The 121,990-nt window shown below is 35.9% G+C and overlaps 2 protein-coding genes and 2 long non-coding RNA genes across 11 annotated transcripts; all 4 read right to left on the bottom strand.

Moving 5' to 3' along the window:
* Positions 1-1,317: 1,317 nt before the first annotated feature.
* Positions 1,318-77,508, bottom strand: LOC131549867 (gamma-glutamylaminecyclotransferase C-like). 8 transcript variants are annotated; one of them, XR_009273510.1, is made up of 5 exons: positions 77,274-77,508; positions 76,348-76,526; positions 49,186-49,237; positions 48,807-48,959; positions 48,168-48,690 (listed from the first exon to the last, which is right to left on the bottom strand). XR_009273510.1 is itself a non-coding variant. In XM_058792444.1 (3 exons), the coding sequence occupies exons 2-3, from the start codon at positions 76,375-76,377 to the stop codon at positions 1,746-1,748; spliced, it is 642 nt and encodes a 213-aa protein (XP_058648427.1). In that variant the 5' UTR covers positions 76,378-76,526; positions 77,274-77,496; the 3' UTR covers positions 1,318-1,745. The 8 variants fall into 8 exon arrangements, 3 of the variants coding, with proteins under 3 accessions (XP_058648427.1, XP_058648420.1, XP_058648411.1); XR_009273513.1 differs by having other exon boundaries at positions 48,168-48,646; XR_009273511.1 differs by having other exon boundaries at positions 48,807-48,889.
* On the bottom strand, positions 4,130-7,070 carry ggact.3 (gamma-glutamylamine cyclotransferase, tandem duplicate 3). The gene is made up of 2 exons (XM_058792464.1): positions 6,928-7,070; positions 4,130-5,443 (listed from the first exon to the last, which is right to left on the bottom strand). Exons 1-2 carry the CDS (start codon positions 6,949-6,951, stop codon positions 4,955-4,957), a joined length of 513 nt encoding a protein of 170 aa, XP_058648447.1. The 5' UTR covers positions 6,952-7,070; the 3' UTR covers positions 4,130-4,954.
* Positions 71,647-75,751, bottom strand: LOC131549899 (uncharacterized). The gene is made up of 4 exons (XR_009273516.1): positions 75,615-75,751; positions 74,536-74,649; positions 74,103-74,231; positions 71,647-71,870 (listed from the first exon to the last, which is right to left on the bottom strand). It is a non-coding gene; the product is annotated as an uncharacterized LOC131549899 (long non-coding RNA).
* Positions 77,509-108,733: 31,225 nt separating the features above from the next.
* Positions 108,734-111,800, bottom strand: LOC131547144 (uncharacterized). The gene is made up of 3 exons (XR_009272857.1): positions 111,729-111,800; positions 110,607-110,700; positions 108,734-109,498 (listed from the first exon to the last, which is right to left on the bottom strand). It is a non-coding gene; the product is annotated as an uncharacterized LOC131547144 (long non-coding RNA).
* Positions 111,801-121,990: the final 10,190 nt, after the last annotated feature.

The raw sequence follows: 121,990 nt of genomic DNA, 5'->3' as shown, positions 1-121,990 counted from the left end.
AACAGCTGACATTTTCTAACAAATAATACACCATTTTTCCTTTCCTTTAAATCACTTTGAATTACCATTGTGTATGAAATGTGCTATATAAATAAACTTTGCCTTGCCATGCCATCTAATGTTGATCTAGGACACGTCAAGATTTGTTTTCTGCAAAATTAAATATTCCTCACATTAATCTAACAAAAAACTAAAATATTACAAAAACAGAAGTATGCTTTTAAATAAATTGTTTATTAGCAGAACACTGACAATTTACAATACTTACTTAAAACTTACAATACTACACAATATTAACATTTTACAATTAATGTAAAAATATTTTCATATAATTTAATATAATAACTTAATAAACAACGTTACTATTAATACCTATAATCATATTTTTTAGTAAATTAATTAATTAATATTTATATTTTTAAACACTAAAATACTATTAATACAATTTAATTATTCAATAGACTTATTGTTTTGTGAGAAAATTAATTTACTAATAATATTAATTATTCATATTAAATTACAAAATGTTTTTTTTTTGTTTTTGTTGTTATAGCAAAAAAGGACACCTTTTAAAAACCTTACTTTTAGAGGTTTATAGGCAACAAGATATTAAGACTTGTCAAAATACACTCTAATGATGACAATAAATCATAAACACTTCAGAGTATTTAAAGCATTCCCAACATTAACATGATCATGATAATGATATAACATGATACATGTTATATTTGGTACTGCACTGGAAATAATTAAAAAGACATTAAAATGAAGTTTTTTTGTGTTAGTGTGACTGTTATATACATGTTTTTTTTGTTTGTTTTTGTTTTTTTTCATTTTCAAGACAATTTGCCCCACATTTTTCATTACCGTAATGCATAAAATAAAATATATGTCGTACAATTGTTAGTTTATGTAATGGTATTGTTTGTTGTGCAGAATTTATTCTGATTTAAAAAAAAAAAATCAACCTTTATGATTTTCATTACTGTTATTACAACAGAAATTTCTCATGACAATGTCACAAAAGAAGAAGAAAAAAAAACATTATTTAAAAAAAAAAATAGCTTGTTAAAAATTACTGTTAAGATACTAATTATGAAGCGCTCCACTACTTTTTAAAGGGATCAGTACACAGTACCTCACACAGTTAGCCATTATTCTGTCATATATATATATATATATATATATATATATATATATATATATGCTGGCAGTAATGTATGTCTGACAGTGCGTAAATAAATCCATGTGTAACTCAGAAACAGATGGATTACCCAGAGAAACGCCAGATAGGGACTGACCAGAGAGATTGGGTTTCGTAGCCTCATTAGACAAACACAGTGAATACTTCATGAAGGAACAGCAACATTGATCTGAAGCTAAAGCATCATGAGATGGAGGTTTGTTGAGCTTATTTATTGTGTTAAATAATGCTTCTGGCCTGTTACATGATTTGTTTATTGTAGCTGAGACAAAACCAGATTGAGCCTGAACAATGAATAGTAAGGTGGGTTTTCCTGTATAGTGTACCAGGGAGAAGTGTGTGTGTGTGTGTGTGTGTGTGTGTGTCTGTCTCTCTGTGAAAAAAAAAATATTGTAATTATATATTGTTATATTTTATATAAAATTTATGTATAAAATTTAAGCAACAGCTAGAGGCTATCTACACTGGACCTGACAAAGTGACCGTTGCAAATCATTTGAACTTTGTTGTCAGTACATCATGAACAGAATGAGGCATCAGTTTACTGTTGGGGATTTGTCATGTCGCATTGCGCCGTGCCGCATCCAGTGTAGACAGAATCTCTCATTATAATGGGTTCTGCAGTATTTTGTTGCGTTGCGCTGCTCGTGTCTGGTGTAGACTCCGTGTCACTGTCTATATATTTCAGTCCGTGATCACCGTTCGCATCATAACTCTCATATGTTGGTTTCTGGAGCCACTCGGACTCATATGTAGTCTTTCTGTACACAAACGCCTCCTCGATGCTTCCAGGCTTCAGTGTGTTTTCTCCTTCAGCGTCCCCGTCCTGCACCTCCAGCTGGATCTTGGTGCGCTGGTAGAACTGAGGACAGCCTTCAAACTTGTCCAGAAACTCCAGCATCTTCTGGTCCACGCGGTAGATCTCACCGTAGACGCGCTGACCCGTCCCGGGCGCGTTGAGCAGGAAGGGGATGTTGTGTTTGGTGGCGATCACGAGCGGGTATGGCTCTACGGTTCGAGCGCGAGCGAGGAACACGGCCTGACCGTTGGAAGTGTTCTCCATCCTGAAGTAGTTGGGCTGGCCTTTCTTCAGCGTGCCGTAGACAAAGACATCTTGCATGTAAACCGCAGGACAGATGACACTGACAATGAACTGCGGAGAAAGAGACACTTTATTAGCACTTGTTCATTTTTACACTTCCCCTAACACCACCACTACACATTCTTATCTTCTTGTTGCTCTTTCATGACAAGCAACTGTGAATCTTCAGTTCACATGTAACACTGACGTGTACTGTAAATATAAATGTATTTATACAGCAATGCTGTAGCTGCCGCTGTCGGGTTGTGACATTCCTCCTTGTTCAAACACAGTAGTGATTTTGGGCAAACTCCATATATATGCTTCCAAACTTGATTGACTGGCAAGATTACAATTCCTATTTTATTACAATGGCAAGCCATTTGCCAACTTTGCAGACATTACAACCATTCCACGTCAAATATTTGTGGAATAAACATGCAAGTCAGGGGGGGGTTCACAGTTCACAAGGTCAAATGTTGAGGTCAAGTGTGGTATAAACACACTCTCAGTCTTTGTTTAAAAGCAAAATTACACGATGACAAATGTTCATGTCGTTGGTCGTTATTGAACTCTATTGGTGACGGAACTTGAGACAATAGTTGCTTTAGGGAAACGCACCCCTGACCGACGAAAAGAGTGAAGTGAGACAGACAAGACGATGGCGGAAGATTTAGTTTCTAAACTAAATGCATTTTTAAATGGAAATTGATTTTTAAAAGACTGTTGACTTTTGCCGTTTGTCTAAGTAATTGATTTTTTTTTTTTTTTTTTTATATTCGTTCCTTATTCGGTTATACACAGTGTTTCCAGATTTCTACTTTATTGAAACTTTGTGTAATTTATTTATTTTATTTTACATCAATGTGTATGCCGTTCCACCAACTTTCTTATTCGTTTTGCTAATTAACGTTTTATATTTCTTAGGCCTATTTACTATTTGGTTCCACAGTGATAGCTGTTTATATATATATATATATATATACAACATACTTTGTTATTTTATATTAGGCATATAGCATGGTGTATTCGTTTTTTAATTAAAGTTCTATGTTTAATATAAGTGAGTTTGTGGTTGTAGACCCTATTGTTTTGTTGTTGTCCATTCAAGGAAATGACGCAGAATTTACGCTAATTTGAATTGAAAGTTCAAAGCCGCTCTCCTCTCTTCCGGTGATACCTGTATTTCCGGTGGTGGCACACGTCGATTAATCGGTGAGAAATTTTCATCACCGTCACAACCCATACATATGCATGTGTACATATCTATGGTCACAACCGTATAAACATGCGTCACCATCCAATAAACATATAAACGAGAGAGAGAGAGAAACGTTTCTCTTACCGCTAATATAATGAAGCCTTTCATTGTCCAAAGATCAGACTGTGAGGCGGAAAAGACTGACTGCCTTTCAAAATGAGGATAATTACGTAATCGTGACATGACCGAGGGGCTTTGATATTTATATAAAACATATTTTCTATTTGCATTTCAGTAGAAAATCACTGGAAATACAGTAGAAATCAGATCTCTCAGCAGGCCAACATTAAAGAAACTGAGAAACAAAAAGAGAATTATTAGCATTCTTTTAAATACAGTTTCAAAGCAGATTACTAATATTAAAATATTACAATAACAAACTTCAAAAAAAGATGATGATTCTTTTCAAAATGGAGCACTTTAATTCGTTCTTAAAGCAGTATGGATTAGGCTATATGTTGGCAGAAATGTATGTTTGACGGTGCGTAAATATGTTCAGAGTAAATCCATATGTATACTGTACAGATGTGCTGCATTTGTCATCATTTACATTGATTTGTACAAAAGTAAATAAATCAGAACATTCTGAATTAATTATTTTATTGTAAATTGCAATTTAGAAAACTCTCATAAACTCTTCTATAGCATATATACAAATACAACAAAAACGGAAGTACAGCATATGTGCAAATACACCTGATCTAGATGTACTGTACTGGAGTGTTTTGCTAGTGCGCTACATTTATTCAAGATCATCTTTAATGTTTTATATATTATATTAGATTGTTCCCAGCTCCTTTTACAGTTGAATCTTTTGCAGTTCTTTGAATGTATATTTCCTTACAAATCTGCCCTGTGAACATGGCATACCGTCTGATACTACATCAGGATCCAAAATTAACACTTGATCAAATCAATAAATTAATCACAGAAAGAAAAAAAGAAAAAATGTATAAAACTAAATGATCAGATGCTGGAGTGTAAATGTAAATCCTAGATCAGAAGTTGATCTAGGATGCCCCGAGTTTTTTTCTTTTCTTTTCTGTGATATGAAATATTCCATAAATGAATATGTAAAAACTAAAATAAAAAGGGAAAAAAAATAATAATAATTTTAAAATCATTTTTGGTGCTGTAGGAAACTAACACTTCAAAGAATATAAAATACATCAAATACTTTGTTACTCAGATGCAATGAAATGACTCCAGTATCTGATCTTTAGTTTTATGAACTATTGTTTTCTGTGATTAATTTATTGGCACTTAGCAAGTGTTAATTTTGGATCCTGATTTTTAATGTAGTATCAGATGGTATGCTACGTTATGGTTCTTTTTAGAGCCGACTGCACAGGTACTGCTTACCAGGGTCCCAAATGTTACCTGGTGGTAAGTGGTACCTGTACAGTCATTATTCAGGGCTTCTGTCCTCAGGAGAAACATATTTCAGTCCGTGATCACCGTTCGCATCATAACTCTCATATGTTGGTTTCTGGAGCCACTCGGACTCATATGTAGTCTTTCTGTACACAAACGCCTCCTCGATGCTTTTTTCTCCTTCAGCGTCCCCGTCCTGCACCTCCAGCTGGATCTTGGTGCGCTGGTACCACTCAGGACAGTGCTCGAAGCGGTCCAGAAACTCCAGCATCTTCTGGTCCACGCGGTAGATCTCACCGTAGACGCGCTGACCCGTCCCGGGCACGTTGAGCAGGAAGGGGATGTTGTGTTTGGTGGCGATAACGAGCGGGTATGGCTCTACGGTTCGAGCGCGAGCGAGGAACACGGCCTGACCGTTGGAAGTGTTCTCCATCCTGAAGTAGTTGGGCTGGCCTTTCTTCAGCGTGCCGTAGACGAAGACACGAGCCATGTGAACCACGGGACAGATGACACTGATAATGAGCTGCGGAGAAAGAGACACTTTATTAGCATTCATAATCCAAAATCCACGCCCTTACTCTCTCAACTCCGGGAGAGCGTCTCGCAGCGATCATTTTCATACCATGGACGATCTTGCAAACAGTCTAAACTGAATTATACATTCACATGAGGAGTTTAACAGCAAATTAATCATTCAGAGGACAAATTTTATTGTTGAACATGAAAAATTTAGCGGTGACCTCATAGCTAGCTGCAGGCCTGGGCTGCTACGATCATTATTACATCCAACAACAAAACACCTCGGCAGACATTCTTGTCTACACCTGCTCCGGCTTTGAAACAATGGTGGACTGATGACAGCTCACTCGGGGCGGGTCTAAGGTAAAACGCTACTGTCAATCAACAGTTGTGGGAGCGGCATGGGTTTGTGTGACACCACACTGCCAAGCATCTGAGAATGGCTTTATTTGAGAAAGGGGTTATTATTTTTGGGGATTAAAAAAAAAAAAAAAAAGTTTTTATCATTATAGGGTTGTGTTCACACACGGCCAGCACACATTCTTTTTGTTTTTAAGCTTTAGCACTTTGGGATTCTGTTTGAATATAAAGTGTTATAAATAAAATGTATTATTATTATTATTACTATTAAACTGACAAAACTGATTAAACAGCCATTTTCATTTTGCTCACATACCAAATGCATTCATTATTTTATGTCTGAAACATCTTGTGTAAAAATTGCTATTTTTCAGTACCGAATGGGCTCAAACGCAAATTTAAAGCTCAATAGCATTTGAGGAAAATGACTTGCAGTCATAAAAACAACTGTAAACTGTTCATCTAGGTGTAAACTGTAATGTACACCTTTTACATTTTTGACATTTATTAAAATCTACTGTAAATCATATGTAAAAAATGCTAGTTTTTCACATATGCCATCATTTAAAGCTCAATAGCATTTGAGGAGAATGACTTACAGTCATAAAAAACAACTGTAAACTGTCCATCTAGGTGTAAACTATAATTCACACATTTTATTAATACTTATTAAAATAAACTGTAAATATTTGTTAAAAATTATATTTGTTCACTACCGAATTGTACCAATTCTGATGATTAGGTGTAATTTGTGTTCATGTCTTTTACCAACGATTTACATTTTGGTGTTTACATTCATATTTTTGTATAAATATTTAATTAATAAAAATATTTAAATATAAAACAGTTTATTGTAGATAAGTTGATCTGACGGTTATTGATGATCACATAATAAAAGCACGAAAAATACAAACACGTGCTCATTTAATAAGTAAAGGTCGGTTAATTTAAAACTGCGGATGATCAGACATTACAGTATATTGAATTTTACATGAAAACAGAGCAATACTGAGCGCATAAACTCTTATGAGATGCTGTTATGATAATGTAGGCTCTCTCATGTAAACACACCGCACACGCTTCACCATCCAATAAAGATCTAAACCAGAAGAAAACTGTTTTTCTTACCGACAATATAACGGATCCTTTCATTAATCAAAGATAAAACAGAGTTTGGGAGAAAACAGGAACGAACTGCTGAAGCACTCAATGGACTTCAACCTTCAACGGCTTGAAGCGGTGAGTATGGCGCTACTGGGCATGCGCACATCAATACAGCGTAATTTGTATTACACTGTACAACAATAATTACTATTTTTTAATTATTGTAAGGGGTAGGTTTGGGGTTGGGGTAGATGTAGACGTTAATAAAACACAATATCATAGGTAGAAAATTAATTTTATGTAATAACGTCACATGACATGAGGGGTGGGCGGGGTTTGGTATGAAGACACTAGATCCGTTTCTCAATGCTAAGTACGCAAAGTTCAGAGGTTTACTACACAGACAGGCTACAAGAGATCAAGACTTGTCAAACTACTAACACTAATTAGTGAAAATAAATTTTACACGACGTTAACGACCAACTGTAATGACTGACAGACGATCACTTCCGTGCTGTTAACTGTTATAGTGTTGAAGTGGCGCCATCTAGTGGTCAGTCTGTGTATCTGCACTGTGTCCTGATTAAATACCGTCACTAACTGAGAATAGGGCGAAAAGCATCTGAGAGTACAGTTAAACATTGGCACTGCACTGGAAATCATTAAAATACAGTAAAATAAAGTTTTTGCTGTTATTGCGAGTACAGCTGACATAAAAAGCTTTAAATAGAATTAAAAATAAAAATATATATTTATCTAAAATAAGGTGACGTATATACATAAAATAAAATAAAATAAAATGTGATGATTGATGAAATGGGATGAAAAAAAATTATACATCTACAATCTCAGAGTCCACATAAAGTGACAGCTTTTATTCTAATGTTATAATTTACTTCATAAGACCAATAAAATAAAAAAAATAAAAAACATTTTTAGTGAATTGTTGGTCTTCTGGAAAGTATGTTCATTTACTGTATATGTACTCAATACTTGGTAGGGGCTCCTTTTGCTTTAATTACTGCCTCAATTCGGCGTGGCATGGAGGTGATCAGTTTGTGGCACTGCTGAGGTGGTATGGAAGCCCAGGTTTCTTTGACAGCAGCCTTCAGCTCATCTGCATTTTTTGGTCTCTTGTTGAGATTCTAGATTCTCTCTGGGGTTCAGGTCTGGTGAGTTTGCTGGCCAGTCAAGCACACCAACACCATGGTCATTTAACCAACTTTTGGTGCTTTTGGCAGTGTGGGCAGGTGCCAAATCCTGCTGGAAAATGAAATCAGCATCTTTAAAAAGCTGGTCAGCAGAAGGAAGCATGAAGTGCTCCAAAATTTCTTTGTAAACAGGTGCAGTGACTTAAAAACACAATGGACCAACACCAGCAGATGACATTGCACCCCAAATCATCACAGACTGTGGAAACTTAACACTGGACTTCAAGCAACTCGGGCTATGAGCTTCTCCACCCTTCCTCCAGACTCTAGGACCTTGGTTTCTAAATGAAATACAAAACTTGCTCTCATCTGAAAAGAGGACTTTGGACCACTGGGCAACAGTCCAGTTCTTCTTCTCCTTAGCCCAGGTAAGACGCCTCTGACGTTGTCTGTGGTTCAGGAGTGGCTTAACAAGAGGAATACGACAACTGTAGCCAAATTCCTGACACGTCTGTGTGTGGTGGCTCTTAATGCCTTGAACCCAGCCTCAGTCCATTCCTTGTGAAGTTCACCCAAATTCTTGAATCGATTTTGCTTGACAATCCTCACAAGGCTGCGGTTCTCTCGGTTGGTTGTGCATCTTTTTCTTCTGTTAACATGCTTGGATACAGCACTCTGTGAACAGCCAGCTTCTTTGGCAATGAATGTTTGTGGCTTACCCTCCTTGTGAAGGGTGTCAATGATTGTCTTCTGGACAACTGTCAGATCAGCAGTCTTCCCCATGATTGTGTAGCCTAGTGAACCAAACTGAGAGACCATTTTGGAGACTCAGGAAACCTTTGCAGGTGTTTTGAGTTGATTAGCTGATTGGCATGTCACCATATTCTAATTTGTTGAGATAGTGAATTGATGGGTTTTTGTTAAATGTGAGCCAAAATCATCACAATTAAAAGAACCAAAGACTTAAACTACTTCAGTCTGTGTGCATTGAATTTATTTAATACACGAGTTTCACAATTTGAGTTGAATTACTGAAATAAATTAACTTTTCCACGACATTCTAATTTATTGAGATGCACCTGTATACATTTATATATTTATATTATTATTTTATATTATATATACATATATTTAATATATAAACATAAAATTTTTCTTAAATATACATGCATGTGTTTGTATTTATATATACACATAATAAATATACACAGTACACACTCATATATTATTTAAACAAAAACTTTTATTTTGAATATGATTAATCATGATTATTCCTTTGACAGCACTAATATATATATACATGTATGTATATATATATATTCTATACATTTATTTAATTAATAAAATTTAAATATTAAAATATCCCACAGAAAGTGCCTGCTTTGATGTAGTCAGCAGCTGATAATCGTTTCTGAGACTTGTGCATGAATGTTTTTTGTGCTTTAAGATGCATAAAATGTAATGTAAAAGACTTTTCTTAAACCTTAAAGCTCAGGAGGAACCCAGCTGAGTATTTCTGGGCGATTCTTTGAGAAATGGCCTCGTTAATGTTGTGGCCGCCTGCAGGACATCTGAGCTTCTGGACGTCGTCTGAGTCGAACACAGCAGGAGATGAGATTTAGATTTGCTTATTTTAATAAAAGTCTTAGAGCTTGAAAAAGATGGATAGAGCACATTACATGACGAAACGGCTGACGGTGCAAAACATCACAGGAGTTCAATGAGCCGTTTACTGTATTTCTGCACATCATCCATCCAGTGATTTATACATGACACTTCTGTGAGTTAATGCGTTTAACACGCGTGTCAGCGTCTGACTGACAAACACAATCTGAGTCGCCTAATAAACACACTTTAGTCAGAAACACTCATGTCATGTATGAGGCCAAAAGTCTCAAATTCCGGGCTTTCCCCCCATACAATAAATAATGTTTTAAGAAATGTATATTTAAATAAGTAAGTAAGTAAATGAATAATCTAATTATACGATTTTTAAAAATGATATGCAATGCATATTTTTAAATGACAAACAACATAACTAAATAAATTAAATAATAATAATAATAATAACTATTATTATTATTAATATCAATAATTAAACATGTTTTCAGATAATTAAATATAAATATATTTTACATTGTCATTGGCAGATTAAAAATATTGATTAATAATAATTTTCATTATTATTGCATATTACAGCAATAATAATTATTTTTCCAATTATCATAAATAATATTATTGCAAAAATATTCTATTTTAGAAGCTGCGTAGCAACACAATATTTTAACTTCTGATGTCAGTCAGATGAACACATGAATACAAGTCCACATTCACACTCTAAAATAGTAATAGTAAAACACTAAATTATGAAAAAATTAAAAACCTTGAAAATTGACTTTAGATATAAAATAAATGAAGTCCGTAACAGACTGTCCCCGTCAGTGTGCGGTGAGGGACACCGGTGTGAGTCTGTGGTTTAATGCTGTGATATCAGGACGAGCTGCAGGAGCAATAAGAGCAGATGTGCAGCTTCACTGCGTCATCAGTTATTGTCCCAGAGCGACGAACATGTCCAGCTATTCCAGAGACACTGACACTGCTTCTGTGTTCAACAGCAGCCACACGACTCATTTAGCGACGCATTATCATCGACGAGTTCTATACAGGGAACTATGACCAGAAATCAACAGTGAAAAGAAGTGCATAACCTTCAGAAAGCACAGAATTTAGGAGGTCAAACCAGTGTTATGATTGTTAACTAAAACTAAAACTATTACAAAAACATTTGAAATGAAAGAAACCTTAACCTATATAAAGAAAAAGAAAAATCTTACTTTTTTTTTTCCTCTAATTTTCATTTAGTTTAATTTAAGTACTAAAATTACTAACTAAAACTGAAAAGAAAAATAAATAAATAAAATTCAATTCAATTCAATTCAAGTTTATTTGTATAGCGCTTTTTACGATACAATCGTTGCAAAGCAGCTTTACAGGAAATTAAGTTTGTACTATACACATATATATATATACATATATACATACATGCATACACATATGCACACATGCACACATCTATACACATACATATGTGAAGAAGAAACCCAATATATTTAAGTTATGACAGACTTAACTTGGTAATTGTGTATGTTGTCTGAGGTGTTGCCATCATCTCTTCTCAGGTGTTTGGTCATCCCGGATCTTTTTAAATAAAACTAAATAGACATTAAAAACAAAATATACACTATAAGGCTATAATACTGTTGAGCCAGTAGTAAGGCTATAATAATAAACAATAAATATTATTAAATATGGAGGTATAAAAATAACAATAATAATGACAGCAACAACAAAAATATTTTAATATTATTTTACTAAAATTACTGAAATGAAAATAACCTAAAAAAAAAAAAAAAAGTAAACAGACATAGTAGACATATTTAAAACAAAAGCACTGTATAACACTAATGCTGAGCTGGTAATAATAATAATAATAATAAAAATAAATAGTATTAAATATGATTATAATATTTGTTTACATAAATATTAATGTTATTTCACTAAAATTACTAAATGTGAAGGGATATAAAAATAATATTTAACAACATATTTAATAACCATTTAAAACAAACACTATAAAATAGCACTTTAATATTGCTGGGTCATTGATAATGGTATAATAATAATAAACAATAATATTATTAAATAGTATTATAATATTTACTACTACTACTACTACTACTACTACTACTACTACTAATAATAATAATAGATATTTTACTAAAAAAAAAAAAAAAAAGGAAAATAACTAAACTAAAAATAACTAATAAAATAACTAAACAAAACTGAAAAACTGAAATAAAAATAGACACATTTTATAAAAATAATATAAAAAACATTACAAAAAACTAAACTAAAACTTAAACTAAAATTAAAATAAATATAAAAATTTAAATATTAATAAATACTAAGATAATATTATGGCAGTTTATTTTCTACTTGTTTTATATAAGTAGAATTTTTGCAGCATTACAAATCAATATGCAATGAAAGAAAACATATGCTGCATGTCTCATCTAAAGCATGACGAAAGTAAAAACCAATGACTTGTGTTTTGATTATATGTGCTTGATGATTAGAGGTGCTCATGATCTTCAACATGAACTCAGATGTCACAGAATGAACATCAAACATCTTCACACTGAGAGGAAAGACACAAAACAGAGGAGGAAAAAAACAGATTGCATTGAAGCATCTGCTGAAGTGTCATTCAGGGCTTTCAGAGGTGAGACGGTCGCTGCGCCATGATGTTCAACTCATTATTACAAACACACAGCCAGATGTTTGAGAGTCAAAGCAGCAAGGACACACTCATACCTCCATTCTGCAGCTACAGCCATACAGCTGAAAAAATACTGTGTGTTTTACTGTGCAAAACTCAGAGGTCTTATAGGTGTGTTGTTAAGTGGTTGCAACACTTGTGACCACCCACATCACACTGGAAACCTTAGCAACCATATAGAAAACCTCTAGCAACCACCCACAATACCCTGACAACCATACAGCTAACCCCAACATCCTAGCAACCAAACAGCTACACACTTAAACTGATTAAGAAGACCTTAGTGACCATATAGAAAAACCCTAGCAACCACTGACAAGACCCTGACAACCACACATCTAACCACAACATCCTAGCAACCACTCACAAAAGCACAGCAACCACACAGCTACACATTTAAAATTATTTGGAACACCTTAGCAACCATTTTGAAAATCCCTAGCAACCACCCACAACAGCCTGACAACCAAACAGCTACATACTTAAAATTATTCTGAACACCTTAGCAACCATTTAAAAAACCCTAGCAACTGTCCACAACACCCTGACAACCACACAGCTAACCACAACATCATAGCAACCACTCACAATACCACAGCAACCACACAGCTACACACTTAAAATTATTCTGAACACCTGAGCAACCATTTAGAAAACCCTAGCAATTGTCCACTACACCCTAGCAACCACACACTTAAAATTATTCAGAACACCTTAGCAACCATTTAGAAAACCCTAGCAACTGTCCACTACACCCTAGCAACCACACAGCTACACACTTAAAACCATTCATAACACATTAGCAACCATATAGAAAAGCCCTAGCAACCACCTATAACACCTTGGCAACCGAAAAACAACACTTTTAAAAATGTGAATTCAGAATATTTTAACAATCCATATAGAAAAGCCCTAGCAAATACCCTAGTAACCACCCACAAAACATTGGTTGCTATGGTTATGCTATATGGTGGCTTTTCTTTGGAAAACCTAAAAGTTGGATTGAATGATCAGGGCTTTTATCACTGCATTGCATGTTTATGCGGCCTAATTTCACAAATGAACTCATAAAGTTCAAATTTATGATAATGTGTTTTCATGTTGCATTCTAATGAATGGCAAATAAGATGCATTATTTGAATCTCGCTCATTCTGTTCATCCACTCCTCCTCCAAACACACAAAAAGCTTCAATCAAGCCCTAAAGATGTTTAATGCATGTTGGATTGCGCACGATTTCAGTCAATCCTCTGAGGAGAGACGGAATAATAGATACAGAGAGAGCCAAGTCTAGTTTCCTGCCTGGCATAAAACGATGGGAAATTAGGGCTCATTTACAGGGCGGTTTGTCTATAAAAGCAATTAGTCTTTCTCTCCTCGGATTCAGATCACAAGGGAACGTGTGAAAGAGGAAGAGCTTCGTTTGCCTCTTTTATTGTTCATGCATATGGGAAAAACATATATATGGGATTTGAACTCACAAACTTCTGATTTGGAGGCAAATGTGCGGAAGCCTGTTTCCACTGCTAAAATAAATAATAAAATAAAATAAAATAAAATAAAATAAAATAAAATAAAATAAAATAAAATAAAATAAAATAAAATAAAATAAAATAAAATAAAATAAAATAAAATAAAATAAAATAAAATAAAATAAAATAAAATAAAATAAAATAAAATAAAATAAATAAATAAAAGGTTATTTCAAATGTTTACCACACAGTTCTGCATTTCCCCCCATTTTTCTGAATTTTTCCTTTTTCTCACAATTAAGACTTTTTTCTGGCAATTCTGGCATTTTTTTTTTTTTTGCAATTACAATTGCAAGATTCTGTTGCAGTTCTACATTGCAAAACTTTATTACTCACAATTGCGAGTTCTGATAGTATCTGGCAATTCTGAGAAGAAAACGTCAGAACTGTGAGCTCAAAAATTGAAAAAATATTTTTTATTTAGTGGCAGACATGGGCTTCTATACTAATGTATCACTAATGGACTGTGAAAAATATACTGAGAAACGAGGGGATCCAGAATGATTAGGCCTATTTCTGGGATTATGCTCAAATGTAAAAACAACCAAAACAATTAAACATACAACCAGACTAGTTCAGATTTGTTGTCGTTACATCAGCTGACAGGATGTTAAATCGGGACGTGATGTTTCCATAGAGACCGAATGAAGACTAGAGTGATGAATGGCATGATGTAAATCAATACGCAGTTATGAGGGCAAGTTAATTGATTTTATTAATGAAGTGCGCCACACGCCACAAGACAAACAGATTGATAATTATCATCTGCTCTTGAGCTTTACAGAGCAGAGATTAGATGAGGTTTGCGCTCACGTCAATAGGATGTCATATGAGCACCGCTGTCTGTGTGTGTGTGTGTGTGTGTGTGTCACTTACGCATGTGCTGCATTCATCTGGATGTGCAGCAGATGTCTTCATTCTTAATTTAACTTTTATTTAAGCAGGCAAATATCTTAAAAACAAGATTGTTCCTTCCTTACCTGAAGTGTATGTACATGATAGCAAATAAGAAACACGGCTGTACTTCACAGTCGTACATGAATGGTAATTAGTTTGTACATACAGACAAGTGTGGGTAAGAATGGTCACTTACAGGTAGTGCCCGTACATGGTAACTAATTAGATACTTTACTGTACTTACTAATGTATGTATGTAGTACTTACGGACAAGTGGGTACAAACAGGCATGTCCTTACAGTATCCATATATGGTAACTAATAAGACACATTACTGTACATACTAGTGATATGTACATGGTAAATGTGTAGCACCTATGGAAAAATGTGGTTTTATGTAGTAACAAACAAGACACATACTGTACTTGGTATATACGGTACGCTTGGTAAGTCCTAACCTTACCTAATAAAGAGGACTGTTTGTCAATTGGTAATTCCTGTGTAATGTTTATGTAAAATGGTGCACTTTATTTTACAGTCCTATTTCCATATACTTACTATCTAGTGTATGTACCTATTAGTTAATGTACAGAATAAGTTATGCGGTACTTAATTTGGGGGGTATAAACATGGACCAAGGTACTTATTGAGTAATTGATGGTAGGTGCCATTGCAGTTAACTTGCCTTATCTTTAACAACACTGATTCTCTAAACTAATTGGTCCAATAGGGATTTTTGATGACGTACATTCCTAATAATTATGTGTGTAGACAGATTTTATTTTGGAATTATACAGTAGCTACCGGACTCATATTTGCACTTGCAACTCCTGATTGTCATGTGTCAAAATCCCTATTTAAAAGGACTGTGCCTGCTGAGTATTAACACTAGTTACTGCAGTGTACCATCAATTAAGTACCTTGGTCCATGTTTATACCCCCAACTTGAGTACTGCATAACGTATTCTGTACATTAACTAATAGGTACATACACCAGTACTTAGATAGTAAGTACATGGAAATAGGACTGTACAATAAAGTGCACCATTTTACATAAACATTACACAGGAATTACCAGTTCTTCAAACTTTGTAAGCACTGTTGTGGAGAGCAATTTAGCATTAACAGTCCTACACAAGCAATCGAAAAACAGTCCTCTTTTTATTAGGTAAGGTAAGGACTTACCAAGCATACCGTATATACCAAGTACAGTATGTGTCTTGTTTGTTACTACATAAAACCACATTTTTCCGTAGGTGCTACACATTTACCATGTACATATCACTAGTATGTACAGTAATGTGTCTTATTAGTTATGTATGTACAAACTAATTACCATGCATGCACGACTGTGAAGTACAGCTGTGTTTCTTATTCGTTATCATGTGCATACACTTCAGGTAAGTACCTTGTGTTACCACTCATTTGCCTGTAGGTACAAGATATTTACCATGTATGTACCAGGGAAGTACACGTACTGTAAAATAACATAAACATTAATAACATTAATTTGAAGTAAATACAAACTTTTAAGTCAAATGCTCTTGCGTGCATAATGTATACTGCATAACTATACTGCATGTGTTGTGCATTTTGTTTAACATATTTATGATAATATTTGGCATATTTAATTTAAAACATGTTTTAATGTTTAAATTGAAATAAAAAAGCAAGTCAAGCGCATTGCATTGTAGGATACAGTATTCCACATACTGTACTGTTGCATACTGCACATTCTGACAAATGCATTAGATCATCCTAGTATTCTTATAGAAAATATGCATAAGCACAGAAACTGTACAATAAACTATCTACATTTAAATGCAACAAGAAATTAATTGCACTCCAAAGCCGTTTGAAACGACGTGATTCTGCATTACGAGCCACAGCGGAGAGCTCACATCACAGGCAGTGTAAATGCAATTTGTTTTCTTATGCTTCTAGTTGTTGCTCCGCCTTGTTGTGAATTTCTATGAATATCTAAACAGCACCAGCACAAACATTGCATACATTAACACCAGGCTGCGTTACTGGTTCAAGCACTAGATGGCGCTAGAAATCCTTGTTAAGAAGTCGCCATCAGGAAATGATGGAGAGCAAGAGAAGGTTTTGCTCTCGAAATCTGACCAAATTATTAATTAAAACCTAAGCCTTCCCTCAGGACTCGACAAACAAATAAAACTAACAACCGTCCTCGCCAGTCGTAACGAGGATTTGGAGCTTCTGGAACTATGCTGATAATATCATTATCAACAACTGAGATATTTGTACAAATGTACAAATTGAATTTAGATTGGGCACAAGGGCCAGAGCATTTTAGCAGCATGAAATGATTCGATGGTGTGAATAGGGCTGGACTGCAGGAGAGGTCATGATTAATACATTAAAAGCTGCGGAAATCAATAGCAATTGAGCAAAGGGTGCTTAATATGAAGGGTTGGCCCTTGATCACTGTGTGCTTTTTATCTGAGGCCACTTTTCATTTCGGCGGAGCTGCTAACACAAGCACTAAATGACCACATGATAGATTAAAGTCTATTATAAAACAGATAGTTAAAGGCTGTACAGTCGGATTGGATGAGCCACACTCATCGCTGCTGCAAAATAGCTGACGTAAACAAACCAGCACATCCATTCAGCTCTGTACTAAAGCTCGCAGCTCTTCATGCGTCTTGAGGAAAGAGTGCTGGTGCTTTACTAAGTCATCAGATGCACCGTTTTCAACTGCTGGGCCAGAAGACAGGTGAAGAAATCCCAAACCGTATCTAGAGAGCAGAAGATCATAGATTGCCAGTTGCCAAGCAATCACCAAACAACCACATAGCAACGCCCTGCCAACCTCCCATAATAACCTATTTCCATGTTGACAACTTTTGCACTGACAAACACCATTTGAAAAAAATTTAACAATCCTTTACTAATCTTTTACATTCAAAAATCAAGTTCACAGATCAGTTCACTGATACTCTTTAAAAATGTAGATTTATAAGAATTGTTAATCCAAAATGCACTATTTTTGTAAAATAAATAAAATAAAATAAAATAAATCATTTTAATGACAAATCAAAACAATGTTTTAATTATATATATATATATATATATATATATATATAGCAATACAATATTTTACTGACAAATAAAAATTATATTTTTAATGACATTATATATTTTTGTAATAAAATAAAGAAATTATAATAATAATAAATCACATTATATATAGTAATACATAAACAAATAACATTATATACTGCAATAAATAAATAATTTTAATGAGAAATTAAAAATTAATTATAATTTATCACATATTTCAATAAATAAAATAAAATAAATTATCATTTATCACATATATTTTTCAATAAATAATGACAAATTAAAATAATCATTTTAGTCACATTATACATTTTTGGGAATAAATAAATAGATTAATTAATAAATATGACAAATTAAAAAGTATAATTACATTATATATTGTAATCATCTATTAATTTTTAATGAGAAATTAAAAATGATAATTTTAGTTATGTTTATACCCCCAACTTGGTATTGTACAAATGTATTTTGTATGTAATTTTTTTCTACACACATTTTAAAGGGTTCACCAAAATTCCCTATAAAACATATTGTAAGTTTCAGAGCTCAAAACTTTGTGCAGTGTTTCCCATACATTGACTTATTTGTGGTGGACCGCCACAATATCAAAACTGACCTCCACAAATAGATTTTCCAAAAGGCTTTGATTTCATTGAATAAACATGAGCACTGCACGTTTCAAAATCAAAATCCGGCGCGCATGGTTTTATATCACTGTATTTCAGAAGGAAGTTGACTGTCATCAGAAAATTTACGATGTCATTTTCATTTTACGTAATGCCTGATAAAGCAGCGTTTGTGAGTGGAGCGCTGCTTTGTGTACAGCGTTACCGGGTAAACCGCTGTTTCTCACACTCTAAAAGTGCCTCCTGCCGGCAGAGGATGAATATACATACATACATATATATATATATATATATATATGGGGCGGGATTGCCGCGACAAATAGAGTGTAAGGCTGTGGGAAACACTGTTTGTGGTTAGTTTAAAAACAGCTTATATTGAAGGCAGAAACGACAGCTTTTGGAATGTTCTACTCTATGATGTCATAGCGTGGATATAAGCACCGCCTCTGCAGAAGAAGATCAACGCCTGCTTCTACATCACTGCCCATTTAGCCCCGCCCACCGATTCACGCACTTCAGGAGGCTTGGAATAACATACGAGTTTACATGTCATATTTTCATTAGTCATTTTAGAGCTGGACAGTTCTAGTTCTCATTCAGGATATCCTAAAACTCTCCACATCAAGTCTGGTTGAACGATTCGCTTTAAAATCAGCTGACAGACGGGCCGCTGCAGCGCAGTCCCACAATCCCCTGGGCTGACCGGAGGACAGAGACGTGTACGGACATGCCAGCTCTCTTGAATTGATGTAAACAGAATAAAGCTGAGTCAGCCTGTAAGCCTGCGTGATCGTGAGCATGTAATGAGTGTGTGTGCACGCTTTATTCGTCAATCCCGTGGGCAGACTGCTTGAATTAATGTCAGCTTTTACTCGCCCTCTATTTTTACGTTTGCTAATGAGACATGAGACTGGAGAAATGTAATTAGAATATCCAAATCAATTAGAGCACGTTATTCCTTCCACATCAAAGCTCAATACAGACTTTCAGAATTTTATAACTCGTGTTGTACATAAACGCCAGCCCTCCTCCTGTGATATTTCCATTAATGGGTGTAGTGCTTAAAACGTTACGACCACCCCTATTATCTTTACAGCAGCTGTTTTAATTCATAAATGTATTATGTATTCATGAACAAGAAAAGCTTGTCAAAATCGGATCTGATTGGCCGCCGCAACAAAACTGTGACTGGTCACTTTACTTGTCAATTTGTCTTGTTCTGTCTAGTGTTATTTTACTTTACATTAAACTAAATTTAAGTTTATCCCCAAAAAATACAATTCTGCCATTATGTATTATCACCAATTCATAGTGACCTGTTCGAAGTTATGAATGCATGAATGAATAAATAAAATGACAAATAAAAAATTACATTAAAAAACATTTGTATAATACTTTTTTGTATACAAAAAAAATGTATATTTTTTGTACACAGATTAAATCATTAATTAAACAGTTTATCCAAAAATATCCCGCTTGTCATCCCAGTTTTAGTTCCAATTACTATTATTATAATGTTCATGTTATTTTACTATTTATTCAGATTTAATGCACAGTAGCTGTAGCTGATGGTGTTTACATTTCACTGCAAGTTGCATTACAATTATACATAGCCTAACCATGTATGTAATGAAAAAAATCTTCAATTTTGACCAAAAAGCTTCATAATTTAATATAATCTGAGTCTTCTGATGCCACTGTATATGATGAACAGACAAAACGGAAGATTTTCAGTAAATACCGTCTTAAATTTCAGTCTGTTCCTCTTTGAAATGCGTCCAAAAACACAACAGAACAACATGATGGTGAATAAATTCAGCCAGATTTTTCATTTCTGAGTGAACTATTCCTTTATAAGACTCCATGAAACCTCCGGGCTTTAATTTGCTGCTGAACATTATCACCTTTGGGAACTTGTTTATTTGAGATAGTTAACTTAAAAAAAATCTCATAACACATATGTAAAAGTTTCAATAATAACACATTACCAGAGTCACACTTGCACTTCATATATTTTAAAATACAATGCAAATTGGCTAAATCCAAATGAAGTGTCTGAAGTGAGCGGATTTTCTTGGACTTGGTGGTCGGAGTTGTGCGTTTGATGAGTTAAAAGCAAGTAATCTTAGCAACACATACACTCTCAGAAATAAAGGTACAAAAGCCGTCACTGGAGCGGTACCTTTTCAAAAGGTACACTTTTTGTACCTATTAAGTTCAAATATGTACACTTTAAGTACTAATGTGTATCTTTAAGGTACCAAAATGGACCTTTTAGGTACAAACATGTACCTTTTGAAAAGGTACCGCCCCAGTGACAGCTTTTGTACCTTTATTTCTGAGAGTGCATGTGCTAGAAACCACCTGGAAACCAGCAATGTAGCAACCATCCACAAGCACACACACACATTTCCTTCATAAAATATACTGTGAAACAAACCTCTCTCATCTGTGATAGAATATGATTTAATGCCAATATAAACAGACGGTTGTGTACTTGTTCTTATCCTTAAGTAAAGACTGACTGCTTCCCTAACTTAATTAAACAGGCCCTGTGGGAAAGAGACGAGACAAGCGTAACAGCAGGTACTGTGTGTGCTTCGCCTCTTCTCTTGTTTTTACCTGTTTAGGCATCATTTTACATTTAACTTGCCTCGAAGCTGCTATTTTCATTTTTTATTAAAAAAAGTTGCTTAAATGCTATTTACCATATAGCTCGCAGACTAACTAGTTACTTTCTCTAAACGAAAGCTAAATTAGCTTATTTTTCATGTAGTTTTAGCCCAACAGTGCTGACAGTGAAACAACAGAAAACAAGTCTCAGATGTCAGGGTGAATGCAGGCCAATCAGAATACAAAAGTGTTTCATTTAATGCTCCTTTTTGTTTCCGTTTACATAGTGATAAGCAGATTATAAGCAAATTAAAATGGCCTCTCATGTCATATTTTAAAACAATGGTAATGATGAATGATCAGAAAGTATTACAGTGTACAAACACAGCAAATATGCATTTTAAAAATAAAAATAAGTGCATGTTTCACTTACCAATTTTAGCTGTTTTTGATACTTAAGTTAAAATTTGAAAGAAGAAAGGGATGACAAGTGGGTGATAGTACATTTGATTACAAAAATGTTTTATAAAAATATAGAGCCTATAATGTGACTAAAAAAAATTAAAAAATAATTTAAATTCATATTTTGTTTTGTTTTATTTTACTTTACTTTACACTAATATACAGCCGACTGACTGAATGACTGAATTAAAATTTTTTGGATAAACTGTTTAATTTTGTTTAATTAATTTGTGTATTAAAACATATACAAAAATGTTTTATTATAGAAAAATGATTGACAAAAATATAACAAAATATTTATTTATACTGAAATAAGTTAACTACATGGAAATAAATTAACTTAAATAAATTAAGAAATAAATTAAAATGAAAATAAATCCTAAACCTAAAAAAAAAAAAACATGTATAACAAAACATTAAAATCACGACAATGTTGATTAATTTTATCTTGCCATCAAAATCATTGCAAATATAATATAAATTTTTTGTCTTACACACACAATCATCCATCCACACAAACTATATTATATTATATATTTAACTATTTGGGTTAAAGTACTGTTTAATTATGACTGTATTGACATTAAACATGATGTCTAAGAGGTGAACGCATCTGATCAGGCATTACACACATCATATACTTGGCATTTTTGTGCCCTTGAAGTGCATTGTGGGAAGGGACGCTAATCGACAGGTCATTCCAAATGAAAGTGAGAATGAGAGAAAAAGAGGTTTAGACTGACTGAACTGAACTCGTTCTTACCTGAACATGCGGCCGTCGTGTTGCAGCTTCAGGGCAGTTTTAGTCTCTTCTCCACTGAACTCTGCAGATCCTCTTCAGCCTGTAGCTGTTTGACTCAGTGACGTCTGCACTGACTGACTTCATTTACGCTCCAGTGAAGCATTTCATACTAACAACAAAGCTGTAAATGATAATCAACCGGTGCTGATCTTTAGTAGGACATTTGTTGCTAAAACGCTGGGTTAAAAGTCAGCTATAAAAACAGGAACATAACTGGACAATATCTTTTCAAAACAAAAGGGCAAATTATTTAGTCTATAAGCTCACAAAAACATTCATATTCTGTTTTTACCAATATTTCATTAATTACATTATGTTTATTGCCCTTGGGGCAATTAATTTAGACTTTCGTACATATGAAGCACCACAAAAGTCTGAATTAATTGCCCCAAGCGCATTAATAAAGCTCTAAACTAAACTAAACATTCATTGTATGCAATGAAGTTATAATAATGAATGAATGAATGAATGAATGATTGAATAAATGATTAAACAAACAAACAAACAAACAAACAAATAAATAAAACATTTTTCTTAGGGCCAAACCTAATAAATAAATAAAAATAATGCAAACATTAATGAATGAATACAATTAAAATGATTACATTTTATTACAAATTATTTGTTTTATCAGACATATTAAATATTAATATTTTATGTCTTCATTTATTCATAATGTGATTCATATAATTATGCATATAGGAAGTTAAGCAAAGTAAAAAAATATATAAAATGATATTATTTTCTAAACTACATAATACACGTTTATGATGATTATATACAGTCATGGCCAAAAATATTGACACCCTTGATAAATATGATCAAAGAAGGCTGTGAAAATTAATCTGCATTGTTAATCCTTTTGATCTTTTATTTAAAAAGTTCGCAAAAATCTAACCTTTCATTGGATAATAAGAATTTAAAATGGGGGAGGGGGGGATATCATTATGAAATAAATGTTTTTCTCTAATACACACTGACCACAATTAACGACGCCCTTTTATTCAATACTTGTTGAAACCTCCATTTGCCAGTTTAACAGCTCTAAATGTTCTTCTGTAATGCCTGATGAGGTTAGAGACACCTGACAAGAGATCAGAGACCATTCCTTCATCCAGAATCACTCCAGACCCTTTAGATTCACAGCTCCATGTTGGTGCTTCTTCTCTTCACTCCACTCATTTTCTACAGGGTTCAGGTCAGAGGACTGGAATGGCCAGCAGAAGCTTGGTTTTGTGCTCAGTGACCCATTTTTGTGTTGATTTTGAGGTTTGTGTTTGGATTATTGTACGGTTGGAAGATCCAAACATGGCCCATTATAAGATTTCTAACAGAGTCAGTCACTTATTGATTTTTTATCTGTTGGTATTTCGTAGAATCAGTGATGCCGTGTGTCTAAACAAGATGTCCAGGACCTCCAGCAGAAATATAGGCCCACAACATCAAAAATACAGCAGTATATTTCATTGTACACATGGGGTACTTTTTATCCCTGTGTTCACCAAACCCATCTTGAGTGTTTGCTGCTAAAAAGCTCATGTTTTAGTTTCATCTGACCATAGAAGCCAGTCCCATTTGAAGTTCCAGTCGTGTCTGATAACTGAATATGCTGGAGTTTGTTTTTGGATGAGCCTCCCAAACCCTCCCAAACAACATGTGCTGATGTAGGTGCGGTTTGATTTTTTTTTTAAAGGTTTTCTGACCCCGAAACTCAACTATTTTCTGCAATTCTCCAGCTGTGGTCCTTGGAGAGTCTTTAGCCACTGAAACTCTCCTTCTCACCGTGCATTAGGACGATATAGACACACCTCCTCTTCCAGGCAGTTTCCTAACATTTTATGTTGATTGGAAATTCTTAATTATTGCCCTGATGGTGGAAATGGGAATTTTCACTGCTCTAGCTCTTTTCTTAAAGCCACTTCACTAATTTGTGAAGCTCAATTATCTTTTGCTGCATATCAGAAATATATTCTTTGGTTTTTCTCATTGTGATGGATGAATAAGGGAATTTGGGCTTTGTTTTCCCTCCTATTTATATTTCTGTGAAACAGGAAGCCATGGCTGGATACTTTCATGTTCATAATCACCCTGGAGTGCTCAAAATTGTGAATATGAATGGGAATATACTTCAGAGATATTTTACTCATAAGAATTTCTAGGGGTGCCAATAATTGTGTCCAACGTGTATTTGAGAAAAACATTTATTTTATAGTGATATTTCCCCCCATTTTAAATTCTTATTATCCAATGAAAGGTTAGATTTTCGTGAATTTAAAAAAAATAAAAGATCAAAAGGATTAACAATGCAGATTCATTTTCACAGCCTTCTTTGATCGTATTTACCAAGGGTGCCGATATTTTTGGCCATGACTGTATGCTTAAAGTGAGGCTGTTGTCCTGTGAGCTCTGATGAAGCTCCATATGCGTGTGTTTGTGCTGAAGTACAGTAGTTTCTGTGTGTTTGCTGACACATCTACAGCATTACTGATGGTCCCATCACAAAGCAGCGCTGCTTGCTGATACATTACCACCATTTGTGCTAAGATACCTGAAGAAGACTTTGGCAAAGTGGAAGTCATCCTTCCATTTAGACAGTTTTGCCTCCTGCAGTATTTGTGCTGGATGACAACCTAGATAACATGCATTAGCAGAGAGAAGAGCTCAGAGGAGTTTCTGAGGAAGGTTATCATCAAACACCATTTGTTCAGATACGCCACTGTACTGATAACCACGAGAGAAAGTGCAATCCTTTCTCAAAGTTCCTCAAGAAAGGTCTCGGGAGGCCAACGCTTTCCCGAATCCTCAAGGAAGAATTTTGCAAAGAAGTTATTATGAAAGATTTGCAGCCTGTGATCAAAATGTAAGACATGTCTGAATACGGTTTAAAGCCCCGATTGTTATTTTTTTTTCTTGCAATAAAGTAATTAAGATTAAGTAATTTAATTTAAAATGAAATGCATGCAATTTAAAATGTAATTTAATTATATTAAATGTATAAAAATATAGTTAAGGCTAGAGAGTTGGGGCTAATTTTAAATGTAATTTAATTCTATTAAATTAATAAATAGTAATAATTCTTTAAAACAATAAATAACTAACTAGATTAGACTAGATTGGGGCTATAGTTGCAATTAAAAACAAACAAACAATAAATAAATAACTAGAGTAGATGGTTGGGGCTAGTTGCAATTTTTTTATTTTATTTTATTTTTAAAAATAACAAAAACAAAGTAGTTAAGGGCTATAGTTGCAAATTTGAAATTTAATTTTAATAATAATAATAATAATAATAATAATAAAACTAGACTAAATAGTTGGGCTACTGTTATTTAATCTAAACAAATACAAACAAACAAACAAACAAACAAACAAACTATAATCTATAATGTAGTCAAGGCTAGATAATTGGGACTAGTTGTAATTTTGAAATTTGGTCCCACTTTATATTAGGTGGCCTTAACTACTATGTACTTACATTTAAATTAATAATTTGGTGCAATGCACTTATTGTGTACATACATGTTTTTACATTGTACTTATATTTTTAAAACTACCTATATGTAATTACATCTTAATTAATTTCTGTAATTAAATTTATAATTATGCTGTTGACACATCCCTTACACCTTAACCCACCCTTAAACCTACCCATACCACCAAACCTGTCCCTAACCTTACACGTATCCCACCTCAATAGCAGCAGAAGTGTTTTGCAATACAGTATAAACACAGTAAGTACATTGTACGTATTTTTAATGCAAGTACATAGTAGTTAAGGCCACCTAATATAAAGTGTGACCTGAAATTTTATTTAATCATATTAATTTTAAAATATAAAAAAAATAAACACATTAAATAAAATGTATTCATGGCTAGATGTGGGGCTAGTTGCAATTTTACAATTTAATTATTTAATTATATATATATATATATATATATATATATATATATATATATATATATATATATATATATATATAATTAAATTATTAAATTGTAAAATGTGTAATATTGTAATATGTGAATATATATATATATTCACATATATACATATAATCTTTTAAAGTAATGGTAAAATGTCTAAAATTTAACTTTAAAAATTCAAAATCAATATATACAGTATCTCACAGAAGTGAGTACACCCCTCACATTTTTGTAAATATTTTATTATATCTTTTCATGTGACAACACTGAAGAAATGACACTTTGCTACAATGTAAAGTAGTGAGTGTACAGCTTGTATAACAGTGTAAATTAGCTGTCCCCTCAAAATAACTCAACACACAGCCATTAATGTCTAAACCGCTGGCCACAAAGTGAGTACACCCCTAAGTGAAAATGTCCAAATTGGGCCCAAAATGTCAATATTTTGTGTGGCTACCATTATTTTCCAGCACTGCCTTAACCCTCCTGGGCATGGAGTTCACTAGAGCTTCACAGGTTGCTACTGGAGTCCTCTTCCTCTTCCATGACAACATCACGGAGCTGGTGGATGTTAGAGACCTTGCGCTCCTCCACCTTCCGTTTGAGGATTACCCACAGATGCTCAATAGGGTTTAGGTCTGGAGACATGCTTAGTCAGTCCATCACCTTTACCCTCAGCTTCTTTAGCAAGTGTTTGGGGTCGTTATCATGTTGGAATACTGCCCTGCAGCCCAGTCTCCGAAAGGAGGGGATCATGCTCTGCTTTAGTATGTCACAGTACATGTTGGCATTTATGATTCCCTCAATGAACTGTAGCTCCCCAGTGCTGGCAGCACTCATGCAGCACCAGACCATGACATTCCCACCACCATGCTTGACTGTAGGCAAGACACACTTGTCTTTGTACTCCTCACCTGGTTGCCGCCACACACGCTTGACACCATCTGAACCAAATAAGTTTATCTTGGTCTCATCAGACCACAGGACATGGTTCCTTAGTCCTTAATCCATGTCCTTAGTCTGCTTGTCTTCAGCAAATTGTTTGCGGGCTTTCTTGTGCATCATCTTTGGAAGAGGCTTCCTTCTGGGATGACAGCCATGCAGAACAATTTGATGCAGTGTGGAGCATATGGTCTAAGCACTGACAGGCCCCCCCCCCCACCCCTTCAACCTCTGCAGCTATGCTGGCAGCACTCATACGTCTGTTTACCAAACACAACCTCTGGATATGACGCTGAGCACGTGCACTCAACTTCTTTGGTCGACCATGGCGAGGCCTGTTCTGAGTGGAACATGTCCTGTTAAACCGCTGTATGGTCTTGGCCACTGTGCTGCAGCTCAGTTTCAGGGTCTTGGCAATCTTCTTATAGTCCACGCCGTCTTTATGTAGAGCAACAATTCTTTTTTTCAGATCCTCAGAGAGTTCTTTGCCATGAGGTGCCATGTTGAACTTCCAGTGACCAGTATGAGAGAGTGAGAGCGATAACACCAAATTTAACACACCTGCTCCCCATTCACACCTGAGACCTTGTAACACTAACGAGTCACATGACACCGGGGAGAGAAAATGGCTAATTGGGCCCAACTTGGACATTTTCACTTAGGGGTGTGCTCACTTTTGTGGCCAGCGGTTTAGACATTAATGGCTGTGTGTTGAGTTATTTTGAGGGGACAGCTAATTTACACTGTTATACAAGCTACTCACTACTTTACATTCTAGCAAAGTGTCATTTCTTCAGTGTTGTCACATGAAAAGATATAATAAAATATTTACAAAAATGTGAGGGGTGTACTCATTTCTTTGAGATACTGTACATATGTATAAATACAAATGTAAAATTTAGATTTAATTGGAATAAAATTCATTCACTTTTTTGTGCTATTTTACAGTTCATTTCCACCATGACGTAGAAAAATAAATTCAAATGTTGTCACGTGTCACAATTTACTTTTATCAAACGTTCCATTTCCTTAACAGACGGAAAATCAACAACTTTTTGTACCTTCTTTTTCAAAAGCACACCAATTCATCCCGTTTGTGGAAAGTGTCAGCAATGCTCACTGCTCACTGCTCAGTTTTAACAGATTCTGAAGAGCTTGATTTAATATGCTTTGACTCTTCTCTTCTCTGTCCTGACCACACCTCATCATTCATTTAACAATTTCACTGTTCATCCTCGCCTGTAGCTCTTATATTCACTGATGTCTACAGTGAGAGCTAGATGAGAGACTGTATCATTTATGCTCCATTGTGTAAACGCTTCATTCTGACAATGAAGCCATAGATGATAATCAATTGGTATTCATCCTTAGTCGCTGCTGCACTAATGTTGGTCTGATGCTAATATCATGGCTGCGAGATAAAGAGGCACTTGAGCAGGACAGTCACATTCACCAGCCAAAATATTCAGCTCTCACACATTAAAACCACATCAGTCTTTGAGAGATGAAAGCATGAGAAAATCTGACTATTGAGAGAAAACATTAGCATTAGCATCCCAAATCAACCTCAGAGATTTTAAAGGTGCTGATGTGAAAGTACAAGAAGGAAGCTTATTATTTTTTCATGTAATTTTACATAAAATGAACTGTGATTTTAACAAATATGGTTAAAGAAAAAGTTGATCTGACATTATTTAATCCACTTTCATTTAAAAAGCCATCCAGTGAGTTAAACTCAAGAACCAGATCAGTCCAATTTGTGAACAAATCTCTTAGAATGAATCATTGAGTCAGTGAGTTGAACTTGAGAACTGGTTAAGTCTGATTTTTGAACAGGTCTTTTAGAATGAGTCAGTGAGTTAAACTTGTAAACCCAGATCAGTCTGTTTTGTAAACAAATATTTTAAACCGAATCACTGAGTTTAACTCGAGAACCAGTTAAAAAGTCAGATTTGTGAACAAATCTATTAGAGTGAATCCTTGAGTCAGTGAGTTGAACTCGCGAACCGGATCAATCTGATTTGTAAGCAAATCTTTTAGACCAAATCGCTGAGTCAGTGAGTTGAACTTGAGAACCGGATCAGTCTGATTTGTGAACAAGTCTTTTAGACTGAATCACTGAGTCAGTGAGTTGAACTCGAGAACTGGATCAGTCCGTTTTGTGAATAAATCTTTTAGTCAATAAGTTAATTTCCAGAATCAGATCGAAAGAATCATGCGTTTGTTGATGAATCAGTGGTCACTATTTATAAGTCAATATTTTCAGTGAGAACGCTAATGTTGAATGGATTGGTTTTATGATATTTTAATGATACTTCTAATGCTTGACAGCCTCAGTCCTCATCGACTTTCATTATTTAAAATACTGGCCAGGTTATTCCTATAGAGTATAATATGTTTCATTAATATTTAGTATATTACACTGGAAATTGTTAAGGCAGATATTATCAAATTCAAAATCTGACTTGTGTTGACTCATGATTAAATAATTAAATATTTAATATATTGGCAATTATAAATAATGCAAATTTTAGTTTATATTTGTTATAAACAGACGTTTTCCTTTAGGTTTTTGGCTGTACAGTGTGTGTGTATTTAAACTGAACTCAGTTTTTAAAGGTTCAGCTGGTTTAAAGACACCTGACAACAGGTCAAACTATGAAGATGGAGCTTCTTTGAGATTTCATATGACAGTTGATGGATGTTTTCAGACAGCCTCCTGCCCTCAGGATTGCGTTATCATCTTGGCAAGGTCAGGAAGCCATAACACAACCACAGGTTGACATATTAAAAATGATGAAACCATGGGAAATGGGAAAACCATGGAAAAATTCCAAGGCCAACTTTTGATTGCCTGATAACTTCTTCATTTCTTGTGTGTGAGAACCTATATTATTTGAAATGTACATATCATTATCATTAATAATAATAATGATAATAATATTAGAATAATAATATTAGAATTACATTAAAAATGTTCATATTATTCATTTTATTATTAATGTTATTATTTAAATGATTACAAATATTAAATATTACTTTATTTTTGGTACGTCATTTCTATGTTTTAATTTAACATTTTATATACAGTACACATTATTAAATACTAGGCATGTAACAGTATTATAAGAAGTAACTTCTTGTATTATGCAAGACCTGCTTAAACCATCAAAAACAGCTAATATTTAAAATGTAAATATCATTTAAGTATTAATAATATTACTTAAATATTTTATTATTATTATTATTATTGTTATTAAATATTAAATATTTTATTATTATTATATACTTTCTGTTTTTAATATAACATCTTATAACATTTTTTGGACATGTAACAGTATTCTTAGTATTATGCAAGACCAGCTTAAACCAGCAAAAAAATATATTTGAAATGTAAATATTATTATAATTAATTATATTATTTAAATATTATTAGGATTATATTAAAAGCATTAATATTAAAATGATGATGATGATGATAATAGTAATTATACTAATTATTATTATTATTTAAATATTATAAATATTTTTGTATCATTATATAATTTCAATGTTTTAAATATAACATATACACACATTAAATATGACCTTTTCAGACATGTAACTGCATTCTTGGAAGTAACGTCTTGTATAATACCACAGTACATGAATATGGTAATCATTCAATACCACAATCTATATCAAAGTACAATGGAATTACAGAAATATATATAAAATATGTATTTTAATATTTAATGTATGAATTTAATATTTAAATAACATAAACCCTTTTCTTTAATTAGCTTCAAGCAAATATGAACTGTAGACATTTCTTTACCTTCCAAAAATGTATCAAAAATGTGTTCAGTTCTCTCTAATCATAAAGGTTGCACTTCGGAGTATGTGTTAATATGACATTTAAAATGCAAATGAAAAAAACTGAATACATTTGGTGTGGAAATAAAGATATTCACCTGCAGGCCTGTGAGTGAAAAGCACTGGAAAAGTGTTCATGATAATTAGTACAAGAAAGAATTAGTGCCACACCATTTGAAGCACAAAACAGCATGTCAGTGAATTCTTCATCATTCATTAGTTTGAGTAATTGCAAACAGCTTTCAGATAACACAGACTAAACCAAAGTCACTTATCAGAGCAAATGTTATTGCACTCTCTGGTCACGGGCAGAATTATTTCACCATTCGCTCTGGATTACAGGAGACGAGCAGAAGTTGAAAGCGAGGCCTAATGCATACTGCAAAAATCATCTGCTTTATTCACAGCACTGTGAGAAATTCACACCGTGTCTGGTGCGAAGAAAGTGCGGCAGAGACTTTAATCACGCTAAATGATTGAAAGCCTCTAACAGCGATGCTGCGTTTCTGAAGCTTTAGTCAATCAATAAGTAAAGAACAGAGTCGAGAAATTTATCGCTCTCATGCAGCATGCAGAACTTCTTACGAATCTTTTACTCTGAGAGCTGATAGCTGAAGACTGAAATAGAAACGAACGCTTGTGACTAATTAGATATAATTAGCTTCAGTCGGTCCAGATGATTCGTATCCACCTGTCAGGAACCTCGGCTTGAGAAAGCATTCAATTACATCTGTCTTCTGTCCTTCAGAGGGACAATGATCCAGTAATTACAGAGATACAGCTCTGTGTTTCTCTCGTAATTATCTATCAGAAATATCTAAAGGTGAGATACTGTATACAGTGAGGAAAATAAGTATTTGAACACCCTGCTATTTTGCAAGTTCTCCCACTTAGAAATCATGGAGGGGTCTGAAATTGTCATCGTAGGTGCATGTCCACTGTGAGAGACATAATCTAAAAAAAAAATCCAGAAATCACAATGTATGATTTTTTAACTATTTATTTGTATGATACAGCTGCAAATAAGTATTTGAACACCTGAGAAAATCAATGTTAATATTTGGTACAGTAGCCTTTGTTTGCAATTACAGAGGTCAAACGTTTCCTGTAGTTTTTCAGCAGGTTTGCACACACTGCAGGAGGGATTTTGGCCCACTCCTCCACACAGATCTTCTCTAGATCAGTCAGGTTTCTGGCCTGTCGCTGAGAAACACGGAGTTTGAGCTCCCTCCAAAGATTCTCTATTGGGTTTAGGTCTGGAGACTGGCTAGGCCACGCCAGAACCTTGATATGCTTCTTACAGAGCCACTCCTTGGTTATCCTGGCTGTGTGCTTGGTCATTGTCATGTTGGAAGACCCAGCCTCGACCCATCTTCAATGCTCTAACTGAGGGAAGGAGGTTGTTCCCCAAAATCTCGCAATACATGGCCCCGGTCATCCTCTCCTTAATACAGTGCAGTCGCCCTGTCCCATGTGCAGAAAAACACCCCAAAGCATGATGCTACCACCCCATGCTTCACAGTAGGGATGGTGTTCTTGGGATGGTACTCATCATTCTTCTTCCTCCAAACACGTTTAGTGGAATTATGACCAAAAGTTCTATTTTGGTCTCATCTGACCACATGACTTTCTCCCATGACTCCTCTGGATCATCCAAATGGTCATTGGCAAACTTAAGTCGGGCCTGGACATGTGCTGGTTTAAGCAGGGGAACCTTCCGTGCCATGCATGATTTCAAACCATGACGCCTTAGTGCATTACCAACAGTAACCTTGGAAACGGTGGTCCCAGCTCTTTTCAGGTCATTGACCAGCTCCTCCCGTGTAGTTCTGGGCTGATTTCTCACCTTTCTTAGGATCATTGAGACCCCACGAGGTGAGATCTTGCATGGAGCCCCAGTCCGAGGAGATTGACAGTCATGTTTAGCTTCTTCCATTTTCTAATGATTGCTCCAACAGTGGACCTTTCACCAAGCTGCTTGGCAATTTCCCGTAGCCCTTTCCAGCCTTGTGGAGGTGTACAATTTTGTCTCTAGTGTCTTTGGACAGCTCTTTGGTCTTGGCCATGTTAGTAGTTGGATTCTTACTGATTGTATGGGGTGGACAGGTGTCTTTATGCAGCTAACGACCTCAAACAGGTGCATCTAATTTAGGATAATAAATGGAGTGGAGGTGGACATTTTAAAGGCAGACTAACAGGTCTTTGAGGGTCAGAATTCTAGCTGATAGACAGGTGTTCAAATACTTATTTGCAGCTGTATCATACAAATAAATAGTTAAAAATCATACATTGTGATTTCTGGATTTTTTTTTAGATTATGTCTCTCACAGTGGACATGCACCTACGATGACAATTTCAGACCCCTCCATGATTTCTAAGTGGGAGAACTTGCAAAATAGCAGGGTGTTCAAATACTTATTTTCCTCACTGTATATATATAAAGCAACATTTACATTCATATTAAATCAATACACAAAGTAAGGACGGTAAGGAGGTACAGTGATGCTAGCAGATAGTACCGTGGTACTCTGGTATATAAAGTAGTATTAAATGATTATCATATTCATGTACCATGGTATTTGCATAACAATATAAATTATTTTAAGAATACCATGTTTTACAGCGCTTCACGTTTTTCCCAATGTTACAGCCTTATTCCAAAATGGATTAAATTTATTATTTTACTCAAAATTTGACAAACAATACCCCATAATGACAACGTGAAAGAAGTTTGTTTGAAATCTTTGCAAATTGATATATTAAAAAAAAAAAAAAAAATAAATAAATAAATAAATAAATTGAACTCTGATCTTTCCACTGATCATCCTTGAGATGTTTCTACAACTTGATTCGAGTCCACCTGTGGTAAATTCAGTTGACTGGACATGATTTGGAAAGGCACACACCTGTCTATAGAGAGTCCCAGAGTTAACAGTGCATTGTTAGAGCACAAACCAAGCCATGAAGTCCAAGGGATTGTCTGTAGACCTCCGAGACAGGAGGCACGGATCTGGGGAAGGGTACAGAAAATATTCTGCAGCATTGAAGGGTCACAGAAGCATGTAGTCTCTGTTACCCTTAATGGTAGAAGTTTTAAACAACCAGTACTATTCCTAGAGCTGGCCTCCTGGCCAAACTGAGCAATTGATGGAGAAGGGCTTTGGTTAGAGTGGTGACCAAGAACCTGATGGTCACTCTAGTTGAGCTCCATGATCATATATGCAGATAGGAGAAACCTACAGAAGGACAAACATCACTGCAACACTCCACCGATCTGGGCTTTATGGCAGTGTGGCCAAACTCAATCCTCTCCTTAGTGAAGACACGTGAAAACACTAAAGGACCCTCAGACTCTGAGAAACAATATTCTCTGGTCTGATGATCCTCAAGTCTAAGCATCATGTTTGAAGGAAACCAGCTCAGCTCATCACCTGCAGAGTATCATCCCAAAAGTCAAGTGTGCTGGTAGCAGCCTCATGCTGTGGGGCTGTTTTTCAGCGGCAGGGACTGAGGGACTCTTCAGAGTAGAAGAAAAGCTCAATGCACCAAAATATTAAGATAGCCTTAATAAAAACTCAGTCCAGAGCATTCAGAACCTCAGACTGGGCAGAAGGTTCACCTTCCAACAGGACAATGACCCTAAGCACACAGCAAGAGTGGCTTATAGACAACGCTGTGAATGTCCTGGCTGGGATTGAACCAAATCAAATATTTCTGAAGAAACCTGAAAATGTGCGTGTGCCCCCATCCAACCTGACAGAGCTTGAGAGGTGAAGAGGCGAGGAGATGAATGGCAGATAATTGCCAAATGATGATGTGCAAAGCCTGTCGCATCATACCCAAAAAGCTTTTAGGCTGTAATTGGTGCCAAAGGTGCTTCACCAAAGTATTGAGCAAAGGCTGTGAATACTTCTTTATATGTGATTTTTTATTTATTTATTTATTTTTTCAATTAATTTGCCAAGATTTCAAACAAACTTCTTTCATGCTGTCATTATGGGGTAGGTTATTGTTTATAGAATCCATATGTGACCCTGGACCACAAAAGCAGTCTTAAGTCGCTGGGGTATATTTGTAGCAATAGCCAAAAATACATTGTATAGGTCAAAATTATCGTTTTTCTTTTATGCCAAAAATCATTAGGATATTAAGTAAAGATCATGTTCCATGAAGATATTTTGTAAATTTCTTACCGTAAATGTATCAAAACTTCATTTTTGATTAGTAATATGCATTGCTAAGAACTTAATTTGGACAACTTTAAAGGCGATTTTCTCAATATTTAGATTTTTTTACACCCTCAGATTCCAGATTTTCAAATAGTTGTATCTCAGCCAAATATTGTCCGATCCTAACAAACCATACATCACTGGAAAGCTTAATTATTCAGCTTTCAGATCATGTATAAATCTCAATTTTGAAAAATTGACACTTAAGACTGGTTTTGTGGTCCAGGGTCACATATATATACGGGGGCCGTCGAATGCTTGAATCTGATTGGCTGACGAACGTTCTGAGGTGTGCAATTATTTTCAGGGAAACACACGGCGAACGTAGTTCCAGGCAGCTCTTGACCGCATTACATGACCATATCATTTCGCCAAGTGATTTCTGTTATTTCAAAGGTCTTACAACAGCAAAATAACCAACACCCACAACGACACTGGCCAAACAAATAAATATAGTAAACAAAAGGATAAAAACGACAGATCATGTCCATGTTTTTGCCACAAAATTATGCTTTATTATGTACAGAAAGCATACTCTATCTCTCCCGCTCTCTCCCTCACAGACTGCACATACATAACAGTTACAGTTTGCACACACATCAACATACATGGCGCTAATGTTGTTAGCGCTACTCTGATGATTAAAAACTACATGACTTCTCACAAGCGAGGTAACAACACCGGTGCTGTTCGCGAACAAAAGGAACTAAGTTTCACTATAACTAGAGACATTGCTGCCGAACACTATTGAGAGACGCACAGAGGTAATTATCTCTCTCTCTCTCTCTCTCTCATAACTTAGTTATTAACTGTATTAACTGCATTAATCTGTTATCAACGGCTAAAGCCTCCATTACTAGGTTTAAAATTACGTTTTGGAATTAGCAACGGAGGCGTTGGATGAAATGCGGAAGAAATAATCCTACTCACAATAGCGATTTAAGTAGAAATACTGGACGAATGCCTTGAAATATATCATTTGATCGATGTCTTGAGGTGTGGCAACTGTAGTATAAGCGGAATAATTGACTTCGGTCCGTTGAATTATTAGAAAAATATTGCACACCCGATTATTTTTCTGATAATCCAACGGCCCGTCGTCAATTATTCCTTACATATATAACATTTATAAAACTGTTAGTTCCATTCCTCGTTTCTGATTGGTCAGCAGCTGTGTTTTATTCACTATACAGCATGGCTATGACCGCTTCACCCAACGGTTCTGTGTATCACCAAAGTCTCTTTAAGAGAGATAAGCAGATGTATGTGTGTGAGAAAATATCATATATGGTGTTAAAACAATACACCATATGATGTACAGATGATGACACAGCAGTTGATAAAACCTCCTATTCTCTGTTTTTATTTAAGATGAGAGGCATGTTCAGAACATTCTCTTGCCATTTACCATTTGCTGTCAGGAATTATTTTTTTTTTAGCGAAAGATAGCATTTAATGAACTTGCTTCAAAAAAGTAACATTTCAATACATACATTTTTGGTTTTAATATTTTTTATTGTGTGGTAAACGTTTTATAAAAGCAATAAGGTACTGGAGGCCATGCTATTTCGTGAAATATATATATATATATATACACACACACACACACACACACACACAGTTTTATATTAATTCTACTTTAAATTTTATACTTTACATTGAATAATAAAAATAAATGCAAAATTCTCTAACATTTATTTCATTCATTCACCGACCTAAGGGTTTTTGCAGGTTGGTCTCCCACTAACATGACTACACTAGCACCCCTGGAAGTTATTGAAGTATTGAAGGTTCACAATCACAGACATCTGAGAAAGATGGAGAACTCAGTCAACAGAGTTTGGCGTGATTCAGATCGACTGAACTGCTTTCATCCCGAAGCAAGCAATAAAAGAACTACAGTTCACTACTGTTAAAACACAATCATATATAAAGCCACCATAATACCAACATTTTTCTGCCTCGGGGGGAAGCGAATTTGACTGGATTAGATGAGGCGCCTCACCTGCGGCAGCGCAAGTGGGTTAAGACTCAGTTAGCGCGACTGATCCCGGTGAGATCTTTGATTCTCTGGGTGTCACTATACAATCCTCCCCTGCCTTCTATCAGGACCGACGGCGTAAGATGGGGGAATAAACGGCTCAGACCGGCGCTGAGTAGATAAATGATTGAACTAGCAGACAACTTGAGAGGAGATTACCAAATGCAATGAGCTTCCTGGGTGCCGTTACACACAGTATATGGCTGTGTATGCATGAGGAAATTGCTATCGGTCTGTGAAGGAGAGAGAGAGAGAGAGAGAGAGAGAGGGGGGGGGGGGTGTTCTTAGCTGGAAATAATGAATGGCTTTGCTAGCGCTTGATGCATGGGAGGAATTCTACAGGTGCTAATGCATAGATCTGATTTATAATTCAGCAGATATGACAGCAGTGTCACTGTGAATGGATTATATTAGCATCAAAGTCTGCAACCTTTTATGCAAAGTGTGTCTAAATATAATGTTGTCATCAACACATTTCTTGATTAGTTAATCTCAGAAGTTTTCAAAAGAGTTTCACATGTAACAGACTGCAACAGTCATAATTACATTTGTTTTCTCCATTATGAAATTGATTTTTAACTATAACTGATAGCTCATAACTCTTTAAAGGGGTCATTGTTTGAACATAAATGTGTTGGAAGTGTGTGTACACATCCACCCTATAATGATAAAAATCAGCCCAGTGGTTTTTTAAAATCCCTATTTTAAAATCCCCTTTCTCAAATCAGGCTGTTCTGAGATTCCTGTCAGAATGACATAGTTCTGTGCAGGCCGCTCCCAGGATAGTTGATTGACAAGGCCGTCTTACCTTAGACCCGCCCTGAGTGAGCTGAGAGCTGTCCGCCATTGTGTCGACTCCGGTGCAGGGGAAGACAAGAATGTCTCAGATTAAGCGATTGAGGAGTTTTGTTGCTGGATGTAATAATGAATAATAATATAGCAGTCGTCATTAACTCCCGACATCTGAGCCACTGAAGATGCAGAGGATTAAAGGTTACTTTAGTTTTTGAAGGGAATGCTCCGATCCCCGATCTACCTAAATGCATCTATGTTTGCATCATTTGTGATCCAGCTTCATCTACAGAAGAAGTTGAGTATAAGGGTTTTTTATGAATCTTTGCAAATTGGCTTTCCTAATAATGTGCTAGTTAGCAAGTTTTGCATGCCGCTAAAGTTTACAGTCTGCTCGTCACACGGAAGAGAGCTCATTAGCATTTAAAGGAACATGCAAGGAAATGGCTTGCTATGAACAGATCTGATTTTGACAAGGTAAAAAGGGTGTTTTTTTACAATACCATTGAGAAATTTGAGAAAATTGACTTTTCATTAAGACCCTAAAAAAATCATATCAACTTGTGGAAAATGGGCATCCCATGACCCCTTTAAAGACAGACATGTTTTGAGCTCAGAGGTAGTTAATCATGGTAGGCTATATGCTTTTGTTGAAGCCATCTGTTCATATTAATTCCATTTAGTTTTAAAATAATCATGTTCAAGATAATTCCTGGTGAGAATTACATTACCCATGATGCTGTGCAGAAAACTTCACCAATCAGAGAGTTAAGGAATAATCAATGGCTAGCGGTGCATTAAAGGGTAACTAAACCCCTGGTCAGAGCCTAGCTCCACCCACTGGAAATATTTGAAAAATGCTGGAAAAGTGGGCAGAGCCCAACGGAGACAGAGCAGACGAACTGACTACAGTGGTTTTGACAGCCAAGGGCGTGGTGAACTCGTGCAGGGGCGTGGTTAGTAAGTGCCAACATAAGTCACAGGGGTATGCAAAGTCCAATTGGAAAATTCAACTGCAGTAGCCACCTTTCAACCTGAAGAGGGAAGCACTCAGACGTTTTTACTCCATATATTGTAGAATTAAAACACTTTTAACCAGTGATGGGTATAACGGCGTTATAAATATACGGCGTTACTAACGGCGTTATTTTTTTCAGTAACGAGTAATCAAACGAATGACTGTTTCCCCCGTTACAACGCCGTTACCGTTACTGACAATAAAATGTAGCGTTACTATATTATATTATTGGAATTTAATTTTTCAATTCATCTGAATGGATGCGCAGTGTAGCTGTATTTGACGTACCATAAACTCTAGTGTGAAGCGCACGACTCGCCGTCGCTTTCTCTCACAAACACGCACGCAAAGAAAGATGCAGAGCAAGAGAGTCTTTCATAACATGCAGAACTGACGCGCTACATGTAAACGATATTCTTTGTTGTATTCTTGTTTGTATTGTTGTCTGTATTCTTCAGCTTTTAAGAACTGCCGGTTTCTCTGGTAGTGGGCGGAACTAATGCGCAAACGACAATCTCATTGGCTGGCGCTCACCTATTATCGTCCCTGTTTTGATTTCAGGAAATCAATTCGAGCGAACGCAGACAACGTGATTAATATTCATGAACCCAGCAGCTCATTAATCCTTAGTGCATTTTATATTGATGACAAATATGCATTCATACTTGGTTATTCTAATTACTCAAATTCTATCATCATATAATATTAAATTATCATAATATTATATTATAATGCTTGACTGACTGATAATAAGTGACAGTAGATAAATAGTGTAATTAATGTACAATGTTTTATAATAATAATTTATTCTTTTTAGTGTCCATTTCATTAATTTAACATATTTAATATTGGGGTATCCAAAGTTATTTGACATGTGAACATTTTTTTAAAAGTAACGCAATAGTTACTTTCCCTGGTAATTAGTTACTTTTATAATGATGTAACTCAGTTACTATTTGTGAGAAGTAACTAGTAACTATAACTAATTACTTTTTTAAAGTAAAGTGCTCAACACTGCTTTTAACCAAATGTCAAAACATTTACTGAATCAATGCACAGCACTAATAAAGACACAGTCTTACAGATCATTAACTCAAAAAAGTTGTTTTAGGGTTTAGTTACCCTTTAAAGGATTTGGTCCCACTTTATATTAGGTGGCCTTAACTACTATGTACTTACATTTAAATTAATCATTTGGTACAATGCACTTATTGTGTACATACATGTTTTTACATTGTACTTATATTTTTAAAAATACCTATATGTAGTTACATATGTAATTAAGTCTGTAATTACATTTATAATTACACTGTTGACCCATCCCTTACACCTAAACCCACCCTTAAACCTACCCATACCACCGAACCTGTCCCTAACCTTACCCGTATCCCACCTCAATAGCAGCAATAGTGTTTTGCAATACAGTATGAACACAATAAGTACATTGTACTTATTTTTTGATGCAAGTACATAGTAGTTAAGGCCACCTAATATAAAGTGTGACCAAGGATTTTAATGCATGATGTGGAGGCAAAGAACCCCCTGACACGAAGAGAAGTGCATTCAAATCCTTTAGTGCACGTCTAGCCGTTGATTATCCCGCTTATTCCATGGTCAATTGGTCATTTGCCAAGTTATAGACAAGTTAAAACTTGTATTGCTCTTTGCAGCTCAAAATTTGACCGAATTTTCTTCTTGCACCACTCCAGCAGAACAGATGATCCTGGATAATAGATCTAAGAGGTCGCTAATAAAGCAATGTTATTAAGCACTTTTACAAGAAGCAATCAAACAGGCACGTGCAGAGGGGGGTGCGGTGGGTGCTTGAGCACCTGCCCCTTTTCCCCTTGATGTCCAAAGTGCCCTTTTGTCAAGGCAATTTTTTTTTTTTTGTAATTAAACGCCCTTTTGTGAAGGCCCAATCTAACTATTAGTAAAATTAATTAACAATAATTTTGCCGTAAATAAAATTATTGTTGATGACCTTTCACCTGACGATCTCATCTGGGACGATCCCTCACGTTCAGACACCTTTGAAATTACCTTAGTAATTTAGGGCACTACCAGGATGCCTTCAATAACATCTGTGGCTGCCGATAAGTGGAGTTCTCGGCAGAGCGGTGTGCTTGTAAACTTATATTATTGAATTATTATTATTTTACGAGAACGGTGTGAAGAGATCATGCACAGCTGTTGTTTATATATTGCTTTGTGTAGCCTGTGGAAGCAAGGTTAGCTGCAGCAAGGGGCTACAATGTTTTTGTTCAATGTTTTCCTAATGACAATTTTATGATTGGTTTATAAAGGCTACTACGAACACCTTTTTCCCATTTTTATCACAGAATAATTCAGGAAATATATTTTATAGTTTCTATGCTAAATGATATGTCAATCAGTACTGCATTTTTCATATAGTTTATTTATTTATTACCTGGAGATAACTTGAAAAACACACATAAATCATATATTTTCATAATAATTTATTAAAATTAATATTAAATATAAAAAATATAAAAATTCTACACACAGCAATATAAACAAAGGTGCTTGTTCTCTTTCGTTCTTGCTGTTTAATTGGGAAACATTTAAAGCGCATCGAGGTGCCTTGTCTTTTTTATGTTATCTGACTAAAAACTATTCATACTTTGAACTATTATTATTACAGTATTTATTTAAAAAAACGTTGAGTGCCTTAAAAATAATTATCACAGCACTGATAAAACAGGCTTATACTGATTTTCTCATCCTCTGAATTATACTTATCAATCCTGTTTTTATAATCATTATCATTCAAAAAATGAATAAATTCAGAACAGGATTAGAATAGAATTCCATTTTAAATAAGACAGGAATATTTTTTTCTACAACAACAACAACAACAACAACAACAACAACAACAGCAGCAGTGTTTACAACAGCAAAACCACCATACCCTGTAAACTCAACAACAACAACAACAATAATAATAATATAGTTCCAGAGTAATTAAGAAGTGCAAAAAATGTCTTTAACATTTAAACTTAAAATGGTCTTTTCTGTTCTGTGTTTCTTTTTCAAACCTGCGTCATGGCATTTGCTGCTGTATCAATACAGAAGCATCCATTTCAATGCACATATCAGCAAGGAGCACAGCCCTATTAAAAGACGTGTTCCATGTGCCCCTTTTATACTTTGAACACCTGCCCCTCCAAAGGTCTCTGCACGGCCCTGCAATCAAATCAAAGTAAATAATGAGGCACTCTAGCTATTTGGGAGCAATATTTGGGGCTGTCAATTGATGTAGGTACTTGGACACAAATTTGGCAGTATATAGCAATATAGGCTATCAATTTGTAATAGAACTAAAGAGCTATTTTGAACATTTACATCGTCTCCAAATTACTCTATTACGCAGGCATGTTTAAACCAAATGATTCTCTGTGCTGTCTAAGAGGGTGACTTTGTTCACTGCACTTGGAAATGTGTACATATTAAAGCTGCTAATAAGAATATAAAGAGCATTTCAAACAGGAAGTTAATTAATCTCCTTACTTATGCTGCCCCTAAGAGTATTTTTCTTAAATGGATCTGTCAGAATGGCATAAAGTATTATTTGATTTTCTTTCACTGGAATATATTACCCTTGGTCAAAAGGGGAAATGGATGTGTTTTATCAGACATGGACACCCTTCCTTCAAGTATATGTCCCAAAATTTCATGTACCTTTTAGCAAAACCTTGGCAGGATGACAATAACTTTTTTTTGTGGTTTATGTTGGAATGTACTTGTGGAATGTATCTGCGGTAATTTTGTTTTGTTTTGTAAAACCAAATGCGGCTAAAAATGTGGGCAGGCACTAATGCACTCCATATTATGCTGCATTCCAGTTGTACTCAGAAGTTGGAAATTCCTAGAAGGAACTTTCATGAGTTCTGAAATCATGACAACTCCAACTTCAGAATCCAATATGGCTGCTTAGTGCATCAGCAGTAGAAAGTGGTAATATATTGTTTATTAGCACTTATGTTTGTCTGTGTCTCAAACTCAGTGGTGCACAAAGTACTATTCAACCTCTATTTGTGGACATGATACTATGGTGTTATCTGTACAAAATACCACTTTTATGTGGTTTTATTCGACTAGTATTGCTAACAATCGACACATCCATCTTGGTTTTCCGGTCCACTTGAGTGTATGTAAATGGAACGCAGCATTATTTCATATGCAAAGTGGTTACACAGAAAGCAGTGGGCGTTTACACTGATGTCTTTAAAGTGAAAATGGCCTTTAATTTGTAAATTAATGACAGTTTTTGATGTAGCCTATACATATCCAACTAATGTTGTAACCTCACCTCAGGAAACAATATAAAACTAAAAAATTAAGTTCATGCCCCTTTTAATTGCATAGAAATGCATCGATTTCTCCAGGTAAACAACAGCAGGATTCACAAAGTTAAATAAGGTTAAGTTAATTAGGTGTTTAAGGCTGTTTCCACACAGTTCCATTGCTTTCAACCACTAATATATATATATATATATATATATATATATATATATATATATATATATATATATATATATATAATGTTTAATCTTCAATTAGATTTATTTCCCATAGGATGATATTTGAAGAGACCTTGTCTTTAAGGATGGGTTATAATAAAAATAAATAAAATAAATCAAACCTTTCCCTTATTTTTAAGACTGTTCTCCAGAATTTTATTGTGATCTTGTTTTACCTACATAGATAGATAGATATATATTTTTACTTACACACTATGTTTGTGTGCGTGTGTATACACATTTATACACTCTACAAAGTGTTAAGTACACTTATTGTACTAACGACTCCTTATTAACAACTCAAAGCATCAGTTTTCTCACCATATGAAGCACGATGATCTTTGCATACATGTTCAATATATCTAAACAGCAAATCTGACACTAAAGCTTCTCCCTGAACTCAACTAGTGCCAACAAAGCTAAGCATTTGTTCAGTTCCCAGGAAACATGAACTGATCACATACTTCACTGTGTTGTAAACAGCTTTGGATAAAAGCATTTGGCAATTTATAAAATGCACTAAAACAAAATTTGGTAACACTATAGAATAGGGAACACTTATTCAATATTAACTACAACTTTTCCCTCAGTAAATTCCTAATTTGGTGCTTATTAATCGTTAGTAAGGTAGTTGTTAAGTTTAAGTACTGGGTAGGATTAGGGATGTAGAATAAGGCATTAATACGTGCTTAATTACTACTAATAAATGGCTAATATTCTATTCATGTGCATGCAAATAAACTAGTTAAGAGACCCTAAAATAATGTGTTACCCGAAATTTCACTATAAAACCTAATTTATTTTGCATATCAGACTCTAATTTAGTTGTTAAAAATCACACACACACACACACACACAACACACACACACACACACACACACAAAAAGCCAAACATGCAATACGTAGTCCAAACCAGATCCGTGTTTGATCTGAAGTCTGATGAAAGTCTCAGTTTGAAGATCCAAATTCGATTTCAAGTAGTTTTTCATCATTGTATTGCCAGAACACACAATTTCCACTCATTTTGCTTCATATAGCAGACTCCGTGAGTCCGTATGTTTTCATGCATATATGCATGAATATGTGAAATGCTGATGTCAATGGGCATGAATACAGATCATGTTTCTGATGCATGTGAGAAAGTCTGACATCATTGCTATAGCAACAGATACATGTAAGATATGAACAATACTTTCTGAACAAACAGAACTAATTTCATTACTTACAAAATGTTGGAAAACCTAATTGAATCTGAGCATGTTTTGAACGACACCCATGTAGTCTATATAGTCATCTAGAAGACATTTATCTAAGGCATCTTCTAGTACACTATGTGGACAGTTAAGGCTTGGCAAATGTGAATAGAGTAGAATCGAATAGAATAGAATAGGCTTTATTGTCCCATTCCTGGGAAATTTGTCTTGGACAGAATGAATAGATTTAAAAAAAAACTAAAAAACTTAAATAATAGATAATACACATCACAATGTTTCCCCAACTGATTGATTACATTGAGAATTGCAAACATTTTTTGTATTACAAGTTTTCTGAAATGCTGTATTTAAACAAGCAAATTTAATAAGCAAAAGACATTATCTAATTAAATATGCACTGATTTACATACATTTTGAGAACAAATGTTTGAAAGCTATATTAAGTCAGGTTCAAAAAAAGTTTTTGCACAGAGGATTTTGTATAACTCTTTTTATCACACTATAAATCAGAAAATACTGAAATAAATAAATAAATATTTATTCACTATTTTTAAGGAATGAGATGTTGTATAAAATCAGGCAAATTATATTTGAACAAACCACTCTGTAAAAACCTTCAGATTATGGACTGGAAAAAAAAACAAACAAACAAACAAAAAAACAACCTCTCATCTTCAGAAAAGAAACCTTTAAAGATACTTATTGTAAATGAAATCTACAGATGCAAATAGATAAACTGCAATAAAAGCAACACTTTGAAGTGTATTTCGGATGCTTTCTTAACACTTGAAACAACACTTTCTAAAAAGCCATATAGAGAAAAATCTGAAAACTGACCAATGCATGAAAAAACACTATGCATTCATTGCAAGGTTTGAACCAGCAACCTTTTACCCCTGAACTTCAACCACTCTATTACTGTCAGGATGACTTCTAGAGAACAAAATCCAAGATTGGAAATAAATCAAGCGTGCCGGATCTGAAGGACATAACATTTTTACAAAGTGAAATGTCTTTAGAATCATCCTTTGCGTTTGATGATTGGCAAAACATATGATTACCACAACAGCTCTTGAGTCACTGCAGTTGTGTGCGTTCATGCCAAACACAAACCATCAAATGCTCTCTTAATGGCCCGTTGTCCGTTAGAAGAGACCGTTGAAGCGACTACAAGGATTCAGTCAAAGTCCCTCCACTCCAAACCAAACTACAAATAGTTCTGATAAACCTGCAAGAACTTGAAAGTATTTAAAGAGACAAGATAATGAATTGTTCTTTACCTGCATTTCACAGCACTTCAATCACTGTCACACACGCTCAGCGTGAAGGTATTAATATAGACCTGGGAAAGTTCTCCAACAGAGCACCGGCTGTCGTTCTATTCAGCCGAGGCAAATCTCAATTAAATTAGCCTGAATAGGTGAAAGCCTCCATGAAAAAAACGACAATTCAGTACCCGGTCCTGTATTTAAAGGAATGTGTTGGAGGTGTCGTTACGGATTGGATTCCTCGAGGTGCCGCGTTTGCACGGAGCTTGAGGGAATTTCACCACCCAAATGTAATCAACCAGAAGCACATTTAATTTCCCTCTACACAAGTGAATTAAGGCCGAGACGCGTACGCACAAAGAGGAATATGATAATGGAGAAAATGGGGAAAAATTCACTGAGGAAAGGTTTTAATGAGATGACTGTCCGAATAATTTGTTTAATAAACTGTTATCAGAACGTACGGTCCGACACCGTAAAATTACAAGACAATTACGGCCGCAGACTTTCTTTTAACAATTTCATAAAGTTTACAACTTCACAAATTGGTATAACAAGCAAGGACTTTAAAAAGGTTAATTTTTCAGTTTGCCACTGGAATGCGCTTAAAAGTTGTTAAATAATCAGTCAGCTGCACTGAAACATTATTAAAGCACCGAATGCTTGTATCGAGTGATTTTGCTTCTCATTGTACAATATGAGTTTTGGTTTAAGTCAACATAGACTTTTGTCAGAATATAAAGATAACTGAAGTTTGGTCATGATTGACAGTGCTCAAAGCTTTATTTGTGAAGCATGTCACACTAAGGGTTTGAAGACTGACGTTTCTGACCTAAAATCCATGATCTGTGACAATTTTCTCATTTGGCAAAACATGATTTTTAACAACTTATTAATGAGAGCTGAGTTTCTCAAAAACATTGTGAGATTGTAAGTAGATCGTAGAGATGTTTTTGGGAAGTTCATTATCAAGATTTCTGCAAGTTTTATGAAGCTAAATTGAAGACTTTTTAATTACCTTTTCAAGACCAAGTAAATTATATATATATATATTTATATTTTTTTTATTTTTTTCAAAACAAGTTTTCATGCACCACTCAAAGATATTTGTAAGTTTTAAGGATAAACTTAATTTTGTCCAATTTCTCAAAAATCTATTAATTTTGCATCTCTAGTAAATGTATCTTGATTTATTTAGACATTTGTATTGGAAAACAACAATAACAACAGACTGACAAAGCTATTCCTTTTTCTGTTGCAATGCATGCAGCACTTAAAGCAATTAATTTATGCTTCCTGCTCTGATTCAAGACCTTATAAGGCCTTTATAAGACCCACTGAAACCCTGATTATTGTCAGTGGTTCTCAACTGGTTTTGCTTCAGAACCCATATTTAGCACATCACACACAAGTTGTTCCCTGGACTCTAAAGCACATAAATTTATTTAAATTTATTTATTTATTTTGTTAAAATGCTTTTTCTTTTCAGCTTAAATTGCAGAATCAACTGTAAGGAAGATATTCATAACCAGATATATTTAACAGCAACATTGTTTCAACCAACGGCATGAGTAAAATCAAACACTGAAATGATGCATTTCCAAAAATATGTAAATATATTAACAAGTCTTGAGCTGAACATAACCAGTGACAATTATAATTTCTAAATAACTCTTGAATTTCAATGATTCTAGCCATGTGTTCACACTCACTGCAATTAAATATATAAAAGGTTTATATTTTTTAAGGACTTTTTTTTTTTTTTTTTGAGGGCACATCATGTTTTTCCAAGACTTTAACTCATTGAAATCATTTAACCAACTTCATTTTTTTTATGTTGTACAAGATTCAACTACTTAAAAATGTAAGTATACTCCTTTAAAAAAACAAAACAAAACAAAGAAAAAAACTCTGAAGTAGGTGGGAATTTATTCTAGTGTAGAGCAGTTTTACATACATCTTTGTTAATGTCAGTAATTAAAAATACAATTGCTTTATAATGCATTAACTAATATTAACAGATACAACTTTTGGTTTTTAAATGTTGAAATCAACATTAAGATTAATAAACACAGTATTGTTCATTGTTAGTTCACGATCTCAACATTATTTTTTTCTCTGCCCTATACGATGCACAATTTCATATGCATTTTCACAGCTGTCCTCAACATTTTTGAGTCGTGACTTACCATTTAACCCACTACTCTACCATGTATATAGTGATGAATAGTTCACAACGGTGAAAAAAATAAATAAAAAATCTCTTTCCAGACGGCACATACACCTTCTTTCTCTTGCTCAGAGATGTAGACGTTCACATGCTGTTGAATATTGTGCACCTTTTTCTTCAGAGCTGAATCAGATTTTTTCAAAGAGCTCCTCGTTTCTTTAGTTCAAAAGCCCATCTGTGAGGGTACAAAACGCCACGTCAGATAATTAATCCGACAAGCTGTAGAATAAAAGAAACAGCAGCTCAGTAATGAACGTACAGGAACTGTTGGTTTTCGAACAATCAAACATGTCCGTGCGAACATATGCTGGAGAGATGGTGGAAATCAGACTTACTAGACAGATCAGGAAACAGCACACACATGCATACGGACAAAACCATCTGCAATTTGATGAAAACGGTGACAGGAACAGGAGGCCTGTGACGAAAATGAAAACGTATGTCTCATCACAGGACTTCCCCAGTGCTCGGCCCTGTATCTAATGGCACTGTCAAGGCGAAACAGGAAAAACACAAGACGGGAGATCAGGGTTCAGACGGCCGAGACAAATGACAGAGGTTAGGAGTTACATGGAGCATCTTTCATCGCGTCCTTCCCAGCATCCCAGCACTCGGTGAAAGAAAGCAGAGATGAGAAAGAGAAGAAAAATTGAAGGCACTGTAGGGCACTCATGCTACGTATGCATTAGAGAGGAAAGCAATATGCACTTTTACATTTGATGAATGACTCTGCTGGGATATCTAATCCTCTTCCTCCATCACCTCTCTGGAAAAAAAAGATTAGCGCAGGCTTATTTTAGAATTCAACTCCCTTAGTCAACATCTATTTTACCCATGCAAACGAGATGGGAATTAAAAGTACATTCGCTGAAATATTGCACTATTGGATTTGTAATGAAATGATATTCATTCACGTTTGCCAGACAGTGAGCTGCTGAAAAGATACACTGACTTTTATATTTAAATGGCATGAAAAGGCCTCAATTTAATTCCGCTTCTCATCCTGGCAGCTAATAGAAAGCCGGGCTTTAGTGTAAAAACATGGGTAGCAGTGCTGGTGAAGCTGTTCTTAACTACAGCTTACTCAAAAAGTAGTTAAACTCCAGTTAATTTACTCATTTAAAACAGGTGTTAGTTGTACGACAAGGTGCTGGTAAAAAGAAACATGAGGAAAAACAGCAAAGTAGTATTTTGTCACACAGTAAATACTGGAAAGTTAACACTATTTTTAAGTGGTAAGGTAATGTCAAGCTACAGAAAATATGGTTAAACAAGTTCACTGTGAAAAACAAATCTTAATTTTATTGGTAAAAAAAGATTGTAAAAATGCTTGTTGTACGGTGAAAAACTAATAAATCTAACAGAATGTTTCATGTAATTTTACAGTACAATACTGTTTAGTTTAGTTTTTCTTATAATAAGAGTGACAAACCATACATTGACCCAGAATCCCTTGTGTGACAGCTCACATTAGCTGTACCTAGGGTCTTATGTTGTTAAATGAATGCTTATGGCATTATTGTTACCATGTGGTGATTTGAGTGTATGACACTTTCTATATATTTGTATTTAACTCAGCTTGTGGAAAAGCTGCTTGTGATGAACTTGATTCATTGTGTGGTTTTACCTTTATCACTTGTGTTTTTAAGGTAGTAATGTATAAAAAGATTTTAGTAAGCATTCAAACCTTGAACATGTGCAGTTGCCACCTAAAATAACTTCAACTTGACCCGGGCTGCGTTTCTCGAAAACAATCGATCTTAGCGCTTAAGTCATTTTACAAACGTTAGTTATCGTTTCACGTGCGTTTCTCAAAAATGCACTTAACACAATCGCACGTAGCCCTGCTTTAAGTGCTACTTGGGTGTCGCTATCCATTTGTCAAGTGCTGAAATGTCAATTTATAGAACGGCTCGTAATTGTACTACACGCTCATTTATTGAAATGTTAAAGGTGCCATAAAATGGAAAACTGTATATACCTTGGCATAGTTGAATATAACAGTTCTGTACATGGAAATGACATACCGTGAGCCTCAAACACCATTGTTTCCTCCTTCTTATGTAAATCTCGTGAATGCAAAATACCACTGAATAATAGGCGAATCAGAACATAACACCGACTGTGAAGTTACATTTGGGATCACTAATAGTTACGCCCCCCAACATTTACATATACCCGCCCATGTTCTAGGCCAGCCGAACCATCAGAAGCTCTGCAGGTATTGTGAAGAAACAAGTGAGGACAACAGCGAAAAAGGCAGATAATGGAAATAAATGTTATGTTCCAGGCTGTGCAGGGGATGTGAAGTGCAGGGATGGGTTGGTGTTTGTATTTAGAAAGGCACGGAAAGCAAATAACGCGTTCTAATAAAATAACGTGAGCCACTAAAGAGATATGGTTAGCTCCTTGCTGGCGGTATCCTGTTACATTGCAATGCATAAGAGTTCACTTACCACATAAACAGAGTAAGGAGAGATGACTGAGGATGATGGTGAATGATTTACAGATCCTGAGCCTCACTGACAAGCATCTGATCTTGTAAAATGTGTGGTAAGTACTGCCGCTCCATAGTATAAACAGAGTACATGTGATCACGAATCTCAAAAGTGAAAGTGAAACTAAAAAGTGATTGTGCATTTGAAAGCCGTTTCAATGCCCGCACTGTGAAACAGCCAATCAGAGCAGAGCACAACATTGTTGTAATGTATGTGCTATTGGGTATCAGCATTTTTTGATAAGCCTGCCCTCTAGTGGTGACATATATAGTGATGTATTGACATACTAATCAGAGTTAACAACAGTTCAGTAAAGACAACGTGCGTTAACACGACACCATTGTCTGCTGTGTATCATTCATCTGCTAGCATACACAACAAATTGGCAATGAGGTCTGGATCAACAACCACGGATGCGTCAACAAGACAAAGATCGCAAAAAGATCTCGTGAGTTCCATGAAAGAGAGAAAGCCAATTAATGTGTAAAGCTACTGCAAACGAGCAAAAATGGCAATGATTGGAACGATCGCCGCGTTTAATAGTACTGTTGAGGATTGGGGAACTTATATGGAAAGAGTGGAGTTATACTGTGAGGCTAATGCCATTGCTGATGATAAGAGAGTGGCTGTTTTGCTGAGCCCGATGGGAGCAAAGACGTATGGACTGCTTCGTAGTTTGTTAACCCCTGAAAAGCCAGCGGATAAAACGTTCCAGCAAATAGTGGACATTTTAAATGAACATTTGAACCCCAAACCCTTAGTAACTGCGGAAAGATTCAGATTCCATAAGCGTAACCAAGCAAAAGGAGAAAGCATTTCCGAATATATAGCTGATCTACACCGATTGTCAGAACATTGTCAATTTGGAGCTGGACTGGCAGATGCATTAAAAGACAGGCTTGCACAGTGAATGCACACAAAAAAGATTGTTGACAGAAAAAGACTTGACACTTGACCGTGCACTGAACATAGCAATATCCATGGAGACTGCAGTATAAGATGTATTGGAATTGCAAAAAAAAAATCAGTGGAATGTGCAACAAATAAGCGGTCACTGAAATCGGAAAGAAAACAGAAATGTTATCGCTGCGGAAAAATGTCTCATGATGCGAATGACTGCTGGTTCAAGCATAAAGAGTGCAGGAAATGCCATAAAAAGGGGCACATCGAACGTGTATGCAAAACGGACAGACAGAGGATACAAAAAGACAGAACACATAAAGTAAAACGTAAATCTGCCACTGTACATCAAGTAACTGAAAATGAAGCAAACACAAGTTCAGGTACGGATGATCTTTCATGTTTGGAACTGTACAATATTAAGGAGACAGAAGGGTTATTTGGCTTACACCAGAAGTGTCAGGAGTCAAACTCAAAATGGAGTTAGACACTGGATCGGCCTTATCGGTCATCTCAGCAGCTGATTACCAGCGACTGTTCTCAGAAATACCACTGCAAAGCACATCAGTGATATTAAAGACCTATACTGGTGAAAAAGTGTCTCCGAAAGGGAAATTACCAGTAACTGAAGTACAAAGAAAATCAGCAAAATCCTTGTCCGGTAGAGAACACTTCTCAAAAATTTACCTGGCCCAAGCTTACCGCCAAATGGAGACGGATGAGCAATCCAAGAAATTCTTGACCATCAACACACATAAAGGGTTCTATCAGTACAACCATCTTGTTTTTGGAATTGCCTCAGCCCCTGCTTTGTGGCAGAGAGCGATGGACCAGGTGTTGCAGGGTATACCGGGGACGCAGTGTTACCTGGACGATATCATTGTAACGGGGAAGGATGATACAGATCACCTCCGAAACTTGCAACGGGTGCTAATGAGATTGTGCGAGTATGGACTAAGAGCCAATAAAGAAAAATGTGAGTTCTTTAAGTCTCGGATTTCTTACTGTTGTCATGCGATAGACAAAGATGGTCTGCACAAGTCACAGGACAAAATTGAAGCTGTGTTAAATGCACCACACGCACAGAACGTGTCTCAACTCCGATCATATCTCGGACTTGTGAACTATTACCACAAATTTCTTCCAAACCTCTCCACTGTACTACATCCTTTGAATGCACTGTTGCAAACAAGGACACAGTGGAAATGGTCAGACAGCTGTGAGCAAGCTTTCCAGAAGACTAAAAGGCTCATAACATCTGATGTAGTGCTGACACACTTCAACCCATCTATGCCCATCAGGCTGGCGTGTGATGCCTCACCATATGGAATTGGCGCAGTGCTGTCACACAAGTTCCCAGATGGCACTGAAAAACCGATCGCCTTCGCATCTAGATCACTAACGACAGCAGAACGTAACTATGCCCAAATAGACCGTGAAGCACTTAGTCTCGTATGGGGTGTAAAAAATTCCACCATTATCTGTATGGTCAATGGTTTACCTTGATCACAGATCATCAGCCCTTGGTCTCGATCTTCAATGTTCGGAAGGGTGTCTCAGTGATGGCCTCAGCACAGCTGCAGCGTTGGTCACTCTTCTTGGGTGCTCACCAATATGATATTGAGTACAAAGGCACCAAACTACGGTAACACAGACGGCTTGTGGCGTCTTCTGCTGAAGTTGACTGTAGAGTCAAAGGCAATGGATCCAGCTGACGTGTTTCACACCTCAATCGTGAGTCAGTTTCCAGTGACGAATGCCACTATTCAGAGAGAAACCCGTAATGACCCGACATTGTCTAAGGTCTATGATATCACAGTACATGGATGGCCAACACAGGGGAACTCACTGTATCCAGCATTCTCAGCGAGGAGAGAACAGCTTTCTGTGTGCCAAGGAACTCTAATGTGTGGATTACGAGTTGTCATTCCCTCCAAATTGTGCTGTAAGATGTTGGACATACTGCATGACGGACAATTGGGCACAGTAAAAACTAAGGACCTGGCCCGCAGTTATTTGTGGTGGCCTGGAATCGACAAGCAGATTGAGGAACTGGCAAAGGCTTGTCCAGGATGCCAAAGGACCCAGAACTCTCCACCATTAGCTCCCTTGCACCCCTGGGAATGGCCGTCAGCACCGTGGCAAAGAGTGCACGTCGACTTTGCTGGACCATTCAAGGACTCCATGTTCTTGATCGCCGTGGATGTGCATTCAAAGTGGCCTGAAGTTGTTCCAATGAAGACGACCACATCCGAAAAGACTGCTTCTGTGCTAAGAACAATATTCTCCAGGAACGGGCTGCCAGAACAGATATGCACGGATAATGGACGATAGTTTGTCTCAGACGAGTTTCAGAAATTCATGAAGCTGAACGGAGTCAAGCACATTACTTCCGCACCATACCATCCTGCCACTAATGGCTTGGCAGAAAGGTTTGTACAAACAAGCAATGGACAATGACAACATCTCGCTCCAACACAAAATAGACAACTTCCTTTTCATGTACAGAAATGCCACACACTCCATGACTGCTCAAACACCAGCGATGATGTTCCTCAAGAGAAATTTAAGATGTCGCTTGGATCTCATCAAACCTGATGTTCGACGTGATGTAGAAAACAAACAATTTGTGCACATGAAGGACAGACCAACCAGAAATTTCCAAGTAGGACAAGAGATGGCAACCAGGTACCATCACCACCAGAACTGGACCCTTGACGTACACAGTAAAGGCTGGAGATAACACATGGAGACGCCATGCAGATCAGCTGGTGGATCGTCAGACAAAATCCTCACTGTTATCTGTTCCTTATTCACCTGACAATGTCTTGGATTCAGATGACAAGGACAATGATGCTGTTGAGACTGCCCCTCCTACCTCAGTTAACGTGAACGATTCTGAACCAGATGTGACAATTGCAGTTACACCTGAACCTCACCCAGGTTCACAGAGACGTTATCCTGAGAGATGTAGAAAACCTCCCCAAAGGCTTGATTTGTAGTTTTGTTGTAGTTAGCAACATTGTTTAGGTTAACTGTGAATGTTATGGAGTAAGTTATAGTTATGCATTTCTTATTTCCTAGTATGATTAATCTAGGGGGGAAGGAAAGTGTAATGTATGTGCTATTGGGTATCAGCGTTTTGTGATAAGCCTGCCCTCTAGTGGTGACATATATAGTGACGTATTGACATACTAATCAGAGTTAACAACAGTTCAGTAAAGACAACGTGCATTAACATGACACCATTGTCTGCTGTGTATCATTCATCTGCCAGCATACACAACAATTATTATTCATGACCCTATAAAATAAGGTAATAACAGACCATTTCATTCTAGGGACAAATCCTAGGGTTTTAAATGGACATGTAAAACAGTTTCTGGAGATTTTTTGCCCTTACCTAAGCCACATACCTTCTATATAGATATCATAGAAGGACAATTTAAAATATTGTATCAATGCATTCTATGGCATCTTTAACCTAATGCTGCGTGCCAGACAGCTCGGATATAATATAATTTAATTTAATATAATTTAGCCTAATATAATATATAATAGTTATAAGTATAATATTAATCTACTATATATAATAATATTATTATATCATATATAATAATAATATAGTACAATAATATTATACTTATAGATTAACATTATACTATATAGTATATAATATCTGTAGAGATGTTATTTCCGGGTCCAATACATGGCTGGTTTTCGTCATTGACAGATTTATACCTATTTTTCCCTGTCTTTGAAGCATATTTCCTACACTACTTCTTTTATTCGTTTTGTGTTGTTGTTCAGTCATTTAAAGGGGTCATATGATGCTATTTTAAAGATCATTATTTTGTGTATTTGGTGTAACAGAATACAGGTGCATCTTAATAAATTAGAATGTTGTGGAAAAGTTCATTTATTTCAGTAATTCAACTCAAATTGTGAAACTTATGTATTAAATAAATTCGATGCACACAGACTGAAGTAGTTTAAGTCTTTGGTTCTTTTAATTGTGATGATTTTGGCTCACATTAAAAAAAAAACCCCACCAATTCACTATCTCAACAAATTAGAATACTTCATAAGACCAATAAAAAAAAAAAAAACATTTTTAGTGAATTGTTGGCCTTCTGGAAAGTATGTTCATTTACTGTATATGTACTCAATACTTGGTAGGGGCTCCTTTTGCTTTAATTACTGCCTCAATTTGGCGTGGCATGGAGGTGATCAGTTTGTGGCACTGCTGAGGGGGTATGGAAGCCCAGGTTTCTTTGACAGTGGCCTTCAGCTCATCTGCATTTTTTGGTCTCTTGTTGAGATTTCTTGGTAAACAGGTGCAGTGACTTTGGTTTTCAAAAAACACAATGGACCAACACCAGCAGATGACATTGCACCCCATATCATCACAGACTGTGGAAACTTAACACTGGACTTCAAGCAACTCGGGCTATGAGCTTCTCCACCCTTCCTCCAGACTCTAGGACCTTGGTTTCTAAATGAAATACAAAACTTGCTCTCATCTGAAAAGAGGACTTTGGACCACTGGGCAACAGTCCAGTTCTTCTTCTCCTTAGCCCAGGTAAGACGCCTCAGACGTTGTCTGTGGTTCAGGAGTGGCTTAACAAGAGGAATACGACAACTGTAGCCAAATTCTTGGACACGTCTGTGTGTGGTGGCTCTTAATGCCTTGAACCCAGCCTCAGTCCATTCCTTGTGAAGTTCACCCAAATTCTTGAATCGATTTTGCTTGACAATCCTCATAAGGCTGTGGTTCTCTCGGTTGGTTGTGCATCTTTTTCTTCCACACCTTTTCCTTCCACTCAACTTTCTGTTAACATGCTTGGATACAGCACTCTGTGAACATCCAGCTTCTTTGGCAATGAATGTTTGTGGCTTACCCTCCTTGTGAAGGGTGTCAATGATTGTCTTCTGGACAACAGTCAGACCAGCAGTCTTCCCCATGATTGTGTAGCCTAGTGAACCAAACTGAGAGACCATTTTGAAGGCTCAGGAAACCTTTGCAGGTGTTTTGAGTTGATTAGCTGATTGGCATGTCACCATATTCTAATTTGTTGAGATAGTGAATTGGTGGGTTTTTGTTAAATGTGAGCCAAAATCATCACAATTAAAAGAACCAAAGACTTAAACTACTTCAGTCTGTGTGCATTGAATTTATTTAATACACGAGTTTCACAATTTGAGTTGAATTACTGAAATAAATTAACTTTTCCACGACATTCAAATTTATTGAGATGCACCTGTATGCTGACATGCTTTAATGTTCAAAAAACACATTATTTTTCAAATACTGTACATTATTGTAGGTCCTCTATGCCCACCTCTCTCAAACGCATTGTTTTCTACAAAGCCCCTCCTTCCAACAAGTGCAGTCTGCTCTGATTAGCCAACTGACCCAGTGCATTGTGAGTGGCCGAACACCACAAGCGCGTATCGGAAATGTAACGCCTCTTACCATAATCGCGAGCTTCAGCTATCAAGTTAGTTTTATCAGTTCAAGTTACAATAACTCCAGAGCACTCGTAGATCTACGAAGATTTTCAAGTACTACTTAAGTTATGATGGTTTTGGGACACAGTCCACAAGTCTAAGACGACTAGTGCGATCGTTTTTACGATCAACTTAAGCTTATGATGCTTTTGGGAAACGCAGCCCTGACTTTTACTTTCATTGCTGTATCATTGCTGTCAGATTTATTCAGTCATCTTAAACAATGTCTTTGAATGTCTTCATATGTCTTGATTGAGACACTAAACTTAGATGTTATTGGATGAATCTCATTCAAGGTCTAGTCTTAAAAAAATTGCACATTTAAATATATTAAAAATTATATATATATATATATATATATATATATATATATATATATATATATATATATATATATATATATATAAATAAATAAATAAAATACTGACTGTACATAAAGCTCCATTAATTTTTAGTGCATTCAATTACTGGTCTTTATTGCATAGCATAAAATATAATGTTTTATGGTGCTACATTATCTATGGTAATAAGTGGTTTGATGGTTAAACCCGTTCTACTCGAGCTGCTTACAGTCTAAGCCGCAGCTTCATGGAAGGGTGAATCTGGAGCCAAGGATGTCTACATTACCCACTGACGTCTGATCCCACGGCTCAATACCGGATTACAGGAAAGAGGACAGTGAGGTCATCTGCAATTACTCAAATGAAGCTCTGCAAACGCCACTATATTAAAGGCCTCTGAAGAAATCCAATTACGTCAAGTTTGAAGACTTTGTTAACAATTAAAGTGTCTTACATTATAGGGATTTGAGATGCAAAGGTTGCCAGTTTGACTTGGGATGAGTGTTAAAATATTACCACATATTTGACCAAACCGTAGCTTACAAAGATCCTTTGTGGTAATAGTGTTTCATAATGGATTTTAAAGCACAAAGAATTTTAAATGATTAGCTGAATGGGGTGCAACAAGTTTAATCTTCAAATCCAGCCAATCATAACACAAGAACGTGCATATACAATTAGCTGTTTAAAGGAATAGTTCATCCAAAAATGAACATTTGCTGAAAATGTACCATCAGGATATTGTTTCTTCATCAGGTTTGGAGAAATTTAGCATTAGATCACTTGCTCACCAATGGATTCTTTGCAGTGAATGGGTGCTGTCAGAATGAGAGTCCAAACAGCTGATAAAATTTGTAATAAGACAAAAGCTGCATGTTTGTACAAATTCATCATTAAGAAATGTTTAATTTCAAACCATTGTTTCTGGCTAAAATCCTCTATCCATATCTTTCTGCCATAAAAAATTAATCTGATCTGAATCAGGAGAGAAATCTGCACAGGTCAAGCACTGTTTACAAACCAAAACAGTCCAAAACAACTTTAAACAAATATGTGGATGGATTTTGATGTGAGAGACAACAGGAGACAAACTTTTTCCCTAAAGGAAGCATTATTATACAGGTGCATCTCAATAAATTAGAATGTCGTGGAAAAGTTCATTTATTTCAGTAATTCAACTCAAATTGTGAAACTCGTGTATTAAATAAATTCAATGCACACAGACTGAAGTCTTTGGTTCTTTTAATTGTGATGATTTTGGCTCACATTTAACAAAAACCCACCAATTCACTATCTCAACAAATTAGAATATGGTGACATGCCAATCAGCTAATCAACTCAAAACACCTGCAAAGGTTTCCTGAGCCTTCAAAATGGTCTCTCAGTTTGGTTCACTAGGCTACACAATCATGGGGAAGACTGCTGATCTGACAGTTGTCCAGAAGACAATCATTGACACCCTTCACAAGGAGGGTAAGCCACAAACATTCATTGCCAAAGAAGCTGGCTGTTCACAGAGTGCTGTATCCAAGCATGTTAACAGAAAGTTGAGAGGAAGGAAAAAGTGTGGAAGAAAAAGATGCACAACCAACCGAGAGAACCACAGACTTATGAGGATTGTCAAGCAAAATCGATTCAAGAATTTGGGTGAACTTCACAAGGAATGGACTGAGGCTGGGGTCAAGGCATTAAGAGCCACCACACACAGACGTGTCCAGGAATTTGGCTACAGTTGTCGTATTCCTCTTGTTAAGCCACTCCTGAACCACAGACAACGTCAGAGGCGTCTTACCTGGGCTAAGGAGAAGAAGAACTGGACTGTTGCCCAGTGGTCCAAAGTCCTCTTTTCAGATGAGAGCAAGTTTTGTATTTCATTTAGAAACCAAGGTCCTAGAGTCTGGAGGAAGGGTGGAGAAGCTCATAGCCCAAGTTGCTTGAAGTCCAGTGTTAAGTTAAGTTTTCACAGTCTGTGATGATTTGGGGTGCAATGTCATCTGCTGGTGTTGGTCCATTGTGTTTTTTGAAAACCAAAGTCACTGCACCTGTTTACCAAGAAGTTTTGGAGCACTTCATGCTTCCTTCTGCTGACCAGCTTTTTAAAGATGCTGATTTTCCAGCAGGATTTGGCACCTGCCCACACTGCCAAAAGCACCAAAAGTTGGTTAAATGACCATGGTGTTGGTGTGCTTGACTGGCCAGCAAACTCACCAGAACTGAACCCCAGAGAGAATCTATGGGGTATTGTCAAGAGGAAAATGAGAAACAAGAGACCAACAAATGCAGATGAGCTGAAGGCCACTGTCAAAGAAACCTGGGCTTCCATACCCCCTCAGCAGTGCCACAAACTGATCACCATGCCACGCCGAATTGAGGCAGTAATTAAAGCAAAAGGAGCCCCTACCAAGTATTGAGTACATATACAGTAAATGAACATACTTTTCAGAAGGCCAACAATTCACTACAAATGTTTTTTTTTATTGGTCTTATGAAGTATTCTAATTTGTTGAGATAGTGAATTGGTGGGTTTTTGTTAAATGTGAGCCAAAATCATCACAATTAAAAGAACCAAAGACTTAAACTACTTCAGTCTGTGTGCACTGAATTTATTTAATACACGAGTTTCACAATTTGAGTTGAATTACTGAAATAAATGAACTTTTCATTCTAATTTATTTAGATGCACCTGTATGTTATGGACTTGTTTGGCCAGAAGTGACGGTTTAAAGTTAAAAATGTCCTAATGATGGATTTGTTTCTTACAAACACATCTTACGAACATGCAGCTTTTGTCTTCTCAAGATGTTAATTGATGAACTAGAGTGATGTGGATTACTGTGATGTTTTTATCAGCTGTTTGGACTCTCATTCTGACGGCACCCATTCACTGCAGAGGATCCGTTGGTGAGCAAGTGATGCAATGCTACATTTCTCCAAATCTGATGAAGAAACAAACTCATCTACATCTTGGATGAACCATTGCTTTGACTCAATCCATGTTGTTACTGCCCACTTAAAATCTTGAATGGCAACATGCTTTACTTCACTGAACTGCGATCAAAATGTCATACAGTAGTGAATTATAACCAAGCGAGTCTAAATTGGTGCATGTGACATGATATTAATAAGGTAATATCTTAAAGTTGTCAGAAAAATCATGTTTTTAACCATGTTTTCAATCTTGTTTTCCCTGCTGGGCATAAATAATGGTGGATTGTGCAGTTAGCGAGGTTGAACATTAAGGAAGGTAATACGTTTCAGAGGCAGTCGGCTTCTCATGGGTCACATTAGCCAGAATCGGCTGACACAAATCAATACCAAGACAGATGCTTCACCAGTTTCATATTTTCATTTTAAGCAATCTCTTATTAATTTGTGTTCATATAAAAGCCATTTTTCTGGACAAGGGTGAAACTATAGATTCTGCCGGAGGCAATCAAATGTTCATCAGGTTCTTTCTCATATGTTGATGGGAAGTTTTTCAGAAGATGACATGAGACTATAACCTCAGGCTCTTGGCTTGAATCTGAGAGAGACATTTTTTTTTGGTACAATTTTTTGTGCACTGGACAAATTGAATTCTGGTCTGCTCTGCTAAAATGGAAAGTCACAAGACGCATTTTGAAGACGGGATGCCATGTTGATCTATTCACATCATCAATCAGCCTGACACACATTTTACAGAGGAAACTAAATTTTTTCACATTTTCTCAAGAAAAATGAATGTTACTTGGCTGTGCAAAACTTGCTGCCATGATGCCAGGGGGTTGAGCAGTGTTGGGCAATAACTAATTACTAGTAACTTATTTACTGTAATAATATTACTTTTTGCAGTAACTAGTAGTGTAACTAATTACTAATAAGAGTTCAGTAATAATATTAAAGTTACCATCCATAAAACAGCTTAGTTACTTAGTTACTTTTGATGCCTCAACCCCGCTGATTTAAAATCCAACAATCAAATAATTCCTAGATTTATTTTCATAATTTCATGACTCGCACATGCATGTGATGTCCCCAGTGCAGCAGGCAAGCTTGGAATATGGAAAAGCTTACATTCAGCTGATATAAATATTGCATTATATTGATTTTGTCAGGACAAAAGATGATCTGAACATTGTTGTGGCTTTACTTTACTCTGGCATTACATTCCACCCACATCCCTCTGATCAGTGTGTGGTACATTGTATTGCTATAATTAAAAATCTTTTTGAAAAATTAAACAGTTTCTTACAAGCTTATGTGATTTGATAAAATACATAATGAAATATTATCGTATATGGGTAACGGAAAAATTACAATTAGCTTCGAGCTACACATGACAATTAATGAGATTAATACAACACTTCTACTTGAATGTCACTATCAATCACTGTTGAGTGTTTGTAATAACTTTTGACTGCGATCCGATGTGGATTTTGGTCAAATGATGAGGCAGAAATATGTTGTTAGCAACATTCTAGAAGAATTTTATGTGGAAGATACACAGTTACAACTTCTGCGGGGCGTGAAGAAAAAGTAATGTAACTAGTAGTGTAACTAATTACTGTTGCCAGAAAGTAATAAATAAAGTAACAATATTATTTTAGAAAGCAGTAACTAGTAATGAGTAATATATTACATTCTTTGAGTAACTAGCACAACACTGGGGCTGAGTGTGGTTGCTATGCTGTTGCTAGGGTGTTCTGAGTCGTTGCTAGGTTATGTCACAAGTTAAGCCCATTTCCACCACCAACAACAAAAAAACCTTCCTATGGTTAGTCATACTTATGACATTAAAGTGTCAAAATTATGAGCTAAAAAGTCTGGTAATTAAGAGATAAAATCAAAATGTCAAAATTATGACAAAAAGTCTAAGTTCTGAAATACAAAATCATAATTACTGTATGAGAAGTTGAAATTATGACATACTAAGTCATAATTATGATAAAGTCATAATTAGTAACAATTAGATGAAAAATATAAAATTATGAGATTAAGTAATCATTATGTATATATGTCTCATTCACAGTTTTTGTCATGATTATGCCTTTTTGCCTCTTAAATTCACCAGTTATAATTACGTCTCAGAATTTTAACTTTTTATCTCATAATTATGACTTAGTATGTCATAATTTTGACTTGTCACAATTGACTTTTACCTTATGCATATTATATATATATATATATATATATATATATATATATATATATATAATTTTTATTTTAATTAATATTTGAGAAATTTGAAATAATTTGAAAATTAATTTAAAAATTTAATTAATGTAATCACATTACAGTATTTTTCACAAATAAAGAAATATTTAAAAATATATATAAATAAAAAGGAAGTAAACACTGTAAACAACAGGGCACTCAGTAATCTGGGAAGTTTGTATATTGGGAATCATTTTTATTTTTATTTTTCAACTAAAACCAAGGTAACACTCATTTAACATACAGCACACAGTGAAAATGACACAAATATGATAGTGGGCAAATAATGCACAGCATAGTTTGAAATCATGAGTAAAGTTCATATTGTGATCTCTCACTTTATATTGCGAAATTTAGGCATACTGCAAACTGAGATGTTAAGATCTCTGAAGGAGATTACTGTGGTCTAAAGACAAACATCTGAGAAGCGCATGTCTCCATTCATCTCTTTGCCATTTAGGAGTTATTAAAGAGCTTTCTTTTCTTTTTCCTACAGGAAGACATGACATGTAGACACACTACAAAGACATAAGAGATTGTATTTCTGAATATTTCATTTTTACGAAAGTGCACATTATGTTAGAAAACGAGAGAGATAAAAATGCCTACAGGAAATTTTAGCCAATTTAGGGAAAAAAATAAAAGATTTTCATTGAGCATTGACGGCAAAGAAAGGAACGGATGTAAACAGAAATGTCATGCATCGGTTTCGTAATGCATTCACAGCAAACTGTCTTTTTGTCTCCCTGTGTGGTTAAACTGTTGCACTGAGCCGTCCTGCTGTTTTATTTCATTTTGAGTGGATATGACAAAGTGTGGCGTGTTCGTAGCTGAATGTAGTCGCTGTGTGTCACCGCTGATTGCCGCCTCACAAAGCGAAACGGGTGGCCGGCGTTCTTGTTTGCCTTTGTTATCCGTCCGGTCTTCAATCATGCACTGCGTTCTCATTGTTTAGAAAGTGTCAACATAAGTACCCCAGCGACAAAGCTCACACAGACTCCTTTTGCTTGGCCTTCGGTGATTACATCGATGAGGAATATTTTTTTTTTATCCTGCAATCGCTGCAGTAAAAAAAAAAAAAAAAAGAAGTGGTGTTGTAATTTTGTAATTGTAATTGTGAAATTTACTAAGAATTTCTGAGTAAAAATTATTATTTTTTAAATACTATTTTGATTACTTTTTAAAATTCCGTTTTAGTCTTTATTTCCACAAAGGAATTTTAGTGCTTCAGTGCTTGAAATGATTTTGATTATATAAATTATCTAATAATTATATTTCATTTTTTATTTCAGCTTTCAATAAGCACAAACGTTTTTAATAGTTTTAATTATACCATAATCCTGTTCAGTACAATAGTACAGTATATACGGTATAGAAGTACCAGCATATTAATGATTATTTAAACATGTACCACATTATCATAATTGTATTCTTTAAAGTACCTTATACTGTAAATACCACAGTCCAGCAATATGTAAATCATTCACTACCATAGTATATTTATAAAAGTACCATGGTATTAACATTTCAGTTTTTCAACATGGGGCCACAGTAATAAAAGTGCATTGGATTACTTGTAATAACTATGGAAAATGGATATGGTACCATAGTAAACATCCAAACAGCTCTTTGTAAACAGTACATAGTACTTTTGGGATTATAAGATATAAGATATAAGATCATATCAGTGGACGAACAGATATAGCACTTTTTTGTCAGTGTATTCTTTTAAACAGATATTTTGTTGTTGTTTTTGTATTTCCGTGCATTAAACAGAACTAAAAAGTGCAAAGCCATGCATTTCACATATCGTATCGCAAATCATATTTTTAGGCTGCATCGCTCAGTATTAACTAGAAGTGGTGGTTTGAAAAAGTGATGGTCACTTTGCATGTCGGTCAGATGGTCTCTTCCTGTCTAAATGGGCATTTATTGACTAGAATAACTGCAGAGTGCATGAGATTTGCAGCAGTCAAAAGTCTGGCGATGTGAGACTATCCAATATTAGGCATTTGTAATGTGAATACAGAGGAGAGAATGTAAAAATAACATGCATTAGCGAGAGACGTAATCTAAAAGCCTCTGTGGTCTCGGACTGGACGGGTGTTTGGAGGTCTCCCTCAGGTCTCTCCATCTGTGTGAATGGACCCGCAGCGCCTGCCGCTCTCTGTTTGGACCTCGGCCTTTGAAGAGCACTTCTGTTTGTTTACTCGGAGGACTCAAATTGCCCGTGATGCTTGGTTAGATTTCCATCAAGAGCTCGCTGGAGGTCAGAGCCGAGGCCTGACCTTGGGTCCGGTTTGTTCACAAAGCTGCCACAGAATTCGCTATCGGCCGAGGAAATCTGATCCTGGATCAGCGATCTTTATAATGGCACACGGAGCTGCAGCCGTGGACTAAAACACCATCTCAGATCATTTGGGATTGTATTTACATCAATGCTGTTTGTGGATCTGTGCTGCTTTTTAGTGCATATTGACTAAATTTAATATCGATTATGCGATCTGATAACAAACTCGGACGTATATCATGCAGCATCCTTACCAGAGTAAGTCCCAGGATACCGTTACTGTATGATACTTCACATGATAATGCAAAACACAACAACACAGATGGGACGGAGAAGGATTTTACCCATCAGACTGTTTCTGTCATCTCCTAGAGAAGTTATATCATCTAAAGCACCATCACAAATCATTTTAATCCACCAAGTAAAGACATAGTTTTGATATGAACATGAAAATCATTCAGTACCAGTGTTATTTTAGCATTACAGTTATTATAATTGTAGTGGACAGCACATTCCAGGGCCCAGTTTATGGCGGGGCCCCTCTCTGACCACAATGGACAAAGGTTTGCTACATTTTGATTGGATCTTGGTGGACTAACATAAGCAAACTGTCCAACGCCATCAGATAAAGATGCCAGGACAACAGCCAGACTCCTCTTAGAAGGCAAGAAGAAGACCTTGGGTAAAAAGCCCAGGAAAGACAGGACTTCTCATTGGTCAAATGCAGTTTCTGCCCTTCACCCACCAACAGACTGATTCCTAAGGTTTTGGCCAGTGACTGCCATAAAAATTCCTTAGAACCTCTGGATGCAGCAGCAGTGGGTGAAACAAAGAGAGATCACATAGTTCCATCCAAATCCATTCATAACTATGTTCTCAAACCTTAAACTGATGCAAACTACAACACACACATCCTACTTATTCAGAGAAATAAGTATTCTTAGTGACAGCGACGTGTAGTGCGACATCTTACACAAACTCAGCTGTTGATGGACAAATGAATGCATGCATGACAGTTCAATCTTCTTCCATCATGTTTGGACTTAATGTGTTCGTAACATTGTCAAAGGTTCCACGGGAGGAAAGAAGGGTGAGCCACACCGTGTCCCCCCACTCTGATGGAAACAGCCAATCACAGCATGGAAATGGAGAAGCGCCAGATTGCAATCTCCTCCTCATCGAAAAGAGATAAAGGTACCTTCCCAAAGACACTCCTTGTTCTGAGTCTTCGGCATGTTACAGGGAAGGCAGCAACAGATCAACCAGATCTGAGTCTCCGGCCTGCAAGGGTGAGACACTAACAGATCAACCAAGTTCTGAGTCTCTAGCCCAAAGAGGCAGAAGACACACAGACATCTGTAACAAGGTTAAGCTCCAGCGAGCCAACCTTCACTCCAAGGTACCTTGGCTTGCGTGTTCCAGGCTAAGCACCTTCTGCACCTACTCCAGGGCCACATCTGCGTGTTCCAGATTCTAGGACCCTTTGGTGCTCCAGGAGATCAGCATCCTCCAGCGCTTCGTGTTCAAGGCTGTCGAAACGGATTCCTGCTCCTTTCCCCACTGCATTGTTACCAGCACAACCAGTGGATGAAGTCACCGTCACCAGACTGCTCACTCGACCACAGAGAACGTAACTATCACTTATCCAAACCTCTTCCAGAGACCTTGGCATTGTTGTATATTATCAGTATATGATTTTTCTAATTTACATTAGATTATTATAGCCGATTGCAGTTTATAGCAAATCTTCCATGTATTTGTTTGATGCATAATAAGGTTCTTCACCTTATTTCTTTCAGAGTAGCAACAGTTTATCTTTCCAGATAACATAGCTCTGACATTGCAACACCCAACATAATCACTTGCATTTTATGCATCTTATGCACTTTATTCCTATTTCATTTATGGTATTCGTTTAGTAGTTGTTGATTACTATTGTCTATTTTTTGTTAATAAATTCTATTTTATTACACTTGTGTCTTCCTTGTGTTGATGATACAGAAAGAGGTTCTACAAGTTAGAGATCCCACCAATCTTTCTTATGTGATGTACTCATAACCACACCTTAAGTGACACGTGATCCAAATATCATAACGTCATTGGTGACGCGAGTACCCATCACTACACCATTTCGCCTCCCTAGGTTGGCGAAAGCAAAAATCACTACATAATCAATATTTTAGTTTAATGTTCAGTAATTGTTTTAGTATGTGCTTTTGTCATTTTTGTGTTTTATACAAATATTTTAAATACTACTTAGATTTTACATTTCAGTGTTATTTAAATACTATTACATTTTTAATATTTTTTTCAATTAGATTTTATTTTTACATTTCCAGTTATTATTTAAATTTGTGTTTCATCTATGTGCTTGCTATGTCTCATTTTCATTAGATTTCAGTTTAATTTGTATTTATTTTTATTTCTATAAAAAAATACCTACTCCAACTTAAACTTGATTTTTAATTTTCATCAATTCGTTTTATAGTTATTTTTATGCATTTACTTTAATGCTTCAATTAATTGCCAAAGCAACATTTGTTCAGTTTGTTTTTCATATAATATTTACATTTTATTTTTATTTTTATTTTAGGCCATAATAATCAGTACAATGGTACAGTGCATGTCTTCATGTACAGTGCTACATTAACATAAGTGTATCCTTTAAAGTACATTACACTGCTGTGTAAATATGGTACATCAATATGGCAATCATTCACTACCATAGTATATTTATAAAAGTACCATGGCATTAACATGGTGTCGCAGTAATATAACTGCATTGCATTACATGTAAATACCATGGTAAATGGCTATAGTTACTTCTGGGGTTATACGATTTGACCAATTTATAGATCTTAAATGGAAGGACAAAAAAGCTTAGATATGAGATGCCACTTTTTAGAAAAGAGTGAGTAATATTGCCTGATGATTGTAATGATACTTGAACTTAGATTGTTTAAAATGTGCAGTAACCATCAACCACAGCTGTGTGTCATGTTATACCACTAATATCATTATTGCTTAACAAAAGAGATGCATAAAAAAATATAAAAATACCGCCTGTATGCTCTCAACTACTGCATGCACTTTGCATACCAGTATTAAATTCTTTATATTAAGAAAAGCATGACAATATGAAGAAAGTCATAATTTGCACAGTCAGTAAAGTCAAGGACAGGTCTCTCTCACAGTACTTGCATTAAGTGGTTTAGGATTACAGTGAGACAAATGCACACTCTTCAGTCCAATTTGTGTTCAGTTGTCTGTTTTTTCTGTCTTCCGTCTTTGCTGTTATCATGGATTTTTGCTGATAAATGAGTATGAATGCATGCATGAAATAATTCATATTAAAACAACATTGTCAATATAATTTTTTAATAATAATAATAAAGCATATTATGGGTTTTACTGATATTAAAATATATGCATCAAGAATTTGTGCATATTCAACATTATAAAATAGTACAATAATTCTATTTTTTGTCAAATTAATTTTTTTAACAATGATTTAAATTATGTCTGTATATGAACATATATGTGCATGTTTCAAATATTTGCTTGCGACAATGATCTTTATTAAAAGCTATATAAAAAAAGACAAGATTTTAAAACATCTTTTTCTCAACATATTAGTTGTAACTCAATTTCTTGTTCTGTTATTTGGGATTTGGGGAAAAGTGTTTGCTAGTAGGAATGAAAAAAAAAAAAAAATGAAAAAAAAAGTTTTGATTTAGTTTGTGGCTCGTGTAAGTGTTTAAACAGCCAGTCCCTGTTGTACAGAGCGCTTGTAAAGGCCTGGCCATCAGAAGGACCTTGAATCTCGCCCTGGATGAAGAATGAAACTTTATGCTTTGATGATAAAGCTTTCCAATACCCGGAGCAAATGTTTGTCGGGAAAAAGCCATGACAGCAAGCTATTACTAGCAGAAGACATCAGTGAGGATGTCACCTGACTTCTCGTCCGTGTTTGCTTCAAAATCCCTTTGAGGATGACTAGTGGGGACCCGCTTGATGTGTGTGTAAGATGAGACAAGACTGGATCCCAGAGAACCAGGATTAACAAGAGAGACTCTGCCCATGATTGATTCTGATGAAATGTTCTTTGTGTCCAGGAAATATTAAAGGCAGGAATTACTCTGTATTTATTAAAGGGAAACTATACTATGATTATTAATTGAATGTATTTCATTCTTCTTCTTTTTTTTAAATCATGGAAGTATGTGCAATTATATTTTTTAATTATATTCAAACAATGTTTTTTTATTTTTAATATTTACATTATTATTTATCTATCTATCTATCTATCTATCTATCTATCTATCTATCTATCTATCTATCTATCTATCTATCTATCTATCTATCTATAACAACAACAATAATAATAATACTATTATTAGTCTTTTTTTTTCCAATCATGGAAAGAAATATGTTCAATTATATTTAAATCCTATTCATATATTAAAATGATCGATATCATATATTATCAATATAATAAAATTATAACATCATATTTCATACAGTATATTAAAATTATATATTATTTCTTGCATACTACTACTAAATCATATATATATATATATATATATATATATATATATATATATATATATATATATAAACAAACACACACATTTAAATTGATTTTGTAATTATTATTTTTATATTTTGATTGTTGTCATTATCATTATTATTATTTCTCTGTATAAAGATATAAATGTTCACATTTCAAATATTTGTTTGTGACAGTGATTTGCATGAAAAATTTACATTCATATAAAAAATATAATATATGCAAAAATGTTGTCTTTGTCTGTGAAAAACCATAAAATAACAGACCGATATATGTAATTTATGTTCATGTACACCATGGGCGTCGCTAGGCCACTTTTAGGGGGGCTTTATAAATTTCTGCTCAGCCCCCCTAAAAATCTTGCGATTCTTCCCCTTTAAATTTCAAATGAAAACGGCAGCAGACTTCGGCTCCTCCGCATCTTTCGAGATGGTCCTCACTGCAGAACACAAGGTCCAGGGGGTGGAGTTGGATCTAGATCCAACTCCTCCCACCTTACATAGACCTAAACCTACCCGTCTCCACCCCCTGATCCATAAACCCACCCATCCCCACCCCTAAACCTACCAATCTCCACCCCCTGGATGTGGATCCAACTCCGCCCCCTGGATCTTTTGTTCTGCAGTGAGGGGCTACTGCATCTTTCTGCGCGTTCTTCAATCCACAGACTGCGGTGGCACAGAGGAGAGGACAAGGTGTGTGTTTATCGATAGATTGTTATAATATCTACATCTATGCAGTTCTTTGTCATAAATACAGTTTACAAAAAGTCATGGGAGAGCAATCGGTTTCCAATCTACTGTAAAGTTTTCGCTGCATTCACCACTCATCACACCACAGCTGTTTCCTTCAGCAAAGCCCTTAACACATATGAACGCATACTTTATAAAACGATCACGTTATTGCTATTTTCATTTGGAAATTTAGCTTTCAATATAGAACATAATATTACAGTGCATGTGGCATTAACTACCATATAGTTATGCATAGAAATGATTAAAGACAGTGACCGACAGCACTCAGTCAGTGCACTCATTTTAATTGCTTGTTAATTTTTTGTACAAATTTTCAATCAATTTTTTTGTAAATATTTATTTATTTTTTTGTTATTATACCCTCATTGGGGGGATGAGCCCCCCTAAAATGAGAATCCTAGAATCGTCCCTGATGTACACTCTAAAAAGGCTGGGTTAAAAAAATAACCCAACCTTAACCCAGCCGCTGGGTAACTATGGGACAGAACACGCGCTGGGTTGTTTTGACCCAAGTGCTGGGTTGAGCCATTTGACCCAGAATGCTGGGTTGTTTATTTAACCCAACCAGTGGGTCAGGTGAACTGTGTTGCTGGGTTAAACATTACCCAAACATTGGGTTATTTGTGGTCTCATTGCCTTGCTACGTTTATATTTACCAATATTACTACTAATAATAATAAATAACAATCACAAAGAAATTTAAAATTATTATTTTTCTGTAATACAATTACACAACACAAAAAAATGCAACTGTAAATAATCAATTTAATGAGTTTTCACATTTCTTTTTAAAGATTTTTTTGAATGGGTGCTATACTGCTACACATTACACCCAATCCCTACAGACACAAATACGTTTTTTTGTAGATCAGTTTCTTTAAAAAACAAAACTTTGTAAACTAGGTACTGTAGATTCCTATTCTTTGTCAACATTGCAGCATCATAACACTATGAAATTGATTATTGCCACATGAGAATCAGTCCAAACATTGTGCCATTAAAACTAAGCCAAACAAAGAGACCTACAACAGACAATACATGTGACAAAAATTAAAACGTTACAAGTGGCCAGAAAAAAACTGTTGCCCTCAAATACCTCACACATGAAGACTAATGTCCATCAATATGATATACTGCATGCTGGAGAAATTCCCAGGAAGGAAGATGTTAGTGTAGCTGACATCAAGCACAAAAAAGGACTTGAAAAAAGATAAACAGCCTCAAGCAACAAGTCCGTTTCAACGGCATGCCCCGAAACAATGGCGAAGGTGTGGGATGTCGCTGTCTCGTCACCGAGGCACAGAATGTGCAGGAATGCATCACCATGTTGGTCCCCACCTGTTAATTACACAACACTTAGTCTTGCAACATAACTTACATTTTTACAAGTTGTAACATTTAAGTTGACTTAAATAACGTTTAAGTGTATTTTATGGAAATCAGCCAAACCATCTGAGTTTTCCTGTGAACTGGGTCTGGTAAAGGCTGCTCAAACTAAATATTTATTGTGTTACTGATTTAGGTTTATTTCTGCTTACTGGCACTTCTTGGTTGTCTACTTAAATTTCATCCAACCAACATGGCATAAATTATGGGGTATTTAAAGCCCCCAGTATATATATATATATATATATATATATATATAGTACTGTGCAAAAGTTTTAGGCCACTAGTATTTTAGCCAGCTAAATAAAAAATGGTTTTAAATCAGTTATTTCTATCTTTTGCTGAAGTGTGTCAGTAAGAAATATCGGTTTACATTTCCAAACATTCATTTTGCAATTAATTGTAATAATCCAGTGACATTTTTGTTTGATCTGATCTGGTCATCATCCAATCTGTCTGGAATGACATGAAGAAACAGAATAAACTGAGACAGACTAAATCCAGAACAACTGTGGCAACATCTCCAAAATGCTTCAAGAAACCTCCTGCAAAGCTCCTGAGAAACTCTGCTCAAGTGCACCGAGGGCAAAAGCTGCTTTAAATTTAAAGGATGATCACACCAAATGTTGATTTAATTTAGTTAATAGAAGTTAATTGATAAAGAAAATCTATTTATGACATTATTTTTGACAGCATCCTCATTTTACAGCATTTTTTCACAAGTGTCTAAAACTTTTAACAGTACTGTAGGTTTGCAGGTAGGTTTCTTGAAGCGTCTTGGAGATGTCGCGATGGTTCTTTTGGATTTAGTTCGTCTCAGTTTCTTCATGTGACTCCAGACAGACTGGAGGATGATCAGATCAGATATATGTGTGGAGCACTGGCTGTTGTCAGACATTCACTGGATTATTACAATTAATGACAAAATGAATGTTTGGAAATGTAAACTGATATTTCCTACTGACACACTACAGCAAAAGATAGAAATAACTGACTTAAAACCATTTTTAACTGTTGAAAATACTAGTGGCCTAAAACTTTTGCAGAGTAGGGTACAACGGGGCTAAAGGCACCTTTGATATTATTTTCATCTAAACCACTAGATGGCACAAAAACGTGGCGTAGCACTTTGCAAAACATTCGCTTTTCAACATGCACGATTTTATTTGTCTGATCTTTGACGCGATCGCGCGCAGCAGTGCAAAGTTGATTCTGTGCTTACATTTTATGTTTTTTAAAATGTTGTAGATTTAAGTAGCAAATGAGAATCGCTAAAATTAATGCATATATTTTGAGACAAAGGCCTTCTTTATGATTTTCAGTTTTGCTTAAGATAATTAAAGCAACAGTTTTTAAATAAAGAAAGAATATGTAAAAGTATGTATTTGGGGTAAAAAGCGCCCCTGCTGTTGGGGCTAAAGGCGCACAGTAATTAACATGATAATTAAAAGATGGCTGACTTTTCCATTTGTTCACATGACATGGTTAGATTCAGATGGTAAATATCATATATTATGTTGTTATAAATATCATATATATTATGTATGTGTCCATATTAAAGATAATCACAATGTTTAAAATAAAACCATCATATTTAAAAACATGATATTTATCATATAATAAAATATAATTTGTTGTTAGCCTACTACTGTAAATATATTTTCAATTATTATTGAATCTCCTTCAATACTTTCAGAATCTTTAATTATTAAAATGACTTTATTTCTGTATTTTAAAATATATTTTTTTATATTAACATTTTAATGACAGTAGGCCTATATTTATTGAACACTTTTTTTTTTTTTTTTTAAATGAAGCAGAAAACAGAACAAACTTTGCTAAAGTGATTGTTTTTAACAAGTATTAACTTAGACATTATAAAAAAAAAAACATTATTTTAGCTGAAGTATTTGTATCAATACCGTGTGCCCTGTGTGTGGGGTAAAAGGCCCCCTTTGTCACCTCATACATTTATAAGATTTTTAAACAAAATAAAGAACTTGAATGATTTATTTTCACACAAAATCTGTTGCTCCATTAATGTTCAATACAACATACATATTTTTTCGGCAATTATACATTTTAATTGCGCAGCGCAGTGAATACCACATTTTTTCTTAAGGTGGGCCTTTAGCCCCGTTGTACCCTACTGTGTATAGAGTAGAAAAAGTAAAAGAAACTTACAGGTTTTACGTCAGATGAATGACTTCCAGGATTCTGTGGTTGTGGGTCTGAAGACCTTTCCTCCGTTCTTGAATATTGATTGGGGAAGCAGAGTGGGCAGGACTTTGAAAGCACTCTCCCTTTTAGCATCTAAATCATAAGAATAATACAGTGCAAGCTGTGAAACTGATCTCACAATCAAAGATGTTAGTGATGTTAGTGACGTTCTGGCAGAGGTGCTGCTGCTGTGTACACTCACAGAAAACAATGTGCTCAAATGTTAAAGATGTGGGGCAGCTCCTGTAATATCGCCTTGACTATCGACATCAGCTCTCAGCGATATCTCTGACTATCATCAATACACTATATTATCGTCTATCTGCACAACCCCACTAACAATTTAACCATTTCAAATTTCTGTAAACGAAACCATAAAATCTAAATTATTTCTTACCTTGCCAAGTTTTTCTAGAAGCCTGGGGAACTCCTTCAAGATTTATGGGATGCTTGTAGACCCATTGCTGCGAATCCACCATTTCTCAAATTTTTTTGGGAGGCAAAACAAATTCTGTAAAATAAGAATGAAAAACTGGGTTAAAAGCTAGCAAAACCATACAGTATGCCAGCCTGGAAATCCAGTGATCTGCCTATTATTCATCAATCTCAAATACAAATTGTTATTTCTAACAGTAACATATAAAGAAAACATTACATGCCCTGCGTCCCAATGTGCATACTATCCACCTTATCTGCCCTAAATAGTATTGAAAATTACTACCATCACATAGAATTTAGGATGGATAGCATGCACATTGGGACGCAGGCATAGCCTCTCTAACTTACTGTTAACCTGGATAAACTTGTGTTCTGATTAAAGCAACAAAAGCATTCACTAAAACAGAGGAAGACAACAAACTTTAGACAACATTTTAAGTAAAATATTTAAGAATATTACATACAGTTTAAGAATAATATTGCAAATGCAATTTTGTGGTTTAACGTTAAGGGTAGCTAATGCAGCTAACGTTGCCTGAGGAAAAAGAGCGCGAAAATAAGTTATTGTTGGATTCGGCACGTCGCAGACATTTACTTGGGAAAAAAAAGACCTTAAAAGATAAATTTTAGTACGAAAAGATCTAATTATGACAAAACATTACAAAGCCACACAGAAACGTTATACAGACAGTAAGTTAACTGAACTTACCCCTGTATTTCTGACCTAAGGATAGTTCATACCTTTTTCATGAGGGGTTAAAATATAAAACTTTGCACACTCACACTCTCTCTCTCACACACACACACACACATAACTAATATATAGCCTATATTTATAACTTTTATATAACGATAAAGAGATTGCTGAGGCCTTTTTTGTCAACAAAAAAATGTAGGCGGCTACTTCATTCACAGAATAACGCTAACTTTAACCCGCACAGCGACAGATCAAATATCACATTAACCGTGAAATCAGTGTGCTCTCACCACAGCTTATAAAAATAGAGGTAAATAATCATATTATCATATTAAAATTACCTTATAATCCTGCTTGCTGCGAGTTGCTTGACCGTCTGACGATGAGACGAGTGAAGAACCCAAAAAATTCGATGAAGAGGAAAAATAAACAAACCGGTTGGGTCAAAATAACCCAACCCAGGTGTTCAGTGGTGAAAGAACCCCTTGCAGTCATTTGACCCAGCACTAACAACCCAACTGTGTGTTTACAGAAATAACCCAGCACTTTTAAGAGTGCATGTATTTTACATTGATTGTCTATCAGATTTTGGTAAAGGAAGCATTATAATATTTTTAATTTTGCAGTATTTTAGTCTTTAAAAGCAACTCCAGTGAGCATATTATGTACCTGTAGAATTGCTCTGAATCAAGTCGGTTTGTTAATATGTTATGTGGAAACAGAATGTAGTGCCATTGCTCAAAAAACAACTTGTTTTTACAACTTCTCCAACTGCTTCTACATCTATGCGTGACACTGCCATCATTAAAGACTCAAAAAAGCCTTTATGTTCACTAAATTGGACAAACATTTGGCGACGGCACGTTCTGCTTGGAAAACGTTTGTGCAATATGCGCACGGCGATACCAACAATCTGCAAATATTTCTTTGAGGTGTTTCATCTTTACTCTGTCTGGGTCTAAATCCTCATTGTTTACTTCCACAGTTCAATGGACTGGCTTAAATGTGATTTTACCCCTGATTTTCCCGCCGGCTTACTGTTTTATCTCATCGAGAGGCAAACAGCGGACCTACCGCATCAGATCTACTTTCCGCAAGTCGCATCGCAAACAGGCCCGGGCTTCACAGCAGGGACACAAATCCTCCCTAATCCAAATTAGCCCCTCCAAGTCAAATAAAACAGTCTGTCACGCACCGTCTCGCTCGCCCGTCTCCTCTTTATGGTAGCGGCAGATGGCACTGGGAGGACGGACCTAAAAAGAGCAATATATTAAACAGAAAACAAAATGACTCTCTCTTGTTTGCTCGATATACATACAGCCACATAAAACTCAATCTACACTGATTTACTTTCGAATCTGGATACGCTTTATTAAATTATGTCAGCGTTAACTAAGCAATACTTCATGCAAAAGTGTGAATTTGCTCTCAAATCAAATGTCCAACAGTAAAATCTGACACGTCGAGGGTTAAAGTGATGTTAATGAGGTTGAACGCTATTGCACTGGGTTAATTTACTTTAATCAAAGTCATTCTACATGCTCTGTGGAGGTGTATTAATTAATGCATCATTCATTTCTATACAGTTCATTGATCTGCACCCATTGATGATTTAGTGCAATCCTAAAGTTTTTAAATGCCTTCATCAGGCATCATCATATATCACCTGTATTATACTTTCTGTAGGAAATAGGTGGTGCGCGCCCATACAAAATCTGTATATGTCTTTTAGCACGTATCTGTAGATATGACTCGAATAGGATTTTTTCTCTCGCTTTGCATCTGAGAAAAGAAAACGGTTTAACCCTTGATGTTAATGGTTTGTTGAAATCATTAACAGTAACTATGAGCGATAGTGAGTTATACCTGACTTGGCAAACATCTCTAATGATAAATGAAATGGTCCCTCGGCACTAATGCATTTAAATGTCTATGAGCAGTCACAATTTGTAAAACGTCAAAGATGCACATCGTTTAAACAATATTTAGAGCCTCATTACCTTGAAAATGGCAAAAGCATCAATTTCACTTGTGCAAAGTGAGTTGCATCTACAATAACTCAGGTTTGGATATTTTCCCCTTTTTTTTGTTGTGTTTTTTGCTCCCATGTGTTCCGTGACCCAGTTTCTCCCTCATGTTAATTGTTCATTTGATTCCAGGTGTCTCTCCTTAGTTCCTTGATTGTTCTGTCTTTAAAAGCCCCAGTCCGTTCAGTTAGTGTTTGTTGGTCCTTGTATGTTTTCCTGCCTGTGCTTCATGTAAACCTGTTGGAAATTAAAGTCTCTAGTTTTCGTCACACTACAGGTTTTTAATTCGATTTTATTTTTAAACTGAAAAAAGAAAAAGAAAAGAAAAGATGATTCATTGAATTTACTAACTTGTTTTAAGGTAAGTGGTTGCAATCAAAAAATAAATTGATTGCAACCACTTACTGTATTTTTTATTTTATTTTTTTACTTCAATGAATCATTTTTAGGTTCTTTTTCCTTTTTTTTTTTTTTTTTTTCTATTTATTTATTTATTTTTTTAAATGTTTTGTTTAATTTTTCAATTATGGCCGGTGCTATTTTAGTATCATTGATATACATACTATTATAGGTTTTAAATTTTACAAAGTTTTCACTTTAATTTTAGTTAGTTTTTTAAATGTATTGTGTTCTTGTATGTTTTGTTTAATTTTCAACTCAATTCAATTTAGCCCAATGCTATTTTATTGCTACTGATATACTATTATAGGTTGTGAAATAGAATAGATTTGTACATGTTCTGTCAATTTATTTTTAGTTAGTTTATATAGTTTTGCTTAGTTTTGATTCAATTCAGTTGTGCCCAATGATATTTTACTATCACTGATATATTGTAGGTTTATGTTCTGTTTTCCCTATAATTTTAGTAATTTATTGTGTTTTGTTTAATTTTAAATTAAGCTCAATTGTGCAATTATTATTTTAGTATCAGTGATATACTATTATAGTTTTTTTATTGTTAGATTATATTTGTGTATGTTATGTAGTAACTTATTTTTAATAAAATGTCTATATAGTTGGTATTAATTCTGTTTATATTTATTTTGAAAAATTTATTTTAATTTGATACAATTTAATTTGACCTATTTTAGTACATTGTACAAAAAAGGTTCTATTTTTTATCTATTTTATTGTAGCTGTTTATTTTACTTTACAACTTTTTTTTTTCAATTTTTTAATGGTTTTAATTAACTATAATAATCATGATTGTGCCCAAAACAATCTGTGATTAAAGAGCGACTCAAATAAAGAGTCTGTGAATGCAATGATTCCAAGCCAGATCAGCAGGGGAAACACTTACAGTATTACGTTTTAAAACCTGAGGCCTGTTAAACACATCTCATGTAAGTATTTTGCATCTGCGCTCATTACAGCTTACACAGTTCACACCGTATGAGTGTCGCATAGCTTCATTTTCACACATTGCACGCAAAGAAATCAGCAGAAAACATGGTGAAAAAGGTAAAGGCAAAATGTTCCATTGGAAATGAATTGGACGGCATGTGATTAAAGTGGTTAAAAATAAAAGTGCTTGGAGATTAAGGCAATTTTCTTTCTTTGCAACAATACGCATTAATTAATCCTTTATGTGCATTGAAAAGAGTTCATTTTGATTGTGCATGTTGACTTTGGTCACTCTAGTATGAATAAAAGTGGCAGTTGCTAAAAGAAGCTCAATTATTCCCGAGATCTGAACTGTACTTTCAGTTGCTTTACTTTTGAATTGCATTTTGCAGTGAGACAGCAATTTTTGTGGGGCAAACAAACAGCACAAACCTCGACATCTTTGTTGTCAAAAGCACACATAACGTTACCTTTGTTGTCACTGGGAATTCTCGGCTGACCTACATTTGGCATTGTTGATATTGCTGAACATTTCATGTATGGTCCGACTCCTGTTGAGAGCACCTCTCACATAAATAGTTCAAACTATTCCCCGTCTGAGTCAAACCCCACAGCGTCACATATCTCGAGCAAAGCCATCCGTCTGGACCTTCGCTTGTCAGTTTCAATGAAAGTCTCCATCTTCTCCAGCCATAAATGGAGGTTGTGTGCAGCGCTCAGCCTCGAGCAACACTTCACCGTCTGCTGGACAATTCTGCTGTTATCTAGTCACTTTTGGAAGAGCTGCATGCATCCTTTAGGAAAAACCACAAATGAGATTCTGAATTGTTTCTCCAGAGATGAGATTAAACAGAGCAAATGGAGACTTTTGCTTAATTCTTCTGCTCATATATTTTCAAAACGCATAAAACATGAGATTTGAACTCCAACAAATTATTCTAAGATCAAATTGTTTTACAAATGAGATTCTGAATTGTTACTATACAGTAATGACATTAAACAGATGAGTTTTTGGTTAATTCCCTTTGATGGTTGTGCCCAGTGATTTTTTAGTATCACGGATATACTGTTGATTTGAATTAGATTTATTTTTATATCATCAGTTTTCACTTTAATGAAGTAACCTGTTGTGATTTAATTATTTATTAAATGTCCATATAGTTGTTAAAATTTTTTATTTACAGTATTATTCTATTTAGTTTTAGTTATTTTAGTACTTCAAAAAATGTTGCAGTGGAAACTAGCTGAAATGGTTTAATTTTTATACATTTTATTTTAAGTAAATTTTTATATATATTTATTTCATTTATATTTTATAAATTATAAGATCTAAGATCAAATAATTGTATGATTTTATCATTTATAGATGAATTGCTTCTCCTGGACAGAAGCGAGATTAAGCTGAGAAAAATGACTTTTGCTGATCTTTCTGCTTAAAAATTATTACCAAGATTCCAGTAAGTCTCAAACTGTGCTCAATCTGCAACAAAACAGATTAATTTGAAATCAAACAAATGATTTTATATGATTTTGTCATTTACAAATAAGATTCTGAGACTTTTGCTTATTTCTTCTGCTTATATTTCAAAACATATAAAACATTATATTTTGAACTCCAACAAATTCTTCTAAGATGAAATGATTTTATGATTTTATCATTTACAAAATGAGATAGTGAATTCTTACTCCTAGAAAGCAATGGGATTAAAGCAAAAGGAAACGTTTAAGTCTTATATACAGGTGCATCTCAACAAATTAGAATGTCGTGGAAAAGTTCATTTATTTCAGTAATTCAACTCAAATTGTGAAACTCGTGTATTAAATAAATTCAATGCACACAGACTGAAGTAGTTTAAGTCTTTGGTTCTTTTAATTGTGATGATTTTGGCTCACATTTAACAAAAACCCACCAATTCACTATCTCAACAAATTAGAATATTTCATAAGACCAATAAAAAAACATTTTTAGTGAATTGTTGGCCTTCTGGAAAGTATGTTCATTTACTGTATATGTACTCAATACTTGGTAGGAGCTCCTTTTGCTTTAATTACTGCCTCAGTTCAGCGTGGCATGGAGGTGATCAGTTTGTGGCACTGCTGAGGTGGTATGGAAGCCTAGGTTTCTTTGACAGTGGCCATCTGCTCATCTGCATTGTTGGATCTGGTGTCTCTCATCTTTCTCTTGACAATACCCCATAGATTCTCTATGGGGTTCAGGTCAGGCGAGTTTGCTGGCCAATCAAGCACAGTAACACCATGGTCATTGAACCAGCTTTTGATACCTTTGGCAGTGTGGGCAGGTGCCAAGTCCTGCTGGAAAATGAAATCAGCATCTCCATAAAGTTTGTCAGCAGAAGGAAGCATGAAGTGCGCTAAAATTTCCTGGTAGATGGCTGCGTTGACTGTGGACTTCAGAAAACACAGTGGACCAACACCAGCAGATGACATGGCAGCCCAAATCATCACAGACTGTGGAAACTTCACACTGGACTTCAAGCAACATGGATTCTGTGCCTCTCCACTCTTCCTTCAGACTCTGGGACCTTGATTTCCAAATGAAATGCAAAATTTACTTTCATCTGAAAAGAGGACTTTGGACCACTGAGCAACAGTCCAGTTCTTTTTCTCCACAGCCCAGTTAAGATGCTTCTGACGTTGTCTCTGGTTCAGAAGTGGCTTGGTAGCCCTTTTCCTGAAGACGTCTGAGCGTGGTGACTCTTGATGCACTGACTCCAGCTTCAGTTCTCTCCTTGTGAAGCTCTACCAAGTGTTTGAATCGGCTTTGCTTGACTGTATTCTCAAGCTTGCGGTCATCCCTGTTGCTTGTGCACATTTTCCTACCCAAATTCGTCCTTCCAGTCAACTTTGCATTTAATATGCTTTGATACAGCACTCTGTAAACAGCCACACCTTTCAGTAATGACCTTCTGTGACTTACCCTCTTTGTGGAGGGTGTCAATGATCGTCTTCTGGATCATTGCCAAGTCAGCAGTCTTCCAAGAGATACCCAGAATTTATACTGTATGGATGGTCATTTATTCAAACTCAAATGTAAATATTCTAATATTTTGAATCTAAAATATATGTAAGTTTCATTTTTTGAAATAAGTTACAAGAAAAAATGAACTTTTTCACAACATTCTAATTTACTGAGATGCACCTGTATATATATATATATATATATATATATAGACTCCAGTAAGTCTCATAACGTGCTCAGTCTGCAAAAAAACTCTGTAAATTCTTGTGGAATTAAATAATTTTTATAGGATTTTATCATTTTCAACTGAGATTCTGAACTGTGAAAAAACAACGAGATTAAATAGAACAAATGGAGACTTTTGCTTATACATTTTCACTAAGACTCCAGTAAATCTCAAACTATGCTCAGTCAATAAAACATGAGATTTCAGATTGAACTCAAGGAACTTCTTCCAAGAGCAAACTATTTTATCATTTTATAGCTTTATACTCTCACTGTCAACAATGTACTCATTCATTTCAATTATTATTGAGGAGAAACATCTGAGGTAATAAAAATAATAATAATAAAAAAAAAATAATAATTCTGAGCAACAATTCTTTGTAACCTCTCCATCAAAATAGCATCAAAATACAAATTATAGATTTTTAATATCAATTGATAATGCGTTTCTCATAAAGGACACAGCAGAAAATCGGATGGAACAAGCAGCACAGCAGTGATTTTGATGGATGACTTTTAATTTAACAGGAAAGGTCACAAGCCACACAACCTGACATTGAAGAATCAGTTCTCATTACTTGTTTTAGTTAAATTAATAGTTAAATGTCTTGGGACTTTTTCACAGGAAAAAAGCAGACGTCACAAGCCCGTGTTTACGACAGCGATCTGCACCTATAACATGACTGAATTCATTAGTTTTCAAAGAGTTTCAAAGTGGCATCAGAGACGGCTGGCGATGCATTGAAGTTAAGCATTGAGTTTAACTTCATGCAAATGCACTCGCATTGCTTGAAGCATTTACAGTCACTTGCATGAAGTTTTATCTGCGAAAAATATTCCTAATGCTATTTCAGATATCTAGTCTCAATGCATTTGTTGAAGGCAAAGGCATGCATATCTCTGGACATCGTCCTCTGTGCAAAGGTAGCAGACGTGTTTGCCAGTCCTCTAGAAGGTCTGAAACATCAAGGTGCCTGAGGGATGCAAAAAGCACACAAGCTTCCCAGAAAATAAAAGATTATAGGACAAGACAACATAGTCAAAAAGAAAGAGTTTCTCTATAGGACAGGATTGGATATCTGGGACAGGCTGCCCCAGAACAGGCACCACAAACGTCAAGTCGTGTTTGTTTCAGGCACAAAACAAGCACAAACTACCTTTGTTGACTATCGCTGGGAATTCTGCCTGAGCGAACTACCTTTCCGAGAGAACTCGACATTAGCCTGTCGAGGACAGAGGAGGAAACTCTAGCAAAAACTCACTGAGGCATGAGCGCAGCTATTGCATGACCCACAAACTCTACATCCTCGGACGACTCTTTCAGAGCTTTGTCCATTTCTCAAGTGGAGTCAGGCCACCCGCTCTCGCAGATAAGCGCTCCCGACCGTCTCACTGCCTGCCAGGGGAGATTACGCATGTTTGCAACGTGAGCGTGATTTCCATAAAACGTCGAAACTCAATCATCCCCCTTTGCGACGTCTGTCAGGCTGCGAAGCTCTCACTTGTCAACCTCCGTCACAGCAATCGTCATTGACTTGTAGAAGAAGGAAAGAATGTAAAAGCACAGGAATTGAATGAAGACACCCTTGGAAGCGGATCAGTCGAGATGTGCTTCGCTATCACAGTTATATGACCTGTCATTCCTGTGTGCAAATGAAGAATGACGCCGTTCGTATTGTGACTACACCGTTTTCCGTCTATATGAGTGTGTTGTTACGAGTGATTCATATTGTGAGCAATAACAGACTGACAATATATTCCTGACAACATGTCAGTGTGTTAAGGTGGAAATAACATGTTGGGTCAAAGAGGCCCTATTTTCCTTCCATTTGAACATCCGTATGAATCACTGAATTTGAATTGCACTCATCCCAGACACTTGAAGCGCATGTAGTAGCTTCTCTCCGCAGCACCCACCAGGATGATGCAACGGCAGACAATGTCATGGTGATGTCTTCAGCACGCTCTGGCGATCCGGTGGGACGGAAATCAGTTACGCAATCCACTGGATTCAAATCAGCAGCTGGAAGACAGATAAGGATGTTATAAAGAAACTGTGACGTTTGTGTGCTGTATAACTAACTACTGATACATTTTAGAACAAGTAAAAAAAATCATAAAAAGACTATGATAGAAAGACAGACAGACAGACAGATATACATAACGATAGATAGAACGTTAGAACGATAGACAGACAGACAGACAGATAGATAGACAGATATACAGATAGATAGATAGATAGACAAACAAACAGATAGACAGACAGACACATATATGATAGATATACATACAGACAGACAGACAGACAGAAGATAGATAGTTATATAGACAGATAGATAGATATACAGAAATACAGACAGACAGACAGATAATAGATAGGTAGATAGATATACATACAGACAGACAGAAGATAGACAGACGATAGATAGAAGACAAATAGACAGATAGATAGATATACAGAAATACAGAAGATAGATAGATATATAGACAGACAGACAGACAGATAGATAGATAGATAGATAGATAGATAGATAGATAGATAGATAGATAGATAGATAGATAGATAGATAGATAGATAGATAGATAGATAGATAGATAGACAGAAATACAGAATATAGATAGATAGATAGACAGGCAGAAAGACAGATGGATGGTCAGAGATAGACCGATGCTGAAGATCAGAATATCTTTACTGTTGTATTTATCAGTCAAAGGCAAATCAGATTTGCTCAGGTTTAGATTCCAGCTTCATTGTTTATTCAGTTTAGTTTTGCTCCAAACAAAGTTCAGTTAATTAACTTTGACACTAAGTAGAGACTTTCAGTATATACTGAGGTGAAATTTAACATGCTAATGTTGTGTGACTGCTCATAAAATATGGATGATATTTTGTTATCATATTTTTATGACGCTTATGTGACAGTGGGTGTGAATAAAATGCATAGATTTACATTATTTACATTTTCTCAAAGAAAATCTCATTAATTTGAATCAGATTTGTAGAAGCCGGTTTGGGATTTTGTTCCTCGGAAAAACAATCTGAATAGAGATGAGCGAATAAAATCAATGTGGATCACTTACACCACAGTGACAAAAGATGCCACAGAGCTAAATCTTAATTAGCTGAAATAATGAGACCAATACAGAATCCAATCCAATTAAAAGAGAAAAGTCTCTTGAAGCAAAGCCTCTCCGCGGGACGATAAACACAACGGAACAACATTACGCTCCACAGAGAAAAGAAAAGGAACAATACGAGGACTTCAGCATCGCCGTCTGTATTCCTGATAATGCTTAAACACATCGGCAATTAAAAGACAAAAACACTTCAACCCAATAATGGAAGGTTGTGTGAGAGAGCAAGCCGAGGCTGATTTGTCATAGCATGTTGACGTTTCATAGCATGAATAAACAACCAGCGCTGTTAAGGCACTGTATATCTTTATGCTGCTCAGTCAACAGATCTTCTAACGATATGCTGACTAGAAAAATGATAATGATATGCAGTCATAAACAGCAGAGGACATTTATCCTGCTGGGGGAAAATAACCAGCTTAAACCGGCCCATGTTGGTTAAACTGGTTCTAAGTGCTTGTACTGGTCAGGCTGGGAGAGGCGCTAGTCGAGTTTAACAGCTTAAACCATTTAGGATCATCAAAACATCTTTGGCTAATGCAAGCAGTTTTTTATCTTTTCATCAGGGTCAAGACAGCATGTAAGCAAGTTTGCCACTCATATCACAAATTAATACAAAATAAACATAAATCCTTGCTTATGTGTATTCACTATAATGAATATCCTTCTCTGACCTTTTTTGTAACTGTAGATAAAGTTTCTCTGATATTCATAAACTGTTTCAAAACCTATAAGCTGCTTACCTAGGCAGCATTTTAGATCATCAACATGTGTTATCATAACATGTCTAGTTATCAGCACTGGAAAAAATAACTTTTATTTAATAATAATAAAATAAAATGAAATTTGTACATAATACATCAACTTATGTTATTTTACACAACCTAAAATGTTAAAAATTGCATTTGTATAGGTATAAATTAAAATGTGACCAGATTGATAACTGGTTACATTTTATTTTAAGGTGTCATTGTTACATTGTAATTATACATTTAAGTACTGAGTGATATTAATTAACTACGTGTACTTACTATATGGTTAGGGGTTGTCTTATAGGGTTACTTGCATGTAGTTATACATAATTAATTGTTATTATAATAGTAAGTACATGTAACGTGTAACAAGGACATCTTAAAATAAAGTGTTAATGTTTTTTTTCATTATTTCATTTTTATTTTTTCAATATCATTCTTCATGATACCTACAGAAACTAATAAATGTTAACAATTTAAGCTTATTGTAAAGTGTTGTCAGAAAAAAAACGTACATAATATACCACACAATTTACACAACTAGAAACGCAAAAAAAAAATGCAATTGTGAAGATATAAATTAATATTGACCCATTTTAAGAAATGTTGTAAAATTATTTTTCATTGTTAGTTTATATGCTTACTGCATTAAGTAATGTTAAAGATTTTATGCTTATTCTAAAGTGTTAGCAAAAATAAATAAATTAATTAATAAAATAAACAAAGTTAGTTAGCATACTTCAAGGCAGCATTTTAAGTCATCACAGGCACACTACTGGTTCAGTTTACCTATTTACCTGTTTACATATTTCCAGTTTAATATTAATATACAGTGCCTAGTTTTTATGTTCCAGACAAGAATGCATTAGTGATTAGCTCACAAAAATCATTAAATCAAATCAGAAATTGGCTAATAACAGGGCTGCAATGTTAAAATCAATGCAAATCCCATTGTTAGCTTGCAACGGGTTGAGCAACATGCTAAACTCAAACTGACTCTATTAGAAAATAACATGCGTTACACAGTATATGTCAATAAAGCGTGCAATAACAGCAGTGTTGACATGGTGTTGTACTTCATATCAAACAATGCCACGGAAAGAAATAAACTGTGCAATCAGCTTTGGAAAAAGCAAACCGTTATTTGTCAAAGGCCTGATCCGTTTTGTTCTCTTTCACAGGTTTTTGAACACTTAATGTAGCAGTACTGGGTTTAAATTAGACGTGCCCATAAATACACAGACTAAAACATTCAGTTCTCACATACAGCTGTGAAAGTTCACACTTGAAGAACAGCTGTGTTATAACACACTACAATACACAACAGCTGCTAAAACAATGTTTTCACAGATGCAGCACAAATTTATGATGTGAATGTCTCACTTTGAATGAGACATGTTATTTAACTGGAAAGCTTTATCAGTACAATGAGGCCTTATGTAAATGTTCAGAAGAGTTTCACGTAACATGATCAAGATGAAAAGATATTGCCGGAAAACTGTATCGCTCAAATGATTTCCCTTCATAGAATATACAGAAATGATTTTGTCTCAGATGTTTCTCCTATGGTTTAAAATAAAAATACATTTGGAGGATAACTTTTGATCTTGGGAGAATCTGACGAGAAATATTCATTTCAAGATCTCTGATTTTTGATTGCAGGATCTTAGACAATCTGAGCACAGTTTGAGACTTAAGAGATGAATTTTTCTTTAATAAGAAAGTGTGATTACTGGGATCTTATTTTTTGCAGAAACATTCGCAGCAGAAGACTTTAGAAAAAGTCTCCACTTTCTCTCCTTGATGTATAGATGATACACCTTTTTTATTGGCGCGTTTTACAAGAAAATACTGTACTGAAATTTCTTTCTTTTTTTTTTTTTCTTCAAGATTTCACATTTAATTCAGTGGGTTACATATCATTTTTTTGTAATTATTTCTGAAATTCACTAGCGATTTCTAAGTGAAAAAAGTTTTATTTATTTATTTTTTTAAGTGAGATCTCATATGTGACCATTTATATATTACTATAGTTTTCAATATTTTAAGTTAGATTATAATTTTATATTTTTCAGTTTTCATTTTCATTTTAGTTTGCTTTTTTAATTTGTGAATAATTTTATCATTTCATCATAAATTTAGTTTATTAGTTCTTCTTACTAATTACATTTATTTGGTTTTATGTTTTTATTTGTTTATTTATTCATTCAGTAAATAACTTATTTTACTTCAATTCAATAATAAAATAAAATAATATATTGTTTCTTCATAATACATCAAGAAATATTAATTTATACAGCTTGAAATGTAAAAATTAATTTGTATATTGAAATGAATCCAAATGACTAAATGCCGTAAAAGTTCATGATACCTCATACATATGGAGGACCATATGGAGGAGTCAGTGTGTTTTCGGTAACGTTAGTTATTTTCATTTCATCGTCATGGTAAATTATTGTGTTTGTGAAGGTTGCACAAACTCCTGCCTGTCAGGACATCTAGTCCACAGGTTTCCTGACAAGGACGGTGTCTTCCGGGCCTCGGTGCGTTTGTGCCGCTGAAGAGACGGACTTCACTGATGCATCTGCTTCAAACAACGAGGTGCTGCGATCACTTTATACCGGAAAATTATCATCCCGGCGATATGATGCAGTTCAGCATGGGATGCCGAAGCAAGAGCCTAGTGAGACTCGGTGCGGTTTCTTCGGTGCACAGCAGCTTCATCGGGTCCCGGTCCGCCTGTGTTCGGCCGCCGGCGGGAGACATGATTCTCACGGATCCGTCAGAGATGCTGCTCCGCGAAGATGTCAACTGTGCACCGTAAGACTTGATTTTTAACATTTGCTAACTACCATATCAGTGAACATAATTATTTAAATAATGAGACGCAACGAGATGTATATAAGTTGTTGTAAAGCACTGCCGCTAGCTTATAAGCATAGCAATATCCTTATATTTTTAAAAAACCGTGTAAAAACGTTACCATATGAGAAGACATAGCTGGTAAGTTAACCTCAGTTTGCTAATATTTTAACTATCAAGTCTAGTGACAGCTTAGTAACATTGTTTGCACAGCTAATTGGTCATTTTTTGTCATGCGATGTGTTTATAAGGCTTTGGATGATGGGAGTGTGAAGATCTGCAGCAGCGGAGGCCAGCTGTTATTAACACCTCTACTGGACTGCAGCTTCACTCCTGACGGAGATGCAGATGTGATGGAGGCCAGCTGTTATTAACACACCTACTGGACTGCAGCTTCACTCCTGACGGAGATGCAGATGTGATGGAGGCCAGCTGTTATTAAAACCTCTGCTGGACTGCAGCAGATGTGATGGAGGCCAGCTGTTATTAACACCTCTACTGGACTGCAGCTTCACTCCTGACGGAGATGCAGATGTGATGGAAGCCAGCTGTTATTAACACCTCTACTGGACTGCAGCTTCACTCCTGACGGAGATGCAGATGTGATGGAGGCCAGCTGTTATTAACACCTCTACTGGACTGCAGCTTCACTCCTGACGGAGATGCAGATGTGATGGAGGCCAGCTGTTATTAAAACCTCTGCTGGACTGCAGCAGATGTGATGGAGGCCAGCTGTTATTAACACCTCTACTGGACTGCAGCTTCACTCCTGACGGAGATGCAGATGTGATGGAAGCCAGCTGTTATTAAAACCTTTGCTGGACTGCAGCAGATGTGATGGAGGCCAGCTGTTATTAACACCTCTACTGGACTGCAGCTTCACTCCTGACGGAGATGCAGATGTGATGGAGGCCAGCTGTTATTAAAACCTCTGCTGGACTGCAGCAGATGTGATGGAGGCCAGCTGTTATTAACACCTCTACTGGACTGCAGCTTCACTGCTGACGGAGATGCAGATGTGATGGAGGCCAGCTGTTATTAACACCTCTACTGGACTGCAGCTTCACTCCTGACGGAGATGCAGATGTGATGGAAGCCAGCTGTTATTAACACCTCTACTGGACTGCAGCTTCACTCCTGACGGAGATGCAGATGTGATGGAGGCCAGCTGTTATTAACACCTCTACTGGACTGCAGCTTCACTCCTGACGGAGATGCAGATGTGATGGAGGCCAGCTGTTATTAACACCTCTACTGGACTGCAGCTTCACTCCTGACGGAGATGCAGATGTGATGGAGGCCAGCTGTTATTAAAACCTCTGCTGGACTGCAGCTTCACTCCTGACGGAGATGCAGATGTGATGGAGGCCAGCTGTTATTAACACCTCTACTGGACTGCAGCTTCACTCCTGACGGAGATGCAGATGTGATGGAGGCCAGCTGTTATTAACACCTCTACTGGACTGCAGCTTCACTCCTGACGGAGATGCAGATGTGATGGAGGCCAGCTGTTATTAAAACCTCTGCTGGACTGCAGCAGATGTGATGGAGGCCAGCTGTTATTAACACCTCTACTGGACTGCAGCTTCACTCCTGACGGAGATGCAGATGTGATGGAGGCCAGCTGTTATTAAAACCTCTGCTGGACTGCAGCAGATGTGATGGAGGCCAGCTGTTATTAACACCTCTACTGGACTGCAGCTTCACTCCTGACGGAGATGCAGATGTGATGGAGGCCAGCTGTTATTAACACTCTACTGGACTGCAGCTTCACTCCTGACGGAGATGCAGATGTGATGGAGGCCAGCTGTTATTAACACCTCTGCTGGACTGCAGCTTCACTCCTGACGGAGATGCAGATGTGATGGAGGCCAGCTGTTATTAAAACCTCTGCTGGACTGCAGCAGATGTGATGGAGGCCAGCTGTTATTAACACCTCTACTGGACTGCAGCTTCACTCCTGACGGAGATGCAGATGTGATGGAGGCCAGCTGTTATTAAAACCTCTGCTGGACTGCAGCAGATGTGATGGAGGCCAGCTGTTATTAACACCTCTACTGGACTGCAGCTTCACTCCTGACGGAGATGCAGATGTGATGGAGGCCAGCTGTTATTAACACCTCTACTGGACTGCAGCTTCGCTACTGACGGAGATGCAGATGTGATGGAGGCCAGCTGTTATTAACACCTCTACTGGACTGCAGCTTCGCTCCTGACAGAGATGCAGATGTGATGGAGGCCAGCTGTTATTAACACCTCTGCTGGACTGCAGCTTCGCTCCTGACGGAGATGCAGATGTGATGGAGGCCAGCTGTTATTAAAACCTCTACTGGACTGCAGCTTCACTCCTGACGGAGATGCAGATGTGATGGAGGCCAGCTGTTATTAAAACCTCTGCTGGACTGCAGCTTCACTCCTGACGGAGATGCAGATGTGATGGAGGCCAGCTGTTATTAACACCTCTACTGGACTGCAGCTTCACTCCTGACGGAGATGCAGATGTGATGGAGGCCAGCTGTTATTAACACCTCTACTGGACTGCAGCTTCACTCCTGACGGAGATGCAGATGTGATGGAGGCCAGCTGTTATTAACACCTCTACTGGACTGCAGCTTCACTCCTGACGGAGATGCAGATGTGATGGAGGCCAGCTGTTATTAACACCTCTACTGGACTGCAGCTTCACTCCTGACGGAGATGCAGATGTGATGGAGGCCAGCTGTTATTAACACCTCTACTGGACTGCAGCTTCACTCCTGACGGAGATGCAGATGTGATGGAGGCCAGCTGTTATTAACACCTCTACTGGACTGCAGCTTCACTCCTGACGGAGATGCAGATGTGATGGAGGCCAGCTGTTATTAACCTCTACTGGACTGCAGCTTCACTCCTGACAGAGATGCAGATGTGATGGAGGCCAGCTGTTATTAAAACCTCTGCTGGACTGCAGCTTCACTCCTGACGGAGATGCAGATGTGATGGAAGCCAGCTGTTATTAACACCTCTACTGGACTGCAGCTTCACTCCTGACGGAGATGCAGATGTGATGGAAGCCAGCTGTTATTAACACCTCTACTGGACTGCAGCTTCACTCCTGACGGAGATGCAGATGTGATGGAGGCCAGCTGTTATTAACACCTCTACTGGACTGCAGCTTCACTCCTGACGGAGATGCAGATGTGATGGAGGCCAGCTGTTAACACCTCTACTGGACTGCAGCTTCACTCCTGACGGAGATGCAGATGTGATGGAGGCCAGCTGTTATTAACACCTCTACTGGACTGCAGCTTCACTCCTGACGGAGATGCAGATGTGATGGAAGCCAGCTATTATTAACACCTCTACTGGACTGCAGCTTCACTCCTGACGGAGATGCAGATGTGATGGAGGCCAGCTGTTATTAACACCTCTGCTGGACTGCAGCTTCACTCCTGACGGAGATGCAGATGTGATGGAGGCCAGCTGTTATTAACACCTCTGCTGGACTGCAGCTTCACTCCTGGACGGAGATGCAGATGTGATGGAGGCCAGCTGTTATTAACACCTCTGCTGGACTGCAGCTTCACTCCTGACGGAGATGCAGATGTGATGGAGGCCAGCTGTTATTAACACCTCTGCTGGACTGCAGCTTCACTCCTGACGGAGATGCAGATGTGATGGAGGCCAGCTGTTATTAACACCTCTGCTGGACTGCAGCTTCACTCCTGACGGAGATGCAGATGTGATGGAGGCCAGCTGTTATTAACACCTCTGCTGGACTGCAGCTTCACTCCTGACGGAGATGCAGATGTGATGGAGGCCAGCTGTTATTAACACCTCTGCTGGACTGCAGCTTCACTCCTGACGGAGATGCAGATGTGATGGAGGCCAGCTGTTATTAACACCTCTGCTGGACTGCAGCTTCACTCCTGACGGAGATGCAGATGTGATGGAGGCCAGCTGTTATTAACACCTCTGCTGGACTGCAGCTTCACTCCTGACGGAGATGCAGATGTGATGGAGGCCAGCTGTTATTAACACCTCTGCTGGACTGCAGCTTCACTCCTGACGGAGATGCAGATGTGATGGAAGCCAGCTGTTATTAACACCTCTACTGGACTGCAGCTTCACTCCTGACAGAGATGCAGATGTGATGGAGGCCAGCTGTTAACACCTCTACTGGACTGCAGCTTCACTCCTGACAGAGATGCAGATGTGATGGAGGCCAGCTGTTATTAACACTCTACTGGACTGCAGCTTCACTCCTGACGGAGATGCAGATGTGATGGAGGCCAGCTGTTATTAACACCTCTACTGGACTGCAGCTTCACTCCTGACGGAGATGCAGATGTGATGGAGGCCAGCTGTTATTAACACCTCTACTGGACTGCAGCTTCACTCCTGACGGAGATGCAGATGTGATGGAGGCCAGCTGTTATTAACACCTCTACTGGACTGCAGCTTCACTCCTGACGGAGATGCAGATGTGATGGAAGCCAGCTGTTATTAACACCTCTACTGGACTGCAGCTTCACTCCTGACGGAGATGCAGATGTGATGGAGCCAGCTGTTATTAACACCTCTACTGGACTGCAGCTTCACTCCTGACAGAGATGCAGATGTGATGGAAGCCAGCTGTTATTAACACCTCTACTGGACTGCAGCTTCACTCCTGACAGAGATGCAGATGTGATGGAGGCCAGCTGTTATTAAAACCTCTGCTGGACTGCAGCTTCACTCCTGACGGAGATGCAGATGTGATGGAGGCCAGCTGTTATTAACACCTCTACTGGACTGCAGCTTCACTCCTGACGGAGATGCAGATGTGATGGAAGCCAGCTGTTATTAAAACCTCTGCTGGACTGCAGCTTCACTCCTGACAGAGATGCAGATGTGATGGAGGCCAGCTGTTATTAAAACCTCTGCTGGACTGCAGCTTCACTCCTGACAGAGATGCAGATGTGATGGAGGCCAGCTGTTATTAAAACCTCTGCTGGACTGCAGCTTCACTCCTGACAGAGATGCAGATGTGATGGAGGCCAGCTGTTATTAACACCTCTACTGGACTGCAGCTTCACTCCTGACGGAGATGCAGATGTGATGGAGGCCAGCTGTTATTAACACCTCTACTGGACTGCAGCTTCACTCCTGACGGAGATGCAGATGTGATGGAGCCAGCTGTTATTAACACCTCTACTGGACTGCAGCTTCACTCCTGACGGAGATGCAGATGTGATGGAGGCCAGCTGTTATTAAAACCTCTGCTGGACTGCAGCTTCACTCCTGACGGAGATGCAGATGTGATGGAAGCCAGCTGTTATTAACACCTCTACTGGACTGCAGCTTCACTCCTGACGGAGATGCAGATGTGATGGAGGCCAGCTGTTATTAAAACCTCTGCTGGACTGCAGCTTCACTCCTGACGGAGATGCAGATGTGATGGAGGCCAGCTGTTATTAACACCTCTACTGGACTGCAGCTTCACTCCTGACGGAGATGCAGATGTGATGGAGCCAGCTGTTATTAACACCTCTACTGGACTGCAGCTTCACTCCTGGACGGAGATGCAGATGTGATGGAGGCCAGCTGTTATTAACACCTCTACTGGACTGCAGCTTCACTCCTGACGGAGATGCAGATGTGATGGAAGCCAGCTGTTATTAACACCTCTACTGGACTGCAGCTTCACTCCTGACGGAGATGCAGATGTGATGGAGGCCAGCTGTTATTAAAACCTCTGCTGGACTGCAGCTTCACTCCTGACGGAGATGCAGATGTGATGGAGGCCAGCTGTTATTAAAACCTCTGCTGGACTGCAGCTTCACTCCTGACGGAGATGCAGATGTGATGGAGGCCAGCTGTTATTAACACCTCTACTGGACTGCAGCTTCACTCCTGACGGAGATGCAGATGTGATGGAGGCCAGCTGTTATTAACACCTCTACTGGACTGCAGCTTCACTCCTGACAGAGATGCAGATGTGATGGAGGCCAGCTGTTATTAAAACCTCTGCTGGACTGCAGCTTCACTCCTGACGGAGATGCAGATGTGATGGAAGCCAGCTGTTATTAACACCTCTACTGGACTGCAGCTTCACTCCTGGCGGAGATGCAGATGTGATGGAGGCCAGCTGTTATTAACACCTCTACTGGACTGCAGCTTCACTCCTGACGGAGATGCAGATGTGATGGAGGCCAGCTGTTATTAACACCTCTACTGGACTGCAGCTTCACTCCTGACGGAGATGCAGATGTGATGGAGGCCAGCTGTTATTAACACCTCTACTGGACTGCAGCTTCACTCCTGACGGAGATGCAGATGTGATGGAGGCCAGCTGTTATTAACACCTCTACTGGACTGCAGCTTCACTCCTGACGGAGATGCAGATGTGATGGAGGCCAGCTGTTATTAACACCTCTACTGGACTGCAGCTTCACTCCTGACGGAGATGCAGATGTGATGGAGGCCAGCTGTTATTAACACCTCTGCTGGACTGCAGCTTCACTCCTGACGGAGATGCAGATGTGATGGAGGCCAGCTGTTATTAACACCTCTGCTGGACTGCAGCTTCACTCCTGACGGAGATGCAGATGTGATGGAGGCCAGCTGTTAACACCTCTGCTGGACTGCAGCTTCACTCCTGACGGAGATGCAGATGTGATGGAGGCCAGCTGTTATTAACACCTCTGCTGGACTGCAGCTTCACTCCTGACGGAGATGCAGATGTGATGGAGGCCAGCTGTTAACACCTCTGCTGGACTGCAGCTTCACTCCTGACGGAGATGCAGATGTGATGGAGGCCAGCTGTTATTAACACCTCTGCTGGACTGCAGCTTCACTCCTGACGGAGATGCAGATGTGATGGAGGCCAGCTGTTATTAACACCTCTGCTGGACTGCAGCTTCACTCCTGACGGAGATGCAGATGTGATGGAGGCCAGCTGTTATTAACACCTCTGCTGGACTGCAGCTTCACTCCTGACGGAGATGCAGATGTGATGGAGGCCAGCTGTTATTAACACCTCTGCTGGACTGCAGCTTCACTCCTGACAGAGATGCAGATGTGATGGAGGCCAGCTGTTATTAAAACCTCTGCTGGACTGCAGCTTCACTCCTGATGGAGATGCAGATGTGATGGAGGCCGAGTGGAGAAGCATGGTCAGCAGTGAATGTGATCTAAACTTGTGTTTGCTGCTCCCGTCTGAGAGGAATACTGCAGGTCACCACAGGCTCCAGGAGAACGCAGAACTGTCTGTCTTCCACTACACCTGCTCCTCTCCAGATCACTCCAGAAGATCAACAAGATCAGGCTGCTGGCGTGTCTCTAGCACAGCATTCACCATTTAACACACTTTAACAACACATTAGTGTGATACCCAGACTGAAAGATTGTTAAATGTTTTTAAATGGGTCAGATGGTATATTTTTCTTTCGGTAGAATGTTTTGTGCATCTATATCTATATAAATGTATATTTGTTAATTAACAGCTGCAATGTTGTGTTTTTGGTTGGATATTGACAGTGCTATGAAATAACATTTGTTATGATTTAGTGCTGTATAAACAAAACTGAATTGAATTAACCATAAATGCAGATATGCTTGATATATATCTAATGTAAACTTCATAAACAAGTTTTTATACAGTAAGACAATTTGTGATTGTGATTATTATTTATTGATGGTCAACAAAATGGGGCCATTCAAAACCTCCTTCCTCTGTAAACAGTCTAATGTCTGACACCACATGCAGGTAAGGGCTGCTCAGGATACCACATTTGACGCCGATTTTAATACGATTAAGACAATACTCTGATTAAGAGTCTACCATGTAAACAGATTTTTGATGACCTTAATCCGGCTAAAGTCATAATCGAAGTAAACACAAATCGAATTAAGAAAAGTGGAGTATTCCTATTTTAGTCGCATTATTGAAGGGCAGTACAGACATGTAAACACCTTAATCACACTATTACCGTCCTGTAGGACTTTTCACCACATTTTGCGACAGGACACACACGGCAGCGATCAACCATTTGACGGCAAACAAAAGAGTTTCAACACTGCCATCGTCTGTGCCATAGACTGTAAAAAAGGTCTGTGCACGTACATGTAATTAACTGCACTTGAAGCTTTCATAAAATTAAAAATGAAACATCCAAAACTGTATATGGCATCATCACGAAGATAAACTATATGTTTATATGTGAAATTCTGGAGGATGTCGGATAGCCTTGCGTGGTGACATAATGACGCATGCCATTAATCGATCTACATACTATAACATGTAAAACAGGAACATGAAAGGATTATTCTAAAAGCAACTCATGTAAACACCTTAATCATAATATTGTCTTATTCAGAATAAGGTAAATAATTAGATTACTGATGTCCATGTAAACGTAGTCAATGCCTCGCGGAGCAACTGGGCAATCGACCTTCTTTCCGCCATGATGAATCTACAAACTCCCGCCAAACTGTTCTACTGCAATATTTGAGATCAATATTTTCATATAAGGTTATATGTTGCGCAGGCAAACAATCGAACACAGAACTTTTATAACGATCAACCAATGGTGGCATAAAGACCGCCTTCTCTGATGCTTGATAGACACCCCCTCATTAGCAGCTGAGCTGAGGAAGAATAAATACTACATTAAAAAATGAATAAACGTTTGAAAGGGGAGAAAAAAAAAACTTTCAGTTTAGCATTTCCTTTAGCATTTTTTTTATTATTTCCTCCAACATTCGTTTAATTTAATTATTTATTTTCTCGCACATTTAATTATTTATATATTTATTTATACAGGAATATGTGGATTTATATATTTATTTATGTATTTATTTGCACATTTATTTATTTATATATTTATTTATACAGGAATATGTGGATTTATATATTTATTTATGTATTTATTTGCACATTTATTTATTTATTGTTTTTGCAGGTTTGGTCCTCCATAATATACATTAACTAATATTGAAAAAAATAAGCTTATTTTAAACTGTTAGCAAATCAAAAAACGTTTTGAAAAGTTTTTTCAATCAATCAATCAATTAATTAATTATTATTTTTTTATTTTTTTTGTGCTTCAACATATTTCGGTTAGTTACCAAGGCAACATTTATACTTTAAAAAAAAAAAAAAAGTTTTATAAATGGTTTCAGTTTTAGTTAATTTTAGCCCTGTATGCGACTTTTTGAGTTCAGGGATGAAATAAATGGACATCTAAGTCTGTGAGTTGACATTTTAAGTACAGTTTACTCACATATTTACGTCGGGTTACAGCAGATCGCTCAGGTTTGTCCTTGGTTACCTGAAGGATTCTCTGAACGGTGCACTTCTGAGCTAAAATTAGCACTGCCTATAAAAGCAATGGTCTGTAAAAACACAAGCAAACAAAGGTCAGATAAATTAGAGATCAGGACTGGCAGCGGTGCGTGTAAAGACGTGCAGGATGGAAAGCAGAAGTTGCTCAGGTTATTCTGGGATACGGGATGCCATATGTTGGACACTGGGAATACATGAACTCACTGGCACTCATGTTTGCAATGCAGTGCTAGTGTACTGAAATAGCATGTGTCAAACAGTGTGAAAATAGTACGCAAAACGCAGTATGCAATGATAATCTGCCACATTGTCACCTGCATGATTAATTTAATGTGTGGTGTCTAATTATCAGCATGGAAATAAAAATAGATTGTTTGACATTTGAATCCAATATGTGTAAAATGTTTTTATAGTCTGATTAAAAGTGAGTGAATTATATATAAAATTAATAAAACAAAATATTTTTTCTTCATAATATGCTAAACTTGAAGATTCATTTGTACATGTCGAAATTGAAGTCAATCTAGATTACTAAATGCTGTAAACATTTTTTGTTAATTCATGATACTTAATGCAACTAATATTGTTAGCAAAAATAAAAACAATAAAGTAAAATTTAAAAATTATAAAATAAAACATTATTTTCATAATACATCAAATAATAATATTTATATTATTTATAGAACCTGAAATTTAAAAATTCCTTTGTATATGTAGAAAATGAAATTAATCTAGGAAATTAATCTACTTAATGCTTAATAAAAGTTTAATTGTTAATCAACAATACCTAATACATTATCTATAAAAATAAGCTCATTGCAAAACAAAAAATTAATATAATAATAATAACAAATAATAATAATATCAAATTATGTTAATTTATGCAACTTTAAATGTACACATTTATTTAGTATATGTAGGAACTGAAATTAATCTAGTGTACTAAATACTGTAAAAGTTGTTTTCATTGTTAGTTCATGATACCTAATGCGGTATCTAATGTTGAAAAACAAAATAAGCTTATTGTATTTTTTTTTAGCAAATAAATAAATAAAATGTATTAACTAAATCGAATATTGTTTTCTTTTCATAACATGTGTAAAGTGTTAGAAAAAATAAAATAAAATAAAATAATTTCTGATATTACGTCTGGGGCCTGTACCATGATGGTGGCTGAACAAACTCAGGGTTACAGGATTAGTTTTGAGTTGACAAAACCAAACCAGTCCAATCCGGCTTTGTTGGTACCATGAAGCTGATCATCAACTTTCTCTGTCAACTCAGGCTTTATCCTGAGTTAATGGAGCACGTGCACATGAAAGTGTGACATCAGTAACGAGCAGCCAATCACATGCCTTAAAACGTCTTGTGAGAGAGTCAGTGCGAAGATTAAAAGATTGAACAATATGAAGAATTTAAACACATTTACACAGCATAATCATGAAACGTTCTATCCATGAATGAGGAAAACTTAAAGAAAACATCTTACCATATAAGTGCAATTAAAAGTTGTAAAGTTAGTTTATAGAGTTGATAGTCATGTTTAAAGCTATTGATTCTAAAACTTATTTATATTGCATATTATCTATATTACATTGATTTTAAATAAAAGCTTAATAATTACTATTAAACTAAGCTGGCTTGTGTAATGAATTAAGGGTATAATAATTATAAAAATAATATAAAATAATTATAAAAAAATAATCTTTACCAAATCAGGTGATTTTATCTTTTAAAAGTGTTTTACTATGTAGCGTCCTTTAATTTGGAGTAAGAGAAACTGGAGGAGTGGCTTTATTGCGTCACTTTGCTTGAAGCTGATTGGTCAAATTTCGGTTTGAGCTCTCTAAACCAGAACATAACCTGCCCCGGAGCAGGTTAGCTGTGGAGCGTAAGTTACTATGGCGATGAACACTGCTAAAAGCCAAACCACTTTCATGGTACCTAAAACCCAGAGTTGGCGCAAACTAAACTGAAACTTACCTGGCTAGCCAGCTAAACCGGCTTCATGGTACAGGCCCCTAGTTCAATCATCGCACTGAACAAATTGCATTCCTTGGTTATCCAGTAATCCATGAAGTGTGCTCCTGTTATATACTGTACATTTGGGGAAATATAGATCTAGAGCGAATCTGAACAATCTGTGCTTGTAGAAAGGCAGACATTGGACAAATATATAAGGCATGTTTAGAGTGGTCTGTCGGTAATTATTTATATAAAAACACAGGATCACTAAAAGATGAACAAAATGCAACAATATTGAGATGTTGCACAATCCAAAAAAAAAAAAAAAAGAGAGAAAAAGAAGAAACAGGCTTCAGTTGTGGTTGTGGGTGTTGAAATATCTTACGACATCTCATACAAATATGGATCCATGTTCAGTCAGTTTGACAGGCAGCTTTTGCTTCCTACATCCATCACTAAAGCCTCCTGGTAGATCCTATTTACAATCTTGTATAAAATAACAACAAAATGATAAGGCTTGAAATAATTTGCAAGGTTGTCAGCTGGACAAGCAGGGGGCAGCGTGCAATTTCAAAAAGTTTGCTGCTGAATATTGTTTTGATTTTGGCATCTGGATGGTAATTAGTTTATGTTGGGAAAGTTGTCCTTGTGTAATATTCCATATGAAAGGTTAAAAACGCGTCTTAAACAGCAACTGTGCTGTGACGATTACTTTGACAAGCACGCAGCAGTATAGACTGCATAATTTATAAGAAAGTGACAAGACGTTGTTTAGAAAGTTTTTACATGAAAGGCTCCAAAAGTTGTTGCTGTTATCTTCCTAATTCCCCCAATCCTCGTCATGCATTACAATATGTTTGTGTCAGTCTACATGGCGGCTGAGGAAAGTAGAGGAAAAACAGGACAAGAAACTTCTGATGCTACTGAGAGAGTCAAATGTGTGGTTGCATCTAATGCGAGTCTCATACATACAGACTTTTATACTTATTTGATGATCTGATTGTTTAAATATGCTCTTTCACAGTTTAGGAGCCAAACTGAAGTCAAAAATTGCGACTATAAAACTATAAAATTATCATTTTGAAAATTTTGATGAAAAATGTTCATGTTGACATTTTTAAATTTTCATTGATGATTTTTTTTTTTTTTATCTTTTAAAGGGATAGTTCACCCAAAAATGTAAATTCTGTCATCATTTACTCACCCTCAAGTAGTTCCAAACCTGTATGAACATCTTTGTTCTGCTGAACACACTTCTGGGTCACCATTGACTTCCATAGTATTTTTTTTCCTACTATGGAAGTCAATGGTGGCCCAAAACAGCCTGGTTACAAACTTTCTTCAAACTATCTTCCTTTGTGTTCGGCAGAACAAAGAAATTCATACAGGTTTGGAACTACTTGAGGGTGAGTAAATGATGACAGAATTGACATTTTTGGGTGAACTATCCCTTTAAGCATTTTATCGATTTAAGCATGGTTTGAAACACTATTCTTCTGAAAATCAAACACGATCTGAAATGTTTTGCAATTTGTGCTCCATTTCAAGAAATAGTTCACCAAAAAAACATCTTGAGAAGACAAAAGCTGCATGTTTGTAAGAAACAATTCCATCATGAAGACATTTTTCACTTCAAACCATTGCTTCTGGTTAAAATATGACTCCATAATCCACAATAACTCTTCCTCCAGTGTTAAAAAGTGGTCTGGTCTGAATCAGGAGAGAAATCTGCACAGATCAAGCACTGTTTACAAGCCTAAACAGTCCAAACCAGCTCTAAACAAATATGTGGCTGGATTTTGGTGTGAGAGACAACAGGAGATGGACTTTTTCACTGAAAGACTCCTTAATCGTTATTATGCATTATGGACTCCATTTTTAGCCGGATGCAATGGTTTGAAGCTAAAATGTCTAATAATGGATTTGTTTCTTTCACACATGCAACTTTTGTCTTCTCAAGATGTTAACTGATGGACTGGAGTGGTGTGGATTATTGTGATGTTTTTATCAGCTGTTTGGACTCTCATTCTGACGGCACCCATTCACTGCAGAAGATTGGTGAGCAAGTGATGGAACATTACATTTCTTCAAATCTGATGAAGAAACAATTGGCATCTTGGATGGCCTTATTGCAGTCTTGGAGAAACAATTGAGACATTAAGGAGATCTTGACGGGTTGCACTGACAGATGAGCATGTTTTGAGTGTTTCCAGGTGAGGCGTGTAACAGTTACTACAAAGAACACATCATTTAGTCAACGACTCAGCGGTTTACTAACAAGTAGCGAAGACGTCCTGTTGATACGCATCGTTAAATCATCACTCAACGACAGAAGAAAAGCTGAAAGCTACATGCTGATCTCTCTAATGTTTCATCTGAGTGTCACTTACAGAAGCGACGACGTCTCCACACTGATGTGATGCTGAGGGGAGCGATGTGTCTTTCAGCACATTAAAAGAGCAGGATGAAATGAAGCCATGCCGCGCTGTCATAAATGAGTAACGGTCCTGTTAGATAACGCCCCGTGGGCTCGACTTTAGTAGACGGAGCGCCAGTGATTTGTTCACAGAATATCACGACACAGATAGTTTCTCATTCATGATCGTTATAAAATAATACAAACAAAGAATTTTTAAGGCAGCTGTCAAATAAATCATTAATCCTGACTATTTCAAGCAGCCTTAAAAGAGCTGTAAAGTTAGCTGTGTTAAAAGTTAAATAGGCTATAACAACAGACATAATTAATCTCAAAAGGTAAAATATTAACTTTCAAGCATCATTAGTGAACTAAAATGTTCACTCCATAGACAATTTTCCGCCTTAGTACAGACTTTTTACACTGAAAAAAATAAGAAGTTAAATTTACTTAATTTTTCTTTTGCAAGTTTTTGCACGAATATTTTTTAAGTAAAATTTAAATAAGGAATTGAGTAAAATCTATTTAACTAAGTTATCTCAAATTAGTAAAGGAAATAAGTAAATTTAACGTGACCAGGTAGAGTTTGATGAGTAATTTCTACTTAATTATTTTAAGTTTACCCTACAATACTCAAGTACATTTCACTAAAGTTTGTAAACTTTACTCAAACAACATAGCACTGAAAAAAAAAAAAAAAGCCTATAAAGCATGTGGTTAAGTTAAAAGCACGCATGTAAGCAAGTAGATTGCTCATTATTCATTTTAAGGTAATATGTTGACTCAATATAGTTATAAATTGAATGAACACAGAGACCTGAATACTTGGCACATGATACACAATGACGGTGACAATCAGTGAATAGTGTTTAAGCATGAATGGGCCATTTTGAGTAAAAAAATGAACTCCAGATGTCACAAAACAGCAAGTTACTTAACCTAACAACAAAAGCAACCATAAAACAGTGTAAATACATCTCGAAAACAGCAAAAAAAAATTACCTTATTAATTATTCATGCCCAAGTGCATGATGGGAACAACGGGATCATGACGTTGATATTTACTTAAACAATATTTGTAAAAATAACAAACAATTCCAAGTAAAATATACTTATAAGTTCAAACTTTAAATTCTACAAGCTTAAATTGAGTACTAATATTGAATTTACTCTTTTATTTAAATTCTTGCCTGAACTAAATTATTTAATGTAGAAACTACATTTGTTTTTCTGTAGTATTTACTTCACCACAAAATCATTTTTATCAGTGTATGAAAATGTATTTTTTTTTTTTTACATTTTTATATATTAATGACCCCAAAAATTTGAAATACAAGGTATATACTAGATAAATAAATACATGTAAAAATAAATTTTATAACCATATAGACTGACAGACAGAGAGACAGATAGATAGTTGTAAGTATGAATTTATAAATGTAAATCATTAAAATATCTATAGAAGTAAATCTGAATATATAGTTGTAAGTCTAAATATTGAAGTCAAAAATATAGTTTTAAGTTTGAATATATGAATGTAAATTGTGAATATATAGTAATTCTGACTATATACTTTTAAATCGGAATGTATTTTCATAAATCTTGAAATGTATATTCATAATATCAGCTTATCAAAATAACTAAAGCAGTGAAATGTCAAAAGTTGTAATGACAAAAATAAGTATGCAAAATGTACCATTTAATTTAGCATTATGCATAAAACAATGTCTGTGGAATCATTTATATATATATATATAAAACATTTCTGAGAATTGAATAAATAGTTGTAATTTGGTTCAGAGGAATACAGTAATCATGTGTTTGCATGGGTTTTCTGTTCACTAAGGGATAATATTTCTTCACCTTACAAATGGTTGTAAAAGCAAAAATGTTATGAAATACATCATTTTGTGAGGAAGTTTGATACTCTAGAGTCTAGAGTAAAACAGCCACTATTTTTTGTTTGTTTTTGTAATCAGCACCTCATTTAGAAACAATCATTGAATTTTGTTTAGCAAATACTGTATGATACAGGGCTTTTCAACCCAACACATATGATCTTTAACATTATATACAGTGATTAAGAAGAAGCACGTCATGTGAAAAGGCTGCTGCTCCAGGGCATCAGACTCCACGAGTGCATGTTAGTCCAGCATGGAGAAACATTGCCTGAGTGACCACCTCTAACCCAACAATAGTCTGACTTTGCACCTCTGGACTGACCTTGCTTTCAGCACAGACTCTCCCTCAGTGCCTGACCTTTCACTTCATCCTTCATAAGAACTCAGTAGTCCTGTGTTTATTAGTCACGTTGAAGCTCACCATCTCAGCTAACCCCACTTTCTACACTTTCACATTTATGGCATCTTATAAATGCTAGACAAGGTTTCATGTGTCAAAAACATTGTAATTTAGTTTTGCATGAGAATTTGAAAAAGAAGAAAGAAAAAAAGAAAGAAAAAAAAACGCAGACTGATTGATTCATTTATAAGAACAGATTCAAAATACAAGCTCTGCAACTGCAGTATAGATCATTCATTTGCTTAAATCAGCATATTAGAATGATTTCTGAAGACTGGAGTAATGATGCTGAAAATTCAGCTTTGATCACAAAAATAAATTACATTTTACTATATATTTACATAGAAAACAGCTATTTTAAATTGTAATAATATTTCACAATATTACTCTTTTTACAGCATTTTGGATCAAATGAATTCAGCCTCGGTGAGTATAAAATACTTTTTCCAAAAACATGAAAACATCCTACTGATCCCAAACTTTTGAACGGTAATGTACTGTATATATATATACTAGATAAATAAATGTTATATTAGAAAAAAAAAAAAAAAAATATATAATATACATAATACAAAAATGCATATATTCTAACAAATAAATAACATACTATATACTACATGTTTAAATGTCATTAAAATTCCCCGACATTCTCAGGGTTTCAATTTCAACTCTAGGCTATATTTAGTCTAAAAAGAGACCATATTCCATATTATGACCCCTTTAAAACCATAACAATCAAAAACAGGTTACTTTCATTCAATTTGATGACTAAATTACACAAAATTACACTTCTAGTTACAAAAACCTCTCAAATCTCAATTTCTTATGACGTTACCCATTCAACACCAAAATTGTCATCAACACAATTAATGGCACTAGAAATGTTCACAGATTGTTCCTTATTATAAGAAACCACCTCACTGCTTAGCATGCAGCAGTTTTGGCCGAAGTGTTCTCCTTCACGTCCCTCACGAATGTTATTCGTAATGAAGTCGGTGGACTTCAAAGCAGGCGTTTGATACTCGTCTGTATGACCAGAAACCAGCTCATTAGCTGCGGCTTTGATAAAAATCAAGCAAGTTATTATAGTGTTAACCTCGTAACCCAACAATGAAACACGCTGCACCTCGATGGAGGGGGAAACACTGTTATGAATCGCACCTTTCCCGCAGTTAGGAAACGTGATTCATTTTCCAGTATTAAAGAGATGCCCACGGCAGAACACATGCTGTTAGAGATAAGAAGATGCTTGATCAAATGGATCTGTCCTATGAAAGAGCATCTATTTCCAGTGAAGTGTTTCCAGGAAAGCTAATAACCGTTCCTTTTCTTCAGCGGCAAATCTTTTGATAAGTGTGATTACATGTGAACTGCTTGAATACAGACTGAACTATGAGCTGATGCTAAAAGCTAGATTTTTTTTTTGTTTTTTGTAATCAAATGCAATTTTGAAGAAAATATGATTCACTGCCACAATTCTGGTGTTTTAGGTGTATTTTAGAGCATTTAAACACGGTTGCTATGGAGATAATTATTGTGTGTGGTTGCAAGTTGTCAAAAGACCCGGTACTTCGGTACCAAGTTGGTACAAAAAAAAAAATGAAAACGTCATAGTACCAGGTTTTTTTTAAGTACCGGTGGTACCGAGTACCCGGTCAACCCGGTTCTGCGCTCTCTTCATAAACGCACCGAGACAGGGCGACATCAAGAGGAACACATCAAACTAACAAAACACTTTAAAGACCGACCCTTGGATCAAATGAAAGAGTTCAAGCAGGTAAGTTTCAATTTAATATTTAGCTTTTCTGTTATGAATATTTTCCATATTTTAATTTGAATGTCGGATTGAAATAAACATCGCTGTTATTTGCAGAGTTAATGTTAGCATAAGCGCAGCTAATATACGCTAATATAATGAAGTTTCTTTATTAACTATTTAATGCTCCTATAACTTTTGATTTTATATATTAGTCAATTTTGAAATTAACCCTGAGAAGAATAATTGCTATATAACTTTTGTTTATTGATAGGTCATTTTATCTAACAAATGGAATCTTATTGTAAAGTGATTTTAATACTACAGTTTCCATCTATTTGATATAATTGTCTTTATAAAAGCTGAGGTTTGTTATTTACTGAAAAGTTATATTTTAGCTGGAGATGATCTAATGTCGCATTTGGTCAGACTCAGCCCTTGCTTTACTTAAGTATATTATATTTTCCCAGCAAACCCTAAAACAGACAACAGTGTATAGTTGTTTTTTAGTGGCAGCAGAAATATGACAAAAACCTTTGGGTGAAACTTGTTTACTTTTTCAAACTTTTATTACTTGTGGAAAAACGTGAAACAATTTTAAATAAGCATAAAGAATGGCATTGATTTTTGTACAGTTTATTTTTTTGTTTAACTTTATTAATAAAACATAATGTGGTTTCTAATTAGAATGTTTTTGTGTTTTGCTTTGGTATCGAAATTGGTACTGAGAACCGTGGATTTTCACTGGTATTAGTACCGAATACAGAAATGACCCATACGAGCGTTCCCTAAATTAGCGCCCCTACCGGGAACAGGAGATGCTACACAAACGTGCATTGTGGGTTTCTTTTAAAATGTTTGCTATTTGCGTTTTAAACTCTCTGGCTATTCGAAGTGTTTTATTGCTAAAAAGATATGGATTTTAGATAACTTCAAGACACCTACAGGTAGAGTTTCCACTCGTCTCGTAAAGTAACGTTAGTCGATCATCCCGTATTTGTGAATGAAATTATGTCGTGTTTCAAACCGATACTGTACACACTGTTTGTCCCATTACTTCAACATGTTCCAGCATTATAAAGTTAGTTTTCATTGTGATATTCGTTTGAAATTCGCCTGTGGTGGGGAAAGGGATCACGTAAAAGTCCACACATTTACCATGTTTTTACCATAGTAACGTAGTTTTAATGTGGTATCTGTACTTTAAGCACAGTAACACATCACTTGCCTTAATACCTTTTTGTAAAGTAATTGTAATTCAATATTTTTTTTTTCTTGCAGTTACTTCAGATCACATACATCTCCGTCTTCTACAACGACCTTTAGTGTCCAACAGCTGTTTATGAAGCCATTAAGCTCACTTACTCTCTCTCTCTCTGTCAGCTTTTCCTTGCTTGTTTTTCTGAACTGTTATTCATAATTAATTTACACATTTTGCTCTCTTTATTCCTTTCTCTTGTTCATCCCCAGCTAACAAATTTATGTTCTGAGAACGTTTTTGTAACGTTCTGTTTTGGTTGTGGGAACGTTATTTGGAATGTTCCAAAAATGTGGAAATGTCCAGTTTGCGTTACGTTGCTAGAACGTTATTTGATGGTTAGCATAACGTTCCTACAACGTTCTTGCAACCTACATTTCACTAAAAATATAACGTTCTATGAACGTTTATTTGGAACATTCCAAGAACGTTAAAATGTCCAGTTTGCTTAATGTTCCTAGAACGTTATTTTTTGGTTAGCATAACGTTCCTACAACGTTCTTGCAACCTAAATTTCACTAAAAATATAATGTTCTATGAACGTTTATTTGGAACATTCCAAGAACGTTAAAATGTCCAGTTTGCTTAACGTTCCTAGAACGTTATTGTTTTGTTAGCATAACGTTCCTACAACGTTCTTGCAACCTAAATTTCACTAAAAATATAATGTTCTATGAGCGTTTATTTGGAACATTCCAAGACCGTTAAAATGTCCAGTTTGCTTAACGCGTTCCTAGAACGTTATTTTTGTTAGCATAACGTTCCTACAACGTTCTTGCAACCTAAATTTCACTAAAAATATAACGTTATATGAACGTTTGTTTGGAACATTCCAAGAACGTTCAAATGTCCAGTTTGCTTAACGTTCCTAGAACGTTATTTTTTGGTTAGCATAACGTTCCTACAACGTTCTTGCAACCTAAATTTCACTAAAAATATAATGTTCTATGAACGCTTATTTGGAACATTCAAGAACGTTAAAATGTCCAGTTTGCTTAACGCGTTCCTAGAACGTTATTGTTTTGTTAGCATAACGTTCCTACAACGTTCTTGCAACCTAAATTTCACTAAAAATATAATGTTCTATGAACGCGTTTATTTGGAACATTCCAAGAACGTTAAAATGTCCAGTTTGCTTAACGTTCCTAGAACGTTATTTTTTGTTAGCATAACGTTCCTACAACGTTCTTGCAACCTAAATTTCACTAACAATATAACGTTATATGAACGTTTGTTTGGAACATTCCAAGAACGTTAAAATGTCCAGTTTGCTTAACGTTCCTAGAACATTATTTTATGGTTAGCATAACGTTCCTGCAACCTAAATTTCATTTAAAAAAATATAACGTTCTATGAACGTTTATTTGGAACATTCCAAGAACGTTAAAATGTCCAGTTTGCTTAACGTAGCTAGAATGTTATTTTATGGTTAGCATAATGTTCCTACAACTTTATTTCCACCTACATTTTCTTAAAAATACAACATCCTAAAAACATTTATTTGGAACATTACAAAGTTTAGTTTAATAAAATGTTATTTTAAGATTAGCAGTATTGCAACATTTGCTTTCAACATCATTTTTATTAACACAACCTTCCAGATACGAGCAAGTATATAATTACATGTGCATTTCAACAGGTATCTGAATTATTAAAGATAGTCACTTTCAAAAAGTTCATTAACACATTGAACAAATTGGTGAAATTTGCATATCATGTAAAACAATAATAATAATAATAATATGTAGTTTAATATTTATGACAATGAACTATAACTTCACAGCTAAATATAAACTATCATATTAACATTTAATAATTGAGGACTTCTATATGAATTTGAGTGTGGGGTGTGGGTGCTGAAAAACTGTGGTCCATGTCCCGTCTCTCCACGCTCCATCTATAAAGTAAACAGATTGGCTGATGTTACAAAGTGATATTACAAAATGCCTATAAAATAATTAGTGTGGCTATGCCAAAAAAATTATTAGGATCTGTGCTGTGAGTTCTACAAATATTACATTACTCAAGAGTCAAAGGTAGTTTCATTTGACTTGGCATATGTTACTTTCATTGACAAGCTACTTTCATAGCAGCATTAAGAAAAATGTCTTCTGAAGCATCATTAGATTAAGAAAAATATAAACATTCAAATAATACATTTTCATCGTGTCATTTCCAAAAAACAATTTTTAGGTCAACATAAATTGACCTAATTTATTCATCTTGATAGGTATACACATGCACACTACTGGAAATACGCCATAATAGGGTAGTTAAGTCAACTGCAATTTCCATTTTATACCAATTTGAAACAGGAAAAATCCCTTCAAATATAGATAACATTTAGAAGTTATCAATAAAGTTATTAAATGGCAAAAGTTGCCTTGTTACATGTTATTAGCTAATAAACTGTTACATGAACTCAGTTAAGGAAGGAAACTCAGAGATAAAACAGGTAAGATTAATAGGTTCTAGTAGGTGTTTCTGGGTAGGGATGCTAGCATTGAACCATTAACTGACAGTAAGAATTTTTGCTATTAATACATCAGTTAAATTGTTAAAGAATAATTTGTAATGTTTTCCTTTAAAAAAAAAAATGCTGCATGGATTAAAAAAACTGCATTGTCAAAATGGCATTGAGAGCAAAAAAACAAGTTACACGTAAGTTGTTAGTTAATCCTTTAAATTTTACAGGTATTCAGAAACAAGATAAATAACAGAAGGTATAAGTAGCTATTATTATGTCTCAAAGCCTAAACTATAAACTTTTTGAAGCTTGAAAATAAAGACTGTCTAGACTTCCAATGGAAAGACAAAATGATGAATGAATATCAAAAATAAAAACATTCGTTTGAAGATGAATGAAATTCATTCAAAATGAATTTGGAAAAACATGAGGGTGAGTAAACCATGACAGAATTTAATTTTTTTTAACTATGCTGATCTCAGCTAAAATTTTTAAATATTGCCAAGTAAATATAAAGTTGTCCTGTCATGTGTCCTACCTTGTGCATCTTGACAATATCTGCAGAGACTACTTTTCAGATAGTAGTAGATCTGCCAGGATCATAACTTGAATGGCTGATGCCATTATTGTCCCTGAAGACAAAACACAAAATTAGAGAAATTTAACTCACAATTAAGCAACATTTATGGACAGCTTATTTTTATGAATCATAACAAGACAATTTTTAACCACTACAAACTTAGCATTAGCAATTACCTGACATCTTTATAAAAAACAAAGCAACTTTAGGATAAGGGAAAGTAGAAGTTTTATTAACTATATTAGTTAAGTATATAAATGTATAACTATAATCAGAACTTAAGACTTCACTGGTATTCTTCTGAAGCAACACAAAATACCAAAAGACTTTGACGGAATGACAGACAAACTGAAATTTAAGATGTTATTCACTCTGCCAATTCAGTCTGAATCAAATTGGTGGCACACTACATTACATCAAACATGACCGGTCTTTAGATGTCATTCTTGTGGGATGTTAGTTTGTTATTTTTCATCTGTATTGTGTAACGTTATTCACGATTTGATCTTTAGGTTTAAATTTCAATCTAATATTCACAAAACAAAAGTATACTATTGCTTCAGAAGACTTAACATTTGTGCTGCTGGTCATTTCTGGTCATCATTACATCTGCATTAATAGCAATTCATCAAAATATAAAAACCGAAGAACGATGAATTTAAATAACTGTTTATAAGGTGACAAATTACATCTTGTACAACACTAAAGCCCATCAATTTGTTTAATGTGAATACTACTTAATTTATTTTAGACCCATATTAGTATCAGCCGTCTTGTTGCAAATGACCCCTCGCTGCCTTTGCACTGAAAAGATTGATTTCAAAAGCATGACAACAATTTGTTAGTATGAATTTTAAGAAAGACAACGTGAGGAGCAAATAACTGTGTAAAATGTTAACTAAGGTTAACAAAACAGCCATTATAAATGCTCCTCAGCCCCTTTGTTCACTGCGTTCGGATTTAGTAAACTTGATCAGCATCACATGGATATTCTAGATGAAACTGACAAAGCGGATAATAAATAATGATTAACTAAAAGTTTAAACGTATTGTAATACAGAGAATATGTCTTTGCTTTACCTTGCTTGAGAACTGTGGCGAGTGACGGTTACAGATGACGACATCCTGTCAGCTGTCTCTCCAGTTTGTCTGAAAAATGCGCGCGGTTTTTGAAAAATAATATTTTGTCTCGAGTAAAATTAATTTCTTTATAAGGATTGATCTATGCTTAATATGAAGCAGATTGATGTATTTATTATATTATCTTTAGTTATGAAGGCTATTTAATTAATATTGAGAGAGATCAAACGTGACTTCTCGAAAAACAATGTTAGAAATCATGAATTAAGCTAATTTTTAGATTAAATTAATTTATACTTATTTAGATTGAGCTCCCCTTAACCTAATGAGATTTTGAGTTCACATCACAAATATATATTGAGTTGAAATAAATTTTTTTTTGTTAAATTAACTAATTTAATTTAGCAATGCCACTGATTTACAGTGTATGACATTTCACTATAGGCCTATGACTTCAATAAGTTATAAAAGATATATCATTAATAATGATAAAGTATATAATTATAAAAGATTCAGTGACTCATTCAGGTGATTTGCCACATCCTAATCGAGGTTGTAGTTTCATATTTAAATACATTTTATTTTTCTATCATATTCGGTTCTATTCTATTCATGTTTTATATAGCCTATAAGTTGTTTTTTCTTTTTTTCTAAAGATGTTTCTCCCAACATTATGGTAATGTTCATAAAGTAGCCTGCAAACATAAGGACATGAATACTGTTCTCAGAATGTTTTGATAACAACATAACATTTAGCATTTAATTATTAATTTAGAAATTATATTACATTACAATAACGTTCTAAGAATGTTGTTCTAAAAATGTTTTCTCTCGACATTATGAGAACGTTCATTAAGTACAAATCAAATCTTAAAGACGTTCCAAGAACGTTGATTTAAGAATGTTTTCTCTCAACATTATAAGGACGTTCATTAAGTACAAATAACGTCCTAAAAACGTTCCAAGAACGTTGATTTAAGAACGTTTTCTATCAGCATTATAAGAACATTCATCAAGTAAAAATGACGTCCTAAAACGTTCCAAGAACGTTGATTTAAGAACGCTTATCAACATTATGAGAACGTTCATCAAGTACAAGTCACGTCCTAAAGGCGTTCCAAGAACGTTGTTCTAAGAACGTTTTCTCTCAACATTATGAGAACGTTCATGAAGTACAAGTCACGTCTAAAGGCGTTCCAAGAACGTTGATTTAAGAACGTTTTCTATCAACATTATAAGGACGTTCATTAAGTACAAATAACGTCCTAAAAACGTTCCAAGAACGTTGATTTAAGAACGTTTTCTATCAGCATTATAAGAACATTCATCAAGTAAAAATGACGTCCTAAAGACGTTCCAAGAACGTTGATTTAAGAACGTTTTCTCTCAACATTATAAGGACGTTCATTAAGTACAAATAACGTCCTAAAAACGTTCCAAGAACGTTGATTTAAGAACGTTTTCTATCAGCATTATAAGAACATTCATCAAGTAAAAATGGCGTCCTAAAGACGTTCCAAGAACGTTGATTTAAGAACGTTTTCTCTCAACATTATGAGAACGTTCATGAAGTACAAGTCACGTCCTAAAGACGTTCCAAGAACGTTGATTTAAGAACGTTTTCTATCGACATTATGAGAACGTTCATGAAGTACAAGTCACGTCCTAAAGACGTTCCAAGAACGTTGATTTAAGAACGTTTTCTATCAACATTATGAGAACGTTCATTAAGTACAAATCACGTCCTAAAGACATTCCAAGAACATTGTTCTAAGAACGTTTTCTATCAGCATTATGAGAATGTTCATGAAGTACAAATTACGTCCTCAAGACGTTCCAAGAACGTTGATTTAAGAACGTTTTCTATCAACGTTATGAGAACGTTCATCAAGTACAAGTCACGTCCTAAAGACGTTACAAGAACATTGTTCTAAGAACGTTTTCTCAACATTATGAGAACGTTCATTAAGTACAAATCACGTCCTCAAGACGTTACAAGAACATTGTTCTAAGAACGTTTTCTATCAACGTTATGAGAACGTTCATTAAGTACAAATCACGTCCTAAAGACGTTCCAAGAACATTGTTCTAAGAACGTTTTCTATCAACGTTATAAGAACGTTCATTAAGTACAAATCACGTCCTAAAGACGTTCCAAGAACATTGTTCTAAGAACGTTTTCTATCAACATTATGAGAACGTTCATTAAGTACATGGCATATTTTCAAAGCTCTCAATCCAATTTTGATTAGTTATGTCAAAAAGCTGCTAATATTAACAGGTAACTTGTACTCGAAGCTCCTAATGCTGAACTTGAGGAAGCTGCCAGGGAGGCTAAGGTTCCACATTTTCTGTTTTCTTTGTTTCAGCTAAAAAGGAAGACCAAAGGAAGGCCTGTCAAACTCTTGTCTTGTGGTGAGGCATGAATTTGTGTGTTTATGGAGAAGACCAAAAGCTGCAAAGGCAAACAATTCCAGTGGTACGTCTGTGTTGGTCTTAACCATTTGACTGAACTTTACTGCAGTTACATTTTGCACAGCATTTGATGTTTCTTAAACTTTGGTTTACATATCCCACAGCCCCATCAGGAAGAACCCCCAGAAAAGTATTACGCCGAAGTAGTAATAATTCATAGAATTTCAGCAAATTCATATGATATTGTACAAGTGTACTCTAAGTTCTAGGACTTTTACTCCTGCTGACATTGGCCGTTGCCTCAACTCTCATGCAGTGTTTATATCATAAAGTTTATATTAAGTCCACTGTATTCTTTACTAATCTTTACAAATTGGCACAGCCTCTTCCCGTGATATATGATACATGATATCTGTCCACACCTCACAGTCTGCCTTTCTTTCCATGTTCACATCTGTCTATGAAGCAAGAGTCTAGAAATGCTAGTTTAACTTGTCACGTGACAAATCAGATCTTCAATTAATTTGGCCAAATCAGTTCACTTAAAGCTGTTCACACCAAGAACAATAACTATAATGAGAACCATTTAGCATCCACACCAACAGACAATAACATTCTATTTATTATAAGCGGGCTCTACAGTTGGAAGTTTATATTGTCTGCCATTTGTTGTTGTCAGTATTTTCATTGTTCATCATGCGATCAATTCTCTTTCTTTCTGTGTTGCAGGATTTCTCAAAGATTACTCCATCAGCTCTCCACAATATCAGCCCGTCCAAAAGCTTCCACATCTCTCTCTCTCTCTCTCGCATGGCACATCTGCTCTCAGTCCTTACTGCCAACATCCAGTCTTAGCATGTCTACCTGTTTTAATTTCTCCTCTACAGTCAACACTCTGTGAGCTGTGAGCACTCCTGTCGCTATCATTATGATTTTTATAATTATACAATTATAATTGTTATCAACCATTTTAATTTGTCTTGCATATAGTCACAATAGAAGGAGACAATGACTACAAGAGATATATTTTTAAATTTTACAGAAGCAAATCTATTGCTGCATCAGGTTAACCATACGATGCAATCTGTTGTTGCAGTTTTATGTTGAGTAGGGACAAATAAATCACCGCAAGAACCGGGAAGATCCTGTCATAAATGACCATATATGGACAAGTAAGTGTGACGCCTCTGCTCAACTGGGTTGCCATTGGCTTTGCAGTTCTCTTGGCACTCGCAGAACTCGCTGTGATTGGACTATCTTTTAACCCAAAATTAAAAAATGCTTAATGTTGCAAAGTACGTTTTGTTGTTATTATTACTTGAATAATACCTTCAATTAACAATTAAGTGTTGTTATTTCGTGAGAAATCACCTCTTTACCGAGATCCTAACCCTAACTCTAAGCATAACTTAATTGTACTACTAATAGGAGCGTTGCGTTCTATCGATAGAATGGCAGAGGCTTATGGGTAATGTAGTTTAAAATGTTTAATAATGAAATGGGGAAAAATACAATCTTTTTTGAACAAAGGGTCATCTAAACATGTTCATTGTGCATATATATATGACATATCTGAGAGGCAGGCTGAAATTTGGTATTTTACTAAGAGCACTTTTTTAAACACCTTTATACCACCTTTCCGTATATGTTTGAAAACTGTGTCCAACATTATTTAGTAAACATAGCATAAGTAGTTGTCCTGCCAATTTTCTCTTTGATACTATAATCAGACTTTGATTTACAGCCATTTGAAATGTTCAATTTTTTGCTCTTCCAGGGGACTCTGCTGGGCCCCTGGGGATTGAAGGACTGCAAAACATACACAGATCTCTTCTCATCATGGACAACAAACTGTGTTGAGTCGCATTTATGTCTGAGAATTTATTTTAGATTGTCTTTTCAACAACATGCCATTATGTAAGTTGTGGAAAGTCATAGTTAGAATAAGAATATACTCAAATCTACATCAGTGCCTTTTTGGAATGGGCTCCATTTATTTAATTAGATCAAGAACATGAATACAGTGATGACAGTAAACAAAGACACCAAATTAAACAACCAATACATATTGTGACACTTCATTGTACTATATTACACAAGGTCAATGTGTCATTCAGTAAGACAAGGTTCAGACAGTGTGTAGTTTATGTGCAAATTCACACAATTCTTGCAGTGCCAAGAATCATAACATTAAAGACCTTGAATTTGTAAAACTCTTGTCAAAAAATTCTCATCTTTGTCCTCCTCAAGTTTTGGACTTCAGTAATGTGCATGCTCATCTTCATTATAATATAGTACTCGATTCATGTTGATCTTTCCCTGATACATCACCCTCAGTTGTGCATGAAGTGCCTGTAGCAATATAGTCCATGCAGTCTCTTCTAATGCATCTTTCAGTCACAGATATGACAAAATGTTCATGTCTTAATTAAAACATTCATGGTAATTATACATGTATTGTTTACAAAATTAAGGTGTATTTACCAAACACCATCCTTAATACAAAATATTCACCATAATTTATTATCCAACTCCATGTGCAATACTTTACTGGAGAATACAACATAAAGACAGCTAAAGTAGCATATAAAGACATCATATTCAAGAGAAATAAAAATGGGTTGTTAAAACCATATTATATTAATCAGGTCACAACTGATGAAGCCAGCCAAATGCATGCATGGTGAAATATCTCGAGCATCATATAATCACATTCAGTTTCCTTCCCATCGTCAGAGCTCTCCTGGTTTTCTTCCTCTTGCTTGCTTGTCCATGTCCCTATCACAATCATAATCTTCTTCTTCCATGTCATGAACAATTTGCAGTTGTTATCCAGCACCCTACACTACAACTCATGAACAAAAGACGTGACCAATTCAAATCAAAACACTGGTATTGTCACAATACCGTGAACGCAAGTGTACAGGTGGTGAAGTCTTTTGTGCAAACTGCAGCATGACAGTATGGATGACAAATATTGAATATATATGCAACACATATACATATATATGTGGTAAATATTATACTATACAGAGAGCATGAAATGAAAACAATAATAAACACAATAATCACAGTACACATATACCTTTGCAGTGCAGTACGGTATGCATTAGTGCAAACATAATGTCAGGGTGCAGAATAATAGTGAGTCAGAGTCCAGTCAGCGTAGGTGATAGAGTGCAGGGCATAAGAGGTTCGTGGGGTGTGTGTGGTGTTACTGGTACGAGTTCAGTTCAGTCTGATTGCCTGTGGAAAGAACTTGTCTCACAAGTTATCCAACTTATCTGCTGGTGCGGGTTCTGCTGATGGTAATGGTAAAAGCAGTCCATGGTTCGGGTGGCTGGAGTCTCTGATGGTTCTCCGTGCTTTCCTCACACACCACCTGGTGTAGATGTCCTGGAGGGACAAAATCATTTAGGGTGTTGTAAATCAATAAACAATATAATAATATTATTTATTGCACTGGACTTACCATTGATTCTTGTTGGAGGTTGTTGGAGGTATGGGCCAAAATAATCCCTCCATCACTATCTTGCAGTTGTTCAGTTGTGAAGTTTCTTTTATGGGCCGTAACATCTGCGCTGTCACAGTGGAGCTGTTCGTGAATGCAGTCTTCACAGCAGATACCTGATGGGTTCAGGCAGCAGTGCAGCACTTGGTGGCCATTGAATTGATATCTTCATCAACTGGATTCATCCTCCTTCAAACAAACAGAAAAAAAAAAAAACAATAAGTCAACAATAACCCAGAGATGATGCACAGCTGATTTGCTCATTCTAGGAGCTATAAAAAGATAGCTATATGTGAAAAATGATAACTGCTGACTTGAAGAGTCCTTTGAGAGATCAACATCAAATGGTGTACCACACATAACTGCACGGCTTAAATGCAGACATACCAGTGGAAATGTACAAATTTCCAGCTCTCTGTCTTTTCTGTTTGGGCACAAGAAGGCCATGTTCATTCGGCTTGCTGTGACTGACTGTCTTTGTGTTTTTGGTCTTCAGCTGTAAAACAAGAAAAATGCATTTATGGCAACTGTATACATCAGATTCAGAGTCTGAGAAAAGGCCATCATGCAAACTCTCAGTTTCTACCGTACAACAGAGCACAAAAGAATGTGTGTGTGAGTGAGTGAGGGAGTAAAGTAATAAGATGAAGAGAAATAGGCAGAGAAAGGCAGAATTTTTTGTTTAAGTTTAACAAAATGAGAGGAAAAAGGTTTTTAGAAAAAGCTGTATTCTCAAGCTATATTAATATGAATTATTTTAAACATGATTACATGCTAGTGGGATTGTTGTAAGCAGTTTAAAGGCCTCTTCACACCAAGGATGAGTCCACACCGCAACTATTTAACATGTAATGACAGAGTAACAATATCATTAGAATCAATTTTCATTTTCTTTTAACATTTAAAAAGACAGAGGAACAATATAATTGGAATAAATTTTCCTGCTGATTAACAATAAAAACAGCCAATCAGAATCCAGCTGACATTAAAGAGCTTGAGCATTTAAAGTGGCGGACAACAACTTAACTGCAGCGTGTATACTAATAAATTGAACTTTATCATTTGTTGGTGTGGATGCTGAAATACAGTAGATCTCATTATAGTTATTGTTCTTGGTGTGAACAGCTTTAAGTGAACTGATTTGGCCAAATTAATTGAAGATCTGATTTGTCACGTGACAAGTTAAACTAGCATTTCCAGACTCTTGCTTCTTAGACAGATGTGTTCAATAAAAAATCAACATGGAAAGAAAGGCAGACTGTGAGGTGTGGACAGATATCATGTACTGTTGGAACAGGAAGAGACCGCACCGATTTGTAAAGATTAATAAAGAATACAATGGACTTAATATAAATTTTAGGATATAAACACTCTGACTACTTACAATGGGCACAATCTGCATGAGAGTACAAGTTACCGGTTAATATTAGCAGCTTTTTGACAAAACTAATCAAAATTTTATTGTGCGCTTTGAAAATATGCCATGATGAACAAGAGAAAGGAAGAAAGAGAGCAAAAATGTGTAAATGAATTATGAGTAACAATTCAAACAGAGCTTAATGGCTTCATAAACAGCTGTTGGACACTAAAGGTTGTTGTAGAAGACGGAGATGTAAGTACAGGGATGTAAGTATTCTGTATGAAGACATTTGAGGTCTTTGACTCAACAAAACTTCTACAGTAAAGTCTCTAACTAGCAAACATAATTACATAATACAAATCAATATTATATCATACACTGATGTTCAGCTGGTCAACGCAGCTTCACCTATTCAATTATTTGATTTCGCCTGTAGTGCTTTGTGTGAACATTTTAAGGCATGCTTTCAAGTGTGCACTAAAAACATAAAGAAAGCAGCATTCCTTGTATTTCACCATAGAAATCTGAATCTGATGCAACCTGAGAAACAGCAGGGCTATTCCTGAAGCCCGGACTGAAGGGAAAACCCAAGACAATAAGGGCTTTCAAGTGTTGTCAGATACTGTTCTTACTTCACCTCTGTTGGCAAGCGCAGCTTCCTCACTGTCAGCGTCTGACCTTCTCTTAGCGTGGCCCATCAGGCAAAGAGCGGAAAGAGTAGCAGATGGTTCTGGAAGGTCCCTCAGGGACATCTTCATATACTGTATATGAAGCTATTAAAACCAGTGGGCTGAGGAGGAGAGGATTGTTTTTGAAATGATATAGCTCATTTATTTTGTTTGTGTAGCTGTCTGGCAAATGCTAATGAGCAAGCGCTAACCAATAATAAACAGTGGCTGTTTTTTTTGATGGGAACTCTTGCTGCATTTGAGTGAGGACTGATAACCAAATTCACACCTGTAAAAAGATGGAGCTGATCGAAAAATTTACAATACAGATTCATGTCTTTTTTTTCATGCATCCCATCTGATGGTACTACAGTAATTTACATTTGTGCAATAAAATACAATTTTCATAAGCATAAATCAAGGATTCACAAATTTTTTTGTCGGATGAACCCATCTGATATTTTTAATATTTCATTAATTTAACAACGCATTTTCAGTTTACAATTCTCAGATGTTGGCTAATTTTCACATAACATGCAGGTAAACAAATAAAATATATATATATATTTTTATATTTTACAATATTATTTACTGAATTATTATTTATATGTTTTTATTTTATTTATTTTAATTTGACTTTTTTTTGTGTATTATATTAAGTGTACATAGAGCTGTTACAAATCCACAAACCCCATGCAATAAACTTTACAAAACCCCAGTTTGGGAAACCTGGCCTAAATGAAAATAAAATGAATTGGATAATAACTTCAACATTAAAATGAATAAACAAATGAATGAATTTCCATCCTGTCCCTAAATCAGGGATTCCCAAACGTTTTTGTCAGTTGAACCTCTTTGACCTGAAATATTTTAAGTGTCTAATTTTGATTATTTTTAATGTAATTTATTTACTTTAATTTTCCTTTTTTTTTTTTTTGTGATTTAAATTACATGCACAGAGTGCTTTTAAAAAACCCCACAAACTATTACTTATATAATAACTTTAAAATGAAATAACTCATTTTTGATTCCTATTTTTTTTCCCTGCAATTTCCATCCTGTGCAAAAATATTTTTTTTCATAAGCCTAAATCAGGGATTCCCAAAATTAAGTTCAATATTTCAATAGCTTAATAACATTCTCATGTTCACGGTTCTCTGATATTGTTATAATGGTCACATGACATGCAGGCAAACAAATACAATATTGTGGTATTTTTAGTGTTTTTTTTTTAGTAAGCATTTCTTTATTGATTGTTTTTCCCCCACATTTTTTGTTATTTAAATTATATGCACAGAGAACTTTTACAAAAAAATAATTAAAATAATTAAAAAAATAAAAAATAAACTGGCCTTAAAAAATTAAAGTAAAATAGTTTGGATAATAACTTAAACATTAAAATTAATAAAATAATGACTCACCCTTGATTGCAATTTTGTCTGCTATCCTCTTCTGTCTAGCAGATATTTTTTTAACCTCATTGTGAATGGGTCCATAGGAATCTATAGTTTGTATTAATATCAAAATACAAATACTCATGCTTGGTGTGAACAGACCTTTAGATCAGCATGCAAACTGGTTTCTGCTGGTTTAGCTAGTGGACCAGCCCAGCCTTACTCACCTTGGCCAGGAATCACTCAATAATACTCATCTAGGATCTGGATTTTGATTCGAATGAAATCGCCAAGAGCTAAAATAGCAGAAAAGGGCTGCCATATGATGTACTTTTGGACTGATTAACAAAAGCGTCACGTTGAATGAAGTTGGGAAGGCCTTTTGAGAGGAGTGAAAAGTGCCTACAGCCAAAACAACCACACAAGGCAAACAGAAATCGCACTCCATTTTTAAAAGTGCTTATTGCCATTCTCTCAAATGCAATGATATGGCTATGCATTAGTCAGTAAGGAAGATATTGCTCTAATAATTTCCCCAAAAAAGCTTGCGGAATGGAAAACGAACGGTTGCGTTCATTAGCAGTGACAGAACCCAGCCTCGTGCCGTTTCTTTGGGAATGCTGATTTTTAAAACATAATCACCCCATTCATTTACACCGCAGACACGTTTCAGTGCCTGATCAAGTATTCTGAGCCGGTCATGGTTTGTAGGGAAATTCAAAGGGCATTAGCTCAAAGTGACTGCATCCAGAAAGCAAAACAAAGGGGGCAGCATATTTATCCCAGTGGTATTCCAGGCTGTGTTGTCCCAGACACAGTGAAGTTTCCAGCTGTGAAGAAGCCATCTGTTCTCCTCTCCTTCATTTTAATTAGCAGCGGTTCTTTCCTTTATCAGCACACGCCTGACTTTCTCT

The sequence above is a fragment of the Onychostoma macrolepis genome, chromosome 01 (genome assembly GCF_012432095.1).
Source record: "Onychostoma macrolepis isolate SWU-2019 chromosome 01, ASM1243209v1, whole genome shotgun sequence".
Lineage (NCBI taxonomy): Eukaryota > Metazoa > Chordata > Actinopteri > Cypriniformes > Cyprinidae > Onychostoma > Onychostoma macrolepis.
This window is presented reverse-complemented; position numbering and strand designations above follow the sequence as displayed.

What these genes read in the sequence shown, in the direction of transcription:
- ggact.3 (XM_058792464.1), bottom strand. Translation starts at nt 6,951, where the DNA reads ATGAAAGGATCCGTTATATTGTCG. An exon ending in AAGGATCCGTTATATTGTCG is followed by an intron (nt 5,444 to 6,927) that starts GTAAGAAAAACA and finishes CTTTCTCCGCAG; the next exon opens with CTCATTATCAGTGTCATCTG.
- LOC131549867 (XM_058792428.1), bottom strand. Translation starts at nt 3,729, where the DNA reads ATGTCACGATTACGTAATTATCCTCATTTTGAAAGGCAGTCAGTCTTT. An exon ending in AAGGCTTCATTATATTAGCG is followed by an intron (nt 2,358 to 3,630) that starts GTAAGAGAAACG and finishes CTTTCTCCGCAG; the next exon opens with TTCATTGTCAGTGTCATCTG.